The sequence below is a fragment of the Lutra lutra genome, chromosome 4, assembly GCF_902655055.1.
Source record: "Lutra lutra chromosome 4, mLutLut1.2, whole genome shotgun sequence".
NCBI lineage: Eukaryota > Metazoa > Chordata > Mammalia > Carnivora > Mustelidae > Lutra > Lutra lutra.
In genome coordinates, this window is record NC_062281.1 from 185,187,005 (window position 1) to 185,330,350 (window position 143,346).

Below are 143,346 nucleotides of genomic sequence, written 5' to 3' on the forward strand. Positions count from 1 at the left end.
CACTTAGATCCCAGCAGGCCTTTTTGTGGAAACTGACAAACTAATCCCAAAGTTTATATGGAAATGAAAAGCCAAAAAAATTCTGAAAAAGGAGGACAGAGATGATGGACTTACACCACCCAAGTTCAAAACTTACCATGAAGCCACGGTCAATGAGATAGTGTGGTCTCAGCACAAGGACTGATGTATAGAGCAACAGAACAGAATTAAACGTCCAGGACCGAATCCTTAATTATGGTCAACTGATTTCCAACAAAGGATGTAAGATGCCAATGGAGGAAAAAAAAATGATCTTTTCACCAGTTGGTACTAGAACATTTGGCTAGTTCCCATAGGGGGAAAAAAATCAGCTTGGGCTTTTGGCTTACACTATACACAAAAATTAACTCCAAATGGATCATAGATCTAAACATAAGAGTTGAAACTATAAAACTTTCAGGAGAAATTATAGGAGAAAATCTTCATGACTTTGGGTTGGACAGAGAGTTCTTATGTATGACAGTAACAGCATGATCAATAAAAGAAAAAACCTGATAAGTTGGACTTTATTAAAGTTGAAAACTCTCACACTTTAGAAGACACCACCAAGAGAATAAAAAGACAAACCACAGACTGGGAAGAAATATTTGCAAACCATGGATCTGATAATGGACTTGTAATCAGAATATATAAAGAACTTTTATAACTTAACAATAAGACAAAAAGCCCAATAGGCAAAAGATTGGAATAGACATTTCATCAAAGAAGATGTATGAATGGCTAACAAGCCCACAGAAGATGCTCGACACAATTAGTCATTAGGGAAATGCAAATGAAGACCACAATGTGAGAGCACTACGAGTCCAGGAGAATGGCTTTCATCAAAAAGACAGATAAAAGCAAGCTTTGACAAGATGCAAAGCAACTGGAACCCTGACGCATTACTGGTGGGAATTTAAAAGGGTAGAGCCACCTTGGAAAATAATTAGGCAGCTTCTTGTCATAGGTACACGCAAATTTATCATGACCCAGCCACACCACTCCTAGGAATCTACCCCAGAGAAAGGAAAACATACGTCCACATGAAGACATTAATGTCAGTGCTCCTGGCTGCCCAATGATTCACCCCAGGCTAAAACCAGAAACCATCCAGATATCCATCAGCTGATAAACAGAATGTGGTATATCCATACAGTGGAATGCTCTTTGGCAAATAAAAAGGAATGGACTCTTGATCCGAGCGACCACGTGGATGAACCTTCCCAACATCTCGCTAGGAGAGAGAAATCAGCTGGAAAACACCCCACGTTCTATGATTCCATGTGTACGAAATGACGGGGAAAGGCAAATGTATGGTAGACGGAAAGCAGAATGGCAGTTGCCTGGGACTGAGAGCAGGAGCCGGGATGAACTTTGAATGGACACAGGGTAACTTTGGGGGACAATGGAAATGTTCTAAACTGGGTGGTAGCGAGGATTGCAGAGGTCAGTAGATTTACCCACACCGCTGGTGTCAGGGAGATGGTGGGGTTTCCGTCTTGGTGGCTTTCTTGATCGTTGGCCGCCTGCTGCCATGTCATGAGCCCATGGAGGAGTCTGTGTCATCAGGAAAGGAGGTCTTTTGGAACTGCGTTGGAGTGTGGCATTGTAGAAGCAGGCCCTCCCGGCCCAGGCCCAGACGTCATCTTGACTGAAAGAAACCGCTTGAGCCACCTGGACACCCCAGCCCTCAGAAACTGTGAAATCATAAATGTTTGTTGCCTTAAGCTGCTAAAGTTGGATTCATCTGCTATGCAGTCATAGGTAACCCACACCCATTATCGCATGGGGACCCTCACAGCCGAGCGTTGGGTAGATACCTGCATCCCCACTATAGAGGTCCAGAGACTGAGGCTTGAGAGTCTGGCCCGAGAGTAGGCAGTGATCAGGAGGTAGGGAAGGCACTTAATCGGGCTGGCCCAACTCCAGAACTGTGTCTTACAACAGCTCACTTAGCATCCTTGAACCAGTTACCACAGAAGATGCCACGGAAGGACGAAGAGTCAGATCCCTGCCCGGCAGGACCTCCCAGTCTGAGGGGGGAGGCAGGGCAGCCCAGCAGAAGGCCCCCTTGACGGCGTTCAGTGGCAGCTCCCTGCCCTCGGCTCACACCCTGTTCAGCACCACACTGCCAAATCCATTCCGCGCAACTCTGAAAAGAGCTCGGAGCACCCCAACCGGGGGTTCCTGCCTCCCCTTCGAAGCAGAGAGCAGCGAAATTGGACAGTAATGTGTTGTCGTTCAGATACTTCAGCTGCAGCCGGGGTGAATTATGATGCCGTCCCGCTTTATTCAGTGCAACATCTTTCATAAGAGCTGTGTCTCAGAAACACTTTGGAGAAGGAAATAATAAATAATTGCCCAAGGGGACAAAACAGGAGATGAAAAGCTCCAGGCTGGTGGGGAGGGGGAGGGGGAACTCAGTCTTGAGGAGCTGGTGTATCCGGGGAGCTCAAGCTGGGCAGCTGGGCCTTGGCGAGCAGAACTTGGGGCTTGAGTGCCGGGTTCCAGATGCTTCTGGGAGAAGAAGCTACAGGACATTGTTCCTCTGCACCAGATGTCTCCATAGGAGACCACTGGGAAGGCGTCCCGGAGCTCCTTCCACCTGATGTGGGGCCCTGGATGAGAGGCTCTGCCTATCTCACATCCACACTCACTCAGAGCCCTCACTCCCTCTGGGTCACTCAGAGTCAGGCCCGGGTCTTTCTCTGACCCAGAGTCCTATACGGCCTTACCCCCAGAGTATCTCTGGCTAGTTCCACTTCAACCCCACTGATCTCCTTGCTGTGCTCTCCCTACTCCTCTCTGTGGACCCCTCTGTGGTCGTGCACACGCACATGCCTTCAGTGCAAAGCCACACTTCCCGCCATTTGGGAAGAATGGTCTCTGACCTGGAAGACTGTGACCCCAGCTTGGGCTTCGGACCCTGGATTTCGCCGGTTTTCATCCCAGCTCTACCACCTGCCATCACATCACCTTGGACAAGGCATGTCGCCTCATCTGCCTAGAGGATTGATCCTGAATATTGCCAGGTAGGAACAATTTATTACATCGGTTGTACATATGGGGAAACTGAGGCATAGAGAGGCCAAACGAAGATGAAATAAGAGACTCAGTAACAAAATAACTACCACTGCTCGGGCGTTTGCTGAACTGAGAGGAAGCAGGAGGCAGAAGAAGTCTGTAGCGGAAACTTTAACACACAGACGATGAAGCTGAACTGGAACCATTTTTGCCCCAGTCGTCCTACAGTGGAAAATGGATTCGCCTGAGCAAAGCAAAGCAGGAGCCAATGCCAGTCATCTGGGCTAAAAATAACCCTCAACCATCAGAGCAGGAAGGTACTTATACAATCAACCAACATTCCCACTTTCCCAGTGAGGAAGTGGGGTTCAGAGAGGGGAGAGTCATTTGCTGATGATCACACAGCAGATAAAAGTGTGCAATCTGGAATCTGAACCAGGTCTGTCTAACACCAAAGCCCTCGTTCTTCTCATTGTTCGACTTCTTGTCTATTCATTCAGTAGCAGTCATATCTGGCCCGACTCCCGGGTCAGCCAGGTTCCCGGCGCCCTGGTGGGGAGCCCTCCAGAGGCTGGAGAATCCCCGATCCTGGGTCTGCACTGAAGACAGCAGAGGCCATGGGGCCAGGAGAAGGGGTCCCTGGGGTCCGGGGCAGGGAGTCTCCATGCCCACCTGTGTCTGTCCAACTCACAGCTGCAGCAGCAGGAGAGGGAGGCAGAGGTCAGTGGGGTCCCAGGAGTGTCTGGTTTGAGGATTCTCAGCGATAACTTCCTTCTCATTACTCAAAACAGTGATTTCTAGTTGGGGGCAAGAGACATTTCTCAGCACAGTATGAGTTTAAAATAAAGATATCATGCTCCTCACGGCCTCCTAGGCAGTGTAGGACTAGGTCCTAGAGTGAGCTTTGCATGCCATGGAGAAGGGGGAGTGAAGGAGTCTCTGTTCTTTCATTCCAGCTCCATTCGACTGAACCACCACATATCCTGCACCAGGCAGGGTACGAGGACACCAGGCAGGTACTGGGGGCCCAGGGTCGAATAAGATGCGGCCTCAGCCTTCTCGGAGCCCACAGTCTGTTTAGAAATAGGATGGCCCTGTGTGCTGGTGTCTGAATCCAGGCAGCTGTAGGTCCCTCTGACTTGGTGCTTCTCAGCTAGGGTGATTTTATCCCCCAGGGGACATTTGGCAATGTCTGGAGACATTCTTTGTTGTCATAACCTGGCTGGGGTGGGGGGCATGCTTGCTGACATCCAGTGAGGCTAAGGATGGTGCTGGACGTCCTAGGATGCATTGGACAGGACAATAAAGAATGATCTAACCCAAAATGTCGATAGTGCCCACATTGAAAAACCCTGCTTTCAACAGAGTATTTAACGAGGAGTTCTGGAACCCTTAGAAGACCCGTGGATATCCTTGCAGAAATGCAGGCATCTCCCTGAGATCCTAAGCAAAATTGGGACCCTCTATGTACATGGGAATCATTCTAGCATGATCATTTGAAATCTCGTCCAGATTGAGGCCAGGCACAATGCTGAATTGTTTGACTGTTTTAAGTTCGGCTCACAGCATGGGGCAAGGCCCACGGTAAGTTCTTGGTATGTACTGTGGAGATGAATGGCAGGGGGTCCTTAATAGGCCAGAAATAGTTCTCCTCTTCTCCACCCAAGTTCTGAACACATTGGGAAATGAGACAAAGGAGTAGCTGAAGGAGGCCAACATGTCACCTTTGGTATGGATAAAGGCTAATTTGGAGAACAGAACACAGCTCTCTGTGAAAGCCAAATGGGTGTGCTCAGTGAACCCCAGAATTAGGCAGACCAACCCACCTTGTCATAGACAGCTAAGGGTGAGGGCAGGCCACCCACCTCCCAGCTCTCAACACAAGAGCAAAGCCTACGTCCAGACTAACATCGTCCCACAGAAGTATAACACAAATCGCAAAAGTAACTTTAAATTTATTGGCAGCCATATTTTAAAAAAAATTAAAAGAAACAGGTGAAAGTACTTGCAATAATATATTGTATTTAACCCTATCTCCCCAACATATGTGCATTTTAACATATTGTCAGTATAAAAAATTATTACCGAGGCATTGTACATCTTTTTTTTTCCCTACTATGTCATCAAGTTCCAAAGTATATTTTACAGCAATGGCACATCTCAATTCAGATGAGCCACATTTAAAATGCTAATAGCCACATGTGGGGAGTGGCTGGCATAATGGACCCGGAAGGTCTTAGAGGATTAGTGAATTATGCTTGCTCCCTGTGGAGGAGCTCCAAGTTGGGGAGAAGAGGGAAAGGACGAGGCTCCGTGAGGCAACTCACCAATCAGATAAATCACTCCATCTCTCCTGGGACTGAATGGGGAGAAGACAAGAATTACACTAACTGAGCTATCTTCACATGGAAAGAAATATTGGAAATGGAGAGGCATTCCTCCTGGATGGATGGATGGTTGGTTGGATGGACAGACGGTTGGATTCTTGGATGGTTGAATGGATGCCTGGATGGATGGATGAATGGACGGGTGGATGGATGGATGGATGGGTGGATGGATGAATGGATGTATGGACGGATGGACAGATGATTAAGGAAGAGATGATGTGAAATTCCGGTAAGACATACCACACCAGGGCAGGGAGTCAACTTCTATTTTTTAAAAGCTACAAATGTCAAACCCATGGAAGAAAATGCTTTGGTTTTGGAGGCAATATATCTTTGTTTTGAAAAATCAGAAGCCCACCCATTGTCACCTCACCCAAACTCTGTGAGTGGAGGAAGCAATAACATCTGAGCAGTAAACCTAAATAATATCAATAATGACAATAATATCTAAAGAACAGTCACCATAGATACTATATGGCAAATAATTGAATACTTTGGCAAGAATGTAAGCTATATGTAAAGGGGGGGTGTCTGTTTTCTGCTCCATTTCTAGTACCTGGCATATAGTAGATGCTCAATAAATATTTGTCAAATTAACAAGTTATCTGATTTACCCAAGAAGCTCAAAGAGGTTGAGTACCTTGCTGAAGTCACACTACCACCCAATGCTAAAATCTGAACTTGAACTCAGGTCTAGTGGAGACCAAAGCTCATTTTACCACTTGCCCTTCTGAATGACACAGAAAATCACATTTTTCCTTCTGTTCTTCATGAACATGACAACCCATCAGCCCTGCACGTTATTCACCCTGGAGAGCACCCCAGCAAAAGTTCAAAGCCAAGTTGGTTTTCTCTACTTCTCCAACTCAGACTTCTGCATGATGCTCTTCCCACGTCCCTGAAGCTGAGAGTGCTGGGGAATGCAAATTCACTTGAACTCAAGTAGGTGAAGGTGGCTCTGGCTCACAATGGCCCAAGAGTGTTAAATTTTCAGAAATATTGTGAGCCAATTGTTAAACACAGCCATTACTAAAAAAAAATTAAAGTATGTAAACTTACCATTAAATAAAGTACATGAAAAACAAAGATGATAAATACTCAAATTCATCACCTTATAATTATTTTACTTTATTTTATTGCTATCTATGCTCTTAAGATCATTTGTGTCTATTGTATCTGTATGATCGAAATGCCCCTACAATCGTGTCTGGCTGAGCATCTCTTCCCAACACCACATTCAATGTCGCCTAGCCCGAAATCAGCCATGGTGGGAGCATTTACACCAAGAAATGGGCAAATGCGCAAACCAGATCCTATTTCTAATAATGCCCAGAGAGATCATTATTCTCCATTTACTAGCATTGTATGGCTGGCTTACAACCCAGGATGTGGTCACAAATCAGAGAGCCTGGTTATAAGATTCTCCACTACACTAGATAGCCATGAGAAAACCATCTTCACTCAAAAAGGACATCTTCCTTCAGAAAAAAGCACCAGCTATAGCCTTTCTGAGCCTCCCTGTGGGAGGTGGAAAATCCAATACACATTCCCGTTGGGGTCCAGCTCATCTCAGCAGGGAGTGTCCAGGACCTCTGGGTTCAGTGGAGGGGCTTTCGCACACACATCCAGCTCCCTTTGGAAATAGCAAAGCTCAGCCCTCCCTCTGGAGTCATTGCTATGCAAGGCAAGCAGGTTCTCTTGTCTCTAACAAGCAGTTGGCATGATGCCCATGGTTTGATCCTGGGCCCCTTGCTGAGATGAAGTTGATTTAACCATATCCTGCTGTCCACACCACCCATCCTTTGTCTCTACTTTTAACACCTCTGGTGGGTATATCAATGGTTGGAGTGGGAACCATACAAAGCAGAGAACAAAAGCAGAAGTCTGCCTCCAGAAGCATGTCTGCCCAGCCAGCCATCTTAGCTCTACACCTTGAGAGTCTAGGAGGTTTTTAATTAGTTTTGCATTTCTTCCTCAGGGGAGTTAAACATTTGTTGAGTGTCCCCTGGGTACCTCATATGTTTCTGGGCACCTTCCAGATAATCTTATTTAATGTGCTAACTACTGTCCAGAGTACGTATCATTCACCCCTTTTATATATAAAGAAATTGGGACCCGGGAGGTTGAGGCCCCTTCCCAAGGTCAAGCGGCCAATGAATGGCTAAACCAAAATGACAAGAGTCATCTCTCTGGCTGTGGATTTACATGTTCTCTACTAGGCTACACTTGCCTGAAATAGATACCTTAGAATAAACTTCGATTAGTGGGTATGGTTTCAGCAATCAGGGCTGAGGAGGAGGACACTAGTGGCTGGTGGAGAGCATAAACAAACCAATGGAAGCAGGAGATGATGGGGTTCATCCAAGAACACTGGATGGGCTAAAGGTTTTCATGGAAGAGGAAGGAACTAATGTGGATGGAAGGATATGTGGACAAACTGAGAAGTGGTAAGAAGGAAGAAGGGCAGATGGGTAGAAGAATGGATGAGTGGATAGATGTGCGGGTGAACAGGAAGTATGGAGAGATGAGGGATACAAGGGTGATCAGTGGATGGTGGATTGGTGGACAGCAAACAGTGGATGGGTGGACAGTGAACAGGTGGTAGGAGGATATGACAAGGAAAGGATGCAGAGAGGGTAGAAGAAGGAAGAGAAGGGAAGGAGAAGGGGAGACAAGGGGACCAACAAGAAAGGAAGGGAAGGAGGAGACATGGGTGAAGGGAGAACTGGTAGCTAAGGGGATAGGTGGGAAGGTGGACAGTGAAGGGCAGGGGGTGGATGGGTAGACCAGGAGACAGCAAAGCAGACAGGGTGGGTGCTAATGTGAGCATGTGGAAGGGTATGGCTGGACAGATGGATATGGAAGATTAAATTGTGGGAAGGTAGGTGATAGAAAAGTGGCCATGGGGTCACCTGGGTGGCTTAGTGGGTTAAGCCTCTGTCTTTGGCTTAGGTCAGGTCTCAGGGTCCTGGGATCGATCCCCACATCTACCTCCCTGCTCAGTGAGGGAGTCTGCTTGTCTCCCTCCCTCTGTCCTGCCTCCCACCCCCGCTCATGTGCTCTGTGTGTGTGTGTGTGTCTCAAATAAATAAATAAAACCTCAGAAAAGAAAAGAAAAAAGAAATGTGGCCCTGGATGGGAGGGAGAATGGAAAAGCAGGCAGCTTGGTGGGTAGACGTGTGAGGGAGTAGACAGTTTTGGGTGGATGGACAGATGGTAGGACTGGATGGATGACAGGTGTGGGCATGTGGGGAACATGATGGAGACAATGACAGAAGAAGGAAGGGATAGAGGGAGAGAAAAAATGAGGGCAAGACAGAAGCGAATGGCTCATCCCAGCCCATGAGCACCACTGAGGTGACCCATGGGGAAAGAGAGTCATCCTCACACCGTCCCCAAGAACCGTCCAGAGCCAGGGCTGCCAGGGCAACACATGTAACAGACAGCTCTGCTTCCTCCGGAGCTCAGCCCTCAGGCAGTCCCACGGAGGCCCTGGTCAGGACCAAGGCTCCATACCTCTCCTTCCTCCACCCCACCTCCTCCCACTTCCCGCCGCCCCACCTCTCCTTCTGCTCTCCTTCCTCACCCTGCAGCCTTGTCTTGGCAAGAGGCTTGCTGGAGTCGAGCAGTGGGACCAGATGCTTTGACCTTCTCTGTTCTTGGACATAATTACTGTTATCCCACATAATCACTTTGAAATAACTCTGTGCCATTACGCACCTTCCTGCTATTTCACCCATTTATCTGGGAGCAGCCCTGTGCTGGGGAGCAGGGATTTGGATAGAACAGCCTGCTGGGTTGTTTCTCTCGTCCTCCTCCTCCCATGCACCGTGCTTGCCTTAACCCTTCCTGTCACTGCTCTCCTCAACGTGGAATTCAAAACACGGCACAGATGGTCCCTCCAGGCCAGTGTCCAGGCACTTCTGGAGGCAAAAGAAGCCACTGGGTCCAGGCATGGACTCTGGTACTAAGGTTTTGTGTTCTGAGAGGACCGGAGTGGGCAGAAGTTGGGGGGTGGGGTGGGGGGTCCTAAAGCCAAAAGCGAGAGCTGCGCAATCTAAAGGGAAAAGCCAAGGGCGGGCCCAGGAGAGACCTAGCAGGCATGTCCAAGATGAGGACCCCCGCATGGAGACTGACCCAGCAAGGGCTGGATGGTGGCTGACATTTTGCCCAGTGCCCCCAGATCCCCAGTATGAGTGGGCAGGGCCGGGTGTGTCTGGGACACTGCAAGGCACAAGGCCAAGGAGAGTGGACTTGAATGAATCTGACCAGGAAGGGACACTTCCTTGGGCCCCAAAGAGCTACCAGACAAGCTCCATCATACCTCTGGGTCTGGGAACAGGGTGAAGGTGTGGAGAAAGCCTGCCCAAGAAGAGGACTCCAGCTTCCTACATCTTAGATCTGGCTCCTGCACGGGTCAAGGTTCCCAGGAAGGTTTGACCCCAGCCTTCCCATGAACTTTCCTTCCAGGACTGGCGTGCTTGTTACACAGCCTTTGGATTTCTCCAGGCTTGTCTCTGAATCCTGGCTCCATTGCAGAGAAGCTGTGTGACCTGGGGAAAGGGACTTAACCTCTCTGGGCCTCAGTTTCTTCACCTGTCAAGTAGGGATAACAATTAGACCTGCTCATAGGGTGATTGGGAGGCTTTAGTGCAATCATGCACAGAAGCAGTGCTGTACCCAAGGTGTAGCCATTGCTCAAGAAATGAGAACCAGAGGAATGGTACCCTTGGGTGCTTACCTGTTACCAGCCCCCAACCCTGTCAAGCCTTCTCTCCTACCAAGCTGGACTCTGAGTCTCTGACCCTCCAACTTCCCATTGATTTCCATTCAGCCCCACCTGTCCCGGTAGCAACAACCCCTGTCACCTCCACCTTGGGAAGCCAAGCTACACATGGCAAGAGCTAGGGGGGTTTAAACAGACAAGAGCAGATGGTAGGTCTCTCAGGTCAAGGCAGGAGAAACCAGCTATGGAAGCCAATCAGGAAGTCACGAAGAAGCAGCTCCCAGGAAGGAGCCTTGCCCGCAGGAGCCTCCTAGCCTCCACGGCCTCCGCGGTCCCTGCTCATGGTCTCAGCACTCGTGCACAGTGTGTGCCAACACTCCCGCCTCTGCCGGCTGGGGCTGACTCCAGCTTCCTGTGGGTCTTCTTCGCCGAGGCAGGTGAACACAAGTTACTGATGTGGCCTTTGTGGGGCGTACTCACGGCCAAGGACCAAGGGGGCATTCGATTCCAGTGGTTTTTCCAGTATCAGCTGGACCCTCCAGTAGGCATATTCCAGTTCCTTTCATTACCTCCATTACATTTTTCCTTTATCACGTTTAAACACGTCTTCTTGCTTTGACCACGTCATCATGCCTGACGTACTCGGCTCAGCTGCCTGGAGGAGGAGCAAGGAGAGGCAGTGAGGCCCCGAAAGGCAAGATGGTCCAGCAGCTGAGATCCTCCAGAAGCACTTGGAAAGGAGCCTGAGTCCTCCAAGTCTAGCCTCAGGCCTCTCCTCCTACAGGAAGCCCTCCGTGATTTAAACTTGCCCGAATAGAGTGCCTATGTGGCTCAGTTGGTTAAGCATTAGACTGATTTTGGCTCAGGTCATGATCTCAGGGTCGTGAGGTCTAGCCCCCAGTCAGCTTTGTGTTCAGCAGGGAGTCTGCTTGTCCCCGTCCCTCTCCCTCCCCCTCTACCCCTCCTTCTGTTCACTCTTTCTCAAATAAATAAACAAACAAATAAGTAGATAAATAATAAATCTTTTTAAAACATTGAAAAATAAGAAATAAATAAAATAAAATAAACTCGCCCAAATACAATGAATCAGAGTCGTTATTATCATTTGTGCTCACAGCCAAGCACAGTCTTTGGGGCTATATAAGGGTTAACTCACTTAAATAGTATCCCTGTTTTTAGTGAGGAAATAGGCTCAGAGAGGAAAGGTAACACCACCGAGGTCACACAGCTTGCCGGTGGCTGGGCAGGGTGTCCAGCCAAGTCCCTGTAATTCCCACACAGCCACGCTGTCCTTCACGTCACCCCTCGAGGTAGGTGCTGCCTTCCCTATTTCCAGTGATTGAAAACGGCGTGAAGCCTTTCTCGTAGTTTTCTATTTTCTTCTCCATACGACTGGGAGCCGTCCAAGGGCAGGATTGTTACTCGCTGGACATTACTCAGACTGCGAGTTCCAGCTCTCCCTTCCCACCCTGCCCCTGCCCCATCCTGCCTTCCTCTGCCCTCCATCAGGCAGGCAGCTGGGGCCCCACTCACCTTTCCCAGCAGGGGACCCTGGCGCTGTCCCCTCCCTGGGCCCCCCTCCCATGGCTCCTTCTCTTCAAGGCCAAAAGCACATCCATCATCTCTCTAATGAGAGCTGTGCACGTGCGCCCCAGTGTCTCAGACAGCTGGAGCAGGAGGGATCTGGCCTCTCTCCCATGGCAGCACGGAGCCCATACCCAGACGGGGCCAGGAGCAGAGGGTAGGGTGTTTCCCCCTTTGGGAAGCACAGAGAGAATCCTTCCTGCCCCACAAGGACAGCCTCAAAAGACCTGCTTTGGAGTCCTACCGTCTAGTCTGGCTTAGCTCCGGTAATTCCCCACCCCGGCCTCAGCCCTGCGCCTCCTGCTCTGCTGGTTTCCCCATCTGTGAAATGGGGATGACAATCCGCATACCCTCCCTTCACAGGGTGCTTCTGAGAATGAAACAGGCCATGCGTTCTGAGGTTCCAGGACGGGGAGAGTGACGACCGCAGCCCATGGGCAGGGGCTCCTGCTGGGGCGCTGGGATGGGCTGGGGTGCCGGCCTCCCTGTGCCCCAGGCTGGACACTCCAGGATGGTACCTGGGGGTCAGACCACCACCTGTTTGCCTGGGTCCTCCTTGTGCTTTGGAGTCGGACGTATTTGGATTCAAATTCCGCCTCTGGTATCTGCACGGACATAAAATGTTTGTAACCCACAGTCCCACTTCTGGAATTGATCCTTAGACATAAAAATGCCATTCCCGACAGACGTCCATTCCAGGACGGCTCTCGCTATGTGGTAAGAGCAGAAACCTTGAGGCGGCTGGGATGTGCCTCAAGAGGGGGGCTGGTTGACTAAGCCATTAGCTGCTGGAAACTACAGACACAGTAACTTACACCTGTCACCTTGACCGAGACGGCCAGGATACACCGTCCAGTATGCAATATCCTGTTGAGGAAAAAATACGTTACAGAAAACAAAGTCATGGAGGGGCACATGCAACGGCACCCCTCATTCTCCCAGCGCCCCTGTGTGCCTGCCTATAGGTTTGTGCACACTCACACGCACAAGAGGGGATCGGTTACCTCACGGGGGAGGCAATGCGAGGGACAGAGCATGAAAGAAGCCTGGAAAAATCTAGTCCGATCTTATGTACTTTACTATTGTTTTCGGTGTTTTGATGGGCCCATATTAAAAAAAAATAAATAAAACAACAGCGATTTTTAAAACTGCCCTCTCGGTCGCTGATCTATAGTGGGACTCGGGCATCTCACGGCAAAGAGCCTTAGTTTCTTCATCTGTCAAATGGAAATAACAAGGTGTGTCTCATAGACACACCTTGTTATGGAAGAGGTCATGGCCCACAGTAAGTTCTCTTCCCTCATGTGGGAAGGGTGGGGGTGCGGGAGGTTGCGTCCCAGCAGCCAGTGGCCCAGCTCTCAGGGGGCAATCACTTGGACTGACATGGGGGAGTTTCTGTCTTCACACCCCCTCCCTCCCCGTCACAGATGCAGCCCAAGGTCCCTGCTTTCTCCAGCTGTTGTGAATGCTAGGCCGGCTTCCACCCCTTTGATGCCAAATGACCCAGACCAAGGTGCATCCTTCTCTGAGTGCCAGGGGCCCCACCTGGGAAAAGGCAGGTGTCTCCTGCCTGCTTCCTGGGTCTATCCAGGGCACCAGCTTCTGCCCACCCACCCCCACCCCCCGAGACCTGGTGTGACTTCAGGTATGGGCAGGCTCTTCCACAGCATCTGGATGGTGAGCAAGGAAGGGAGAGGGCAGAGCTCTTGGGTAAACATCGCTTCTCATGCAAAAGCTCAGAGCTCTGCCCTGCCAGGCTCACCTGCAATGTCTGGAGCAGTGAAGAATCCCCAAAGCTCTTTGCAAACAGACCTCGAGCCAGCAGCTGCCCCTGGGGAACTGGGGTTAAATTCGGGGCTTGTGCTCCAAGGAGTAGAGCGATTTGCGGATTCCTCCCTGTCTTCTCCCTTGAGAGACAGAGATGAGACACAGTTCCCGAATTCCTGGAGATCAGACAGGAACGTGGCAGGGGGCTGGGGGGTGGGGAGCAGTCCCAACACCGTCAACCCTGGTGGAGACCCTTGGGGGCAGATGCTGACGACCAGGTGCCGATGTGGCCTGCGGGTTCCACGAAGCCCCTGGAACTTGGCCCCCAGAGGAGCAGGAAGGAAGGCCGTCCCCAATCAAACGGAGCTTAAACCTGGAATGACTGAGTTTACCTGGAATTGTCTGAGATTACATTTTCTGCCCTCAGGCAGAAAGGGAGCTGGGGACAGAAATTCCCTTCCGCGAGAGAAAAATAAAGTTACAGTGCCTGGCACGCCACAGTACATAGCTTGAAAATTCATACTCACCATCCACGTAGCTCCTAGATTTGAAAATAATGAAAAGAGTCGCTGGAGTGAGAAACAGCTCCGGATACCCCCCCCCCAAACTCAGCCTCCCTCTCGCCCCCCAAGGAGACTCTGGAAGCCCAAATGGAAAACTTGCACATGGGCCAAGGGTGGTAGCTGCCTGCCATTTGTCCCTGCCCTCGGGAGTCCCCTTTCCCCAAGTTTGACTTGTCACCCCAGATCAGAGCGGATCAGGGTCCCCAGGACCTGCTGCAGGAGCAGACTGAGGAAGCACACATCTCTCCAGAACCTGGGGGTGTTCCCAGGACTGGCAGGACAGCACTGCTTACACTCCTCGTCCCCCAGAAGCTACCTGGATGTCCTTGGGACCTCAAACTCGCATACCCCCAAAACGACCGCCTCACATTGCCTCCACACCTGCCCCACCTCCAGTTCTGGAACCACCTTTGACCTTGGGCCCAAGAGGGGAATGGGGGCAGGAACCCATGGGTGTTTCCTTGTCCTTCTCTTTCTGTCCAAGAGGGTCCCAAGTCTGCAACAGCATTTCTCAAGCATGTTCCCAATCCAGGGCTCCCAACTCCTTGGCATACGTGCTTGCGTCCCTGACACTGGCAAGCCGCCTGGACTCCAGGGAGGCCAGAGAGAGCAGGAGGCATGAAATTGCCTGAGTTCAAAACCCAGCTTCACCAAGACTGTTAGTTGTACGATACTGAGCAACTTTTCCAACCTTCCCCAATCTCTTCCATCTTTAAAATTAGCATGAGGGGGCACCTGCGTGGCTCTGTCAGTTAAGCATCTATCTACCTTGGGCTCAGGTCGTGATCCCAGAGTCCTGGGATCGAGCCCCATGTGGGGCTCCCTGCTCAGCAGGGAGCCTGCTTCCCCCTCTCCTTCTGCTGCTCCCCCTGCTTGTGTTCTCTCTTTCTCTAATAAATAAGTAAATTCTTTAAAAAAGCAAAGTAAAATAAAATTAGCCTGAGCATAGCACCTACCTAACAGTATTGTTCAGAGGATTAAATGAGTTAATAGTGCAAAGTACTTGGAATGGTGCCTGGAACATAATAAAGGAGCCGTAACTCTCAGCTCAAAGCATCCCCCAACCCATCCTCTCTGCTGTAGCCGGAATGGCCTTTCTAACCTGCAAATCTGACTTTACCCCCATTTTAGGTCCCCAACCAGACCCTTCACAATCGGGGCTCTGCTCTCCACCCTTATTAATGATCATTTGTATTGTAATGTAACAAATGATCCCAAAATACAGTGGCTTCAAACAACCAAAGACATCGATCATCTCCCTGAGGGTCCGCGGGTTGCTGTCTAGGGCAGCTCCTCTGGGTGGCCCCAGCTTGGCTGTCCCGCACAAGGCAGCCAATGTGTCAGCAGGGCGGCAGCCCCCCACAGTCTTGACTGGGGCTGGTGCATCCAATACTAAGATGGCCCGTTTATGTGGCCATCGCTAGGAGGCCTCCATTCTCCCCACGTGGACCTCTCCCTAGGACGACTGGAAGCGGTAGCTGCCTATCCCCAAAGCAGCTGATCCAAGAGCAAGGAAGGAGCCATACTGCCTTTTAGGACCCAGCCCCAAGAGTGACATATCATCACCTCTGTCATGTTCCATCAGTCACATAGACCAAGCACAGTTCAGCGTGGGAGGGGCCAGACAAGGGCATGACTACTTCGGAGACAGGCTCCCACACGCCTCCAAAGCCATGTCTTTCCCCAGTCTACAACTTAGGCAACTGTCCTGGAACACGCTGGCACTGTCCAGGTAGCACCTCTGTGCCTTCGCATATGCTGTTCCCTCTGCCTGCAATACTCTTCCCTCACATCTCCACCTTGCCAAGGCCTACTTACGTTTAAAGACTCAGATAAGGATTTGATTTCCAAAAATGCTTTTCTGCCTTTAAATAGGCCAGGTAAATTCTCTTTCCTTTGCTTAAGAGCATCACAGCAATTGGACGGCCAATAGCGATGATGATATTAACGCGTATCGAGCACTCACTATGTTCCAAGCGCTGGACTACATGCTCTATATGTCAGAACTCATGTCCCTCCAGGAGGGAGGTGCTGTCTTACAGAGGAAGGAACTGAGGTTCAGAGAAAACAAGTAATTTGCCCAAGGTCACACCGCTGGTAAGAGGTGGCATCCAAAGTCAAGCCCAGCGGTCTGACTCTTTCTGTTTTGAATACAGGGCTACGTCTCTCTCCTCGGCGGTGAGCTCCAGGCAGGATGGAATTTTGACTGATTGATCCCTGTGCTTCCAATGCCTACCCCCACATCAAAGAGAGGAGGAAAGGTTTAAGAAGGAGGAAGAATGGAAAGAAAGGTCAGAGGGGCAGGGAGGGCTCCGTCAGTCCAGGCCTGGGAGGTAGAAGTTCAAGCAGGATCCTGGGGGGCGGGGGCAGGTCCACCCAGTTCAGTTTCTCCACCCCCTCCTCCCTTCCCCCTCCTCCTCCTCCTTCTCCTCCTCCTCCCCTGAATTGTGAGATTCCCAAGGCCCAGCCTGTTCGTCGAGCCCCTCCCCCTGGCGGGACAGGGAAGTGCACCCTGCCTCATCCCACCCGCTTCCTGCAGACTTTTGTAGTACCTGTTCCTAATTTTTATGTCTGCTTAGCCACTTGTCCTGTTAAAGGAGTAATTTAATTAACTCCAAGAAATGTAATTAATTTTAATTGTTCATGATAATTCATTGTTTAATACTCTATTAATAATTATAAAAAATCTTAATGCCCAGTTACTGTCCTATAATAAGATAATTAAACACTCGTATGGGAGACACTTCATTTTCAAGTGCTCCCACATCACTTCCATCTGTGGAGCCAAACTTCCTTGATGCGACCCGCAGTGTGGTCACGTGAGTCTCCCAAAGGTGGTGACTTTATACCTACTTTGGAGGACAGGGTGGCCCAGAAGTTGGCCAAAAGCTTTACAGCAGGCACAAGAGGAAGAACGCTGCTGCATCAGAGGAAGGAGAAGCCCGTGGAGGTGGTGCCCTGTGCCCTCCCCAATGCCAGGGCAGGCCCACCCCGACCCAGCCACACAGTGTCTTTGTGACCTTGGGCAGGCAGCTTAACAAGGCACCCGTTAATATGCGTTATGGACCATTTACCACATCCACGTCTGCCTGCCATCCTTCCTGGTGGTGGGGCCACGTCCATGATCAAGACACACAAAATAATTCCCGAGTGGAGTTCAAATTCTTTCTTTAGAAAAAAAAAAAAAGATTTTATTTATTTGTCAGAAAGAGAGAACACAAGCAGGGGGAGCAGCAGGTAGAGCGAGAAGCAGACTCCCCGCTGAGCAAAACCCCTGATGCAGGATTTGATCCCAGGACCCCCAAAATCATGACCTGAGTGAAAGGCAGATGCTTAACAGACTGAGCCACCCAGGTATCCCAACGGGAAGTCAGTCTTAGGAAGATCTGAGGAAGAGTATTCCAGGCCGAAGGAAGCATAAGGCAAAGGCCTGGGGCTGGGCTAAGCCTAGATTATCTGAAAGGCTTGAAGGACATCGTGGGCCAGAAGAAACTGTTAGGAGAATGGTGAGTGATGAGGTGGGAGGAGTGAGGACGGGACCATGCAAGACCCTGTAGGTCAGGGGTCAACAAACTGCAGCCCAGGGGCCAAGTTCAGTCCCCACCTGTTCTTCTAAATAAAGCTTTATTGGAACACAGCCATCCCCATTCATTTGCGAATCACGGCCACTTCTGTGCCATAAAGGCAGTGTTGTATAGTTGTGACAGAGACCATATGGCCCACAAAGCCGAAAATATTTACTATCTGGGCCTTTACAAAAAAGGTTGCCAACTCCTGTTGCAGAGCTTTGGATTTTATTTTAACTGTAATGGGAGCCCCTGGAGGGTTTTAAGCAGGCGAATGTCATGATCTAATTTATATTTTTAAACTATCATTCTGGCAGCTGGGTGGAGAGAAGGCTGGAGGGGCGGCAGGGAGGGAGCACAGGGAGAAAAGGCTTTGCAGCCTAGGCTCCAGCAGCTGCAGGATCACTGCCGGGCGGAAGTGGAGGAGTGGAGGAGGCGGGAGGCCATGAAGGAGGCCCTGCAGCCTCCCAGCATGAGGTTACGGGAGCTTGGACACGCATCAAGGTTGCCAAGAGGGAGAGAAGTCTGAACTGAGAGGTCTTCAGAAGGTACAATGGATGGGGCTTTTTGATGGACTGATCAGGAGTCCAGTCCCCGCTACTATCATGCCCATGACCCCCATGGGGTGCTTCCCATCATGGGGCCTTGATGACCCCTGTGCAAAATGAGGAGGTTGGACCTTCCAACCTGGTCCTCTTGGTTCACTCCATCTAGCCAGGAAGCCGAGTCCAGAGCAGTCACTTTGCCCCTCATGGTCCTTCTATGGCTATGTACCCACTACAGCCAGCAGAGGGGGGAGGAGCAGCCTGGGTGAGCGGGGCTGTCTGCGTGGGAACTAACTGGGACAGCTGGGCCAGAGCAGACCTCAGAGGATCCACCAGACTCGGCTAGGCAGAGGAGGGCGAGGGGATGGGGTGCCCCAGGCCGACCAGAAGGCTGTAACACTCAGGCTAGGGGTTCAGTCTAGCTTCTTGGAGCAAAAGGAGGAAGTAGCAGCAGAAATCCATCTGAACTTCTTAACTCCAAAAACAGCTCAGGAGCATTCCTTCCTTCATTCATTCCATAAATATCTGTTAAAAACCTAGAGAACTGGAAGTGGATATAGCAGTTAATAAAACAGACAACAATCCCTGCCCCTGTGGAAGCTTATATTGCACAAGATCCTAGCAAGCGCCGATTGCGTGCCCAGGAGCTAGGAGGTAGTGAACAAAATACACTCCACTGCGAGGAGCTTCCATGCTCGTGGGGAAACCATTGCGCTCAAACATAAGCACCCGCTTAATGCCCAAGATGCAGAATATGGTGAGTCCAAGGAGATGTAGGGGCCTGGAGCAGGTGCCACATCGCCTAGGGAACACATGCTCTGATGGTTAATTTTATATGTCAACTTGGTGAGGCTGTGGTGTCCATTTGTTTGGCCAAACACCAGTCTAGGTGTTGCTGTGGAGGTCTTTTTTCGATGAGAGGAAGGTTTACATCTGTAGACACCAAGTAAAGCAGATTGCCTTCCAAAAGGTGGGTGGGCCTCATCTCATCAGTTGAAGGCCTGAAGAGAAACAACAGAGGTTTCCGGAAAAAGAAGCAATTCTGCCTCTGGAATGCAACATGAAAACTCACCTGAGCTTCCAACCTCCTGGTCTGGTCTGTGGATTTCAGACTCAAGAACACGATATCAAATCTTATCTGTATGTCTCCCCAACCCTGCAAATCTCAGATTCACCAGCCCACATGTATGTGTGTGTGTGTTTATGTGCACCTACTGATTCTATTTCCCACAGAATCCTGATTAATACAGGGCCCTATGCTCCATCTTCACCTGAGCTGACAAGCCCCTAGAAGACATCTGGACCAACACTGCAAGATATAGCTTGAGAAACTGAGGCCCAGACCCAACAAGGGACTTTGTCAGGATTATCAAGACAGACAGAACTTGAACACGGGCCTCCCAGTGCCATAAACGTCCCCACGCCTTGTCAGTCTGGAACATCCAGCATTTCATTTGAGAGTCCAGGGTGCCCTGGTAGAGGGACATCCGAGCGCCTAGAACATTCCATAAGGAAATGGAATCGCACTGATCCCAAGCCTGCCCGCCCCACCCAGGATGACTGCCTCAGGTATGAAGGGTGGCTCATCCCTTATCCGTGGGTGTCTAGCACAGATGCCAGGGCCCTGGCTGGGTGGGCATCGCACCATACTTTCCAGGCCTTTGGTGAGACCGTTTGGCATGGGACACCACAGTGGGTTTGGAAGAGCTGCCATGTAAGCTGACATTTAGGCCCCATGATGCACGCCCCCTCACCTCCCTGACAGATCACTCCCCACTCCCAGCCCCACAGCCATGACCCAGCCTGCCCAGGTTGGTGGCTGAGGGGCAGGCCCTCAACTGGGGACCAGGAAAGGGCTGAGGGAGGGATTCAGTGAGGGGACAGTAGGGTGACCTGGGCCACTCCTCTAGGGGCTGGTCTGGAGGGTGCTGGGAGGAAGGAGAGTACAAGAGGGCTGGCCCGAGGCAACCAAGTGCCCTTCTGTGTGCACACACACACCCAGGTATGGGTGCAGGAGACACACATGCAGAAAGGGACAAATATCATGAGACACCCAGAGGGAGAGGCAAAACCCGACACAGCCCCAGAGAAGAACAGCTTAAACACACACACACACGCGCGTGCGCACCCCCAGCAGCAGCCAACTAGCTTCCCTGGAATTATCTTCCCACTCTCTATCCCAGGCTCTGGAAGAGAATGACGTATGTGTACCCTTGAAAGGGACAGGATGGGGAGATCTCCAGAGCTTCTAGCCCCATCCCTGCCCTCGAAACCAGCCAAGACCCTGACCTTTTCAAAGCAAGTGACAGGTTAGAAAGGGGGGAGGAGGCCCACGCCCTGCCATTAGACCCCTGCTTCCCTGTCTGCAGGTGGAGTCTGGACCTGGGGTGGGAACAGGGGGGCCAGGGTGCCCGGAAGGACCTGGCTGGAGGGAAAACCAATGGTCCCCATAGCCCCCTGGGTCCACAGTGGCCCACTCCTCACCCCGCCCCAGAGGCCACAGGGTGGATGCAGGGCTGAGAGAATCCAGGGGGTACGAGACCTACCACCTCCTGAACCCCTTCTATGTGCCAGGGGCTGGCCAGCCGTCCACAGGAACCACCTCTGTGAATCTCCTTAAAAATCCCCAGAGGGAAGCCTTATTCTTAGCCATTGGTCAAAGGAACTGAGCCGGGCATCTGAACATTTCAATAGCATGCCCCCAAGGGTGATGGAGCTTGAGTCCCAGTGAGCACCTGCTGTATACCTCATGAACAAGCCAGATGAACCCCCACTCTCTTGGAGTTCCCCAAAGCTTGGGGATGCCGCTGTCCCCTGCAGACCCTGGGGTGGTGGCAGGGAGGCCTGAGCCCTGAGGACCTGGGGAGACTGTCCCTTCTAGGGGGGCAGTGGAACACACGCCCTTGAAACCCCCCCTCTTGACCCAGATTTTGGGGTCAGGCACTGCCATCTCGGGGGAAGGCCAGGGGCGGACCCCATCCTGCCTCAGATGACAATATGGGGGAGGCCATCTGCCCCTGCCTGCCCCCAGCAGGCGCTCCAGATACAAGGGCCCAGCATCCTCCTCGTTTCCACATGGAAGCCAGTAAGCGGCTGTGTCCCCACCCTATGCACTTAACCATACAATTTACTTGAAGGAATTACACACTGCCGGCTGCTTTTAAAATGGAGAAAAGACCCCCCACAGAACTGTTTCCTTTCCTCAAGTGGCATCATCTTCGGCAGAGAATCTGTGCGGTTCTCTAATTGCTCCATCTGTGCTGGGGGGCGGGTGCGGCGGGGGCTCAGCTCAGAGTCTGTTCCCTCCAATTTGGTATTAAATTCCTCATCCCCACCTGCCAGGATGGCGCTGGGTGGCCCGCCCACTCTGACCCTGCAGCTGCCCAGCCCTCCCTCCCATGGGTTGGACACCTCACCCCCTGACTCTTCTCACTTTCATATGCACAGTATTAGCCCCTCGGCCCCTGCCTTAAGGGACCCTCCCTGCCAAGTTGTGGGGTCAGCGGCGTCTCTCCTAAATTCTGCCACTTGCAGAATCTTTTGGAAGCCCAGCTGGGCATGACCTAGGGACCTCCTGCTGCCCTGTAACAAGACCCCAGGAAGGCTTTGATCTAGAGACCTGGCTTCTCTTTCCTCTCCCCTGCATTACCTGTCTGGGCCTCGTGGACTAAAACAGACCTGGGTTCTGAGTCAAGCTCTTCCCTTCCTGGCGGGGTGTCATGGGGGAAGCCACTGGCCCTCCGTGAACTTGTGTTTCTCCATGAGAAAAACTACACACCCCGTCTTCTTCTATTCTCCTGACCATGTTTCTCAGTTTGGGTTCCCCCCAAAGCAGGCAAAGATTTGGCTACAAGTCAATTAGAAAGGATGTCACACACACAGCAAGGGAGTCCCAAAGTGACAGAAGGAGGAAGGAACGCCATAAAGAGTGGCACTGAGCGTTACCACTGTGGGCAAGCAAGGCCCAATCCCACTGGGAGGCTCTGAGAGAGTGGGGGGAGCACAGCTTAGAACCCTCCCCCCACCCTCACCCTGAAGCAGAGGTAGAAAGCTGGGCTGGCAGAGGGTCACTCCTGGAGCACTGACTCCCCAGGCCTGACCCAGGTAAGGACTGACCTCAGAACAGGGCTCAGTATTCCTGGAGAGGGTCTGCAGGCAACCCCCGCCCCAGGGAGGGGCACCTACGCCCATCACCCACCTCACCTTTCTGCAAGGTGGTGGCTAACACTATGCCCAGCACCCAGTGCTGCTCAGCTGCCCCATTCTCCACCAGCTAAATGGCCTCATTTAAAATCCCGATCCCATTAAGATTAGGACAAAGGAAAATGTCTGGTGTGAGAGTCCCAGGCCCTTAGGCCCCCATCTTAGCTCCGAGCTAAGCCAGCCGAGGGAAACTGAGACCAGGGCCAGAGCCCCTGAGAAACCGCGTCTCCATCCCATTCTCCAGCATCTAGGCTGGCTTCCTCTGCTGCACCTCCCACTTGTCCCAGGCACTCGGGCACCACCTCCTCCCTGCAATTCTATCTCAGGTCGGAGCAGGCCCCCTGTAGTCCAGCCTCTTGTGACAGCTGGCTCTCCCCTGGGTAAAGATCCACTTCTCCTCACCTCCACCAGCACCCACCATCCCCGCTCACATCGGGCTCTCCTCTCATTCCTGAGCCGTCTCAGGGATCTCCATGGCTTCTCCCAGGGCAGGGAAGTGGTCAACAGCTCCTTGTCAACCGCCCAGGTCACCTCCTTGCTTCTTTCTGTTACAATATTCACACTTAACCTGCAACCCCCCCCCCACCCCAGCCCTTACATTCTCTTATGGGGTCTGAGCATCTCCGTCCAGCTCTGGACCCATCAGTGCAGGAGAGAACCCAGGGAAAGCTGGGCAGGCTGGCTCATGCCATTCTGACCAGCAAATACCTTAGCCATTTGCATCAAACAGGTGGATAGAGCTCTGCAGTCCACACTACCTTAGTTCCTTTCAGATGTCCCATTGTCTGATGGTGTCTTGATTAAACCCTGCAGGCTAGACTATGGATACCATCAGCTGGGGAGGGGAAGTGCTGGACAAGGGGACATATCTGGGTCATCGTGAGGCCTCAGCCGTGCAGGGATCCGAGGACAGATATTCAGACAGAGGAAGAGGGAGCCGTATGTGCAAAGGTCCTGAGGTAGGAATGCTCAAGTTATGTTTGAAGGGAAGTAGATGTGAAGATGGAGCTATTTTGGTGTCCGTTCAGATGGCGCTCAGAGACAATAGTTCCCAATCATGCCTGCATTTCCAGCTGAGGTGCAGAGACCACCCGAGCAGGATTTACAAGAGACCTGGTGAGAACCGGCTTTGCCACCCTTGGCTGATTTCCCACCTCTAGTGTAAAAGAGGTTGGAAAAGGCCAAGAGGGGGCTGGGGATGAGGAGGGACTTTGAGGGTGGGAGCTCTTGAGAGTTCTGAGTGTCCCCCCTCTACCAAGGGAGATGGGTGGGGTACCTGCCCTTCACTGAAGCTCGGGGTTGGGGTTCTTCCACCAGATCCCTTGGCGAGGTGGCTCTGCCTGCCCTGGGTGCTTGGCTGGCTGGGGAGGCACAGCAAGGGTAGCGATGCACTCAGGAAATGTTCAGGTGATAATGTGGGGGAAGGTAGTGGGGTTTGTCAGGGCCAACTGTCTCCCAGGGACTGGAACGGGCCTAAACTCCAACAGCTGTGCCCAGTACCGTGCCACCGACTGAAGCTCAGAACCACGGACACTCCTCCCCCTTCGAGGTCAGGACACACCTCTCCGCTAGGCATTCAAGGCCCCAGGTCCGCTTTATCACGCACCAACCATCCTGGGTCCCTTTGGCTCTTGACAGAACTGTGGGCCAGCTTTTGAGTTCCTGGGCTCTCCTCTGCACCTCTGCACGGGCCATTCCCTCCACCTGGAATGGCCTCCCTCCTCCGACTCCTACGCATTCTCTCAGGCTGGGCTCAACAAGATCTCCTCCAGGAGGCCTTCCTGGGCCCTCCCCTCTGCTTCCGCAGGGGTCTGGGCCTCCTGAGGGTCGTGCTCAGTTTCCCAGAGGGTTTCCTCTACTAGACGGTGAGATTCTAAAGAGTAGAGGTGCCTGAGCCACGACCACCTGCTCCCCAGGGGCCCAACAGCACTTGGACTTTGGGTAGATGGAAGGATACACAGAAGGAGGCAAGACTGGGGGTCCCCGGAACCACCCTCCCTGAAATGCACACGCACTGGAGGTGAGCAGCTTTGACTGTAAGAGCCTGAGAAAGCTTTGGAGGCTGGCTGCTCCGACCTCCTCACCTGCCTGTGGGGAGGCCGAGGCCCGGATAGAGGAAGCCACCGGCCCAAGGTCACAGGGGTCAGACGCCCCAGCCAGGTCCCAGAACTCTGCCTCCCAGCCCAGCGCGCCCCTGCACGGCGGCGGGGTTGGCCAACCACCTCTTGACAAGTGGAGTTTAATTATTTACGACGGCGCTTTATAGCTGCGAGTGAACCCACCGGAACATATTTTGTAAAAGTAATGAAGGCTCAGTAATGCGAGACCTCGCTACAGCTCCCATCACTAAATCTTGGCCCAGGAGTCGGAGAGACTGCTTAGGGGCTTTTTCTCCCCCCTTCTCCCTTCAGAGTATTACAGGGTTTGCAGATTAGGACTGGCTGTGGCAAAGGCGTATCCAAGACATTTTTTCTTGTTTAGCAGGGAGAGGAGCAGGCTCGATGGGACCAGAGTCTGAGCTCCTTAAGTGGGGATCAGGATGGGGAGTCAGCTACACGTCCCCCACAGACACCCCCTGGGAGGTGTCCCTTGGGGAAGGTGGGACACTGCCACGGAGCCCCCACTGTCCTCCAGTCCTGGGGGTGGGTGGCGCAGGCAGAGGAGACAGAGGTGCTGAGCGGTGAGGGCAGGTCTGGGAGTGTCTGGACCTCAGTTTCCCCATCTATGAATTAGGAAGAGACTTTGCCTCATCTGTTTCCTTCTGCAACAGTCCAGTCTTTCTCCCTAGCCATAGCAGTGGTGAGACCACAGGTTTATTCCAGGAAACACTTGTGCCCATGGGCATCCTGTAGGCTCTGGCTTAGTGACCCCAAGCCCCCTCAGGTAGGCATTAACTCCGGTGGGGTCAGGTGACTTATCCAAGGTCACTGCACTGGAGGGCAACAGAGTCAGGATTTAAACCCAGGCCCTCTGGCTGCAGAGAGCACATCTGTATGAGCTTTGCCCTGAACACCTACGGGGCCAGGCGCTGTAATGGGTGCCTCATGTGCTAGGCCCCGTTATGTCTTGTTGTCTCCCCTCATTTCTAAGTGAGACCACCAAGGCTCCAAGTGAACCCTGACTTGAAACCTGGGTCTCCCACCTAAAAACACACCCCAGGTCTCCACTCAGCGTGGCTCTTGCCCCTGGATTTTGAGCTAAGTTCCCTGGACCCCAGGAGCCACAGTTTGGCCTCCCCAAAATATCAAAGAAGCAAAGAAATTGCCCCCAACTCATTGCATGGGAGGGCCGGGGACACAGAGAGTGTGGCAGGGGATGGCATTTTGAGCCAGACCGAAGAGAGAGGAAGAGAGGCAGGGGAAGTCAGGGGACATTTACATGGAGGGTGTGCCTGGAACATTTCAGCATTTGGGAGGAAGGTTGTGGAGTCTTAAATAATAGATTTTGGAACCAGAGAGGGAGACAAACCATAAGAGACTCTTAATCTCAGAAAGCAAACTGAGGGTTGCTGGGGGGTGAGGGGGGAGAGATGGGGTGGCCGGGTGACGGACATTGGGGAGGGTATGTGCTCTGGTGAGAAAAATAATGAAATAATAATTAATAATAATAATAGAATTGGGGATGAAAAACTCAGACAGTGAAATTGAGGGTCTGGACAGTGAGCCCCTCATGGAAACCGCTCATCTGCGACTCTCCAGCGGGTAAGACAGTGTACGTGCTCAGTAAGCAGAAGCCAGGGTTGTCAAACAAGATGACCCGATGGGGACCTCACTCTGAAACTAAGAGGGAACCCTGAGCCTGTCCTCACTTCTCTGGGCTTCCTCCCTAGCTCTACAATCAGGCCCATCTCCCCGCCACAGAAAACTCTCTCAGGCAGCTACCTAAATACAAAACCCTACAGGTGAGAAGCTTTCAGAGCTCCTTGAAAGCCAGTTCAATAAATGGACTCCCAAGCCCATGCCAGTATTTAAAGCCAGGCCAGAAAATTCGACAAACAACTTGTGTGAGTATCCCGCAGGGTATTGGAACCACACGCTTTTGCTTGGTCCTCAGGAGAGAACGAAGAGCTAGCTGACTATTCTCTGTGTTGATTGTAGACCTTCTTTAAATCGTTCAGTCATTCGACAAACATTTACTGGGCAGGTACTATGCGCGGGCACCGTTGAAGACACTGGGGGTAGCGCAGTGCACAGAACACAGACTCCTGCCTTCACGCAGCTTACATTCTCATGGAGAGACAAAGCTGTATTTTGAAAAATAAATCAGGGAGAGGAAAGAGAGAGGGTGTGGAGGTCAGGGAAGTTATGTTGTCTGTAGTAAGATGGTGTTTGAGCAGAATGGAAGCAGAAGGAGGCGGCAGATGTCTGGGGACGGTGCTCCGGGCAGAGGAAAGAGCAAGGCCAAAGTCTGGGCAGGAGCACACCTGGCCAGACGGGGGACCACTGGGGAGGCCAGTGGGCAGGGAGAGGAGGAGTCTGGGTCTCGCAGGCAGGGCCTTGTGGGACACAGTGGGGATCTTGGCTTTCACTCTGGGTGAGATGGGCACCAGCGGAGGGCTTTGCAGGAGAACGCCATGTGACACCACTTTGAGCAGGCTCCCTCTGGCCAGAAGTAGCATGGAAAAGAAACCAAATGGAGGCAGAGCGGGAGTCAAGCAGGTGGGAGCTGCTCCCAGGAACCCAGGTGAGAGATGAGAGCCTGGGCAGGGTGGGTCGATGCTGAGTAGGGGAGAAGTGGCTGCTCCGGGGTGATCTTGAGTCGGAGACCACAAGAAGGTGGTTATTTATTGCTACTCTGATTCATCGTCCAGGGTGAATCTGACTTCCAAAGTCTTGGCCACCGGGTCAACAGTTTCACTTACAGGTGTCCTTGGCTGACATTGACGCTCTCTCTTTTGACGCAAATCCCCAGAAGCTAGAAGGCAAGAGACTTCCACATTAAAGCTATTACCCACCTCTGGGGAGATGGGAGCAGGAGAAGAGCTAGCTTGGAGGAGAAGCCAGCCTGCTCAGTGCAGGGTCGAGGATGTGCTGTTCTGGGGGACCCAGGTCTTCCAGAGGGGTCTGTCTACCTCTGGTGAGACATTGATATGCGGCGGCAAACCCACAGCCTCCAGTATGGCCAGTGACCTCAGAGCAGCAGGGGCTGTTGGTGCCAATGACCATTAGACTAAGTGCCAGGCACTGTGCTAAGCACTTGGAGGACAGTAGCTCCCATAGCCTTCTCTACACCACGAGGTAGATACTGTTAGTACCCTCAATTTACAGATGCGAGTTTGAAGCTCAGAAGCACTGATCCTCAGCCTGAGGTCACACGTTAGAACGTGACAGAGCCCGGGCTAAGACTCTGGTCTCTGGAACCTCCGCTTCAGCCTTCATACGCAATGCCTTGCTCCTAGGGCTCACCTAGGACTCTATGATCATCTCAGGATCCTTGGCCCTTGACTATCCCACCCTTCTCTTCCCAGGCAGGGCCAGGCCCCAGTGGCCACCAGCTCCACCCAGTGCACCAAACCCACCCCCACCCCGGACTCCCTGTGGCAAAGGCTCTGTGGTCCACCGTTTCCCACCTGCAGTACGACCACCTCAACTCCAAGGCCAGGCAGTGGGAAACGGGCACTATTTTTAGAGAGGTGAAAGCAAAGCCGGTTGTTTATTGCAAACACAACAAACTAATACCTTAGCAAGGCCTGTGGGAGAAACTTCATAATGAATACGAAATGACTAAGGTGTTAGATAACATGACAGGACCAGAGGGGATCCTTGCAGCCCTGGCCAGCCTCCAGGTGGGCCAACCAATTCACTAAGTGCAAACTCACAAAACCCTGCAGAAGACAGGGCTGGTTGGAACCATCTTCCCCACGAGGGCACAGGCTCAGCAAGGCTAAGTAACCTGCCCAGAGGTGCACAGTTAGCAGGGGTGAAGTGGGGTCATGCAGAGGTCCACTGCCTACCTGGCTCTCTCCCAAGGACTGGTAGGCGGGGTGGGGGAAGGACACTGAGTCTTCCCTCCCTCGGTGGGTTAAACATCACACCTGCAATTCTGCTCTATTTACTTTCAATGAACCCATTCTTTCCTCCATAAATCACTCAGCAGTCCTGCCCTTGTCAGAATCATCAAAGGCCCAATTAACCCTGAATACCGTGGCCCCAGCTTTTCAGGCTGGGAATATTACAGAGCTAGTCGAAAAGCAGCCCAGCAAGCACTTACTCGATAACGACCCTGTGGGGGGGAGGGAGGAGCCCACGTGCACCAGGAAACCACCCACAGCAGCTAAATTCTGACTGCCAAGCCTTTATTAGTGGTGATAAAAGATAACAAAAGTAGCACAGGGCTTTCGGCTCCCAGGTGGGGGCTGCAGTCCCAGGAATTAGTCATGTTTTGACTGGTAGAGTTATGAAATTTATAATGGAGGCCCTGGAGAAATTAAACACGGATTACGGCCAACTCCCTCCCCCAGCTGAATGTCTCCTATGGGAGCCATGCCCTGGGCTCACACACCTCCTCCAGGAGCCTGGTCTGCTGGCCCAGAGGGCTGGGTGAAGACGGCAACCCCCCTGAGGCCAGGGTCACAGAAGAGGTGGCTGTCACCTGCTCCCCACCTCACTCGGGTGGTGTCCACTCCTCATGGAATCCAGGGGCCATGGGAATCAGGTCTATCTTGGGCAGCGGCAAGCCCCCAGCCGGGGTTCCGGAAGGCTCATTGAAATGAATCTGTGTTTCAACCTTCTCAGTGTTTGCCCTTGCTAGGTTAAGCATGATTCTCTCCCTGGAGGAAGACAATATTTGAGGGTCCACAGAAGTGGCCTGAATTTGGGTGAGTCCAGTGAACTCTGTCTTAATTACAGAAAAGAGTTGGAACCACCTTTCACACTCTGATTTTAGGGCCTCTTTAAGAAGCCAAAGATGCCTGGGAGGGGTTGTATATCAAGATCCTAACATCTTAGTGCAAAAGTTCATCAAAAGGACAGGATGAAAAGGCATCTTAGCTGGCAGCAGGCTGGGGCTTCAGGGCGTGCTTTGTGAAGACAAGGATTGGTTGATAGCTCCAAGAGGCAGAGCAGGGATGCAGGGAGAAACTTAACCCTTACTGAGCACCTACTATGTGCCAGGCACTGTGCTAAGCCACTTTATAAATATTCCTCTATTTTTTTAAATTTTTTAAAAGATTTTATTTATTTATTGGACAGAGATCACAAGTAGGCAGATAGGCAGGCACAGAGAGAGAGGAGGAAGCAGGCTCCCTGCTGAGCAGAGAGCCCGATGCGGGGCTCAATCTCAGGACCCTGAGATCACGACCTGAGCCTAAGGCAGAGGTTTAACCCACTGAGCCACCCAGGCGCCCCAAATATTCCTCTATTTAACAGATCCTAGAAAAGGGCTCTCAAAACAAGGGGTGCCTAATAAATATTCATTGGATGGATAAGTGACTTTAAGCCTCATATCAGCCTGGTGAGGTAGGGCACTATAATTATCTCTTTATAGATAAGGCCATGGAACCAGAGAGGGGCAGTTGTTTGCCCCAGGCGACACAGCATGTGGTGGGAAACAGAGTCAAGCCCAGTGTCTGACTCCCAGACCTGAGCTCCCCCCGGTCAACCAGCTTCCTCCATTAGAGGGAATTGTTGGCTCTGGAATTGTTGGCTCTGGGATGGAGAAAGAGAAAGTGAGAAGCCCCGGGAGCTGTCCAGCATTGGCATTGCTGAAGAACACAGCCCAGCAGAGACTCCTAGGTGAGGCAGGGCTCTCGCGCTCTCTCTTTTTTTTTTTTTTTAAAGATTTTATTTATTTATTTGACAGAGAGAGATCACAAGTAGGCAGAGAGCCAGGCAGAGAGAGGGGGAAGCAGGCTCCCTGCTGAGCAGAGAGCCCAATGCAGGGCTCGATCCCAGGACCGACCCTGAGATCATGACCTGAGCCAAAGCCAGAGGCTTAACCTACTGAGCCACCCAGGCACCCCGGCAGGGCACTCTCTACTTTTTTTTTTTTTTTTTTTCCGGCAAGGCACTCTCTTGCCCTGCGCAGGAATCCAGCTCAGACTCTCACCTTGGAGACCGCTCTCCCATGTCCTGCACCCCAGGCTGCCTCTCCCACTACCACGCAGGTTGCGGTGTTTTAAAACTGACAGTTACCAGACAGCTGCCAGATGATAGGATGGAAGATCTGCTGGTCCCTCAAACCCACAGCCACCCCCCAGGTACCACCCATACTCTGTCCCCAGTCTAAAGCATCAGAGTGGAGCAGGGTCTGGACGGCACAGAACCTTTAGCCTAGAGTCTAATGGAATGAGTGTTTTCCTGATTTACGTTATTGCTCTGGTCTCTTCCCTCTCTAGGCCATTCTCCAAGCTATACCCAGAGCTCCAATCCAAGTGATGTCATGACTCTGCTTACAGTTCTGAAGCCTTCACTCCTTGGTGTAACAATCAGTGTCCTTCAAGAACTGGCCCCACCTCCCTCCACCTGTCCCCACTACTTACTGCCCTCATTCTCCGGCCACTCTAAGTGCCCTATTTAATCCCAGATACCAGGTTGTCAAAGACAGCTATGGGGCTGGTTGCAGGGACAAGCATTCCAAACAAAAGGCACAGCATTTGCTAAGTCCTGCTCCTCGGCCAGAATCATCTCAGAAATCCCTTCCTATGGAAGACCCCTCTGGCGACCGCCTCTCCCTGTAGCCAGCCACTCGGTGACAGAATGTGATTCTGCTCCATCACTCAGATAAGAAATTACCCTGCAAACATGTCCCCCTGGAAAGTAAGCTAGCACTTTACGGTGTTTTATCCATTTGGTATCACTAGCAACTTCCTGCATGTGAGCAAGCAAAAATAAACAGAAGAGCCAGGTTCTTGCCTGAGGACTTGGTTGATAGAGTTGGTGTATATAGAAATAATAATGGTTATAATAATAATGTACAATAATACTAGACACCCCATGTTTCTGGCACCTGCAAGGCTGTACATGTTAACTCATATGATAAGCATCAAAAGCACCCTGAGGGAAGCCTCTTCACCGGGTCCGTCTTACAGATGGGAGAACTGAGGCACAGGGGGTTAAGTATCCTCCACAAAGGCAACAGAGCCAGAAAGCAGCCCAGCAGGAATGCCAACCCAGACAGTCTGGCTTAGGAGTCTGAGCCCTCATCCATGTCACCATCTGCTTCTCTAAAGGACAGGGACCCAGAGGTGGAAGAGGCAATGACAGTGTCTCTTAGGGCCAGGAGGATACAGGAATTCCTTTTGTCCTCCACATCAGCAGAACCTAAAGCTCTTACCAGGGTGACCTCAGGGAACTTGGGCGTCCAAACTCCACCCAAACCCAAACCCAAACCCAAGGGCGCCAAGCCCCAGCCTTAGCAGCAGAAACTGGCAGGACTGTACCTTCACAGCCAGGAACAGCCCACCTAGGGACCCTTCTCTTTGTCCCCTCCACCAGCCCCACCCCAGCTGCCAAGACCCTGCCTCCCACCCTCCTGCACCTGGCTGCCCCTGGCAGGCAGCCTCAGACCCCTTGTGGAGGAGAAGCTTCCCCCAGCTCTGAGCAGCTGCTAGGCCATGCCGGAGCCGGCAGGCATCTTCTGGGCACCACTCACTGCCCTGCCAGGCCTGGCATGCCAGCAGATCCACGTTAGGTTGATGGCCCTGCACAGCCCCACGGAGCTGCTATTTTTAATTTAATTGGAGAGTCGGAGGAGAAAGATGGTACCCAGCGAGGGAGTTTTAAAAGCTTTCAGGGTGGGGGAGGGGGGAGAGAAAGCGAAGAAAAGTTCGTAATTATACACCAGGCATCCAGATTTGATGCTTGAACAGAAAGGTTAAATGTTACATTCAGAATAAAATGAGAAAAGAGTCCTGATGACAGTTGCCCAGAGCTAAATAAGGAAAAAAAATATCCCTTGCCCATCTCTTCTCCAGATCCCTCTTCTCCTCATACTCGTTTCTGAGTTTCTCCCCTTCTGCCTTTTAAAGCTCAGGAGCACACAGATAAACCAGTTTTGAGCACAAAGATTACTACTCAGTATGTCAACACTTGATTGCCACCCAAAAGCAGCTTTCACTCATGCCTGAAAAAATCACACATTTTCATTTCTCAAGCCAACAGGTCTAACAGGGCCCAGAAAACTGGGATGGCAGTCTGGCACTGTGGAGAACCACATGGGTATGGATGGACTTATGTTCAAATCCCTTCCCTGCGAAGGGACAGATGCCCTAGGTCATAAGCAGAAGTCTGCTAGTTAAGACTTTCCTATTATAAAGAGATTGACTCAGATGGCACACTCCTTTCATCCTTCCTTTTCGAGCAGGGACTATAGATGTGATGTATGGAGCTGTTGCAGTCATTTTGTGCTCATGAGACAACACACTAAGACTGGAAAAACTGGAAGACAGAAAGGGTCCTTGATGATATAGACATACTTCTGTTCTTCAGGACTGCCTGCTTGTCACATCAAAGAAATCCCCATATGTTTCAGCCACTTCTAGTCTAGTTTTCTAGAAAAGCTGAATCTATTCCTAACTGTGTCAATCCTTTATTAGCCTAACCTTGAGTGTGAACTTGAGCAAGAGCTTCACATCACTCAGCTTTGGTTTTCTTATGTGTAAATGGGAACAAATATCACAGTGTGTATGTGAGGACTGAATGTGACTCCATTTGTAATGCACGATGACTGATGACTGCCATTGTTATTCATACTCCTGATTAAGAGGAATGCAATATCAAATTATAAAATTTAAAGTCACCTCTCCTATCTCAATAACGTCTTCTAGTTTTCAAAGGGACTTCTCGGGGCGCCTGGGTGGCTCGGTCGTTTAAGCATCTGCCTTCGGTTCAGGTCATGATCCCAGGGTCCTGGGATGGAGCCCCACACTGGGCTCCCTGCTCAGTGGTGAGTCTGCTTCTCCCTCTCCCTCTCCCTCTGCTGCTCCCCCTGCTTGTGCTTTCTCTCACTCTCTCCCCCATTCTCTAGCAAATAAATAAATAAAATATTTTTTAAGCCAAAAAATAAACAAACAAAAAAAGACTTCTCTTTCTTCATCTTAGCTCATCCTCAACCCCAAATCCCCGAGGGAACAAGTATTATTCCCTATTTTATGCCCAGAAGACTCAAGAGAGGTTAAGCAACTTGCCCAAGGTAGCTTAGCTAATGACAGGGCTACCTGTAACTCAAATCTGACAGAGTCCCTGGGGCCCAGACCAAGCAGGCTCTGAACTGTTCTACTACAGGTCCCACTTCCCTCCTGGGGACCACTGGTGTCTCAAGTTTAGGGATAACGCTGTAGCTGAGACAGTATGGCTCATGTGACAAAGAAAACATGAGCTGGACTGTGGCCTTCAAACTCCCCCTCCTGTGCCTGGAACCTCAGGGTTCCTTGGGCTCCAATCTCCTGCCCACTGCACTCTTTATTCCATTAACATTAGGGAACTGAGAGCCCTGTTCAGAAGCAGTCATACTGGTTGAGAACCCAGATGATTCGAACCCCACTTTCACCACTTACCAGAAGAAAAAAAAATTGTTAAATAGTTAGTTCTCTCTGTGTATTAGTCAGGATTTGCAAAACAGCTGCTGTAACAAATTACCCCCTAATCTCAGTAGCTGGACATGGCAGATGTTTCCTCATGTCCCAGTGCAGTGCAGTAGGGCTGGGTGGGGCTTGGGGAGGGGAAGGGGTCTATGCTCCAGTGGGTTATTCAGCCTCTTTCCATCTGCAGCTCTGCCCTCCCCCCCCCCATTAGATCCTCAACACCCTGCAGGCTGATAGGGCTATTTTAAGGGTCAGGCATTCACTAAACTGGCCAGCACCTACGGCATGGTCACGTGACCCTAACTACAGTGGGGTGCTGGTAAGTGTAACTCACGGTGTGTCCAGGAAGGAGGGGGCGGTGACCCACCACCCATGGTCCCTGGTGGTCTCATCTCAGGCAACCCCATCGAAAGTAGACAGCCCCCATCCCCCAGAGCATGTGACCTCGGTGCATTCCTTATTTCATTCTTCATGCCTCAAATAGATTTCCTTATCCACTACCCATGTCCCCACAGTGGAGTGCAATCTCCTTGAAACTGGAACCCCCTGGTCTCTCTCACCCCATAGTCCCTCCGATATCTACCAAATAAATATTACACTAGTAGAAACTCAAACTTTAACAGAATATTGAAATAGCTGGGATTAAGAGAGAGACTGCGGCAGAGGAAGAACAGGGCACTCTGGGCCCTTGTCCATCCCGCCCAGTGGGTCCCCAGACGCTGCCCCAGACCCACCCTGGTCCTCCTGTCCTCACACTCTGCGTCTCCCCTAGAGACAGCCCCCCCACCCCCACCACCATCCATGACAGAAGCCAGCACTGGTTCCAAAGAAGTTGTTTATTTGCAGATACAAAACAAGGCCCTGGCCACAGGAGGGCTGCCCCTTGGGCTCACCTATAGCAATTTCTCCCTGGCCAGAGAGAATGAGTAAGACTAGAAAAACTTCATCTCTCCCATCCCACCCCCCAACTCCTAGTCAAAAATAACTGGGACCCCAGCAGAAGGTCCCATCTCTCCCGCCCCGGTTAAAACCTACTGAACTGAGAACAGGACAGCCTACGGAAGACGCCAGCGAAAAGTAAGTGGCTATTTGAAGATGATCACTGACCACTCTGCTCCAAATGACAGACCAGCCCCTGGAGACACCGCGACCGGAGGGCTTCCCTGTCCCCATCTAGGCTGGATCCTACTCTTGAAACAAGATAAAACCCTAGAACCTAAAAAAACATCCTCATAACCTTGGAATTCCAAAGCCAGCTAACTGCTAACCCCAGACCCTGTCACTGGAAATTAATCGCCCGAGCCCTGGGGACCGGGGGCCAGGTCCCTGGAGCTGCCAACAGGTCACAGCCTCTGACTCTCTTCGTACTCCTCTTTGGTCATCCACTCGGACTTGTAGGAAGACAGATGGGCCACAACGGAAGCTCCAAGCCAGACGCTGAAGTTCCTGTTGGAACCCACCCACATGGTGGCCTTGGTGGAGGAGAAATGCTCTGCAATCAGCTCCTTGTACAGGCGCTTGGTGAAGCCAGGGTACAGGGTGTTGCCCCCGCAGGCCATCACGTGGGAGGTGAGCAGCGGGTGCACGGCCGCCTCGCAGGCCAGGATAGCCTCCACCACGGCCTGGGAGATACCGGGCCCTTGTAGGTCGAACACCTGGGGGCTGAAGAACATCTCGGGGGCCAGCCGCTGCATGGGGGTCAGCTCCACTGGGGTGCCGTCGGGAAGCTGGTAGGTGTTGTTTTCATCTGAGCCGCTCGGCAGGCTCTGGCGGAAGTCCAGGGCCTCCGCCAGATTCTGGGGCACATAGCACTTGCTCATTTGGGTGGTGGCCACCGTCTCCAACTGGAACAGGTTGTGGCGATTACAATCCTCCTTGAAGAGGCTCTTGAAGAGATAGGCCGACAGATCCTGGCCCGCGAACTCCAGCGTCTTACCGCCGGACCGCAAGGGGCGGCCCAGGTGGAACGGCTGCACGCGGGTCAGGCCATAGCCCGAATCCACGACCACGCCGGTCAGGAGGCCGGAGGCATACAGGGACATCTCCAGCTGGTCGGCCAGCAGGATGGACGGCACATCCTGTAACTCAAACATAATCTGCAAGAAGGGAGAAGCGCCACTAGGGTATCTCCCCCGCACAAAAGGCCCTGATCCATTTCTGGGTTCTGCTTTCCCCAAGACTGAGCTGCATGCTAAGCTGTCAGAACTGAAACGGGGGCACACCTGTGTCCCCCAGGGACTTGGGGGGCGGGTGCTGCCCTGAGGGGGTGGGGTCCAGGGCCCCTAGAGCTCATGCTGTGGGAACAAGGGAGGCACTAGAGGATGACAAGTTGGATTTGCCCTGGGTGGGGGGCAGTTGTTTGAGGACCCCCACTGTTCAGAAGACTGTTTTTTGGTGGTGAGGTGGGAGGAGCTGTCAGCTGCTGCGAAGGAATGGTGCTGAGATGCTTGGCTCTGTGAGCAGGGACCAGCGGGGCTATGGCCAAGTGGCCGATCTGCTGCCTGACCCATTTCTTTAGAAGACGGAAGAAGAAATTAGGCAAGAAATACATGCATCATATCCACCGCTGCCTCCAGAAAAGGAGGGGGAAGAAGGAAGGAAGGAAGGTAGGAAGGAAGGAAGGAAGGAAGGAAGGGTGGGTGGGTGGAAGGAGGGAGATAACATACTCTCACCTCCTAGTAAGTGAAGCCTTTTTTTCTCCACGCATCAAGACAAAACTGGAATGCTGACATTTAGGTTTTGGCAAAGTCCCTAGGCTGATCTTCTCCCCCACCTACCACCCCCGCCCAGATCTTTACAGAGCACCCCCGCTGCCTCCCTCATTCCCCGGCTCCAATTGCATCCCAGGTTTCTGACCCTATAGACACAGAAAGGCAGCACTAGTCTGCCCTTCCGTGGCCTTTGGCCATGAAGCCACCTCTTCAGGCCCCAGAAGACCCATCTGCCCTACTGAGGGGGAAGAAGCTCCCCCACGCCCACACTCAGAATACCGTCCTGCCTCCATCCACTTCCCAAATAGAAGCCCAGTCCCTCTTTTTCAAATAGGAAATGAAATACGAATCCCACTTAAAACTCTCCAGGATCTTCTGATTTATTTAGAGCAGGGGTTGGCGAGCATTTTCTATAAAAGCTAGACAGTTGGGGTTGCCAAATTTAGCAAATAAAAGTACAGGCTGCTCAATTAAATTCGACTTTCAGACAAACAACAAATAATGTTTTCATATACGTATGTCCTGTGCAATACCTGGGACATGCTTACACTAAAGTATGACTTGTTGCTTCCCTGAAATCCAGCTTTAACTAGGCACCACGTAGTTTATCCAGCAAACCTACAGTAAAGAGGTTTCTTAGCCTTTACATAGTATGGATACAGTCTGTGCTGTAACCATCACGGCTCTGCTGATATGGTGTGAAAGTAGCCAAAGACAGTATGTAAAAGGGTAGACATGGCTATGTTCCAATAAAACTTTATTTATAAAAACAGATGGGGGGGGCCAGTTGGGCCCACCAGCTGTAGTTTGCCAAACCTTGATTTAGAGGAAGATCTAAGCACTCCCCATAGCCCCTGGGGTCATATCTGAATGCAAAATGCCAGGCTAGTTCCCATTCATCTTACCTCCAGGGTCTTCCGTCGGTCCGCAGGCTCTCTCAGAGGGGACTCTGTGACCATCACAGGGAAGTCCTCATGCTCCCGTCTGTGTCTCTCCAGCACAAACGACCAGATGTGCTCCACGCCCTCCCAGTTGAGGATACGGCCACGCTGGATGGGGTAGCTAAAGGTATCAGGATGGCAAATGTCGATGCCTAGACTCACGCGCCTCTGGGCATAGCTGGGGCCAGGATTCTCCCTGCACGGGACGTAGTTCACGATGCTCGGGAAGACCATCTGGGGTTCATTCCACCCAGACAAGCCGGCCTTCAGAAAGCCAGACCCATGATCGATGATAATGGTTCTCGCGGCCATGGTGAAGGCAGAAGTGGGAGAGGTCTCCTGGACTTGACTGTGGAGAGAAAGGATGGGGGGTTATTCCAGGCCACCGTGGGCTGCTGCCCACTCTCTACCCCAGAATCAAACTTCAGACTTCCCTAAAGTGTGTCCATTTCCCCTTCCAAGCCTCTGTACAAGCTGTGCCTGCAATATTCTTCCCGTCCCCAAACTCCTAATCATCCTGCAAAGCCCTGCCTTCAAGGTCCTGCCAAGCCCTCCTTCCCGCCCACCTCTCCCATTGTACTTTGCACACTCATCTGTTACACCAGGGGCATGCCTCCACCCCACAGGAGCAGAGGTTGGGCCCTGCTGCTCCTAGCAGCCTTTGGAAGAAGTGTTCACCCGGGAAGCTCTCGATGGTGGCTGGCCACCTGATTTGAGAACTCAGGGTCATCAGCCTCAGGGCCCACCGCCCTCCATGATAATAGCACAGCAGCAAAAGCAGCAAGAACAGTCGTAACCACAGTGACAAGGACAACGACAATGAGGACAATGATGACCAGCAGAGCTACCATTCCTGGGGTGCACACCCTCTGTCTAGTGCCAAGAGAAACACCTCACTCACATGGGAGGTTGAACCGTGTAAATCTGCTGTTCCTGCTGGTCAGAAATGATCGGATGCCTTTTCACATGGCATGAGTGGGTGATCATTTCATCTTTACCACAACCTGTAAGGCAAGTAGCCCTGTTACCCCCATTTTACCAGTGGGGAAACTGAGGCACGGGGGGTTTGAAGTCACTTTCCCAGGGCCACACAGCTGACCAACGGGGCTGACAGTTATACCCAAAGCAGATTCCAAAGGCCACACTCTGAGCATCAGGCTAAGTCTGAGAAGCAGGCTTTGAGGAGGAGCTAGGCGGCTAAGTTACTGCCTAGGAGAGGTGGTACGTGGGGTATCTGACCATGATCATGGTCAGTTTTGACACCTGGAAAGTGGGGAGAATAAGAACCACCATGCTGGAGAGGTAGGTGTGGTCACTACCTGATTTCCAGACTTACTACAAAACTGCAGGGGCCAAGACAATATGGCACCGGTGAAAGGTTAGTCACAGAGACACGGGGGACAGAATGACAAGCCCAGACACAGACCTTCCCCAAGTTTGACACAGTGCAAAAACAAGGGAAGGGAGGTCGAACAGTCTTTACAGTAAATGGTGGGGAACAACTGGATATCCACACCCCAAAAAAACGAACCTCAATCTGTATGTCACATCTTATTAAAAAAACTCAACATGGATGATAGATCTAACCATACAATCTCAAACTAGAATCCAACTTTGAAAAGAAACAGAGGAGAAAAAATCACTGTGAGCTCAATACAGTAAGAGTTTCTTAGATAGAGTATCATTTGCTTGGTCCGTAAGAGAACAAAATGATAGGCTGGAATTTGCCAAAATTTAAGAAATGTGCACTTTTTTAAAAAAAAAGATTTTATTTATTTGAGGGAGAGTGCACAAGCAGTGAGGTGGTGCAGAGGGAGATGGAGAAGCAGACTCCTTGCTGAGCAGGAAGCCTGACTCAGGGCTTGATCCCAAGACCCGGAGATCATGACCTGAGACGAAGACAGATGCTTAAATGACTGAGCCACCCAGGCGCCCCAGAGACTTGCACTCTGAAAGGTACTATGAAGGGAACAAAAAGACAAGCTACAGACTGGGCGAGAGTATTTGCAAATCTCACATCAGATAAGTAACTTGCACTCAAAAAGTAAAACGAACAAACTCACAGAAACCAACATAAGAAGAACAATCCGATAGTTCAAGTGGGGGAAAGACTCAAACATCACAGAAGAAGTTATATGGATGGCAAGGAAACATATGAAAAGAGTTGCTAGAAAAATGAATGTTAAAACCACAAAGAGATGGCCCCACCTGGCTAGGAGAACTGCCCAAGGTTAGACGTTGACCAGACCCAGTGAAGGGCGAGGACGTGGAGGGCCTGGAGCCTTCATATGCTGCCGGTGGGAATGCAAAATAAAACACTCTGGGAAACAGTGTGGCAGCTTCACATATAAAGGTAAATGGACACCCACCATACCTAGGATTCCCACTCCGGGGTATTCCCCCAAGGGAAATGAAAACTTACATTCACCCAAACACCCTTGATTCATAATTGTCAAAGCCTAGGGACCACCTAATGATCCTTCAGCTGGAGAACAGATGAGCAAATCTCCGTTCAGTGGAGTCATACTCAGCAACAAACAGAAATGAGCAAGTGGTACGTGTGATAACGAGTAAGTCTCCAAAGCACTGCAGGAAGGAAGCCATACTCAAAAGGAAACAACTGGACAATTTGATTCCCATGACAATTCCAGAAAAGGTAAACATAGAAGGACAGAAAACAGGGGGCGCCTGGGTGGCTCAGTTGGCTAAGCATCTGCCTTCAGCTCAAGTCATGATCCCAGGGTCCTGGGATCGAGCCCCGCATAGAGCTCCCTGCTCAGTGGGGAGCCTGCTTCTCCCTCTCCCTCTGCTGCTCCCCCTGCTTATGCGCTTGCTCTCTCGCTCTCTCTCTCTGTCAAATAAATAAATAAAATCTTCAAAAAGAGAAAAGAAAACAGATCTGTGGGTGCCAGTGGCCAGGAGCAGAGAGAGGAGGTGACCACAAAGGGTCATGGTAGGATTTGGGGGGATGATGGACTGTGCTATGTCTGGGTCGCGAGGGCAAGCATGTGACCATATGTGTTTTTCAACTCTTGCAACTATACACCAAAAAAAAGAGGGATTTTTATTCTAAGTAAAAAATGTTAAGGGAAAAAACCCGTGGGTGTGGGGACCCAAGAAAGTTGACGCCATCACCTTACAGAACACGAACTGTCACACAGCAGACTCCATGCCTAGAACGCATGTGGGTGTTTCTTGTTAGAGAGACAGCCGGGAAGGCAGCGCAGCCCGGAGGTGATTTCTGGGGCTGTCATTCCCCCGGCTATGTGCTCTGCCCCCGTTCTGGGCAGGAGCTGTGCGCACACATCACTGTGGGGCATGACAGCCACCGCCTGGCCCTGGCCAGTGGCTCCCCACCACCACCAACCTTGGGGCTATGACAAAGCCTTACTACCTTGAAATAACTCTGACATCACACAGGGGAGAGCAGAAAGCAAGAGAGCTGGAGCCAAGGTGCTGACCTCTTTGGCCTGCTGGTGGGCTGAGCGTTGGATTCCTCACCCCGAATCACCCAGTGAGGGAGAACTGGGCACCAGGATGACATCCACCAACCTCCCTGCATCACAAGAGTAGACTCAGTGATGGATGCTTCCCTGACCCTGGCCTTCTGGATCGGAGGACAGGCTGCTGGAATGACCTCCACCGTGGTTGTATGTCAGGATGCTCACTGAGTTGGGGTGGTGGTGGAGGGACACCAAGATGGTGGCCCAAGAGACCTGGCCTGCGAGCAGAAGGCAGGAGGCAGTGCACCATTCCTCTCCTGGGCCATGACGTAGGAAGAAAGTCTGGGGGATGACACGGAGTCCAGCTCCAAGGACAGAGATAAAATCTGCATATTCAAAAACATTTTTATGGAGTCACCAATTCTACAAATTCCTACGGAGCACCTATAATGTACCAAGAACCATTCTAGAGCAAGTTGACCAAGTGGTTCCTGCCCTCCTGGACCTTATGCCCTACAGAGAAAGATTGTCAGTAAGCACTAGATCAAATACACCATGCTGCGGGGAGGGGAGTGGGACTCAGTACAATGAGGAAAAATAAAATCTGGTAAGAAGGCCGGGGAGAATCAGGAGCACAGAGGTGTGGTGTTGTTCTAGATGCGGCAGTCAGGAGAGGCCCTGCTATCAGGTGACCTGTGAATAGAGAACAGGAGTGAGAGAATAAGGTATGCAATTACCTGGAAAAGTGTCTAAGCCAAAGGGACAGCAGGTGTAAAGGCTCTGAGGAAGAAACTGTGTTCTAGAAGAGCCAGGAGGACCATATAGTGGGGATGTATGTAGTGGGCGAGGGGAAGGGTACCAAAGATCTTGGGGGGACCTCGCAGGCCTTCATACTATTTAGAGACTTGAGAAACCAGCAGGGCAGGGGAGCTTAAACAGAGGAATGACATGATCTGACTTGAGTCATATACACACACACCACTTGGGCTGATATGAAAAACAGAGCACAGGGGTCAAGGTAGAAGGAGGGGAGAAAAAGGACATGACAGATGATGGTGGCCTGCATTACAGTGGCAGCCATAAAAAGGGTGGAAAGCAATCAGACTCTGGAGGTACTTAGGAAAGACCATTACAGTGGAGCATGAGACAAGGAGAAGAATGAAGGAAAACACCAAGATCTGGGGCCTGAAAAGCTGGAAGAAGGAAGTACCCACTTACTGAGATGGAGAAGACTATAGAAGGAGCAGGTCTGAGACAGGGAATAAATCGGGGTTTTTTAATGTTGGACTTGATAACAGTTTACAATGCCTATTAGTACACATGATGATGTCTGGAGGCAGAGTCTGCAGATGTCTGAGCTGGAGATATAATTGGAACTTACTGAGCAGATGAAATTGCAAGTTTTGGGGATGGATGAACTCATGAAGAGACTCGGGGTAGATCAAGACCAGTGCCTGTGGGTAATTTGAGGTCTAGGGGCTGGGCATTGAGAAGGAACCAGTAAAGATGATGAGAAGGAGTGGCTAAGGAGTAAGAAGGCATCCCAGAGGCCAAGCAGAGAAAATATGTCAAGAAGAGGGAAATCAGATGAAGACTGAGAAATATCTGTGGACTTTAGCAACACAGAAGTCACCAGTAGCCTTGGCAAGAGTTACATCAGAGCGTCACCAATGGAGAAAAGTTTGAGGGGTGGGAACAGAGATTCTACAAAAATGGCCCCCTGCTCTGCCAAAAGTGCATGTCACAAAAGAAACGTTAAGTGTTCAAAATGGAAGGACAGGGTCACCAACACAAGGTACATTTTCCAGCTGTGGATCAGAGAAATAAAATTACCATGAAGAACATTATCGCAAGCTTCTGGTGCAGGCCAGGACAGAGCACCACAGCCCTGCCTCCCACTGGATAAAACTAACAACATCCAACACAAGGCAAAAAGCAAAAGAAAAAGCAAAACAGGCAGATTAAAGAGAAGAATCAAAACTTAGAGAAGCAACCCACCTAGGGGTGAAGTTCTCGTCTGTTCGATTTCCCCTTCTCTCTTGCAGTGTTGGCCTGAGATGGGTTCCCAGTAGAGCTTCAGGAGAGGATAACTGACCTCTAAGACCAAGGGAAGACCTGTCTTTCTGGCCACAACAACAGGAAAGGGGACGCTTGAAAGTCAAAGAGGGTGGAAGGAAGACAGCAGAGAAGGGACTCCCCTCGTTCAGGGTAAGAACCTGCTCAAGGCCCTAAGATGTGCAAGTGCATGCAAGGGAGGGACCCAAAGCAGCAGTGCAAAGCCCCTACGAGTGGAACTGACATGGGAACCACCACCCATGGAAGAAGACCAAGTACAGCCTGAGCCCAGCTGGGCTGCTGCACACTAAAACAGAACCAAGAACACAAGCGTTCTCCAGAGGAGTCTCCCAGCCAAAGATTCAGGATATCCAGCGTAGAAACCAAAATTACTGAACACATAGAGAATCAGAGCAACCTAACTAATCCTTCAGGGAAAAGAGACACATGCCAACCCTGAAATGACCTAGATGCTGGAATTACTGAAGACGTCCAAGCAGCGGTTACAACAGATGTACAGGTAGATGCTCTGGGAGTGGGGGGAAGGACAGGTGTTCTCAGTGAGAAGGAGATTCTATAAAAAGAACCAAGAGGTACACATAATATCTGAAATCTTTTGAGAAATCTTTTCCATAGTAGAATGGAGGTGGCAGAGTGATGAATAAGATAAATTAAGATATCAACAGAAATTGCCCAATCTGAAAAATAGGAAGGAAGTAATGTAACAAAAAGAGCCTTGGAGACCCATGAGACACTATAAAAACATCTATTATTCATGTCATTGAAGTCCCACAAGAAGAGAAGAAAGATCAGCATAGTACAAAATATTTGAAGCAATGAAGTTCAAAAATTTCCCAGATTCTGTGAAAGACATAAATCTACCAATTCAGGGAGCTCGGCACATCCCAAAGAGAATAAATTTAAAAAACAAAACACAGAGACCCATGTGTAGACACAGTGTAGTCCACTACCAAATACTGAAGTTTTCTCTTGCTTCATCTCAAAAGCCTCCAGAGAAAAATGAAAGCATTGTAAATATGGGGGGCAGAGGACAGCAATTAGGCAAACTGCGGACTTCTCATTGGACAGAAATGTCATCACAGAATTCTATACCTACCAAGAGTATCCCTCAGGAATGAAGATAAAATACGGCACTCTTAGTGGAAAACCAAGAAAATTCATCACCAGCAGCACTCCTTTCAGAAATGCTAATGATGAAAGTAAATAAATAAAAGAAAAAAGAAATGCTAAGGAAAGTTCCTCGGGTTGAAGGACAATGACACCAGAATCTGGAACTCCAGGAGTGAAGGAGGAACAGCAGATTTTGTAAATATCTGGGCAAAAATAAAAGGATCCTTTTTCCTCTTGAAAATGGATATGGGCATTAAAAGCAAATAATTAAAACAACATGCGGTGGTATTTCCAGGGTATGTGGATGGAAAACATGTAAGTCCCACGAGAAAGGAGGTGGGGGAAGGGACCTACGTGGTTGCAAGTGTTACACCTATGTGAAGTGTAAACACTAACTCTAATTACACTGTTCAAGGCTAGCTATAAAATTTTTTTAATTTAAAAGAAAGGCTAGGTATATCCATGGCAATCCCAAGAGCAAGCAATAAAAAAATATAATAATACAGAGAGATAAACCCAAAAGTCCAAGATATAAAATGAAACAGAACACTAAGAAACATTCAAATAATCTGAAACAGGGCAAGAAAAAAGGAACAGAGAAACAAAAGAACGGGCGCAGGGAAGGAGAGACACAAAGAGTAGTCCTATATCCAACCAAATCAACAATTACACCAAAATAAGCCCCAAGCCACATCAATTGAAAGGCAGAGATTGTCAGTTGGAATAACAACAAAACGACTTAAGACTTAACGGTAGACTGTCTACAAGAAATCTACTTTAGGTGTGCCTGGGTAGTTCAGTCGGTTAAGCAGTTGCCTTCGACTCAGGTCATGATCCCAGGGTCCTAGGATCGAGTCCTGCATTGGGATCCCTGCTCAGCGTTGAGTTTGCTTCTACCTCTCCCTCTACCTGCGTCTCTGCCTACTTGTGTTCTCTCTCTCTCTCTCTCTCTTTCTGTCCAATAAACAAATAAAAAATTTTTTAAAAAGAAATCCATTTTAAATACAATGTAAAAATTAGTTAAAAAGTCAAAGAACAGAAAAAACTAAACCATGTAAGAATGAATCAAATGAAAGCAGGAGTAGCCACCTTAGCCTCAGACAAGGTTGGCTTCCGAACAAAGAATATCACCAGGAACAAAGACAGGTGTTGCATAATGGTAAAAGATCTGTTCACTAAAATGACATAATAATCCTAAATGTATATGCATCGAACAGGTATTCAAAACTTTTTATGCAAAGACTAAAAGATGCAGAAAGAGAAACAGAAAAATCCACCATTCAACCTGTAGGTCTCAACTCCTTTTCCAGTAACTGAGAGAAAAAAGTAGACCAGCCAAGCTGGCTGGCTATTTGGAAATTCTGTATCTTTGCTGATTTTCCAACTGACATTTATATAACATTGCATTAAACAAGAGCAGAATGAACATTCTTTTTCCAAAGCACATGGTACCCTCACCAAGATAAACTATCTTAGGAGCCCCAACGCAAAACTTGACAAATGTAGAATTGAAATCATATAAAACATGTTCTCACATCATAAAGGAATTGGGCTAGAAGTCAAAACCAGAATGATAGCAGGAAAATCCCCAAACCTTTGGAAATTAAACACTCAAGTCTAGATAACTCATGGGTCAAAGAAAAAAAAATTAGAAAATATTTTGAAATGAATGGAAATAAAAATACAACCCATCAGAAGGGGTGGGGTGCAGCTATAGCAGTGCTCAGAGGGAATTTATAGCATTAAATATTCCTATGAGGAAAAGGAGGAAGGTTTCAAGCCAATAAGCTAACCACCCAGCTCAGAAAACCAGAAAGGGAAGCATGCATTAAACCCAAACCAAGCAGAGGGAGAAAATGATAAGGAGTAAAATCACTGAAAATGAAAACAGGAAACCAATAGAGAAAACTCAATAAAACCAAAAGTTACTCCTTTGAAAAGATCGATAAATTAATAAACCACCAGTCAGACCAAGAAGAAAAAAAAAAAAAAAAAAAAGAGGAAAGACACAAAGGGTTGGTATCAGAAATAAGGTGACATTACTTCTAACCCAGCAGACATGAAAAGAGAATATTATGAACAGCTTTCTGCCTATCAGTTTGACAACATAGGTGAAATGAATGGAGTCCTTCAAAGACAGAAGCTACCACGGTTCACTCAAAAAGAAATATATAAGCTGAATAGCCCTCAAACTAAGAAAGTGATGAATTTTTAGTTTAAAAAGCTTGCAACAAAGAAATGAAAGTCCTGGATGGTTCCACTGGTAAATTTAACCAAACAGTGAAGGAGGATGCAAAGCTTGTTGTACAGAATCTCTTCCAGAAAGCAGAAGAGGAGGAGAGAATGCATCCCAGTTCATTTTGTGGGGACAGCATTACCCTGATATACAAATCAAAAATATTACAAAAAAAACCTATAAACCAAAATCCCTCATGAACATAGATACAAAAAAAAATTCTCAATAAAATATTAGAAAACCCAGCAATATATAAAAAGGATAACACATATCAGCTGAATGGGGTGTATCTCAGAGATGTAAGGCTGGCTCATTATTTTAACGTCATTATACTTTGACCTGTCAACAGACCAAGAAGGAAAACTACATGATTATCTCGAAGGAAAAAAACCACTGCATAAAATTCAATGTGCATTTATAATAAAAAGTTTCAGGAGCTAGGACTAGAAGTGAATTTCCTTAATCTGATAAGGGGCATCTAGGAAAAAACCTACAGATAATGGTGAAAGACTGGAACTTTCCTCCCTAAGATCAGAAACAGTGAGAATGTCAGCTTTCACCACTCCTAGCTCAAAATGAACCAGAAGTCCTACCCAGGTCAATGCAGCAAGAACAAGAAAGGAACCTCATACAAATTGCAAAGGAAGAAATAAAACTGCCCCTATTTACACAAGGCATAATTACCTATGTAGAAAATCCCAAAGAACCTGCAAAAAAAAAAAAAAAATCCTACAACTAATAAATGAGCTTGGCCAAGTCACATCATTCAAGTTCCATATTTTAAAAATCAGTTTTATTTTACATACCAGCAACAAACAGCTAGAAGTCAAAAATTTAAAAACAGTGCCATTCATAATAGCATCAAAAACCGTAAAAGACTTTGGCATAAATCTAACAAAATGTGTCATAAGATATGCTGAAAACTACAAACATTGATGGAAGAAACCAAGGAAAACCTGAGTAAATAGAGATGCTCTGTTCATGGATGAGAATATGTGATATCATTATGATGCCAATTCTCCCCAAACTGATTTATTGATTCAATCCCAATCAAAATTCCTTCAGAATTTTGTTTGCAGGTATCCACAGCCTGACCCTCAAGTTTATATAGGACGACAAAGGAATGAACGTCCAAAACAATTTTGAAAAAAGAACAAAGTTGGAAGACTCACACTATTGACTTTCAGACCCTCTGTAAATCCATAGTCATCAAAATGGTATGATATCAGTGTATGGATGTCCACACAGATGAGTGGTAAGGAACAGACTCTGAGAGGTTTGGCCAAGGATTCTGACAAAGATGCCAGGTAGAACACTGCAGTGCTGAAACGTTGTCTTTTCAATGAACAGTGCTGAAAAAAAATTGAAGCTCTCTGTGGACAAGAAAATAACCCTTGTCCCATTCCTTACCTCTTACACAAAAAATTATCTCAAAATAGATCATGCAAACTATATTTATAAAACCCCAAACTGGGGGCGCCTGGGTGACTCAGTCAGTTAAGCATCTGACTCTTGATCTCAGGGACGTGAGATCAAGCTCTGTGTTGGACTCCATGCTGGGTGTAGAACCTACTTAAAAAAAAAAAAAAAAAACCCAAACTGTAAAGCTTATAAGAGAAACCATAAGAAAAAAATCTTATGACCTTATCTAAGAACATCCAGGTGTTCTTAGGTATGACACAATCCACAAAAGGAAAGATTTTTTAAAACATTTTATCAAGACTTTAAAAAAATACGTTCTTTTTTTTTTTTAAAGATTGTATTTATTTATTTGACAGACAGAGACATAGCGAGAGAGGGAACACAAGCAGGGGGAGTGGGAGAGGGAGAAGCAGGCTTCTGGCCAAGTAGAGAGCCCAATGCAGGGCTTGATCCCAGGACGCCAAGATCATGACCTGAGCAGAAGGCACTCTTTTTTTTTTTTTTTAAGATTTTATTTATTTATTTGACAGAGAGAGATCACAAGTAGGCAGAGAGGCAGAGGCAGGCAGAGGGGACGGGGAGCAGGCTTCCCACTGAGCAGAGAGCCCGATGTGGGGCTCAATCCCAGGACCCTGGGATCATGACCTGAGCCGAAGGCAGAGTCTTTAACCCACTGAGCCACCCAGGCGCTCCCAAAATTCTGTTCTCTAAAAGACACTACAATGGGAATGAAAAACATTAGCCACACGACTGGTAGAAAATATCTGCAAATCACATTTCTGATATAGAACTTATATCCAGAATACATAAAGGACTGTCAAAATTCAATAATTAAAAAATGAGCGTCTTAAAAATGGGCAAAAACTTGGACGCTTCATCACAGAAGCTCTATAGATGATAATGACACAAGAAAATGCTAAGCATCATTAGTCATTAGGGAAATGCCAAGTAAAACCACAATGACATACTACTACATACAAATTAGAAAAGCTATATTTATTTTTAAAAGAACAATGCCAGTCACCGGCAAGGATGTGAAAGATTGAAACTCTCATACACTGCTGATGGGAGCATAGAAAGGTTTAACCAGGAAAACAGCTTGGAAGTTTCTTACAAAGTTAAACATCCACCTACTAGTCAACCCAGCAATCCGATTCTTAAGAAAAATAAAAATTTATGTTCATACGAAAATGTTTACACCAATGAAAATCACCCGCAAGTGGAAAAAACCTAAGTGTTCTCCAGCTAGGGAAAGGATATACTAGGGTATGTCCATCCAACACTGTCCCGCTCAGCAGTAGAAAGGAACAAGACTACGGATCTGTACAATAGTATGTAGGACTTCCAAAACCAGCATGTGAAACGGAAGAAGCCAGACCTACAGGCTGTATATTTGCATTTCTAGCACATTCCGGAAAAAAAGCGAGAACTATCAACACAGAGAATGGACCGGTGGTCGCTAAGGGCTGGGGGTGGTAGGAAGGGTTGACTACGTAAGGGCGTGGAGGAATCTGGGGGAATGAAAGAACTGGATTATATCTTGGTTACATGTGGTATCACATCGAAAAGGGTGATGCTTATTTCCATGCAAATCTTTTAAGTGAATTTTTGGGGAAAAGAATATTTGGGGAACTGTTGGTGATGTTTGAACATGGGTTGTGTCTGCAATGTCTGATTTCTTGCATTCGATCACTATATGGTGGTTTTGAAGGATAATACAGCCTTGATTTTAAAGAGATGCATGAAGAAGTATTTAAGGTAAAACGTCATGCACTTTACTTTCAAGCAGATCTGGAAATAACCCAGCACATGTACACAGAAGAAACCACAAAGCAAATGTGGTAAAAGATATTGGCTATTGAGTAGAGGTGAAGGGCTTTTGAGAGTGCATTGAACTGTTCTCGCACCTTCGCTAAGTATGAACGGCTCTTAAAATTAAAAGCTTTCAGGAAAAGAAAGGATAGGAGGACGGAAATCAGAGACAGTGAGTATAGACGATTTTGATGAGTTCTGCTGTGAAAGGAAGCCGAGAAATACAATAGATGTGGAGAGATATGAGGCCCCGGGGAGTTTGAGGTTTTTTTTTTTTTTTTAATAGACGAGAAATAATATGTTGGTTTTGTGCTGATGAGAATAATCCAGTAGAGAAAAAAGTTGAATGGCATCAGAACAAACCACAGTTTTAAATACTTCTTTTTTTAAGATTTTATTTATTTACTTGACAGACAGAGATCACAAGTAGGCAGAGAGTCAGAGAGAGAGGAGGAAGCAGGCTCCCCGCTGCACAGGCTGCACAGAGAGCCCGACGCGGGGTCTGATCCCAGGACCCTGAGATCACGACATGAGCCAAAGGCAGAGGCTTAACCCACTGAGCCACCCAGGTGCCCCTAGAACAAACCACAGTTAATTCTAGACTCTGTACCGCAGGAAAATTGTGCCTGCTTTTCCAGCATCATATTGTACCCTCTCCCTCGGTGCATGGGCCTCCAGCCCCACTGACCTTTCTCTGCTCCTTCCTTCCCCAGGACACAGCCTACTCCATCCTCCCTGGGAGCCTTGCATTCCGTTTGCCCTCTGTCTGGAACACCTGTTCCAGCGGTTCTGGAAACAGCTGCTTCTCGCCATGACCATCTGGATTCAAGGGTTGCCCCCATCGAAGTTCTCCCTGTCCACCTGCTCTGCTCCCAACCAGAATCACAGCAGCACTTATCCCAATACTGAATGATGTTGTGTGTCTTCTGGGGTGTTGTCTGTCTTCCAAGGGCCACCAGACTCTAGGACCCAGGGTGGTCAAGTTTTTGTCTTTTGCTTCCATGGTCCCACCACATACCTGGCCTATTTTTGTTAAATCAAGTTGGGCTGAATGAATACAATTTTTAAAACACATCGGCTTAGGCACCTGAGTGGCTCCATTGGGTAAGCCGGTTAAGCATCTGCCTTCAGCTCAGGTCATGATCTTGGGGTCCTGGGATTGAACCCCACATCGGGTTCCTTATTCAACAGGGAGCCTGCTTCTCCCTCTGTCCGCCGCTCCCCCTGCTTGTGCTCCTGCGTGCAAGCACCCACTCTCTCTCAAATAAATAAAATCTTAAACACACACATACACACACGCACACACACACACACACACCCAGTCAGCTGGCAGCACGATGGTTCTATACGGACTCCACTCCCATGTTCCTAATGTCTCTTCTATCAGCCTCTGGTGACTTCCCTGCTCAAAACCCTTCACCCGCTCTGCTGCCAGTAAGCAAGAGGAAGTGTGAACTCTGCTTGACGTAGGAAGGCACCAGGCTCTGGCTGCCAGCTGACCTCACCTTTCGGTCCCCACCCCATGCATCTGAAGCGAGAGCTGTGTTGTATTTGCTTCGTGAGTACTGTGTCCTTTCCTCAGCTCTTCTCTGCTTGAAATTCCCTTCCTTAACCCTTCTCCAGCCTTTACTATCCGAATCAAGCCTTCACTCCAGAAAGCTTCTAGCACCAGCCGACTCCCACATGGGAGCTCATTCCTCCACAGACAACCACGACCCAGAACACCTGTTGGTGCTTACACTGTGCCAGGCTCGGGGCAAGGCCCTGCCCACATATTATCTCATTTAAATGTGAAATAATCCAATGACAAGGGAATAGGACCATCTCCGTTGTACAGATGCAGGGATTAGAGTTTACAGCAGTGAGGGCATTGGCTCCAAGACTCCAAGTCTCCAGGGCAATCAGGATTCCTATCCACACCCGTGGCTTCCAGAGCCCAGGGTAACCACTGCCGTGGCTAACCAAGGGGCTCATGTTAACTGGTTCTCTAGCCCTTCGTTTTCAGATGAGAACAACTACCTCTCATGGATGCTGAAAGGACAAGCAAGATCGCTTACAGGAAGGACTGCATTAGCTCCCGTTGGTCAGTAGGGCCTCTTACTGCTAACTGGGGAGTCTTCGCTCCCCCGGGGTCTGCACGGTATTTGTGCACACAGGCACTCCGGGGTGTGTTCTCCAAGGCTCCCTCGGGGGACCCTAAAAAATGCCTTGTGTTTGGTTGGAAACATTTTGTAAGGAACTCAGCACCTTTACCTACATTCTCGCTGGACCCTAAGGAGCCCTCGTGACATGGGAACCTTACTCCGTGTTTGGATGTCAGCACTCGATCACTGCTCACCCCGCACACACCTCCCACGACCCCCAAGCCACAGGAGCACTTTGCTCCCATCTCATGCGCACAGCCACCCTGTGGACTGGATACCATCACTGGCCTCAGGTGTTTATGTGAGGAAACAGAGGCACAGGCAGGAAACTTACCAAGTCCCCACAGCCATTGAGCACTGAACTAGGATATGAACCCAGAGTCTCTCTGGCTCCTCTAACCCAACAGCCTCTAACCCAACAGCCATCTTGTTCTCAGCCTCTCCCTATGGTTGGCACAGCACAAAGTCACCTGTGTCCCGATCCCCAAATGTGCAAACAGGTTAGGTTAGGTGGCCGAGGGGGATTAAGATTACAGGAGGAATTCAGGCTACTAATCATCTGATCTTGGGATGGGGAACACAGCCTGGATGATCTGGGTGAGCCCCAGGGAATCACAAGGGTCCCTGAAATGTGGAGGAGAGAGGAAGAAGGTCAGAGTCAGAGAACGATCTAGAGAAGCAGCAACACGGCCAGGTCTGGGGATGGAGGACAGGGCCACAAGCCCACGAGTGTAAGCGGCCTCTAAAAGCTGGGACAGGCAAGGAGTGGAGTCTTCCTTAGGGCCTCCAAGAGGAACGCAGCCCTGCCAACACCTTGATTTGAGCCCATGAGACTCCCTTTGTTCTCTGGACCTCCAGAACCATAATGTAATGAATCTGCCTTGTTTTTAAGCACTAAGTTTGTGGTTCTTTGCCATAGCAGCTATACAGAACCCGTACAGATACAAAAGCAGCTCACATTTCTTTCCTCTTCATGGCTGACCAGGCCACAGGGGATCCATGGTAGGCTCCAAAGGCAAAGCCCCCATCCCAAACACCTTCCCCTGGCCTCCTGTAGGGAGATCCCATCTGCTGGGCTATCAGGTGAAACCAGACATTTTATCACGAGGCCAGATATGACTCTCGGCTTCCCTGTACATCAGGAACCAAGCTGGGGGAACAGACACCAGAGGCCCTGCAACAGGCTTCATCAGCTCCAGAGTCCCTTCCTGGGGGCAGGGAGCTGAGCGGATCCCACCTCCGGAGGCAGATGGGCTAAGCTTCATCATAGTAAGTCCAAGGACAGGGTAGAGTTGATCCTTCCAAAGGGTAGCTGGGTTCAGGGAGTGCCTTCACTGAGGAAGGGGGAGGAGAAGTAGAAGGGAGAGAGACAGAGATAGAGAGAGACATCAAATTTGCATGAGTGGAAGACAGGGTTTTAATTACTCCTTTTCTTAACTCCATTGTACCTTGAGGTATTTTAACATTACTCTCCCTGGCAGGGAGGATTGATTGATTGTCTCTTGGCGTTCAGAAACCCTGATTAATGTAAAACTAACCAGTCGTTCTGAACTCTGGGGAATTAATCACTTAAATGTGGGAATTACTCAATAAACCATTCAAACATGCAATAAACCAAGCCATTAAAAATTAATCGCTCGACATCCTGGCCATGTAAACAGGGCTAATAAGATCCTGGCGGCTGAAAGAGGGAAAGGGAGGGGGGAGCAATGCCTTTAACCAGCTGCCCCCAAGGACCACAGAGGACACACCAATGTCCAGGCCACATGTCACAGATCATCGGAGCAGGTGACATCTCTTCCCTGGGCCCCCCTTTCCACCCAGCCCGAGGACAAGGCCAGCAAGAGAGAGAGTGCTCACTGGGATGGTAAGAGGTGGCAGGATTAGAGCTATACCTTTGACAAATACTTTGTTTTAAGATTTATCTCTATTTTTTTATTTATCTGAGCGGGAGAGAGCGAGAGAGCACAAGCAGGGGGAGCGGCAGAGGGAGAGGGAGAAGCAGGCTCCCCACTGAGCAAGGAGCCCGATGCAGGGCTCAATCCCAGGACCCTGAGGTCATGACCTGAGCCAAAGGTGGACACTTAACCCACTGAGCCACCCAGGCACCCCCTTTGACAATTATTTATTGAGCACCTACTGTGTGCCTGGCACTGTGCTGGGCTCTGCAGATAGGCCAGTGAACAGGAAGACCATGGAGCTGTCATGGGGTGTGCATATGTGTTATAGGGAGGCAGGAAACACTTGTTTTATACAATATTGGCTATAAAGAAAAATAAAACAAGGGACAAGTGTAGGTATATGGGAAGAAATTCCTATTATAAACAGACTGATGAGAAAAGGCCTCTCTGAAGAGGTGCCATTTGACTAAGATATGAAGAGGGGAGGGCACCAAGCACACAGATATCTGGGGAAGAGGGAGGTAAAGACCTCGCGGTGGCAGTGTACGCAGCGTGGCTGAACGGGAGTAATCTGGACACATGAGGTGTTTTTAGCAGGAAGCACAGGGAAATCCTAAAGGAAGATGTTACCGGTTGCCACTAAGGCTTCTGAGCAGGCTGGGAGGGGTCGTCCCTCCCGCACATTAGAAGAACCACATTAGCAGAGGGACTCAGGATGGGTGGTAGGCACAGGCAGAAGCAGGGGGGCCAGATGGGAGGTGGCCCCCCAAGTCGTACACGCATCAACCCCGTCTGGTCAACAGCACCTGTGTCTGGGTTGCGCTCACCTTTTACTCAGCTCAGGGCCATGTCCCAAAACCCTCACCACAGTGACTGATTCAGGGAGGGACATCAGCCCCAATATAAGCCAATGATGAGGACACATTAGCTCAGGGCTTCTGGGAAAGAACCTTTTTTTTCTCTTGTCACAGAAGGCCGTTCTCCTGTTCAGCATAGGCATGTCAGATCTGAAACTCCCATGTCCTTACTGTGATATAGCTACCCCCTGCAGATAAAGTGAGCCCAGAGAAAAGGGCAGAGACAAGAATGGCCCAGAACTGGGCCAGGGTTGGGAGGGAGCAACATCATGAACTTCTGGATCAAACTTCTCCTGAAGCCAGATTCCCTCTGGGGTTTTTAGTTCTTAGAGCCAATCAATTTCCTTGTTTTGTTTGAGCGGGTTAGATTCCTGACTGACACAGAATTCTTATGTTGTCTGTATTCACCTAGCCATGACACATACCCTATGAGATAAGTATTATGCCCAATTTTCCAATTTATAGATTAAAAAAAAAATGGAGGTCCAGAAAAACTGTCCAGTGGCATACTGCTGGAATCTGGCAAAGCTGGAATTTGAACACAAGTCTTGCTGGCTTTGAAATCCTTGCCTTGAGCTTATATTCTATCTCTAAAATTACAGAGACTTTGAACTGGACCCAGTGACTGAATTCGGGAACAATGATGTGGCATACACTGTCCTCTGCTCCCACCCTTAGCCGATAGCATCACTAACGGGCATCACTTACCATATGAAGAAGGCTTTCCTGCAGGGCCTTAATATGGTGTAGACTCTCTCCACCTGCTTCCAGCCACCTGAAGGTCCCACATGACACAGTAACTGAACACAGTCCTGACATGATCGACAACTAACCCTGGCGGCTGACCACAGTTCCCAAGCCCACACAAGCCACCCTCCCCCCAGGCCCCATCCTACAGAGGCCACAGAAGGAGACTGACTTCAATGCTGAAACCAGTAGAAGCGTCCAGGAGCTAGAGGTGTCTGGGCCCCTTGGGGAAACCCCAACCTGGAGGACAAGACCAGGGCACCACTCATGGGGGAGCCCAGGGAAGCACCCTTGTGACCCACGTTGCCCTGGGTGGGGTCAAAAATTTGAAAACCAACAGAAGCTTCCAGAAAAATAGAAAACGCCATGATCGGTAAATGAAGAAACAAAAAGAGCTGAGCAGGCCAAACCATTAAATAAATTGAAATGTAATCCAAGATACCCCCCAAAGGGTCGTAATCCCAGATGAGCACAGAGGTGAGCTCTGCCAAAAGGATCATCCCTCAATTACAGAATAGAGGGGAAAAAAGGAAAGCACTGATTCCATTTTATGAACTTAGTATAATCTGAATTCCACAACTGAGTAAAGATACTATAAGCAAGGGAAATCATAAGCGTATTCCGCTTATGAATATAAGTAATAAAACTTCAACATAAAGTATCCGCTAACCAAGGTAGGAGCCAAGTTAATGAACCCCCAAGGCAGCAGGGGTCAGACCGGGTCAGATAGCCTGGGTTCCAATGCCAAACCCTCCACTCCTTGCCAGCTGCCTAACTTCTCTGAACCCTGTCGGGCACCCTGGACTCCACCCCCCAAGGAGTATGTGTGCACACACACATATGTGCACATGTACACACACGCACACACACATATCCTCAATCACTTGGCCACACAACCCAGCATCCACTCTCATGACCAAGACCATTCAGGCCCCAGAGAAGAAGCTGGTGCAGAAGCTCCCGCCCAGTATCACAGAAACAAGAGACCACCTGAGTGCAAAGGTTGGGAGCTCAGAAGCACCCAAGCTTTGAGCTACAGGAGGTGGACTTTGGGCAGCAGAAGTGCTCTGCTAAGAGGAAAGGCAAATTAACCACCGTCTCAAACCTTCCTCTCAGCCCCCATGCAATAGATTCCTGCAGAAGGAAGGGACACGTCCTCATTTCCCGCAGGTTCCCGTTTGTGGGAATAGAGGCTCTCACAGAATAGCCAGACTTGGACGGCATTCCCAGCTGCCTCACGGGGCAACTCAGGGACACCAGAAACATTGAACAAGTTACATTCCCTTAACATTTGTATGTGCCTGGATATAGAGGCAATTATCTTGTCAGCTACGTGGACAGCAAATGCCAGAGTTCTGTTTTCAAAGGGGAGGCACATTCAGGCTTCAAACAACTTTGAATTTAAAAATTTTATTGATGTATACTTTGCCTCTTAACGTTTGCAGCTGATTTTGAATTTTAGATGAAAAACTTCTGAAGGCTTAGGAAAGTCTATTTATTTTTTTATATTTAATTTATAGTTCATAAAAGTTTAATTTTGTATACTTTGTACATAATTATGTTTTATTTTTTTTCTCTTTTATCTTATTGCTATCAATAGAACCCAAATTATGGGAGAGGCTTGATTACAACAAAATTTAGTTATTTTTCCAAATTGGAGGTAAGGAAAGTCAGTTTTGTGGAATAAATACGTAATTTATGAATTATGGATGACTTCATTACTCATCCAAATATTTCTGGCTTATTAACAGAACCCTAAAATGTGAGATAATAATTAAATTCAGTGATCTTGGTAACTTGTAGATTTGATCTTTATCAAGGTAGATTTCTGAGACAGGAAGATAGAATATATTTTATTTAACGGTTTGTTAACTTGTTTTATGACTTTATTTTTAAGTTGAAGTGAAATTTAAGGTCTATATGAGTAGGGGAGGTTTGTTTTTTTTTAACTTTTTTAATTGAAGTATAGTTAACATACAAAGTTATGTTAGTTTCAGGGCACAAAATTCGATGGTTCTACACAGTATTCAGGGCTCCTGATGCAGTAAGAATTACAACAACAGGTTGACAAACACCTTTAATCAAATTTAACTTTCTATTTTTAAAAACTCAGCAAAGAATTGAAGAGAATTTCTTTAACTGGATCAATGCTGCACCATGAAACCGACAGCAAATCTGTCTTTAGGTAAAATCTCAGCCCTGTTCCTTTTTATATTGGGAATAAGGCAAGAAGTCTGCCATCCCTTCTACAACACCATTCAATATGGCACTGGCGGTGCTGGCCCACGCAGTTGGACAAGAAGAAATAGAGCATAAAATAATTGGAAGAAGAGAGATAAAAGTATCACACTCACATTTAAGAGAAAATGTTAGCATTGACAGAAGAAAAATCTGCCAGAACTGAAACATGCTCAGGACAATGAACTTAAACATGAACAGCATTCCTCTACATTCGCAATAACCAATGAGAGACACCACTCATGTTATCAAATAAAAGATATATCCTATTTTAGAACTGACCCAAATCCCCGGGACTTATATGAGGAAAAGTTTTAAGTTATCCAGTGACCAAAAAAAAAAAAAAAAGGAAATCTAAATGTCATGTGAACATCGTTAAAATGCTAACTCCCCAAATTAATCCATAAATTTTAATGCAATTTCAATGTGAAAATTACAGGTTTGTTTTTTTTTTTTAAGATTTTATTTATTTGGGGCACCTGGGTGGCTCAGTGAGTTAAAGCCTCTGCCTTCGGCTCAGGTCATGGTCTCAGGGTCCTGGGATCGAGCCCCGTATCGGGCTCTGTACTCCGCAGGGAGCCTGCTTCCCCGTCTCTCCCTCTCTGCCTACTTGTGATCTCTGTCTGTCCAATAAATAAATAAAATCTTTAATTTTTAATTTTTTTTTTAAGATTTTATTTATTTATTGGACAGACAGAGACCACAAGTAGGCAGAGAGGCAGGCAGAGAGAGAGAGGGGGAAGCAGGCTCCCTGCTAAGCAGAGAGCCCGATGCGGGGTTCTAAAAGAATCTGGAAGAAGAGAATTGCTCAGTCTCAAAAGAGAAGAAAAAAAGCCTCCAAGGAGGCCAGAAGAATTGTCCCAGAGGAAAAGCGATAAAAACAGCTATAATGCTCATATACAAACAGATGAAGAGCAGAACGGCGGAGAGAGCTCAGATAGGAACCTCTTTGTATGCCAAGGTGAAGCCCGATAAAGGTGGTCCCAAACGGGAGGGGAAACGATAAAATTTGGGGCAGGGGGAGTGGCAGAGGGAGGGACTGATGTATTGTATAGACGGAAGTTGCCTGCTTGCCAGACAGAGAACACAGGACAGGATCCAGACAGATCAAAATCCTAAATTTAAAAAGTAAAACTATAAAGCTAAGGGGAGATATCATTGGAGAATCTTTTTGGCCTTGGCATCGGGAAGGGTTTTTAAAACGCACACACATACACACAATTTCTAAGGCCAACGGCAAAAAAATGGAAGAGAGATGTACCAACATAAAAGTGATCGATTTCCATTCCGTGAAAGCAGACTCGTTTAACAGACACACATCACAATGCGAGAAGAACCCGGCAATATCTAACAGCCACAAGCAAGGAACTCTTACAAACCAACAAGAGAAAGAAAAAAAAAAAAAAAAAAGACAACAAATGGAGGAATAAGGAAAGTGTCAAACTAGCCCACTGGGGAAGGGTAATCCAATTAGCCATCAAGATACAAAGGTGTTCTACCAAACCTCGGACAGCAACACACATAGGAGAGCAAGGAAGTGTTCTGTATGCCCCAGATTAGCAAAACTAAAAATCACCAACAGAGCAGGGGAGCGTGCCTTGGGTCAGGGATGGGGAGGAGGCTCTCAGACCCCTGGTGGGAGTGAGCCCAGCAGGACCACTGGGTCCTGGTATAACCTGCTGACTGGGCATTCCCACTCCTTGGTCTTCACCCCAGGAGAAGCAGCCCCCTCCAGCCTGTGATGAGGCTTTACAAGGACTTTCCCTGCAACCTCTTTCATGGAACAGAACTGGAGATGCCATGAATGTGGATGACACTCAAGGAAGAGACAGAGCCCTGGACCCATCCATGGAGAGCTGGCTTGTCCCTGGACATTCCAGCCATGGACAGAACTCAGAAACAGCACTGAGCGAACAAAGAAAACCAGCTCATTGGTAGCCCAATGCCGGGGACGTAAGTTAACACAGAAGCCCGCACAGTTTATATGAATACACACGTATCTTAGGACAGGCCACAAGCAGGTGCCTCCCCGTGGGGAGGGTCAAGCAGCAAGGCAGGGAATGAAAGATGTGCAAACCGTGAGACCAGAGGAAGGGCCTTGACCAGACAAATGGTAGAATGACATGAACTTGCTTTACCTGGGGGACAAAAATAGAAAAAAAAAATATTTTTTTTAAAGCTAACCTAGTTTTGGCACGTGAAAAGCGTGTGAGGAATGAATGCAAGGCAATCAGGCGAGATTCAATCATCCTGGTAGAAATTAGGGCACGACTCAGAGTAACAAATCTTGAAACCACAGCTCTAAGAAAACTCTATGGGCTTTTCAAATCTCAATCCCTCCCTCCATCCTCTCCCTCTCACTCTTTCTCTCTCCCCATACACCCCTCTTTTGTTGGCTTAATGTCCTTCCCTGTGTTCAGCCCCTACTAGGTAAGCTGTTAGGCTTCCTCGGGGAGCCGGCACCCCTCCAAGAGGCCCTCCAGTCCTGCCTCCTAGCATCAGAGAGTCCCCTGCCCTTGTAGACCCCACCCAGGCTGCCTATCCCAACTGCAGGTTCAGTGCACGGCTCCCCCACCTGACGGGTAGCTCTGTGGGCACCATGCCTTCCCCGAAGGTGCCACAAGGGTGGAGGGAAGTGAGGCCGTGGGCTCCATCCCTCAACATGAACACCGGGTCTGCGGGTCTGCATAGCTCAGGACGAGACGGCAGGCAGAGCCGGGCTGATTAGGGCCGCTCGGTTCCACTGCACATTCCGCAGAATTACAAACCGATACAGCCTCTGCCTTCTAGGCAGAACCGGCCTAATTAGCTAATTCTTTGAGATCCGGAGAGAACCCAAGCACCCCTAAAGCAAAGACATGGTGGGGGAGGAGCTGGACTGCGGATCCACTCCAGGGTTTGGCTACACGAAAAGCCTTTTGGAAAGAAGAGAACTCCCCTCACCCCCATTCAGATGTGATAGCATTCTGGTCTCCTGATTATTCCAGATCTCACCCCTCTCGTCTCCCGCAGAGCCAAGCCCTCAGCATCTTGCCCCTGCCACACCTCACACCCCCTTTCTGCTGGTAATAATGATTACTGTTGGCTGCAGGACACAGCTCAGGAAATCCCACTGTCCCTGCAGGGTTTGGGCACATTTTTGGCACCACCTAAAGTCCCTCAGTGGCCAAGGAGGTCTGCCCATAGCAGTACAGACACAGGCTCCGAGGTCCTGAGGGAGTGCCCTCGACCCCCCGCAAGGCAGGAGAAATATGGGACTTCAATGCCGTCTGATTGGAAGCTTGCTCTCTTTCTGCTAAACCCAGGGCGTGACAGGTGCTTCCAAAATGGGCTGTAAGCCTGGGTAGCAGGAGTGTGGGGGGTCCCCAGTGACAGCGATGGCTCTGGGGTACCAGGGAGGGCCCCCCACTGGCTGCAATCTGGGGGCCCATGCAAAGGGACACCTGGGCATGAGCCGAAGTGGACATTCCCACCCACCTCAGCCCTCGGGGCTGGCCTCTTCCTGATGGAGTGCCAGAGACGGGCCAGCTCACTCGTTCTGGAAATCCCCAGCTTGGAAGTTAACAAGCGCACTCCAGGAGCACAAGTTCATACTCCCAGAAAGCGGCCACCTAAACCTCCCGACTCGGTAGGCTAAATCTAGAGCATCTACCAGCTGCTGAAGAAGGGTCCACCTGGTAGAATTTAGAAGCCAAGGTCGAGAAGCATTCTATCAATATCTAAAGCCAAGTGCATCTGGGGCTTGAATCCTGGACCGATCACATGGTAGCTGTGTGAGTCTGGAGGTTGGAAAGTTCCAGCATCTCTTGTGCCAGGATCTGTGCACACAGGGCCATCCCCACCCCTCCATCAAGTTAAAGCCCACCGAAACCACTTCCTGTTCCTCTTCTTCTCCTTCTTCCCCCCCAGGGAACCACACCATCCCCAGCAGAGACGGTCTGGGCATGCTCAGTAGCCACGGCAGCTGGGGGACCGCAGGATGTGCTGCCCCACGGCTGACTCTGCCCTGGTGAGACACCCACGGGGAGAAGCAGGTCCAGCGGCCTCCGTGGAGCAGAGCCAGCTGCCTCTGGGCTCCTGTGCTCAGCAGCTTGGCTCTTAAAGGCCCCACAAGGGCTCCTGGGGGTTCCACCCTGGCAGAAAGTGGGCTTCGGGGGCAAGAGAGCCTGTACCATGCCACACCCCATGCTCGTTCGCTTAGTGGGCAAACAGTCTTGGAAATGCCCACGCTCATCTGAAGGAGGGAGAGACCCACACAGGCACACCCCAATCCACCTTGGGCAAGCAGGGAAGGCAATCACGGCCAAGTTCAGGAACCAAAGGGCAGGTACCACCCTTCCAAGCTCACTGGGTCCACACCCCGTGTCTACACCTATCTGACCTCTACTGCTCTAACACGGGACCTTGGCCCTGCTTTTGAGTTTCCACTTTCCAGCCTCACTGAGAGGAGCCAAAGGGAATCCGTTCCCCCACCGTGTGTGTTGCAACAGTCACTCCCAAAGAGTGCTCTTTTTTTTTTTTTAATTGCTCCTAAATCTTTCCTGGTGTAGCTAAAGCTTCCTTCTTCCTCCCAAGTAATGGAAGGAAGGGAAAACTAAAAATAGAAGGAAATTTACATTTGCAGAACACCTGTTATATTTTACTACATTCTTACTTAATCCTCCTAAGAACCCTGCGAGGTGGTTGGAGTGTTTATAGTGAAGGAAATGGGCTCAGCCAAAGCCAGGTTTGCAGGGATGAACCCGCTCTAGAAGCAAGGCGTGGCCTGAAAACTATTCAGCGGAGAGAAAGGTAGGGGGGTGGCTTCTATCCGCAGCTTCTAGGAAGTGTCCTTGGTGGGAGAAAGCATGCCCTTCTTCATCCTTCCTCCCTTCTGCTGACTGAAATGCAGGCCTGCTGGCAAGCTCCAGGAACCAACTGGAAGCATGAGGGGCTTGGGGAATGGAAGCTACACATATCAGAAATGGAGAGGAAGATGGGCCCCAGCACTGTGGGCCCCGTGCCAGGCCAGGGTGGACCCCAACTCTACACTATTTGAATGTGGGAGTGAATCAACTTCTCTTTTGCTTAGACCTCTTAGTTGGCATCAGCCTTAAGCTGATACAGGGACCCGGGATGTAATCTTCCTTTTGCAGACCTTATCAGCACACTGTCCTACTACCTCAGCATTTAAAAGGTTAAAGGGAATTTCTAATATTGCTCACCCACTCCCTCCCACAAGAGCAATTGGTTTTTAAGTATGCTCTTCTCTGAGGGGGAAGGACTAGGCACTATCAGGAAGAATAATTCTCTAGAATCTCTACATCGCCCTCAACTTGCCCTGTGATGGCAACATCAGTCTGTGACAACCAGGAAAATGTTCTATAACTTCATACAGTAGATAGTAAGACATAGTGACATTAAAAAAAAAATGACAGGAAAGAGGAGCGTAGAAAAAATAAGATGAGACCAGGAAGATGCTTGCAGCAATCTGACTGAGCTTCCTAGCAGCCAGAGCAAAGAGGGGAACACAACTCATGGTGACGGTTGGTTGCTTCATATCTATTTTCCAGGCTTTGAGGCCTGAAAGCCCTTTCTCCTGTGGGACCTAAAGGGGTCAGTGCAGTTGCTGGACAACGCCAGCAACACTCCTGGTGGTTAATGTAAAAATGGGTCCTGGGGGATAACGTATCCCACCCTCCCCGTAACCCTGGTATTGTTCATTGTCATCCCTGTTTTACAGATGAGGAAACTAAAGCAAAGGAAGCTAAGGAACTCTGCCCAAGGTCACATAGTTAAGAAACAGCAGCACTGAGATCCCAGTCTGGGGAGCTGGACTCCATCATCCAGGCCCTCATGCAAGGGCCATGAGGTTAGCCAGACCTGGGTTCCTTTTTTTTTTTTTTTAAGATTTATTTATTTGAGAAAGAGAGGGTACGTGGCAGGGAGGGGCAGAGAGAGAGAGAGAGAATCTCATGCAGCATCCATACTGAACTTGGAGCCCGGCGCCAGACTCCCTCTCATGACCCTGAGATCATGACCTGAGCCAAAACCAAGACTGAGCCACCCTGGTGCCCCAGCCAAACCTGGGTTCAAATCTTACCCATCTTCCACTGCTGACCAGCTTTGGATAAATGACTACATCTCTCTGAGCTTCTGTTTCCTTGCCTGTGATGGGAATAATCCCATAAACCAAACTGGGTATTTGCAGGAAGACAAGAGAAATTTGCACATAACTAATGTGGATGAGACTTTTCCAGGGGCCCTGGGATTACAGCTGAAGCCAAATGAGAGAATAGGAAGGCCAAGTACTCTCAGATTCCCTAACCCTCTCGTGTCCCCTGCCAGGACTGGCCACATGGCAGCAGAACCAGTCCTAAACACCAACTCTCCCCACGCATATTGAGCACAGGAGGTCAGCCTCACGGAGCACAGAGTGCTGGCCATGGATGGATGATGTCGGCAAGGAGATGAGAGTTTTACCAAGGAGCAGGAGCCTGGAGGTGCCATCAGAGCAGCAGGACCCCCAGAAAGCACAGAACCAACCCAAGCCAGAGCAGACGGCACCCCACCCCACCACCTGCCCAGCCCACTAAAGAGTGAGCCCCCCTTCCCTATGCCCCTTCTGAGGACCTAGAGAAGCTGGGGGAGGGGGGGGTTAATAGAGAGATTTGGCTAGGACATGAGATGATGTTTGAATAACAGAAAGGGGCCAGAAAATACTGGAAACTGCCCGAAGACATTAAGGTCCAAGAAAGGAGAACTCGAAGAAATCCCTGTTAAGGGCAAAAAGTGGAAAAATCAAAACCCTTTTTCCATTTTTACCCAGGTAGCATTAACACTCCGTGGACAGAGCCCTTTGCACAGGACCCATGCACACGGCCGGTGGTCACAAGCTTCAGCTCTGCCCACACCAGGATGAGAGCCCCAGTCGGCCACGGCAAACCACCCCCTCCCCACAACTGGGGACCCCACAGAGTCACCCCTGTCCAGGAAGCTGCTGGATTTGAACATTCCTACAACAGAAGACACGCCATCCTCCCATGACCCCTGTCTCCTGGGTCCATCTCCTGTTCCACCCTACTGACCTCTAACTCTTCTTGACCTGTAGTCTGCCACTGATCTAGGTGATGAGTGATGGGAGGACAGTGTCCTCTGTCCTCACCTTCTCTTCCTGGTATCTCCCGTCTTCACTGTTGCTGGGGAAGGACTTGGCAAAGCCCTATTCAAAGTCAAGCCAGGGGAGGCCACCACTAGGACCACAAGGGCTCAGGAGAGAGTCCCATGATCTCAGACAAGACAGGAGCCACTGTCCCCGCTGCCAACCTGAAGGTGGGGGCAGGATGAGCAGGGGAAGGAGGGGATGGGTAAGAAGGGGCTTCCTATCACCTACCCGAGGCCCAAAGAGGTCAGAGAATAAATGTGCACAGACCCAGGTCTCTGCACGGGTTTATATTTGATTATGAGAAAGACTGGGCTCTCTCCTGTGCCCGATGCCAAGGAAAACCCTTCCAGATAGCGGAAGGCAAAGCCACGTTGGTCATGCAACACTCAAGGAGTCCCTCGTACACCCAGCCTGTTCCCACATGTTTGATCACACCGGCACAGGCCTGTGAAACCTGCCTCCCAGCCTCAGTTTCCCCTTTGTCAAGGAGGGCTGAAAAGCCAACCGCTGGGAAGATGAGAGGCATCGTGTTGAGGATAATGTGGGTAAGGCACTGGGCGGGGACCTCGGGCTACAGTAGGCGCCTAATAAGTGCTTGGGCGGGCCTTTTTTGCACTCGCTTGGCTGAGCCGCCTGCTCGCCTGCTCTCCGATGCAAAGAGGAGGGGGTGCCGAGGCGCCCCACTGGGCTGCAGGCCCAGCGCTGGAGGTCTGGGATCCAAACCAAGGAAAAGCCGGAGTCACGCACTCCCCAGATGGCGGGGAGGAGGGTGCCGCGAACACGCATCTCGGCTCCAGTTCAGAGGCATCGGGGCGGGGCGGGGGAGAGCTCTTATTTTTCCCCTCTCTCTTCCTCGTGTGATGTGTTTCTGACACTAATCAGGGATCCATCCCCCCGGGAGCCAACAATAATGATTAATGGTGTTAAATATAGCCAGAGACCGCCGGGGCAAAATTAGGCGCCATGCATAAAACATCACTCGCCTCGTCAAGCAGGCAAATCAGCCGGGCACCGAGGCCGGGTGCCCGTGGACCAGCACCCACCGTCGGGCAGCCCGACCACAGCCGCCTCCCCACCGCTGCCCCCAGGGGTGTCTGCCCAGGGAGCCCACCACGTGGCGTGTGCCCAGATGCACCCCCTATGGACAGAGCCACCACCAGACACCGGAAAACCCAGAATAAAGGAACTGGCATTGAGATGCTGGAAAGAAAATGTGCTTAGGACCCAAATGGACCAGGGCTCAAATCCCAGCTCTTCCACCTCTTAGCTGAGTAGTCTTGGGTAAGTCTCTTCCCACCCCCAAGCCTCAGCTTACCTTTCATAGCCAGTAAGGGTGTACCAAGTTAGGGGAGACCAGACATTTATGTAGAAGGTGCTCAGAAGTTGTTAGCTCCCTTCCTCCTCTCCCCCTACCCAACTAGCTGTGTGACGTTAAGCAAATTACTCAGCCTCTGTGAATCCAAGCTTCTCACCTACAAAATGATGCCTCCAGTCGTGGGGCTTGGAAAACACCTGAAATGTGCTAACACACACATTGATTATGCTGTGGCGAGGTAGGAGTACCGACTCTGTGCCAAGCACTATCCTAGATGCTGGGGAGGGCCCCAAGACGGAGACATCTGATTCCCTGCCCTCAGGGAGCTTCCAGTCCAAGGGCAGAACAGAGGCATAACTACAAATCACAAAATATTTTCTAAAGGAAATAAAAGAGGCTAAAATGAAAGGTAAGTGGGACTGGAAAGGGCTGCTCCATGGAGGGAACATAGGAGAAGGACCCCATGCTTCTAGAAGCCTGGAAGAGGTTTACTCCTACCTGGGTAACTCCCCTACCCAGTCTGCCCCCCATTCAATAGGAGTGTCCCTCCCTCCCGTGACATGGGTCCCCCCACCCTTGGGGTGGCTGGGGCGCTGAAGTAGCTCATCCCCTAGGATCCACGGTCTCCAAACTTCTCATGGCGCACACATCCCAATGCGTGTTTGTTTATCATTATAAACGCGCACTGCCTTCCTCGTTTTATGTGCATCATTAAACAGACACCGAAACACACCTCTAGAGGAGGAGATGAGGATGGAAATAGGAATGAAGCTCTAATTCTGTCTCCCGTGTTCCATGGCTCTTTTCGCACCCTCCTGGGGATCCACGTAGCCCACTCTGATGACCACAGGTCAGGAGCAGCTCACAGCCCGGAGGTGGCCCGCAGCAAGCCAGGACATCGGCTGGCCAACAAGGGCCCTCCACTCCCACCACAGAGGTCCCAGGAAGGAGTGAAGTTTCCATACTCTCCTCCACTACATCTTCGACCAGGGGCACCCACTCTGGGTCTCTTCTGAAGCGTGGTGGCACGCCGCCCCTGCCCCCCGCATGCACACCACTTCCTGTGGCCTGGGTGGGGCCTCTCCATAGCACAACCCTGTGGCCACCGCTCTGCTCTTCCTTCCTCCAGGAATTCCCCCTCCCACCCCCTTCCTCACCCGGCTCATTCAGCCAGCAGCCCCCAACATACGCCCAGGCTGCCCCAGCCTCGCAGGCAGTGAATGGATAAAGATGGCCACGGCAGGCAGCCACCTTCCTGGGGGCTTGGACCAGCCTAGGTCCTACTTCTCTGTGCTGAGGTCATTCAGCCTTGACACCCCTGGTCTCCTGTCTCCTGACCAGGAGGCTTTGAGCTGAGGCAGCAGCCCCCTGACCGTGGCCTCTTTTGCTTTGTCAAGCTGGGTATAATTATCTAAGTGACACTGGGTTCCTTGAGGGTGGGACCATTCTTATATATTCCATGTCTTAAGTGTCTGGCCCAGGGCTGGGCGCAGGTCATACACGTGGCAAATATCAGACTGAACTATTGCAAAAGTAAAGCAAACAAGTGTGGATAAGAAAGCCTTCCAGACTGACTCTGGAGACCCAGAAACCACGGAAAGAAAGGTGGGTGTTCCTTTTTTTTTTTTTTTTTAAGGTTTTATTTATTTGATGGAGAGAGAAAGAGCACAAACTAGGGGAGAAGCAGGCAGAGGCAGAGGGAGAAGCAGGCTCCCCACTGAGCAGGGAGCCCAATGTGGGGCTCAATCCCAGGACCCCAGGATCATGACCTGAGCTGAAGGCAGACGCTTAACCAACTGAGCCACCCAGGCACCCAAAGATGGGTGTTTCTAACCACGTAACAATTCAGAAGCCTGCATGTGAAAGATACCGTGAACACAGGTAACAGACAACAGAGGATCTTGGACAAGAGGACCGCTCTGCAGAGGCCAGAAGAGGGTTAACATGTACGCAATACGGAATGCCAACAGGTCTACAAGAAGGGGACAAATGACCCTATGGACAAATGAGCAAAGGATTCGCAGAGGTAATTCACAGGCGAGAGCGTCCAAAGAGCCAGACAGCTCAAAAGCTGCTCAGACCCACTGCTAGTCAGGGAAATGCAAATTAAAGGTAATGACGAGATTTCACTTTATACCTCTCAACTTGGTCAAAGCTAACGAGACCAGGGGCACCTGGGTGGCTCAGTGGGGTAAAGCCGCTGCCTTCCGCTCAGGTCATGATCTGAGGATCCTGGGATCAAGCCCCGCATTGGGCTCTCTGTTCGGCGGGAAGCCTGCTTCCCCCCTCTTCCTGCCTCTGCCTACTTGTGATCCCTCTCTCTGTGTTAAATAAATAAATAAAATCTTTAAAAAAAAACAAAAACCAACGCAACCAGTAACAACTCTGCTGGCAAGATACAGGGAAGGGAAAAGTCTCAGATTTGGGGAGTAAATGTGAAACATTGAGCCTCTGGGAAAATCAAGTTGGCAAGAGCTATGAAAATTAAAAGCACACAAACCCACTGCATGACTAGACTCCTGAAATTATGTGCCAGAGAAGTAAAATCTACGGATGGACCTAAGGACGGATGTGTGCATGGAGGTGACTCATCATGCTGCTTCTTATGGTAACAAACGGACAAGGAATAACATTCAGCCAGGGAACGGGCCGCCAATGACTGTACCTCCCCACTCTAGAATACTATATAGTCATTAAAAAGAATGTGCTAGAACTACAGCTCTCCGTGTGGCAGGGTTTCTGCAGGACATCGGTGAGTGAGAGGTGACCCAGGAACATGAAAACATTGGTCTAAGTCTGTATGTGATTCTAAGAATGCGGGAAAATATGAAAAGATCTATACTACATGGTCTTGGGGTGGGAGTGAGAGGGTGAGATCACTGAAGGAGGGTTAAGGGATGAACAGACAGAAGGAAAAATATGCTAAAATGTATAACATAAGAGTTATTATACATTTATATAAAACTGTCTGTAAAAAGGCACTGACATGGGGGCGCCTGGAGGGGATGTGTAGTTGGTTGAGCGTCCAACTCTTGGTTTCGGCTCAGGTCATGATCTTAGGGTCGTGGGATCGAGCCCCGCATTAGGCTCCTGGCTCGGCAAGGAGTCTGCTTATGATTCTCTCTCTCTCTGCCCCTCCCCCCACCCCACTTACACGCTCTTTCTCTCTCTCTCTCTCTCAAAATAAAATAATAAGAAGAAAATAAAAAACTGGCATTTGGATACAGAGGAAGCACACACACATATTCCCCTCCCTCTTTTATCACCCTTGACCTCGGGCTCATTCCATCCCCGACTTGCTCCCGTCTTCCTCTCACTTCACGGTAATTTAGTCAAAACAGACAAACATATTTCAAGCAAGAATATAAACACCTTATTCTTCTGGTACCCTTAACTCTCCAGAACACAGCCCACCACTACAAAGCAAAACAGATCTGATAGCCAAAACGGATTATATATTCTTCACTCTGAGGGAAGTGCTTTGAGCTAATTACTCTTATTTTACACAATGTAAATAAGCTTATTAAGCTCATTGTGGCAGACGTGCCTGAAGGTGACCCTCATGGTCTCCATGGTTGTAAAGCACCCCCCCCCCAACCCTTGCCTGCAGGCACGCCTGGGGCCTGCTTCCTACCAACCGAACACTGCCAAGGGGACAGGATCCCTGACGGTTGTGTTTCCTTCTGTAAGACTCTGCCCTCGCAGGTTGAAGACCGAGGCTCTGCTGTCGGCCTTGAAGAAGTGATCTGCCATGTGGCCAGCTGCCTCTGGAGAGGGCCGCAAGGCGGAGGCCTGTGGGCAGGCCCCAGGAGCTGATGGTGGCCCACAGGGCCCGAGCGCCGTCCTGGCCACCAGCCAGAAGAGCACGAATGTCCTCGGTCAGACAACCACAAGGAAGCTGACTCTGCCAGCCACCTGAATGGGCGTGGGGGAGACGCTTCCCTGACCGGCCTTCCCATGGACACACGGCCCAGATGGTACATTGACGGCAGGCTGGTCGGACTCGGGGCAGAGGGCACAGCTGAGCCATGCCGGGGTCCCTGGCCCACAAAAATGGTGAGATGGTCCACGTGTGCTGTTTCAGCCCTGAAGTCTACTATGACGTGTTATGCCGCAAGAGAAAATGAACACACTCATCAAATTAAGAGAGAAAAGGTTGAATTGAGAAGAACATACCGAGAACTCTAAGGCGTGACCATTAGGATAAAGAATAGCAGGTACGAACCAGCTAAGAAGTGTCTGGGGCCACAGACCCTGCAGGCACCCCGTCCCAGCAGGGGACAGATATCTGAGACCCGGAGAGACCAGGAAGGAGGTGAGGACAGGGGCATTCAAACTCCCAGCCGCCTTTGCAACAACCTACCTACCCCCCTAGAATGGAAGGGGCCGGTCTAAATCCTCTCACCCACAATCAATGAAACCTCGAAGGGAGACTGCCCTCCCCAGTGCTTACTACACACACCGAGCCCAGGGTTAGTGCTGCTGTGGGCAGACTCTCTGAGCCCAAGGTTTACTTTCCCCTCACAGAGGACAGAATGGGTTCAGCGGTCACATGGCCAGCATGTCAAAAACATCCCGGCTATGTCTCCTGTAACTCCACCGTCCACACTCTTTCAATGTTCCATGCGGCTTTCCTGGGCCTCAGTCTTCCCTGTCCATAAAATGGGGAGAAGCATGGTGCCTTATCTCACGGGGAGTAAATGAGTTAATATGCACACAGCATTCAGAAGCGTGCTCGGCAGGAGGGGGGATGTGCTGTTCTATTGTTCTAGACCACTGTCAAAAAACTGCAGACAGAGAGGAACCTGGGTGGTGGGGTCAGCTGAGCGTGATTCTTGATTTCAGCTCAGGTCGTGACATCAGGGTTGTGAGACCGAGCCCCACATTAGGCTCCGCGCTCAACGGGGAGTCTGAGAGTCTCCCTCTCTCTCTCTCCCTCTGCTCCTCCTTCCTCTCTCTCTAATAAATAAATCAATCTTTTAAAAACTGCAGACACGCCAGTGCCCGGCTAGCTCAGTCGGTAGAGCATGAGACTCTTAAAAACTGCAGACAAAAAGAATAAAAGTTCAGTTTCTGAACAGTAACAACCCCTGGGGAAATGGGCATTTATAACTCATTCTTCCAAACATATGGTACTTTTTCTTCACCCACAGGGGTCAAGGTAACCAAACTTTCTAAGCTTCCTATGAGGCATGTAAGTAAGGGGCCCTCCTCCCATACCAGAGACAACAGGGCCTGACACAGTTGAGCATTTGGCCTATCTGCATGGTTAGAGGCAGGCAGGCTGGCTGGAGGACAGACCTGTTTGGACCTAGAGGGGACCCAGACCTGCCTCAGAAATCCCAAACTCGAGCCAACGGACCAGGAAATCTTGGACTGGCCCAGGCCAAAAGCTTTATCATTGCAGAATTCCAGGCCAATGGGGCCCGAGAGACACATCCCCCAGAAAACAGAGCTTCTCTTAGAACGGAGGAGAACATGTGGCCTGCCGGAAAGCCCAGGAGATGACTGACATCTCCAGCACACGGCCATGCATTCCTGGGTCCCCTCAATCTCAGGAGAGACTGACAGCTCATCTCTGGGCCACACCCAAGGGCCAAGGTGTGTCAACGCTGCAGAGAGCCAATGGGCAGAGAAACAGGACTCCTTTTCCTGACTTCCAAGCCACTTCAGTCCAGGACACAGCAGGAAGTCATGAAGGTCTTAAATAACACACACCACCTTCACAGAGAGCCCCCAGGCCTAACCCGACACCGGGACCCAGCCAGGACCCCAGAAAGCATGAAAACAGGTGGCCTCACCCTCTGCTCCCAGCACCACCAGGCCCCAGACACGGATCCGTGCCAAAGGCTGGTGTCAGGAAAGTGCTCACAACATACTTCCCCCTACAGAAGCAGATACATGGCAGGAGCGGCAGAGATGCTCCCAGCACAATTGTTTATAAAAAAGGAAAGGAAACAGGGCCATTTGTCCAAAGAACAGAAGACTGGTTACGTTACGGAGCTTCCGGACAACAGAACCCTGTGCGGCTAGTATCGATGTTTCGTGAGCATTTCTTCGCGCACAAAGGTGTTAAACATTTTAGGTTAAAACGTGAGCTTCCCTATTAACGTATATTATCACACTCTTCGTGCCAAATGAAATACGGAGGAGAAGGTTTGGAAGGTCACAGATCAGGGCGGTCACTGCGGCTTTCTGGGTAAGGAGATTAAAGGGATTTTTCTCCTTTTGCTTATCTGCATTTCCTCATTTTCCCTACCACGAAGAGATCCTGCTTTGTGCGGTTTAACACATACAGACAAAAAAAGATGAAATAAGTACTTTAGCTTCTAAAACCAAGATAAACTTTCTCCCGCATTATCTCTTGTAATCCTTAAACCAGAAGCAGATACCAGAGCTCCAGCCCCACTTCCTAAGTGCTGCATCCGACCTGAACTGACACTGCCCATGGCTCCGTCCATGACACTGTCCACAGCTCCATCCACGGCACTATCCATGGTGCCGTCCACAGCTCCGTCCACAGCATTTTGGGCTGTTTTCCCCACATTTGTTCTGAAACTCTCCTCTGGTGGTAGTGCGAACCAGGATCTTTGGGGTCCCAGAGGTGGGCTTTGGGGCACAGGAGGCACCTGCCCCCGGAGTTGTACATCAAAGGTGTGTGTGTTTGTAATGTACATTTTTCTGGGGAAGAATCTGGAAAATTTTATATTCTTAAAGGTGACTGTGACTTCTGAGGGGTGTAACCCACTGCCGTGGTCCCCTGAGAATAGCCCTCTGCTCACCTCCTCTTTGTTTCCACCAGCTCCTTCATCGATGCCCATTTTCCAGATCCTCCCCACCCCCACCTTCTATCTGGGATTCCCATGACCCATCCTCTGTCCTAACAGTCCCACCTGCCAGAGATGTGTCCTGCAAGTAGATTGTCCCTTATCTTGGAGTCTCTGACAAATCAAAGCAAGCTATGTGTCTTTGTGCGGGAGGGGGTACATGACAAGTTTTCTTAGGGATCTGGGTGGTTTGTACCCACCTAAAGCCCACCTATCAGGAGCCCCTGTAGTGGGTTGAAAACATCCCCTAAAAACTCATGTCCACCCAGGACCTCAGAATACGAACTGATTTGGAAATAGGGTCTTTGTAGATGTCATTTGCTAAGGATCTCATGATGAAATCATCCTGGATTTCGGTTAGGGCCTAAATCTAATGACTTGTAAGTTCCTAGTGTCATAAGAGAAGAAGATACAGAACCACCCAGGAAGGAGGACAGGGGCAGGGAGCAGAGGGATGTGGCTACAAGCCAAGGAGTATCAGAAGGCACCAGAACAATCCCCCCGGAAAGCCTTTGGCAGGAGCACGGTCCTGCCCACACCTTGATTTCAGAATGGTGATCCATGTTTCAGACTTCCGGCCTCTGGAACTATGAGAGGAAACACTTCCATCGTTGGAAGCCACCCCGCTTGTGGCCATTTGCTATAGCGCCCCCAGGAAATGGACACAGCCCTCAATCCCAGAGAGATCACGGCACCGGGTCAGAAGCTCTTTGGTACAAGCAACAGTCCCCAGGTCTGCCTGTGCTCCCCGGACATCCTCCACCCTTCATCCTCAGGGTGCCTCCACCCCTGCTCTCCTCCAACGCTCCTGATGCCAGACTGGTTCCTTCAAGCCAGGCTCGGCAGCCAGCCCCCTCTGCTCACCTCCCACGTCCTATTAATAAAACAAAGTAAAAATTAAATTACTTCTAACACACCCCCGGTCTGCTTTCAAGAGGGCTGGATGGTTTGAAATTCTAATTTGCTTTCCAAGGTCTTAAAATAATTTCACAAGAGCCCCAACGATGCCACCCCACCCCCGCCTGCATCACGCAGCGGGATCAGACAGCGGGAGTCTGGGCTACGGCATCAGGATGAGAAGGAAGGAAGGACAGTGCTTGGACAGTGGGAGAAGTGGGGTCCACTTCTGGCCCCCCTGCAGACTGCAGCTGCCGTCTCAGAGGAGACCCCAGCCCTCTCCGGACCCCCGTTCTGCCGTCAGCAATATTCCATGGGAGGCATTCCGAGGTGCATCCAGACTAATGCCGCTCCTTGGCCTCAGCCAGTCTCGAAACCAAAGGTTCTAATCCGTTTTGATTCATGGACTGTGGCAGAGTCCCTGGTGCTCACCCAGATCCTGGTCCCTGTCCCCGGCACATGGATGACTCACTGCCGTCCCCAGGTGGGCCATGAGACTAATTTTGGCCTGTGAAGGTGACCAGGTGAAGGTGAGAAGCGATCACTTTCCAGGGAAAGGAGTCTAAAAGGCACAGGGCCAGGAAGTCTGGGTGGCTCAGTCGGCTAAGTGTCCAACTCTTAGTCTCGACTCAGGTCATGATCTCAAGGTCATGAGATCAAGTCCCACATCGGTTCTGCACTTAGCGAGACGTCTGCTTAAGATTCTTTCTCCTCCTCTGCTTTCCCCCACCTCTCTCAGATAAATAAATAAAATCTTTAAAAGGATTTTAAGTAAAAAGTAATAAAATAAAAGGCACAGGATCATCTCCATGAGCTGCCCCTCTAGCGGTGACCATGGAGGCCCACGGAGAGATGGGAGAGCCACAGATCCACCCTGGAGCTTAGAGGTACAATGTGAAATGGGACCATCCTGGAGAGACCCCCAACTCTTCTCAGAGTCTGCATAGGCAAGAGCTAGACTTGCTTGTTTTAACCCACTGAGATTTCAAGACACATTCGTTAACGCAGCACAGAGTGGCCTAGCCTAATTAACACAGGTACAATTTCCTTTTAAGGACCAGGGCAGAAAGCAAAAGGGCCGTTCCCGAATTCGCAACCTGACAGCAGTCAAACCCAGACAGCGTGGCACAGAATTTAACGGACAAGGCAGGTGTGGGGCACTGCAGGAGGGGTGGTCTTGGATCTCCTCTACCTCCAGCCAGGTGCAGGGCGCAGGGTAGAGGTCACACCCACAGAGATCTACCCAGGCTGATGTTGAAGGGAGAGGGACAGAGGAAGGAAAGGGATCCACAAGAGGGGTCAGCAGGTGCAAATGCCCGGAGGAGAAATCCAACAGGAAGCTGTGGACCATTCAGCGTGGCTGGACTCTCAGGGCATGTTGGAGCTGGAGAGAAAGAGAAGGGAGCACTGCGGATGGAGAGGGACTGGAGGTTCTTCTGCGAGGCTGTCCCACCTCCTAGCAAAACCAGCCCTGGGGAGAGGCAGACCTACGGAAGGGGCCAGAAACAGGCTCAGCTTCTCCTGACCCTGAAGAGGCTGATGTCAATAGTCTGTCAATCATCGCTTCTATGTCGGCCCACGTGCCACCTCATGCAGGAGCAGGAGCACGCAGTCCCTGTCTGGGAGTGGGGGTCCCAGGATGTCCCACCACTGCCAGCCTTCAACCCTCAGACACTTCCTGCCTGAGGCTCGTCAGATACAGCATGGTGCTCAGGACAGCCCACTTCCACAGTTAAAGCAGAAAAGGCCCTTAGATCTCTGATCACTCCCTTTCCTTGTACCAAGAAGAAAGATGGGCACAGAGTGAGGAAGCAACTTGCCTAAAGCCACACAGCAAATCCACGGCACAGCTTTGTGCCCAGAAAGCACACCAGGCCCCAGACGTGCTGTACTTTCTTTTATCCTCTGCTTCGTAAGATCCCAGGGCCCTTGGGATTTCTGTTCCACCAGAAGCTGGCCCTTCCCTGAATCAGCAGGCTCGTCCAACAATAAACCTTCAGCGAACCCGGTGTCATTTCTACTTTTCACGCAGGAAGGAAGGGAAAGAACCCAGGGTCTCAGTGGGAACAGCTGTGCTTGGTGCCTTTCATGGGTTCTGGGGAGCTCCCAGCCCTGTGTCCCTTCCCCACACCCCACCCCCAGGAGCCTGAGAGCCATCCTAGGGTACAGACCAAAAATACTACAACCTTGCAGCCCCTCTGCCCAGTGAGACTCCAGTGAAAAAAAAGACCAAGCCCTTTGCAGTGCAGCTAGAAGAATCTCAACACTTGGTGCCAGGATAACCTCCCCCTGCTCATCCCCAACCTCCCAGAGCTGCCTCAGCCCACCTTGGCATAGGGGGCACGTCCTGACTTGCTACTGGCGAGGCACATGCCCCTGGAAAAGCACACATCTCAAGATAGAGCAATTCCTAACTATTCTCCAAACCAGCTGGGACCAACCTGTCTCCCACTCAGCCCTCCAGGCCACCAACGGGCACCATACCCACTCTGCCAGCTTCCAGGGCACGCGGCATGGCGAGCGAGGAAAGGGTAAGAGGCAAGTCTCCCTGGCCTCAGATGGAACATTCTAGCACACACACCACCCCTGTGCTCCCTCACCGTCATAGCAGACATCACTAATCCATCATCAGATTCTTTCCCACCAAGTCCAAGTGCAGCCTGGGATCTCGCCGCGTCCCGCTTAGCAGCGGTCATCTATCAGAGCAGGTGCGCGGAGTGAACACACCTTCCCACACCTGCTTTCGCCGGCCAAGGATCTCAGACACGGGGCTGCCTTCCACCTCTGGGCATGCATTTGTCTGGTGGTACGAGTGAAAGAAACAGGACACACTGAGGGGCGGGAATGACGCATGCCGAGGGCCCTGGGGTAAAGAATTTCAGGAGGCACTCGAGCGAGGGATGCTGGGCACGCAGAAGTCACTGGCAGGTATGGTGGGGTCATGCTGTATGTAAACAGACGGTCGGCACTCTGGAGAGGCTAAGAGGCTCCTCGAGAGCCACAGGACATGGTATCTAGGATTTCCTGAATGTTCTGACCTAGCGGGACATGCCCACGATTTGCACTTTTGAGGGGCTGGGCTTCTGCCATGCTGAAGTCCCGGCTTAGGAACAGAAAGCAAAGAAAAGGGACAAATAGGTCCCTCTGGAAGCAAAAGCATAAAAAGTGAGGCCACCCTAGGGATCGGTGCGAGAGCGGGGCTTATTTAAAACCCTGACAAGTGAGCTGAGCGGAAGAGTGTGCGTGAGACTGCCAAGCTCGCAGATGGCATGGCTGCCAGGAAGGGAAGATGAGGCCATCGGGGACACGTGGCAGGGAGAAGCGGGGAGAGGAGCATGGAAGGGAAGCGGAGTCCGCTCCAGAGAGACGGGCTCCGGGAGAATGCAGCTACCCAAACCCCCGGGGGGCTGCAGGGAGTCTCCCTCCCATCTCCAGGAGCTGCCCCTGCAACAAAGGGAGCAGAAGGCTCCAGAACAGGAAGCAGAAGGGCTCAGGACCAGCATACAAGTCCTGGCTGCCTGCTTCCAGGCACGAAGCAGTTGGACTTGTCAACCCCCAGAGGATCCCTGCTGTCTTCCAGGTCCAAGGCAGTGCCTCTCAGACAGCTCTCACCAGAGCCCCGTGGAAGGGGAAGGAGGGAGGTCCCCTCCTGCCCTGGATCCTGATGCTGTGCTCTCCACAAGCTTCTGTCCATAGCTCTAAAGCATGCTATGGCTCCCTGTGGCTCTCAGGGGCAGGTCTCAAGTCTTGGTTAGGGAGAAGAAGCTAAGGGGTGCCAGTCCTGTCCCATCACTTATTTATGGGCTGGGTGACCTGGGCTGATGACCCTAACCTCCATGCCTGGGCATCTCCATAGGCAGACAATACCCCGTGTTCCCAGGGCTGCAGACGAGAGATGGCATGTGACCAGCACTATTGGGTTATCAGTCTCCCTAAGACCTTCAGTGCATTTTCTACTCAGGCCCCTCTCTGTCATGCCCCCCTCAGCCCTCAGAGATAAACGGCAGCCATAGAGAACTTTCTGCAGGCTCTCAGGCATGCTGCACTCCTACCTACATGCTCTTCTGCCTGCAGTGCCCTGCCCTCTACCCCACCTTAGACTCCCATGTAACTTCTCCTCTTCCAGTCCTCTCATTGCCTTGGAGGAGTGACGCCTCCTCCAAGAAGCCCTCCTGACTCTCCCAGGAAGACCAGCACTTCCCTACACTGCCCAGAAATCCCTCCTAGCTCTAAGACCTCCCCTCCATACACCACGCTGGGCTCATGAGCCCTGGTCTGTCCTCCCCATCGGACTGAGAGTAGCTGGGGCAGGGGAGTGTTGGGAGAGAAGGAGAAAGAGAGAGGAAGGGAGAAGCCTCAAAGGAGCTCCAAAAGACAAGTTTTCAAACATAAAGAGTGACACGGACCTGAAGCAAGCCGGCATGGAGGCTGTACCTTTGGTGTTGAGTCAGGATGAGGACCGAATTGGCCCATCAGACTTAGCTCTCACTGGTGTGCGTGACCTTGACAGGGAACAGCACACACCCCAGGTCCAGGCCCACAAAGATTTCCTTTTTGGTGTCACCTCTGGGCCCACCTGAACTTTGAATGCTGACGGCACAGCCTGGGCTGGCTGAACCTCCTGGCCTCTGGCACCTGTCTGTTGACTTCCCTCTAGAACGCACCGCGTCCCCAGTGCAGGGCTTGTAATGAACTTCTCGGTCACTCCCATTGTCAGGCCAACCCTCTTTCCTCCACTGTCCTCCACTGCCGGGCAGAGCTAAACCAGGCTCCAGAAGCTAATACAGAGGGTGGGCAGTGCCAGCCTCTGCAGGCTTCTCCCAGGACCCCCATTCCTGCCCTGCTTACCTGGACCTGTTGGGCCCCAGACTTCCGGCCCAATGTTGGTTCTGGGTCTCTAATTTCCTGGGGTGACTTCACCAACTCCTGCCCTATCTGGCCTCAGGGTGCCCCCTGTATTTTGAGAGTCAGATTGGATTCCGCTCTCATCTGACAAGTCCTCTCTGAGGAGTCAGCAGGGCCGCCCCCCTGGACTTTTCTGGGGAGCATTTCTCAGGAACCTCTAGGCCTCTCGCCTCAGCCCCAGGCTCCAGGGTCAGGTCCCCTGCATCTGAACAAGTAAATGAAGGGGCTACAGGCCAAATCAGAGGGGATAGATGCATCCAAGTAGGTGAGAGGGGATACTGTTGTCAGATATGGGACATAGGTACTGGCACCAAGACTCCAAAGAAGGTGCTCCTCAGCCTCTTTCCAGCTGCCTCCATCCAGTCTAGAGTCTGGTGCCCTCAGTGGAGGTCAGAGCAGGGGGGCCCTGCCCTCACCCTCTACACCCCTTGCTCACTGTAATCCTGGATCTCTAGCTCCCTTCTCTTCCTCAAATGCTCCAGGCATGGGCCTACCTCAGGACCTTTGCACTTGCTGTTCCTGCTGCCAGAACACCCTTCCCCAGACAGCTGCACAGTTTGCTCCTTTACTGCTTTAGAGTCTCTACTCAGATGGTACTTTTCTGTGGGCTTTCCTTGGCCCCTGGGGAGTTAAAATTGCAAATCTCCCTAAATATTCTCCAGTATCCCTTTCCCTGCTTTATTTTCCACCATTACAATTAGCACCATCTACAGACCGTAAGCTCCATGCAGGCAGGGGTGTGGTCCTGATATTTATTGAGCACCTACTATGTGTTGGGCACTAAGGACACAGCAGAGGACAAGGCAGCCTACACCCCTACCCTGGCTCTGCGGCTGGAGCCTGTGATCAGCCACGATGCCCAGCATGACTGAGAGCACGCCCTTCCAACTGCCCTTGTCTGTGAGAGGGCGTGAAGTAATGCCTCTCGGGTCAGGGGAGAACCAGAAGTCCATGACAATGACGATCCCACCACTCCCTCTAAATGACCCTGCAGAAGTGGCAGCATATTCCCCACTTTATAAAGCAAAATACCGAAACTCGGACACCCTGTCCACCTCACAATAACCAGTATATCTTCGGCACGGGCTCCGCACCTTCCTACTACTTTGCAGGGATCACCTCCCTTAATCCTCTCACTAACCCTTGAGAGAGAGCCTCTGATTATCCCCATTTTACAGACAGGGAAGCTCGAGCACAGAGAGGTCAAGCATGATGCCAAAGTCACACAGCAGATAGGAGAGCAGAAATCTGAGCCCTTGTGATTCCATCTCTTCTCCACCAGGCGAGACTAACCCCCTCCCTCAAACTTATGTAAGGTAAGCCAATACTCCAGAAATGCTCACTCCAGAAAACTCCTGGACTTTATTTTTTTTTAAGATTTTTTATTTATTTATTTATTTGACAGAGAGAGACATAGTGAGAAAAGCAACAGAAGCAGAGGGAGTGGGGAGGGAGAAGCAGGCTTCCCACTGAGCAGGGAGCCTGATGCAGGGTTCAATCCCAGGACCCTGAGATCATGACCTAAGCCAAAGGCAGACGCTTAACGACTGAGCCACCCAGACGCCCCAACTCCTGGACTTTAAAGCACAGTTAATGAACATACAGAGGTGGACCCCGGCCACCACCACACCCCGATCTGGCCATTTCCAACACGGCCTGCCCTGAACACTTGCTCTGTGCAAAGAAAGCGCTTCCTGGGCATTCTCATTTTGCTGACATGACTCGGGTCCTCTCATCTCACACAGGAGGGCCCAGAGAGGTGAGGCAGCTTGCCAAAGCTCACACAGCAATGTGTGGTGAGCAGTGAGCACCCGAGTCCCAGCCCAGCATGCTCCTGACTTCCACGCTGTGCCCCGCGCTCAGCTGGTGGCCAGGATCTGCCTGAACAAAGAAATCCTCTGCTTCTCCTAAACACATAAAACAAGTCTCTAATCCTTGTTATTAATGTAAATAATATCCCAGCAAAGCAAGAAAGCTCCCTGCCTCCCCAAGGGGCTTTGGGGATTACGTCTACAGTGTCTGACGCAGCAAGGACAATAACCAATTGACTCTTATTAAAACTCCAATAATGTTGGTGTGATTGCGGCTTTGATAAGAGCCCTGCTGCGAGCGAGGGTCAACCACATTAGGAAAATGTAATTAGACTAATAAATTCCAAGCAATCCTTCTCTCTCTCTCTCTCTCTCTCTCTTTGCTCCAAGGAGGAGCCACTCACAAGACCTCATTACTCACAGGGAGGCCCCACCGGAGGCTCTACTGCAAAGGAAAGTGGATTCCTAGACCCACCTAGTGTGGCCACAGAAAGACCCCCCAGGCTCCCACAGCACCAGAGCACTGGGGACTTACTGCCCAAACAGCAGAAAGCTCAGGGAGCTGCTGATGCTGGGTGGCCTGGGGGTTTCCTACAGAAGCCAAGGTGGTACCTTGAGATTCCAAAAGACCAGCTTTGGGGGGCCAGCAAGGGGACATACTTGAGAGAACGAGCAGCTTCACCCCATCCCAGAGGCCGTCCTAGCCCCAAACTGCAGAGTACAAGCCCATCTTCCAGGGGGAGGTGGACCTTACAAGGAAGTCTGTGTTTCAGAAGAGACCCCGCCACTCGTCCTAACTCCTGACCTTCCAACATAGAGTCAATTCTGCTGTCACACTTGTCTTGAAAACGCAGACATGCTCTGCTGTGATTCATAGATTAGGGAACAACGTGAGCATTGCACGAATGTCTCATGGCTCACACGTCATTTCGTCCACAAGAAACACCGGGCGAACAGAAAACCACATGGCTGAGCCCAGCAGCCAAGGAATGAGTGAAACATACGCACCTCACCAGACAAGGGCCCCGCCCACCAGCACCTGCCCCGCCCACCCGCACCTGCCACTACAACATTACACTCTTCCACAGCGTTTCCCATGACTTTTCCTTCTGCCCCTCCACAAGCAACCGGATGCCCTCTCCCTATCCTCCCCCCGCCAGACTATTTTATATTTTTTCTCTCTGCCCACTGGGCTTTCACTCTCTTTACCTCTCTCTTCTTCCCCTGGTACACAGGGCAACAGGTGCCGGAACTGGGGAGGAGGGGCAGCGAGAGTAGGCGTAACTCCCACGTGCAAACTTCAGGTCTTTTTCCAGATGAAGCACCACACTGATTTGGTAGGTGTGTATTCCTTAGCCTTAAACGTGGCTGGAACTCAGCCACTTTTCATTAGATTCCTACCCTTTCCTGTGTGTCACTGATAAAGAGCCTGAGTGCTGTGCTGAACCCCATTTCCCCTCTAAACCCCGTGGGATCATGCTGTGCAATTTTGCACTGCACAGTGATTTGGAGGCACGCATCTATCTATCAGGTTATAGCAGAAGGGGCTTCTCTCCGCATGCACAAACCACACCATGAGCCAAGAGTAGCGGAGGGTCACGTGCCCACCACACAGAAGGGGACGCAAAGTCCAAGATGAGTCCAGATTCACCAATCTCCTACCTAGCTCATGCTGGGCCCCTGGTCTTGGATTTTTATGTTTATTGCACATTTTTCCTGTGTCTGATACTATGCTAAAGCACTTTATATTCAAGTTGGAGACAAGAGGATGGAGTGAGAATGGGCTTCAGAGTTCGAGTTCCTGAGTTCAAATCCCAGATCTACAGTTCAGCTTTGTGACCTCCAGCAAGTTACGCAACATTTCTGTGCCTCGTTTTCTTGTCTGTGAAGTGGGAATAGTTCCTAGAAAGATGGTAAGGATGATAAAATTAAAAATGCAAGAGGACATGTACTGTTTTACACTGTGACCTGAAACAGGGTCTGGGGCAGAGGAACCACCCTAAAAATCTTGGCCACTCTCCTTATCAGGGCTTAGCTGAAAGGTGATGGGGACGGGGATGGTGGATTGGGGGGTGAGGCACTTGCAATCAGATCCAGCTGCAAATGCTAACTCACCAACTTCCTCCTTTGCAGCTCTAGACAGGTGCCCTGAGCTCTCAGCCTCAGTCTGCTCATCTATAAAGTGGGGTAGCAGTTGCTTGCCCCTCACAGGGTGGCCATGAGGATTCATGGGCTCCCCAAGGCAAGTCACTCATGCAGAGAGCCCAGCCCACAAAACAGAGAGAAGGTGGGTAGTATGACCGTGGGCATCTACCTGCAGGCGTGGGCCTGCCTCAGCTGAACACATCCATTCTCCTTGTTAGTTTCCCCAGCAGTGTCCCTCCCTGAGGCCCCAGAGTACAGTAGCCCCATAGGTGCAGGAAAAGAATCCACTCTGCCTTTCTGGTCCTTCCAGAGGTCATCCTCAGGATCACCGACTCCTTGTCCAACATGAGAGTCTCTGGATCTTGGTGGAGAAGGTCCCTGGCCTGTGGGCAGCCCAGACTCTCCTGCCTAATGCCTATCCCTCCCCCAAGCTGCCAGCACAACAGGTTTGGGGAAGGCTCCCCTACGGCAAACTGCTGGCAGACAGACCACATCCCAGAGGACATCCTCCCTGACCCTCACAGGCCACACACTAGCTCTGGGATGAGAGGCCAGAACTACAGTGGACATGAATGAGCACTGCTGGAAAATCGACTATCCGCCACGTACCATGCTAGGCATTTTATATACAATAACAGCTACTTTGTCAGAGAGATTCTCTACCTCCACTTTACAGATGAGGAAACTGAGGCTCAGAGCAGTTAAATAACCTTTCTACCATGGAGCACAAAGGCAGGAAATAGCAGAGCTGGGATGGGAACCAGATCCAGGACCACCATCCATGTGTTTCCACCAAGCACACCTGCCCGCCTAGCCAGCAGGTCTAGTCAGGTGTCCTGCTCATCCTCTATCCCCCAGCTCACCCACTGGTTCGATGGGGTCAGTGTTGGCGCCGTACACCGGGTTATTCAAGAAGCAAGGAAAGGGACAAGGGGCTTTGAGTATTAGGAAAAGGGACCATGGGAAAATAGGAACCCCACACACACATACACACACCCTCCTCCCAGTGACCAGAGCCACAGGAACCCAACTCAGACCCCAGCAGCATCGGTCCACCCAGCAAGCCAGCCTCGCCCATCCTCAGCGTGTCAGGGGCGTCCAGTCTTTGCCTGAGCACTTCTAGTGACAGGAGCTCACGATGCCCAAGGCCGTCTGTTGCAAGGAGCTGCTAGAAGCCTTGGAGCCAAAAATCCATCTCCCTGTCAATTCTGCCCACAAATTCTGGAGGATACCTCCGCCGGGATAACATCTTCCCTTCCTGGGTGGTATGATTATTATGCACGCTCCCTCCCCCAGCCCAAATCCTCTCTTTCAGGGCCAGATATTTTAATGCTTCCAACCCACCCACCCCCCCAGGATGAAAAGAATAATGGCTGACCATAAAGGTAGCATCAGTGACTAACACTTAACGAACACATCATCGGCATTATCCTACAGCAGGAGTCAGCAAACCATGGCCCATGGGCCAAATCCAGCTCACTGCCGGCTTTTATGTGGCCTCTGAGCCAAGAGTGGCTTTTGCACTTTTAAAGCATTGGGGGAAAAAACTCAGAAAAAGAAGACTCTTGGGTGACACATGAAAAGTATATGAAATTCAAATCCCGGTGTCTATAAATAAAGTTTTATTGGAACACAGCCACGTCCATCATTTCCATATTGTCTATGGCTGCTTTCAAGTCGCTACAGCAGACTTGATGAGTTTGGCAAACAAGATGGCCCACAGAGCCTAAAATGCTTCCTAGCTGGTCCTTTACAGAAAAAGTATGCCCAAAAAGTTTGCTGATTTATATGCTATAGGTTTTACATGCACCATTTCAATCTTACAATAGCCTATGAGGACATTAGTACCATAGTCTTCGTTTTATAAATAAGGACGCAGAAACTCAGTGATGTTGATATAAATTGCCCACGTCTCAGAGCCCCACGTGGTAGAGTCAGGATTCGAACTCGGGCAGTCAGACTCCAGTGTCCGTGTCTTACCCACTCCCCCAGTCTTCCTGGATGCTGCCTGGGGCTGAGAGCACACACCCCAGCCCCAGGGCAGCCATCCTTCTCCGCCATCAATGGGCCCTCTTGGCTTCGTTGTGCATGGTGGGAATGACCAGAACACCTGCTCCGCCTACTGGCCACTATGACCCCCGGACCCTCTTCTAACACTGTTGGCTCTTTTAGGTCTTTCCCAAGCCGACCCTAAGAAGGACCAGTGAACTCACTGCTCTCTGGATATTCCAGAACTGATCCACAAGGACCCTCCAAACTGGGAACAGTAGCAGATGTTATATAAAGTCAATAGCTCTAGCCAGAGGTCTCTAAAAATTCATGAGAGCCAATAAATCTTATTCTTGGGCTGCCCACTGGCTTCCAGTAAAACTGTTCCACCCAGGATCTTGCAAAGATAGAAAGCAGAAATCCCTGGGTCTGCGATCCAGGTTAAAGAAACCTCAAGGCCACCCGCCCTGCTTTTCCCTCTCCAAATCTGGAGAGGTAGCATGCTCCGTTGCCATGGAAACCAGGCTAGGCTGTGTCTGCTCCAAGAAGGATTAAAGACAGACATAAGAGGCAGCAGTCCAGAGGGACAGAGACAGGCTCAGGGATTCCTATTCTGTGATTAAAGTTTCTCAAAGAGGTTTCTACCCCATCATCATTTCTGAGCTCAAATGTGCATTATAAACCTCGGGCTCATCGATAATTACAAGTCAATAGATCTAGAAGGCAAATATTTTATTTTTATTTATACGCATATGAAACGGAGCTGTACCTCGTCCAGCTGGAAAAAACCCAAATAATCCCACTCTGGCATTGCCAGCCGGTGACCCACAGGCTGATTTCAGCCCAGGAAGCTGCCTTCATGGGCCTGCATTTTTTTCCCCAAAATTTCTAAATGCTAACATTTAAATTTTGAAATATTAAAGAGTGCAACTCAGATTTCTGGCTTTTCTTAAAATAATTCAAAGATCTGGCAATGGCAGCCCTATATAGTGACCACCAGTTAGACCTAAATAGGAATTGCCCCTCCAGGCAGGACCCCTGCATCCCCAGCATCCTCTTCCCTCACCCATTTCACATCTTTGTCTTTCCTGGAGGGTGGAGGGCCCCCCCCTTCCACTAGCATTTGCTTTCATGATGCCCCAACCCACCCTGAGTACCGCTACTCCCATTTTACTGGTAGAAATACTGAGGCCCATGGAGAAGAAACATCTTGCCTAAAAACGCACAGTGAACTCATTACCCAATGTCCAGGGTAGGACTCAGCTCAGACCTGCCTGGAAGGAAAGTTTGGAGGTGGGGTTAATATCTGTCAGCTACAAACGTGTCCAAGGTGAAAATTAGATTTTTCTGCTGATTCCAGTTCTGCCAGCTTTGTTCTAGCACTTTGCTGGGGGGGGGGGGGAAGGGTGGAGATAAAAAGAGAAAGTCTCCTCGGACCCGCTGCAACCCCACTGCACTGGCCACGTCTGCCTGCCCACAGCCACGCTCCACATGCCTAAGAATACGGAGGAAGAAAAATACGTGGACAAAAGCCCAGAGCAGCTCTGCAGGGTGCCCAACTTCACAGCTGATGATTCTGTAACCCAGACGAGGAGAGAATGTTAGCCAGGCCTGGGATTAAACCCTCTCTCCGCTACTCCCTAGCTGTGTGACCTTGACCAAGTCGCCTCTTTGAGCCCTTACATCTTTCTCTGTATAGCAGGAGTAAGCAGCCGTACTGTCGAGTTGGGTCACTGTACAGGCTAAAAAAGACCACAACAAAGCACTTAGTGGAGTGTAGGTATACAGTAGGTGCTCTATCGAAGCACTCCTCCCAGCCCGCTTCCACCGCAACCAGACGCAGCTACCCTCTTAAGCCTGAACTCCTCAAAGGTTCAATTCCATGTTCGGCCTGTCACTTCCGCAGCACTCCCCACTCCTTCCCAGTGACCCACCAGTGGCTCTCCACTTCCATGAAAGCCTGCAGGCTCATCCCAGCCTCCGTGATCTTGCCCGAGCCTCACTTGGAGCACCCCTCACCCTCCCTCCCAAGACTACCCAGTGAGACCCAGTGGGGCTGTAACCTCCCCCAGACCCAGAAACTCCACCCTGAACTCTGGTCCCCCAATCACTTGGAGGAATCTGGCCCTATTCTGTAACACTCTATGTGGGACAGACACAGCCCCTGGCATCTCAAAGGCCAGGACAGCTCGCCCATCTTTGAGATCCTTGCTGGGGACAGAGGGCATTCGTAGCAGCCAAGCACCTGTCCCCTCTTCTTTGGACACCAGCATGCACAGATGCCTTTCCAGGACCGACCTCCCCCTCTAAAATGCACTCTTGGCAGGACGCCGCCAAACCAGGACGGGTCATGTGGCCCAAACCCCATCCATGAGATGCCTTCTCTCCCGGGACCTGGAATTTCCAGAACTGCAGAATCATTTCAAGCTGACTGGGGCCACCCATCCCCATGGGATCTCAGAAGGCTTTGGGTCCCTGGTCTTTCCCAACCAATCCTTTAGCCAAGCCTCTGATTCTGCGAGCTGCCTCCTGATCACCTCCTTTCCTGCTGATGTCGACCAGAGCCCACATCCGTGGTTTGCCCAAAAAAAGAGCCCTACCTAAAAGTCTAAACCTCACATCACCTAGATACATGCACACCCAGCTCTCAGAACCGACCCCACAGACACCCAGTCTCGTTAGAGGGACTTGGGCACAGCCAGACACACCATGACCCTCATGCTTTCAGGAAAAGGCCAAGTTGCCAACCGCTTAAGTAATTTGGCTTAACACCTTCTGGCGTCAGCCCATGGAATCGGAGGAAGCCGAGAAGCCACGCGGGGGTGGGGGGGTGGTGGTAGCTCTTGTTTGAAGAAATAAATAAACAAAGGCAACAACAAGAGGCACTGAGCAGATTACAAACAAACCAGGTATTTCTGCAGATGCCAAAAATAGATATTGAGCACCTAAGTAGGATAAACACCGCGTGCACAGATCTTCATTCAATATCCAAGAGCAAAGGGCTTCCGACGCCCCCAGAGGCTGATGCCCCTGAAGAGCAGCACACAGGGGCCGAGGCACAGAAGCAGCCAGACTCACCCCCAGCACAAGTGCAGGGAAGGTCCTAGCTGCCAAGGAAGGACACAGAGAAGTCAGCCCGACAAGGAAGGGTCAAGAGGAGAGATTTCAAAGAGATTAGAACCCCCCTGGTCTAGGCAGCCAGTATCATCTCTCCCCTATACCACCAGCTTCTGGGTTGTCCTTCTGCCTCCGCCTCACCCCCCAAGAGCCTATCTTCAACAATGGGAGCCAGATGATGTCATTCCCTCTGGGAGAAGTGGGACTCAGATGCACCATTCCCCCAACTCCCAACAGCATCTCTCCACTCACCCTTCTGACCTTACCTCCTACCATCCTCCCTACAGGTCCTCAAGCATGATTTGCACAAGCCTACCACAGGGCCTTTGCACATACCACTCCCCGTGCCAAGAATCTCTTCCCCATGTTCTCATGCTTCCTTCTGGTCTCTGCTTAGCGCCCATCCCTGACCACACTGGCTAGTCTCCCCCTCCCATCACTCCACATCCCCCTTCCATTCATTCTTCTCGATAGCTCTCCCAATCTGAAACTGCGCCCCTTTTCTGCTTGTGATTTGCCTCCCTCAACTGGAATGGAAACTCCATGGGGGTGGGAAATTTGTTCTATTCAGGACTGAATCTGTAACACCTAGAACCATGCTTGGCAATAACAGGGATCCATAAATAAGGCTGAATGAGTAAATGAATAAGGAGGTGGATGAAAAAAATGGACTAATGAGCTCCCCAAACAAGAAACACTACACGTCCAGGAATGCCAACTTTCTGCCATTCGCACAGCGGGAGGTTAGAAGCTCAGGGCTGGAGACTGCCTGGGTTCCAATCTGGGCGCTATCACCTTCTGGTTCCCTACCTTCAGGTCAGCACCTGCCCTCTGGGCTTCAGGTCCCTCATCAGTAAATCAGGGACCATCACCATGGCTGGTTGCTGGGAGGTATGATGTGTTCGACTTACAGGACAAGGAGGACAGTGCCTGGTGAGCCCTCAGAGCCCAAGGTCATGGTTTTTGCTTTTATTAATGCTCTTCTGTAACAATTTGAGCCAGGTGGTAGAATCATCAGGGGTTCCTCTTTCACAGGGCACCTTCGCAGAAGGGACAGTGACAAAACACGCACTGTGGGTGCAGGGACACCAGTTTTAGCCCGGCCCTGCCCTGCCATTCCCACGCTGCACGATGTCCCAGCTCACACAACTTCTCTCCCCGACCGGGTCAGGGCCACACACTGCCTCTGGCTCACGGGGCTACTGCAAGGCTCCAGACTGGACCAGGGGTGGGAACACAGGGCCGGGGGAGACAGGGAATCAACGCATCCCACCCATGAGTCATTACTGGATCTGCAGAGCGGCCACGGAGTCAAAAAGCCAGAGTTCAAAGGTGACGCCTCTGACACATGCCACGAAGCCCCAGCTCCCTTTGGAGAGGTCAGCAGTGACTCCAAACCCTCAATTACAAGGGCAGGGAGTGTTCCCGCTACTCACATATCGGTCACAATATCATCCGAGAGCTGAGGGCTGTGCAGGGGAAATTACAGTAATTACTTCGCGGGAGGGCCGGCTGCACAAACTCCGGCTGATCTGAGCCTGGGGTGAGCTCTAGCTCACTGGGAGCTGGGGGAACTTCTGCCTCACCTCGGGGCCCCGGGGAATGATGCCGATGTCACTTCATTGACTCAAGAGCTGCTGTCAAGCCGAGTGGGCAGGAGAGCCTCGCGGATAAGAACATGGGCATCAGTTCGGGGCAGCAGGATCTAGCCCCAGGCTCAGGGTAGACCCTCCAAAGAGGCGAACCCTGAGCTGGGGCGGGGGGCAGCCATGGAGAGGGACCAGTCCATAGCGTTCAAGCAGGGGGTTTGGTTTGAAGGCAAGGAGGGGCTGTCCTGCCTTAGGAGGTTCAGTCCCACAGAAGTGTGAGCCCTTCCTCGTGCCAGCCCCCATTCTAGTCACTGGGAGACAGTGGTGAACAAAGAGTATAAAAATCCCCAGCCCCGGGGACCAGGACCCACCAGGACAGGAGGAAGCCCCTGCCACTGCCCTTCGCCTGCTGCCTTTCACGCAGCGGGGGAAGCGTCCAGCACCTCCAGTTGGCCCCCTCTCCTCACCAACTCTGGATCCCAGTGGCACACCCCCCCACCTGCCCTCTGGCTGGAGCCCCCCAGCAGCTACACAGAGCCCACTCGGAGTTAGGAGTCCCCATTTCCTACATCTGGGTCTCAGCCACGATGCCCTGGGGGAGCTTGTGACAAAGCACAGATGGCCAGACCCAGCCCCGGATGATGGATCCTTCGATCTGAGCAAGGCCAGGGTTTCATCTGAAGCTTGGGAACCACAGGCAAAGCCCTCCTCCATTGGTTACACTCAACCATGAGCTCACCGAGGGCAGAAACCACCTCCCCGGAGCCCCATGTCCTCAGGGCCTGGCACACAGTAGGTGCTCAGGGGAGGGTACATGCTTAGCAGAGTGAGTGGAGAAATATTTAACTAGATCAAACCCCCTTTCCCCGACCCCAAGGTCACTGTGCTTCCACCAAGCAAGACACAGGGGTGACGTGCTCTGAACCTGGCCATCCAAAGTAAATAGAAGAAAGGGGAGGGACCAGAGACCCGGGCACAGAAATGCCTGCTTCTGAGCCTCAGTTCCTCATCCTGAGAATGGGAGCACTGACTCCCTCTCCTATCTGGAGCAGAGAATTCAAGGCTCAGGGGATTGTGATCCTGATAGGTGCAGACCCCTCACAGGCCTCCCAGCCCAGCCTCTCCCACCTGAGAACTGTCCTCTCTGTCCAGCTAAACAATAGCCATCGGCCCCTGCTTGAATACTCCCAACGATGGGATGCTCACCACCTCACTGGAAAACCCATAGCACCATGAAGCCCGCTGGCCCACTGCTAGAAAGTTCTCGTTTAGGAAGCCAGTCCTGACTTCTGACCCCACAGAATAAGGCTGATCCTTGTGTCATCTGCCCGAAGGGATGTCACAGGAATAACACCAGGTCAGATCATTATAAGGACTAAATAAAATAAGGCACCCACAGGTGCCGTGCCCAGGGCCGGCCAACATCAAGGGCACGAAGCATCTTGCTGCATCAGCCAGAGACTGCAGGACTGGACGGCAAGATATAGGCAAGTCCCAGGGCCTTGGAACCTGGAGGAAAGACAGAGAGGGTTTGTCCTCAGATCAGCCATGGAGGGCCTCCCTCCACTTCTCTCATGGGTGGGGGGTGGGGCAGACCAATCACAAATAAGTGACCACGACCTAGAACAGACCAGAACACAGCAGTCCTGGAGCATGAGGCAGCTCTTCCCAGGTACTTTCTGCCACTGCCCGGGGCACATGGAGTGTGAGCAAAGAGGCCGTAGCCTTCTACAGGAGGCTACGTGGAAAGTCAGGAAGGGAGAAGCAGCTGCTGGGCCTTGCAGCACACCAGCTTCTGCATGAAGGCCCCCGGGGACCCGGGTGGGCAAAGTCGGAAGGACTAAGGGCCTGGAGACAAGGAGAATCTTTTTACAGAAATATCCAGCTATTAGAAGGCAGGCGCTCGGCCATGCTCAGGCGGCCTATGGAGCGGGGCTGGTGGACAGTCAGTGGCATGCGGGTGAGACAAGGAGGGGAAGCTGGATGGGGAATCAGGCTGGGCGGGGGATCGTCCGCGGGGGGCCCTCAGGAACCTGAGCCACTGGAAGGACTGAGGCATCTTCAGGAAAGAGGACCACAGGGTCATACACCAGGCCTGCCCCACCGCTGCCCACCAAGGGGAAGGGCCAGCCAGAGGCTCACACACACATCAGGGGCCCCACTCTGCTGCACCCATGTGGTTTTTCCTGTCCTTTGCTGTCTGGGTGGGTCTGGGACACATCATCGAAAACCATGAAGACCAGGATGGGAAGCATAGAGGACTCACTGTCTCATTTAACCTCGGTGGCCGCTGTGAGGGTACCCTCCCCACTTAGCAGTGGGGAAACTGAGTCTCAGACTGAGGCCCAGAGCTCTGTCTCTAAGTTCCCCAAGGGCAGACACCCACCTCTCCACACACTACACCTTGTCAGGTCCGAGGCTCCCAGCCTCTTGCTCCTGGCAGGGCTGGGGGGCAGGGTAGACATTTAGGATCACGTTGCTCTAAGCCTTCTCGTGCTCAAGGCATGCTCATGAACTCAGAAACCCCAGGAATCATCCCGCAGAGAAGGCCTCTGGCCAATGAGGAAGTGAGAAGAGAAAAATGTAAGCGGCCCCTTAAGACACCTCTCTAGGCAGAGGAGGGATTCACGGCACCCTCCTCCCTCTGGGAAGAAAGTCACCAGACTCTCCTCCCAGGCTGGAAGCAAGAGGCCCGGGGAGCCGCGGAGGGCCCGGGGTCCTTCCTCTGGGGTTCAGCAATGGGGAAGAGAGGGCAGAGTGGGGCACTGGGGGGAGCTCTGAGCTCTCTGGGTCTCCTGATGCCTGGGCCAGGAGAAGGCCCGGCGCATGGGATCAAAGCCTCCCTGAGATTGAGGTGGGAGAACCATGGGACACAGGGGTACAGATGTGCCTATGAGGGAACCAGGAATGTTCCCCATAAAAGACCCCAGCACCCCCTTCTGTCCCTGGCACAGCATCTGGCATAAGAGAGCACAGTCCAATATGTAAGTGCTGACTTTGATATAATGACAGGAAGTGTGAGCTCTGCTGCCTGAAACCAGCTGGACCCTCTCTCCACCCAGCCCAAATCCCTAAAACTGGTTTGTCATGGGTGAAATCAGGACAGCTGATGGCTGGGGGGGGAGCATCCTGATATCCAAGCAGGTGGGAGCTGGGGGAAGGTTAACAGAAGAGCGGGGAACACAGTGACCAGGAGCCATGCCCAGGACCACCGCAGGAGTGGCCCTGATGGAGACCCCCTGCACCCACCACCCACCTGCAGACATCATGATACCCAGGCAGGAAGGAAACCACCAAAAATCCCGCTGTGGCCCCAGAGCCCACAGGTACCTTTCCTGGGTACCCTCTCCATCAGAGGGGCAGGAGAGAATTCTGGAAACTTGGCTCACTCCAGCCTCAAAAGCCTTCCCTCCACCGAGGCCTGGGTCCTCAGAGACAGGAGCCTGAAGCAAGGTGTACACTTACCGACCAGCCTTTCTCCCTGCCTGACCCAAAGAGGCGAGCAAGGAGCCAGCCTCTTTGGGTCAGGAGCAGCTCGTTCCATTTTCGCCCGGCCCTACGAGTTAGCCTTATCGTCCTCACTCACAGGGAGAGAAACTGAGTCCCCACGAGGTCAGGGTCCTGCCCAGCAGCCCAGCCAGAAGCCAGGTGGTCTCCTCCACAGCTGTCATCAGGGAGGACCCAGGGGCTGAGGACGCTCAGGGAGAAGGCCTCCCCCATGGGCACAACCAGGCCGGAGGGCTCAGTTCCTCATGCCAACCCAGCCCCCCAGCCCAGCCGGCCCCTGCCCTTCCCTGCTCAGCCCCAGGCCCGTGGCTCCAGAGTCAAACACCAAGGGCCTCCAGGCCCAGTGTAAACCGCTATTGAGCGGTCATGCTCGAACCACCTGGCAGAGAGAAAGGGACCCCGGGAGAGTGACCAGCCCCGAGCATAGCCACCCCCAGAAGGACTAAATTCTGATGGCCGCTGGCCACACGTGCGGGCTTTTCTACAGCTGACTCTGAGGCACGAAAGTGTGGTCAGCTGTGAGGGCCTAGGCATGGGCCTATGGTTTTAAAGGGCCCTAGGGGTGGGGAGGCAGGCAGGTGGGCAGGGGAGGTAAGGAGGGACAAGTGAGAAGACCCCTGGCCCAGCAGGCAGGAGACTATGGGCCTTCCGATGCTCAGGCCACAGAGCCCTGCATTTGAGGGTTTGGACCCTGTGAACCCCTCTCTCAGGGGAGGGGCAGTTCACCTCTACCCTGGGGTGGACTCAGTTATGTTTCAGTTCCTTCCAGCAAGACCACCCACCTCCCTGGCCCTCTGAAGCCACCAAACTCCCGGTTACCCGCAAAGTACAGTCTTGTTAAGCATCAGAAATATAATGAAGAGGGGCGCCTGGGTGGCTCCATCAGTTAAACCTCTGCCTTCGGCTCAGGTCATGATCCCAGGGTCCTGGGATCGAGCCCCACAGCAAGCTCTCTGCTCAGCAGGGAGCCTGCTTCTCCCTCTCCCTCTGCCTGCTCTGCCTGCCGCTCTGCCTACTCATGCTCGCTCTCTCTCTGTGTCAAATAAGTAAATAAATAAAATCTTTAAAAAAATAAAATTCTGTCCCCTCCCCAAAGAAAGCAGAAGCACCTGGGGTTCAGGTAACCTCAGATGAGGCCCCCTGCAAAACCCTCCTGCCCACAATGTCACTTCATCCCCAGATGCTGAGGGGGTTAAAACAAACCAAGCGCTAGAGGAAAGCCATATATTAGAAGCAGAACGATGCGAGGCCCACATTTCCAAAAATCTTCCCACCCAGTGCTCCTTTGGGATGGACCATTTTAGAGATGAAGTGACGGAGGCTCCGACCTTACAGGAACCGCCCCGAAGTGTCTGGGACAGCAAGAACCTGGCCCAGAGAGATGGCTGCTCTGTGCAGGAGGCTGGCTCAGTCCCCAGGGGAAGAAGGGAAGCCGGGAAAGCAGAAACCAGCATCCATTAAGCACCAACAGTGTGCCAGACGCTGCCTAAGGCCCTTCGCATCCAGGATCTTCCTAAATGCCACAATGACCCCCAAAGTTCCAATTCAGCACCCCTCTTCTTCCTCCGTCCGCAGAGAAGGACCCAACACCACAGCGGCCCAACCCCCTCCAGCCCAGACCACGATGGGGATCTGGCTCACTCCGATAAGGACATCTGCAACCTTATTTAAAAGTCGCTATTCCACATAATTAGCGCCACTTACCCCCTCAGATCCATCCTTCTCCTCCGATCGCTTTTATAGCCAGTAATAACTCTCGAAAATTCCTCAACAGATGGAAATTTTATGTGACTAATCATGGCTGTTTGACTAGCTGGGGTGCGGCCTCTCAGGACTCAGGCTGGCAGGGCGCCCACTGAAGTAACTGTCAGGGGGCTGGGCAGAGAGCCCAGAACCCAAGGCCACCTTGAGGGTCCACTCTTCAAAAGGAAGGATCAGCAAGGCCTGGGAAAGTGCCAGGCCCTGGGCAGCACTGGACAGCAGGGGCCCTAGCTTTTCCGGGTCCAGAAGCACCTGTGCACGGGGCACTGACACCCTTCCCCACCCCCTTAGGCTCTTGGTCTCTAGATCCATGATGCTTAGTGCCAGGGAGAAAGCAGGACACCCCAGCTCAAGCACCTAATAACAGCAGCATTCTGCATTCTGACTACCACCCCCTAGGCCCTCACTCCTGCCAGCCCCGTGCCCAAGGCCCACAGGCATTATCCCATCAGTCCTGCCCACCATCCTACGGATGCACGAGAACATTCCCATTTCACAGATTCGCAACAAGATCATGGAGCAAAGTCACAGGCCTGGAGTCACTAGGCTGAGCTGCCACCTCCATCCAGGAAGTTAAGAGTTGGTGCCCCTCCCCCCACTCACACAAGGCCAAGAGATCCTTCTAGAACCCACGCTGAATTTCACCACCATTTAAAAAAAAAAAACTCCCAGCAAGCCCGCAGCACCCTCTAGACAAGACGAAAAGCCCCTTAGCCTGGCCTTCGCAGAGGAACCCCACTCGAAACATCTCTCCAGGAGATAACATATTACACAGGAAGCCGGGTCCAGGGGAGAATATGCAGAGCAAATTATTCATAACAGCCCCGAATTGGAAATACCGCCGTGAACAGGGATGAACAAACAGTGATTTCCAACACGCAACGTGAATCCGTCTGCAGCCAGTGAGAAGGGAGAACCCACACCCGACGGGAAACGACCCCCATAAGGAGTGATTCGCTGTAATAGACGACAGGATTCCCGAGAGGCCGGCCGGGAAGAGCCGAAGAGAGCTCCAGAGAAGAGTGTCAGGGAGGAGCCCCTCTGGGGCTGACACAGAGCCCCCAGGGAAGCATCCCCCTGCCCCAGGCTGAGAGGTGTCCCCCCAGAGCTAAGCTGGAACCCCCAGGAAGTACACACACACACACACACACAGGGCCGCCAACCAGACTCTGTTGAACAAGACAGGCCTGTGGCCCACCACATGGCAAACACTTGGCCTGGTGCCACACTGGTGGAACTTGCTAGAAATCCACCCTGGGGAACTTACCAGAAATCTGCCCTGGGGGATGCCACACAGCCGCCTCTGGTGAGACACCTCACGTGAAAAGTGCCTCCAAAGGGGCGCTGGGGGAGCTGCGGCCGCTGTGCAGGGCAAGAGCTGGGCGCTGGAGGGGCTACAGGAGCTGCAGGGGCCTGGGAGCCCTGAACCAGGAAGCAGGGCCCCGTGTGGCCGCACGGGCTCCCCAGCGCCCTCTACTGACCGAGCTTAGCAGGCCCGGCTGGCAAGAAATTTAAAGGGCCCGGCTCCATTTCCAGCCTGCAGGCAGGAAGGACCGGTCTGCAGTGGTGAAGGAGATCCGGGGGGCTAAGCAGCGCCTTCCATCCCTTTGACTCCTCAGCCTCCACAGGAACCCTCCTGATGCAACCGAACTCCTGTAAACACGACTCTGTATTTCCACCCAAGAAGATACAGCCATCATTGTTATACTTCCGTGTCAGGTTCCTTGCTCAGGGGGGAGTCTGCTTCTCCCTCTCTCCCCTGCTCACGCTCTATCTCTCACTTGTTCTCGCTCAAATAAATAAAGAAAATATTTAAAATAAATAAATAAATGGAAAGGGGAGAGAATGGTTCATGGCTAAGTATGTTCAGGTCTCATGACCTAATTACCTCCTGAATTACTTATTCAGGAACTGGGGGGACGACCTGGCGGTGGGTCCGTGGGCCAAGGGGACCCTTGTGCATCACTCTCCACTTTTTATCGCCTGACCGCCATACAGTCCCCCGTGGACTTTAGGGTCAGAGGGGCACTGTGGGTTCCCAGGAATCAGTGTTGATCCCTGACCCACCTATTTCCCTTTTCTCAGTCCACATCACTCTGATAAATGGCCCAGGCCCCTCTGGGGAGGTTTGGAGGGATATTTACAGTAAGTACCTGCAGCAGTGACAAAGCTTCTTCTGCAGGGGGACTTGGCCGCCCTAGGGCTTTCTAGGCTTATGAGATGACAGATATGGAACCTGGAGGAGAGGCAGAGACCCTCTGTCATGGCAATGCACGGCAGGTTTTGGCTAGCAGACCCAGAGCTTTTTATATTATTTCTATCAAGGCTGCAATTTATTTCATTCCCAGGGACACTGTGATCCACCAGGCACCAGCAGAGATCCCTAGGGGGCAAGGCATTCTGATTGCCCGTATATCCCTGCTGCCTGGCCGTGGATATGCCATCCTGGAGTAGCAGAGACCTCCAGGATGCCCTTATGCCCACTGCAATCAGGGAGGTGATCTCAGCGGAGGCAGCCTCTCAAGTCACACCCAGCCTACAAAAGCCTCAGAGCATTTCACGGATGCTCCCCCACTACGTATCTCTCGATGCCTCTGTCCTCCACTCTTTCTCGTGGAACACAGCTGGCAGGGAGGCGGTACAGATCACACATTCAGTCCAGCATTCCTGCCTCCCCATGCCTTTGAACTCCTTCTTCCACATCATGACATCACAGCTTCATTAACCTTAGGCTACTATCGGGCCCAGATGTCAGTCAATCAACCAAGGAAACTCTCTGAGCCAAAGTCAGTAGCACATGCTAATAACCAAATCCAGACCCTCCAGGAAGTACAGCAATGACAATGAATTCTGCCCCACCTAGTGTTATATCCTGCCCTCTTTGGTCTAAAATCCTCAAAATCCGGGCACTGGGGTGGCTCAGTCGGTTAAGCATCTGCCTTCAGCTGAAGTCATGATCCCAGAGTCCTGGGATCAAGTCCTGCATCAGGCTCCCTGCTCAGCGGGGAGTCTGCTTCTCCCTCTCTGTCTTCCCTCCCCCCAGTCATGTGTGTGCACACAGGAGCTCTCACTTATGCTCTCTCTAATAAATAAATTCTTTAAAAAATAAAAAGATAAGGGGTGCCTGGGTGGCTCAGTGGGTTAAAGCCTCTGCCTTCGGCTCAGGTCATGATCCCAGGGTCCTGGGATCGAGCCCCACATCGGGCTCTCTGCTCAGCGGGGAGCCTGCTTCCTCCTCTCTCTCTGCCTGCCTCTCCGCCTCTTTGTGATTTCTATCTGTCAAATAAATAAATAAATCTTTAAAAAAATAAATAAAATTTTAAAAAAGATAAAATCCTTAAAATCCACTCCTATGCATGGTCCCCGGAATTCTGCTGATGTGTATTAGCAAAGCCTTGCCAGTCTTGGGGCGCTTCCTCTCATGTCCTTGTGCGACCACTGAGGTCTCGGCCTTTGGTAGAGGCTAGTGACAAACAGCGGTAGTCTTGCTAAGTCTCGAGAATGAGCACCCCTTCTCAAGAGATCTGTCCCCCCCCCCACTCCAAGGTAATCACAGGGTTTTTAAGCAGAGGGGAATGATCCTCCTCAGACACAGGCGGGAAGGCCACCACCAGCAATAAGGGGGGCCTGGAGCCACATGGGGTTTAAGAGCGTCAGTTTCATCGGGGACCAAGAGATGTCCCCATTCCATGTTTCAGGACCCCTTTCTATCCCAATCAACGCCCTAATTTTTACACAAAAAATCTGTCAAGACGTGAATTCCATTGCGGTTGCAATTCGGCAACCAACACAATTAAATTTTATGTTCGACTTCCAGCAAACACCAGCCTTGCTGCTGTTAAAAAAAAAAAACAATGAAAATAAAAATAAAAATAAGAGCTCCTGTAAAGGCTGTCAGGACGGCTCTCCAGACCTCGGATTGTGACTTGAGCTCAGCCAATGGACCTGCGCTTGTCCTCTCCTCACTGTAAGCTCTAAAGCCCTCGAAAGAATCCATCCCACCCCCTCCGGTCCTCAGAGTCATCACCACTGCCATGAACGGTGAGCGGGAGCATCGCTCTGGCTCCCAAGGGAACGTGCCTCGGGGGCACCTTGTCTCCATCAGCCTCGGAGTGGGTAGCTGGTTAACTGCAGGGCCGCCACATGCTTTGGGGGACTAGCACCCCGTCTCCTATCAGCAAGGAGCTCGGCACCGTGCTCCAGCCCATGCGAACCCAGTCCGCAGATCTCATCTCGGCAGACCCATCTCCTGGCACCACTGCTGACACCAGTTCTATGTTGGTTTGGGTCTAATCAAGAAAAAGAAACCACACAGGGATTCCAACAGGGAAAGTTCCACAGGAAGAATTATTAACTTCTAATAGGGGATTGAATGAATGTAGCACTGGCTAGTAAATAAAGAGAACTATAATTAATGTAAGAATAACCACTAAAACAGCAGCCACAACCCACACAGCTGAGATAGAGCCCCTGAGGAAGAGACCCCCACCCAGGGCTGAGATAGAGCCCCTAAGAATGCCACCTGCCTCCTCGAGGGGCTTTGGTAAGACCCTCAAAGATGAGTCCCCCCCCACAGAGATGAAACAAATTCCCCAAGAAAGAGTCCCCTCAGGCTGAGGTAGAGCCCCCAACAAAAAGCCCCCCCCCATTCAGGGGCCAAGATAGACCCCTCCCAAACTAGAGCCTCTCAGGAAGAGGCCCCCCCCCACATGAGGCTGAGGTAGAGCCCACCAGGAAGAGCCCCACCCCCACCCAGGACTGCAAAAAAGAGAACCCTAGGGCTGACAGAGAGCCCTTCCCCCCACAAGTCACCCCCACCATGAGGCTGAGATAGCCTCCTCCCAAGGAGAAAATCCCACCCAGGGCTAAGCTAAGGTCCCCCAAAAAGTGTCCCCTCCTAAGGCAGAAAACAACTTTCTAAGAAAAACCCCTGAGCTGAGGAAGAGTCCCCCAAACACACACACACACACACACACACAGGGCCGCCAACCAGACTCTGTTGAACAAGACAGGCCTGTGGCCCACCACATGGCAAACACTTGGCCTGGTGCCACACTGGTGGAACTTGCTAGAAATCCACCCTGGGGAACTTACCAGAAATCTGCCCTGGGGGATGCCGCACAGCCGCCTCTGGCGAGACACCTCACGTGAAAAGTGCCTCCAAAGGGGCGCTGGGGGAGCTGCGGCCGCTGTGCAGGGCAAGAGCTGGGCGCTGGAGGGGCTACAGGAGCTGCAGGGGCCTGGGAGCCCTGAACCAGGAAGCAGGGCCCCGTGTGGCCGCACGGGCTCCCCAGCGCCCTCTACTGACCGAGCTTAGCAGGCCCGGCTGGCAAGAAATTTAAAGGGCCCGGCTCCATTTCCAGCCTGCAGGCAGGAAGGACCGGTCTGCAGTGGTGAAGGAGATGGGGGGGGGTGGCTAAGCAGCGCCCAATGGGATATTACTCGGCCACGAAAAAGAAGAAACCACTGATACATGGATTAATCTTTTAGATAATTAGGTTGAGTGAAAGAAGCCAGACTCAAAACCAGCACATTCTGTTCATTCCCATTCATGAAGTTCAAACACAGACAAACGGGTTTACAAGGACAGAAATTTACAAACAGAGTGGCAAGGGCAGGTGTTTGACTGGAAAAAGGCACAACGGGACCTTCTGGGGCGTAAAGGTCTCATTCTCCTTTGATAGTGGGATGGTGGTAAGAGAGGTGTAGGCATTTGGGAAAACCCTTCACACTTAACATTTTTTTTAAAGATTTTATGTATTCATTTGACAGAGATCACAAGTAGGCAGAGAGGCAGGCAGAGAGAGAGAAGAGGAAGCAGGCTCCCCGCTGAGCAGAGAGCCCGACGCGGGGCTCGATCCCAGGACCCTGAGATCATGACCTGAGCCGAAGGCAGAGGCTCTAACCACCGAGCCACCCAGGTGCCCCCACACTTAACATTTAATACGAATTAGAACTCAGTTCTTAAAAATTACCCCCCAAGGTTGCAAATCCAGTCACTGTGTGCTACCTTCACAGGTAGACAAATACGTTTAGTAAATAAATACAGGCCTGGATCACACACTCTTTGCTTTCCTCACATCAAACCGCTCGACAGTACCCCCAAATCACTAAGCTGCGGGGGTCCCCCCATCTGCCATCTCACTTTTGGTGGCTTCTGTCACCCACAGTCAAGACCAGTCCAGAAGCACGTGACCTTCCCTCTGATAGACTGCCAGAAGGTCAGTAGCAGCCTAACACTCCATCACGACGCCCCTATCGTGCCCCTCGCCTCCTCTCGTCACACAGGCATTTCCTCCCCTCATGTCACTGAAGAGAAAGGCTGAGTACAGCACAATTGGGCATTCTGGGAGAAAGAGAAAGACCACATCCGTGTAACTCTTTTTTTTTTTTTAAGATTTTATTTATTTATTTGACAGGAAGCAGAGAGGCAGGCAGAGAGAGAGGGAGAAGCAATCTCCCCGCTAAGCAGAGAGCCCAATACTGGGCTCGATCCCAGGACCCTGAGATCATGACCTGAGCCGAAGGCAGAGGCTTTAACCCACTGAGCCACCCAGGTGCCCCATCCGTGTAACTTTTTTACAGCATATTGCTATCATTGTTCTAGTTATTATTATTGTCGTTAGTATCTTACTGTGCCTAATTTATAAACTTTATTGCATGTAAGTATGAGATAGTTTGGTACTACCCAGAGTTTCAGGCATCCACGGGGCATCTGGGAATGGATCCCTCGTGGATCAGGGGAGACCACCGTGCTGGCCTGCTTTTCCGGATTCCCGTAACTCCCTCCTCTGACTTCAGGACCAGTTTTATGATACAGATGTGAGCTTCCAAGGGGCAAAAAGTACTCCCCGTGTGACCAGCATGTCTCGAGTGTTCTGCGCCTGACCATGTTTCTGGTACCCTAATGCAAAACAAGCTATGCAGTAGTCCCTTCTCTCATCCCCATTTTACAGATGACGAAGCCGAAATCCAGCTCATCTCAGTGTCTGCGCTCTTAACCACTTTGTCTCTGGACTTAGGCTGCCTGGGTTCAAATGCCAACTCTCCCACTTGCTGAGCGTGGGTCTCAGACATCACCCTGAGCCTTGCTCTACCCATCTCTGAAACAGGAAGAATCACATTTTCCCCTCTTAGTCAGGAGGTGCAAGTGAGTTGACCCACAGAAAATGTTTAGCCCAGCATCCCTCCCAGAGCAGGCGCTCACCATGGGTAAACAACGATGTCCTCAATTCTAAAACTCGAAACACGTTTTCACATGTTAAACGTCTCTGAAACCAGAATATGTCAATGACATCTCACCATCTCCCCAGACGGCGCCAGTCATGACACAGATGCCAGCGCCCATGCGGGCACGAACCTGATCAACACCGTTCGTCCTGTTGGCACTTCCACGTCTTGGGAAGTATCGGATAGCTTTCAGTGAGAATAAAATAAAAATTCGATGAGCTGGGAAAGCGTCGCGGCGTACTTTAGCTGGCAGCTGCTTTTCTTTCTTAGCGGCGTGCGAAATTAACGGTGTGTCTTACAGTTGATGGTTTCTTGGATCTGATGAAATGCACCACAGTATTATCATCGCTGTCTGTCTTCCCTGCTGCGGACAATTGGATTATTGTACCCTATTCTTCCTCCCTCCCCGTCAGACAGTTAGACAGCCTTGCCTTCGTCACGTGACCGCAGCGCCTCCCACCAGCGTGGGGCTTGGCCGAGCGAGCCGCGGGACGTGCGCTTGGTGGGACAGTGCTCTGTTTCCAAAATGCAGCCTTAGGGGACATCACGTGTTTCTGCCCAGCCACGGAAGCAGGCCCGGCGTAGCCACTGGATTCAAGAAGAGCAAGAGACCAGGGTAGCAGGCTGCTACCTGCAGCCGAGCCCCTCAGCTGCCCCAGCTGCGGCGAGCAAGAGGAGTAATCGCTCATGAGCCACGGAGGTTTGGGGGTGCTATTTGCTATGCGGCACTGACATAGTAGCAAGAGCTAATTCATCCACGAAACGGTATGTGCTTTGAAGACAAGGCCCATAGCTCGTTTATCTCTGTATCTCTGTATCTCCGTATCCGGACCAATCCCTGGACACAGTGGGTGTAGAGGACACTCAGACAGATGCTTAGAGATGGAAAGAGCAGGCCTGGGAATCAGACAGACCTGGATTCAAATCTCAGCTCTGCCACTTCCTAAGCCTCAGTCTTACCTGTGAAATGGGGCTCTGAAGTCACAGGAGTGAGGGGAGGGGCAGCGATGGGGGTCAGGGGCTCTATTCAGTGCCTTGAGCTACCAGCCACTCAGGACACACTGCTTCGCCTCCCTGACCAGGTCCTTGTGAGTGAATACATGACTGAGATCCCCCCCATGACCCATTTTTGCAAGCCAGAACCTGCCAAAAGCTCTCTCCCAGATGTTCCTGGCACATGGTAGGCAGGATCTGGCGGGATGGAAGGTCTGGCAGGAGCCAGGAGAGACAGTCGCCAAGCTGCTCCAGTGGTTCACACCCCCCCACCAGAAACCCCCTTTTACCCATTCTATTTCCAACCTGCTTGGCAACCAGGAGCCTGGATGGTGCCAGGCTCAAACTTGGCGGACTTCATGCTCCCCCAGGATTTTCTGCCCCAGTTATTCCCTGTGATACAGGCAAGGGTGGGGAACACCAGGGATGAAGGGCTGCCCATCTGGTCCTTGCAGGGGGACAGGATGGGCTGGCTCTCCTGGCAGACGATCTGCTAGCCAAAGGGGCCCGCAAATGTAGGACCCCTCTGGACCAGCATGTCCCAGGACACCATAGGTCCTGCCCTGGAACAGAGTAATCAGAAAGGAGTGCCAGATTCCTTCCCTGACTCTGTCACAGCCTGCTGGTAACCCAAGGCAGGTCCCTCAAGCTCTCTGTATCTCCATTTCTCTTGTCTCTACAATGACTATATCTGGAGAGACTCCACAGTTCACATCAGAGACTCCCTGGAGCCTGTGGGAACCATGGAGAGGAACTGTGTTGCGGCGCCTACAGCCCAGGCCCTCGGAGCAGACAACCCCAAAGGAGCTGTCTTCGGGGACAACAAGAGCCCCATGCTTCCTGGCCCATGCGGGCTGGGGACTCAGGGGGCTTTTCTCCTAGCCAGACCCTCTCTGATATTTCTCCACCGAAGAAGCCCCACAAGGCCATGGCCAGGGAAACAGACGGCAATGGACCTTCCCCCTGAACTTTTCTTTCTGTGGCCTCCTCCAGCCCCGCTCATTAACAAGCCCTTTGTTGCCATGGTTTTTCTGAGCCCTCCTCAGAAACGAGCAGCAAATCAGAGAATCAGCCAGTCTTGGGCTGAAGGGGCTACAGAGGTAACCTACACACACACACACACACACCCTATACACACATACACGTGTGCATACATACACATGCACAGAAACGCATTTGCACATGTGTGTGCATGCACACATCCTTGTGTGCACCCATACGTGCGTGCACACATGTGATGCACCCACGTGCGTGTTCTGCGTGTCCATATTTGCAGTTATATGCACGCACCCATGTGTACATGTGCATGAATACACACGCACACACAGACAGACACGCACGCGCGGGCACACACACACACACACACACACACACACACACTGATCCTGGGTTTCAGCCCCACACCACCCCATGCAGGCCATGGCTGCTCCCTCTCCCAAAAGCCCAGCGACTGTCCCCACCACCATGCCATTTTCTGCCCCTCCCCCCTCTACCCCAGCTGTTTCCTTTCTGGCAAAGCCTTCAGTGGCCACCAAGGTCAGTAAGGCTCAGGGGGCACAAATGGTTACAACTGAGCGACTGGGAACCCTGATCATGAGCCCTGTCACACCCTTGCCATGAGACCCTGGGGGTTGTCAATGATACTGTCATTTATGATGTCACTGTTTTGTCACCTTTCATGCGGCCTTCAGCAGGCGTCATGTACTATGCAAAGTGCTTACCTGAATTCATCCTCACAACAAACCTATAAGAGAGATATTGTCCTCCCTGTGTGTTATTTTTCTACTCGTGGGTACCAAATTACTCCAAAACTTAGCAGCTTCAAACCACAAATGCTTGTCATCTCATGCTGTATCAGAGGCTCAGGAACCTGGGAGCGGCAGAGCCTAATGGCTCTGGGTCTCCCATGAGGTCGCAGTACGCTGGTGGGCAGGGCAGCTCTGCCATCGTAAGGCCCGACTGGGGCTGGGGCGTCCACATCCAAGCTTGGCCACTGGAGAGTGGCTGCTGGGAGACCTCCATTCCTCACCACCTGGGCCTCTCTGTGGGCTGCCTGAGTAGTCTCAGGACATGGCAGCCAGCGTCCCCCAGAGCTGTTCATCAAAGAGAGCAAGAGAGGAAGAGAGAAAGAGAAAGGACCCAAGACAGGAATTACAGCATGTTTTATAACCCGGTCTCCTAGCCTCGCGAGTGGACACCAGGCCTTCTGCCATATTCTGTTGGTCACACAGTCTGAGCCTGGTACAGGGTCGGGGGAGACTGACGAAGAGCGTAAACACCAGGAGATGGGGCTCATTAGAGGTCCTCATGGAAACTGGCTCTCACACACCATTTTACAGATGAGAAACCGAGATTCAGATGAAGTGACTTGCCCAAGGTCACACAACCAGCATGTGATGGAGCGGGTATCTGGAGGCAGGATTGTCTAACTGTAACATGCACACCCTCACTCCACAGCCTTTCCTCCCTCTGGCATCAGCGTTTCCCCAAAGGTTGGAGGTGTTAGAAGTCAGACCAGGTGATCTTTAAGTGCTCGTCTATGTGGAAAGTTCCAGGCTTCATTAGCAAGGTACAGAGCAGGACCTGAATCTGCCCCCTGACTTCCAACCACAAGGCTTTTGTCTATGTCAACATGGCAGCCTTCAGCCTTGGTCTCAAGCCACCTCTGGGTCTCGTTGCCTCTTCTGGAGAACTGGAGGAAGCAGGGCACAGACAAGACCTAACAGTGGTTCTAAGTGTGATACAAGTGAGGACAGAAAGAAGAAGGTGGTGATACCACTGATAAAGACAAAGGGGACAAAATGATGACAATGGTCATAGGAATGATGACAGCAGGCGGCGTGTACCTGGAGCACGTCCTACAGAGCTAACAGCTTACTTTCCCCTGGTCCAGCAGCGTGGACACCCATGCACACTAGCTAGAATTTCCAAGTCTCTCCCCCACCCCACCCCCGGGGATGGGCATGCACCGTTGAGTCTGAGAAGCGTGCAAACTCCCTAGAACCAAGAACTAGCACAATCATCTGGAAGGGGAAGTACCATTCTTGGCCCCATTTTGCAGGTGAGAAAATGGAGAGTAGGACATTTTCCAGGCAACAGGAACAGAGACAGAATAAAGGTCTAGATCCTCACCCAACACCCTTCCTGCTCCTGCCCCTTCAGCAGGAGACTCCGTCTGCCCCTGGGTGAGGCGAGGTTACAGCCCAAAAGCCTGGTCCCGTCACCTCCGCCATCAAGCCTCGTCCATTCCTCCTCCATCAGTCTGCCTCCTGCTGCTCACAGCCCCCCAGCATCGCAGGGCTGTCAGCGGGTATAGCAGAGGCGAGGAAGCCTGCCTGGTAAACACTGACCTTGTTCCAAATTACTCCAGGGGAAGGACACTCAGAATCAAGAGACAGCATTCAACACAACAGCACACACACAGTTCAGAAAGAGGGGGGGAAATTAAGTCTTTGAAATAACATTAATCATGATAATGCTTTTGCTGGTTCCCTCCCTTTGTGTTTGCGGATGTTCTTTCTTGAGGTAGGTTTAACCCTGGAGGGTCCAGAATTCTCCCAGAGTCCCCAGTGCCACATGCTCTCCATCCCTTGGCCAAGAAGCTGTCCTGCTGCCATCTTTGCCCACCTCCTATGAGCCTTCCTAGGCCCAGGTGTCCCTCTAAGTCAAGGTCAGAACTCAGGGGCTAGGTAGGCAGAGAAAATCACTGGAGGAAGCAGCTGTCATTGGGACTTGGGTGCCCAGCTCATCGTGGTTTGCTTCATTTTCCAACTGAAAATCTGGTGTCCCAGGCACTGCCTCTGTCCCACACAGACCACACAGGGTAGCCACTCCAGCCTGATCACTAGCACATGGTATCATGGACGAGATGGTGTCCCACACCTCCATTTACATGCTGAAGCCCTACCCCCGATGTGACTGTACTGGGAGATAGGGCTTTAAGGAGGTAATTATGGTTAAATGAGGTCATAAGTCCAGGACCCTAATCTTATGGGATGTGTGTACTTGTGGGAAGGGAAAGAGACAGCAGGAATGTGTATGCACACAGGAAAGGCTACGTGACACCACCAGGAGATGGTGGCCCTCCCCAAGCCTGGGAGACAGAGCTTAAGAGAAATCAACCCTGAAGGCACCTTGACCTTGGACTTCCAGCCTCCAGAACCGGGAAGAAAACAAGTGGTGTTTTGTTATGGCAGCCTGAGGACGCTAATATACACAGAAAAAAATACAATTGTAGCAAAGGCCGACACTTACACAGCTCTCGCAGGGCTCTGGGCCTGATTCTAGATCTCTGCACATGTTAGCTTATCTCGTCTTCATAAAGACCCCAGGGGATGGGTACTATTATCATCCCCATTTTCTAGGTAAGGAAACTGAAGTACAGAGTTTCGGGAACTTTCCCTCCAAAGACTCACAGCTCGCAGAACTCAGCACTGGGATTTGAACCCCTTTGGGCTCAGTGTAAAGCTCGACTCTTTCCCTGCTAGGCTGGGGAAATTGAAAAATTGCCCAATTTTCAAAGGCTGGCTGCTAATTAAGGGAAAAATAATATTTATGGGCATGAACAAAAGTGTCTAACTCTCAGCTGCCAGCTTGTAATTGCTGCTTGCGGAGGATTTCAGCAAGTTGGAATTAAAATTTCATCCGCCACCGCCACCACACAGCTACCTCTCCAGCATGAGTGCGGATTCACAACAGTGGGGTCGAGAGACATGGCAAAGCAGAGAACCCTGGAGCCCTGTGGGAGTTTGGAGGTTGTGTCATCCAAGCCCTCATTTCGCAATTGGTACAGCTGAGCTCAGAGAGGTTAAATGGATCACTGAGGTCACACAGCAAACTAATGACAGGGCCAGAGTCCTGCTCACTGGTCACCTATCAAATCGAGGACAAAGGGGGCTCCTAGGCAGCCTCTCTTTGTTGCTTTCCTCTAGGTCTCTGAATATGACTTTCTATTTGTCTGTCTGTCCATCTGTCCGTCCATCCATCCCTTCCCTCAGCCAGCCAGGGGGCCTCCTTGAAATCAGGGATCTTGTCTTCCCTGTTTTTCTACTCCCAACTGTCACAGTCGCAGCCAAGTTAACCCCTTCCTGGCTGTCATCCTTGGACAAGGCTCCTCGCAACTCCCAAGCCTTAGTTTCTCCACCTGTAACGCTGAGGGCACAACAGCACCCACTTCCCAGCATCATGAGGAAGAGGCAAAGTGGGCACGAGGCAGGTGCGCAGGAGCAGGTCACTGTGACCACCTGCCATCACGATGGGCTGGCGCCCACTCCTGTTCCCCACTACCAGCCCTGTGCTCTCGAGGGGATGGGACCTGGGACCAGCGGTGGGAAGCCTTGCTGCAGGGGAGGGGCTGGGGGTGAGCAGCTGCACCGGGTCATAGAGAAAGGAGTGTGGGGCAAGGCTGCAGAGAGTCAACCAGAGACTCAGCACCGCAGGACACAGAGGAACAAGGGTTGGCCCGTCTGCGAGGGCAGCCAACCCATCCCAGAGGTGGGGAGGCAAATGGGTGGGGGAAGGCATCCGGCCTCAGTATCTTTTCACTGCACGTGCCCTGAGACCGCTGCTGGCGCAGCTTCCGGAACCAGGTGGGGCTGCTCTGGTTTCCCCGTCACCAGCTTCTGTGGAAAATCAGGCCTGAGAGCTGAACTTGTGTTCCATTGTCACTGGTTTTCAATTATACCTCCTTTTTTTTTCCTTTTTTTTAACTTGGGGACCAAATGGGATCCAGCCGACCAGAAATTAATCTGTGGCTTAACTCGGTGGTATAGTAAACCCGAGTTTACTCTACTGTTTACTAAGTTCTCAGTCTTCCAGGGAAAGAGAGGCAAGAGGAGGCCAGGGCGGGGTGAGGGGGGCTTGAGGTCTCCGCTCAGTGTTTCTGCCTCTCAAACTCCGGCTGCAGAGAACCCGCTTCCTTGGGCACCTTCGATGCCTTCTTTCTTCCTGCAACAGCTTATGAGCACCTCCTGGGCGCCGGGCTCTGGCAGGCAGTGGAGAGGCAGCCAAGAGCAAGCCAGTCAGGGGTTTTGTCCAGGGAGTTTGCCATCTGACTTACTCACTGAGACTCTTAAAATTCTAGACAGAAAAAAATTTAAAAATAAAATAAAATAAAAGATGAACTGTTCATGGTCAGGATTTTCCCCAGACCTATCAGCCCAAGACTTAGTGCAAGATTATGCCAGTGTCCCTAACGACATTTTATCAAAGGACTAAAAGACAAGACCCACACCAGGCACTTTACAAGGATCATCCCATCCCATCTTTAGGGTGTTAATATTATACCCATTTTACAGATGAGAAAACTGAGGTTCAAATGGACAAAAGTTGCCTATGGTGAGAAAGAGACAAAGCTGGGACTTGAACGCAGACCTGAGTGATCCCCAAAACTGTTCTCATCACCACCAGGCTGCCCTGCCTCTCACAGAGAACTGTGGCGCCCTGGACCCTTCCCCATACCCGGATCAGACCTGAGCGTGATCCCAGAATGCCTGGGACTGGGAATGGGAGTGAGGGCCAGGATGTGTGTTGGTAGCCACAGAGATTGGTGGGCACGAGTCTGGCCTTGGCCCTGACTGCAAAGTGGGGGTGCACAGCTCTCCCAGTGGCACTTTGTTCTCGCCTTTCTTCTCCATCTTGTCACTGTAGCGAAAGGTGTTTTCTCTTCCGTGGAACGGACGCTGAAGAAAGCCAGCGTTTGGGGATCTGGGTTCCTGTTTCAGAGATCAGGTGGTGTTAGGATCCACAAGGGGAGTCAGGTTCCTTGTCTCCCCAAACCCAGGAAGCACGGGAGCCTTGGGGGACCACGACAGCCCTTATTCAAAACCAGACTTCTCTCTTCCTCCTTGTAGTCTCATTTCTTCCCATTTTTAAATGTATTTTTACTCAAGGGGAACGACAGGGGAGGGTAAGAAGTGGAGCTTTTCCCCAGAAGTCGAGGGATTTTCTGGAAAGGACACTCTTGCTTCTCTGGAAGTGGGCAGATCAACCCATGTCCTAGTGTCCCCATCTGGGAGAACCCCTTGGAGCAGCCGAAGAAGCTGAACCTTTAATGACTCAGGATTCCTTCTGGTTCAGCAAGTTCTTCTGAGGGACGTCAGACCTCCCACTGGCCAGACGGAGCCGGCCTGGCTCCCTCCCCCATCCCCTCCACCCCCCACCCTGGCTCTTCCCCTCCTCCGCCTGGCACACAGCAGGCATCACCAACACCACACAGTTCCCAGGAGGGAACATTCCCAGAAAGAAAAGTCCACATGGTCCATTTCCTATCTCTCTGGGCTCACCTGCCAGTGCCGGTCTCCAGCTTTCTTGTCAACACAAGTCAACCCTAAATAGGTCTGCGTAAGGGGCGCCTGAGTGGCTCAATCATTAAGCATCTGCCTTCCGCTCAGGTCATGATCCCTGAGTCCTGAGATTAAGCCCCACATTGAGGGGGGGGTCTCTGTTCAGCCGGAAGCCTGCTTCTCCCTCTCCCACTCCCCCTGCTTGTGTTCCCTCTCTCCCTGTGTCTCTCTCTGTCAAATAAATAAATAAAACCTTTTTTTAAAAAAATACGGTCTGCACAAGATGACCTTTAAAAGAATACAACGTTAAGCATAAAAATATACACAGACACCAAACTGTGAACAGTGGCTGTTTTTGAGAAGGAAGAGGGTTACCAATGACTTTCACCCTTTAATATATTATATATACGTCTCCACTGTAAGTAAACATTACTTTCCGGATCAGGAAATGAGACAGAGCTATTTTAAAAACAGACGAGAACCAGAAACCCATCTGTTTGACAACTGAGTGGTCTAGAGAAGAGACAGTAAACTACGGCAGGGGGTCCAAATCCGGCCCACCACCGGTTTTTATAAATAAAGCTTTATTAGAACACAGCGGCTCCCATTCCTTTTGTATAGTCTGTAGCCGTTTTAGCCCTACAACCTCAGAGATGAGTAGTTGTGACAGAAATTGCATGGCCTACAGGAACAAAAAATACTTACCATTTGGCCCCTTCCAAAAAGTTTGCCCTGGTCTAGAAAAACATAACTTTGTGAAGGAAAAGTTAGTGTCCAATGCCAAGGCAGGAGTCTCTAAGACGTTTACAGGTTGGTGATCTGGACGACACAGAAAACTGGGTCTTTCAGGATTCAAAGGCCATTCAGTCCGTCCTCTGCCTCTTTTCCCTATAGATGATGGTCTCTTCTGCTCCGACCAATCACCCAGGGTGACCAATACCACAATCACTCTCTGTCAACCTAAGTTCTTCCTTAAGTCTAACCTAAATCTCACACCCCCAAGCCTCCTGCCTCATAGCTCAGACCCTGGGCTCCACCCCGGGCACTTGGTTGGGTCTCGAATTGTTATTGGCTGAGACCTGGATCTTGCTCAACGTCCCCTCACGCCTAAAAGACCCCAACCATCGGGAGGGAAGATGGTACCGTGGACAGCCAGCCTCGTTCCTTCCCTTCCTGGGCTCAGGGATGTGCACAGGGAGGGGCTGACCAGTGGGGTCCACCACGCCAGTGTTAAGAGGGAGCTGATAGCTCTGGAAGCAGTCGTTAGCACTTCTGGAAGAACGATCACTTTCACGCTGTATAAACACCCATCCAGACCCATTCCATGGGGGTAAATGAAAGCACAAGAGCATCTGGGCTGATTTATCTCAGGCAGAGGAAGCTAGAGAAATTCATTTCCCCCTCTAAACGATCTGCTCTGGGTCCTAAATATTCAATAATTTCCTAGCTGGGAAATGGATTTCCTCCCCTTCCCCATGGCAGGCGTTTTGCATTCTTATGCACATCATCAAGGCATTAAGGGGCACATTTTAGAGCAGGATCTGGGCCATAGCTCCTAACCCTTTCCCAGCTCAGGGAGACTTGATAGCACGTCAGGGCCACAGACACCATTTCCCAACCCCCCACAACCCCCCCCCACACCCCTGGGTCAGGGCAGCCCCACCCAGTCCCTGAGCCAGACCTGTGGTGCTTGTCCCTCCCCAGCCCACCTGGTCTACCTCCTGATCAGCTCAAGAAGAGGTCTGGCCACCTAGGTCTGGAATCCAGGGAACGCCCAGAGCTCAGAGACCCTTAACTGTCCATTTGCTTATCTGTCTTTCCCACTGGGGGATGGGAGGGGATGACTTGGAGGGCAAAGCCAGTCTCAGGTTCATTCCTATACCCCCTCGCATTTGTGCTACCCTGGGTGGTCAGTAGTCAGTGAATGAATGAACGGATAGGCGAATGAATGACCAAAAAAACCCCAGAAAGGTAGATGGATGGCACTTTAAACATTATTCACTTGAGTCCTTACAGGAAGGACTGTGTTTATTTATCTGCCCATCTCAGCACCTGGAACATCATAAGCAGCCAATAAATGTTCACTGAATTAATGTGTCAGAGAACGAGCCAGGAACACTAGCCTAACCAGACCAGAGGGCTGGGCTTCCTGACACAACCAAGATCAGAGCCTGCTCAACGGGGACTCTGACCCTTGAGTAGGTCCTCCCCACCCCACCTTCGGGCCCGAGCAGGGGGGTAAAGTCAGAACTCACCGTCTGCCCTGCACGCCCTGGCCAGGGAGGGCATTCAGCATCCACGGCTAGAAAGAAGGAAACAAGTCAAGGTGTCAACTTTGCTGGATGCAAATGGGAGCCCTGGAGGGCCCTGAGATGCCTACATCTGGACGCTGAACCACAGTCTGCCAAGAGAGTTGGAACCCCGGAAAGAAATTGACACCCCCACCCCCTGCTTGACCAGGTTTTGGAGAAACTACAACTGACAGAGTGCTGGGAGCCTCCCCCACTGCCCCTGTGCACAGCCCTGACCCCACGGCCCGGCCAATCTTTAGGTCCCCTCACTTTGCCAGTCATGAGTGTGAACAGAGACGCTTAGGTGCCAAGGCAATTTGGACCACACTTTGCTGCATCGGTGCTATGAACTGGGACATGAGGTTCCTAAAGGCAGGGATCTCGGTCTGTTTCATCCACAGCTGTATGCCCCGGGGTCTAAACAGTGCCCCTAGTAGGCGCCCAATACATGTCGATGGAATATGGGTGGATGAAATGAACAGATCCCCTAGCTGGGCCACATCCAGGAGCAGTGATCCCAGGAGCTCCAAGAGGAAGGTCGGGGGGCTGCCTGGGCCCTGAGTCTGGGCTGGACCCTGAGTGGGAGCAAAGCCAAGGATCTCCCCCAAAGCTCCAGGGAATGTCTTTGTCCCTCCCATCTCACAACATTTAGCAGAAGGTGGCTGCTGTTCACTCACTCTGCCCCAAGTCTGGCTGAGACCAGTGGTTCTCATCCCTTGACCACACCCTAGAATCATCTAGAGAACTTTTCAAATTACCTGCCTCATCCCAGCTCAACTGAATCAATTTCTCAGAGTGGGGGCCCTGGACCTTGGTAGCAGGTTAAAATCACCACAGGTGATTCTAAGATGCAGCCCAAGTCAAGGACCCAGCATCTAAATTCTGGAACAGCGGTGTTCACAGTGCGATCCCTGAACCCGTAACATGAGTGTCACCTGCTTCATGATGATCCAGTCAGAACATTGGTTCTTGGTGGGGAGGCCGGGGATGTGCATTACTTGTGAGGAAGGTAAATTCTGGGGCCTTGAGACTTGCTGCATCTGAAATTCTGGGGGTGCACCCTAGCTGTGTGCTTTAGGAAGCACTGCGGGGGGTGGGGGGGTTGTGATCAGCCCACGGAGAGGGTCATGCTCTAGAAGGGTTTCTCCAAAACCTCTCCAGGGAGGAGATCACTCACAGGGAGGCCAGCAGACCTGGAATGAGCTTCCAAGAAAGCCAGGTGGCTGAGAGCCTGGGCATGAGAAAAGACCATTCCTGGGCCATCAACAACACAGTGAATTAATACGCTGGGAGGGTAGGCTTTCTGAAATGGGAGACCCAGCAATTCCTGAAGAGTGGTATTCTTGGATGACTAATATGGTCACAGTCAGAGTCCCCAGAGATCAGGGTTCCAGTGATCCTTAAATATCAGTATTACCAGGACACGAACCTTCTGGGGTATCAATAACCCATCCACAGGAGACCGGCAGGATTGGAACCGCCATCTGCAGGGGTGGAATTCCAGTCTTCTCTTCGGGATCAGGTCGGAAAGGTCATCATTTATCTCCAGATGTTTCTCTCTACTTCCTGTGGGATTCCTTTCCTTATTTCCCATCCCATTTGCCAAATGAAGCCTGTTCCACAGGCCTTTTCTCAGGTCCCTGAGACTTGGGGAGAGGGTGGGTGGGGGTCCTACAGGCTCCAAAACCCTTCCTCCTCTGCCCCCCATGTTGCTGACGGGCTCCGAGGACTGGGTGTTCGCCTGGCAAAGCACAAGTCTCCCTCCTGGTCAGCCCCCCTGTTTCATGATGATCCAGTCAGAACATTGGTTCTTGGTGGGGAGGGCGGGGATGTGCATCCCAGCTCTGGGTGGGGACCGGGTGGGCAAGGGTGAACGCACTAGAACCCCAGCCCTCCACAGAAAGGCACAGCCTCTAACAGGTGAGACCCACAGGAAGTGGCCAAAGTTGGTGGGGAGAACAAGCAGCAGGGAGCCTGCAGCTGGGCGGGGGCAGGGTTGGGGGGCGGTTTACACCCCTGCCAGCTGGGGCAGACCTGGAACTCACCCACCCAGAGGGAGGGCCACCGGGTATCATCTCCTGGGCTCTTGCCCTGGAAGGTGGAATCTTCTAGTTCTGGCTCTATTCTCAGTGCTGTGCGATTCCGGAAACGCTGCTCTCCGGGCTTCAGCGACCACAAAGAACAGAAGGAGACTGGATTGTCTCTTCCAGGCTCATCCATTCCGTCAAATCGAGCCAACTGCCTTTATTCAACAGAAGGAATATGAGCATCTTAAAGATGGAACAGCGGAGACCCTGCGAGATGAAGGGACTTGTTCAAGGTCATGGGATGAGTCAGAGACAAAGGGGAGAGCCACAGCCCTGGGCCCCCACCCTCAAGAGAGGCAGCACCATGCAAGGCTCTGGGGTTCGGAGCTCTCTCCAGACCCCTGTGTGACCTGGACCAGTTACTCCCCGTCTCTGATCCCCAGTTTCCCAGTGACCCCTTGAAGCCGTCTCATGTATGATGAAATAATGAAATAATATGAATGAAATAATGAATATGAATGAATGAATGAATAATATGATGAAATAATGAAATAATGACCACCAACACTTACACTGACCACCATATTACATGAATAATATGATGAAATAATGAAATAATGACCACCAACACTTACACTGACCACAACACTTACCACCAACACTTCGGCCTGGGGCCTGTTGGATGCCCTGCCGCAGACCAACTCATGTCCTCTCCATCAACTCATGACGTCTGTACTCCTGCTGGAGGCCGCGGTTCACAGAGGAGGACAGGCGATCAACAAAGGCAAATCCCTTGTCCGCTGGCTTCAAGTGGTGGAGCCGGGCTTCCACACAGTCCTGCCAACTCTGGATTCCACGCCCCGTACCTCCTCAAGCCACAGAAAAGAACATCTTGGGCTAGAGCCCAGGTTGCAGGGTTCAGCTGCTTTTCTCCCTTCAGCATCAGGGCCAGTCTGGCTCCTTTCACGAGGGAAAGGGTCCCCCCCACCACCACCACCAAAGCAGACCCTCCTCGCCACCACAGTTAGGAGGAACCAGGCGCCAAAGAGGATCCTGAGCCACTCCGCGTTTCCCTTCGCCAGGTCCCACACAAGCCCCTGCCTCTGCGGGCGGGAGCTCACAGACTGGCAGGGGTCTCGCCAGACCTCACAGCCACCCTCCTGAACACGACCAGACAGAGTGCCATCCCCTCCAAGCAACACGGTTTTGCCCAAGCGGGGTCCGGTCCACACCATGCTTATGGACCCACTGTCAGAGAAATGGGGTCCCAGTTCCAACACCACCCCTTAGACAAGCTTCCCGCATCAGCCTAAGCTTCCATGCCTCCATCCAGAAGGGGGTCATCATGACCCATCTCGAATGGTCATCGAGAGATTAAATGAGATCTCCACTGGCAGACCAAGCCCCGTGCAGCCCTGCACCCCGGGACAGTGCATGAGAGCCTGCGGGGTTTCCGAATCAAGAACAAAGTGAAAGGTGCTGTATTTTTAAATAACCACCTCCACAAAATGCCCAGTTGAGGGCTCTGAAGGGAGGCTGGTGCCTTTAAGACAGAATCGATCCGGGCCTTGGCCAGGCCAAGAAAAGAATATCAATCCTTGGGCACATTAGAAGCCAGATGGATGGGTTGCTCAGGGGTGTGACGAACGGAGGCCAGAGGGACCAGGTCTCAACCCCGGCTCGGTTCCCATGGACTCGTCCCTGCACGGGGTTCGGGAGAGGAACCTATAGGACCGTCAGACCTGAACCATGACTCCTGGGCCTTTTGCCAAAGAAGCAGCTGGGATGATAGGGCCTTACACACACACACACACACACACACACACACACACCTGCACCCTCACACACTCACGCAGCCATGCCCATGTCCCATGGACAGCTGCCGGTGGAGGGGTGACGGCCCCAACGCAGTGGAGATACCCTGATGTTTATGAGACACCTGTTCATTTGCCAGGCCCTGAGCCGCCGAGGTGAACGGACCCCCCAGGGGCTCACAGTCCAGTCTGAGAGGAGAGGCGCAGAGTAGGGCATCATTGCTCGGGGATGAGGGCTCTCAGAGAAGCCAGCCCGGGCGCTGCAGGAGCCCAGAGCAGGGGCCCAGGCCCTGGGCGAAGGGCCGAGGAGGGGACAGCCCCTATGCTGGGCACTGAGGTAGGCCTCAGGCAGGGAGTGAGGGAGACTACCCTGTCCGAGGAGCGGCGTGAGCAGGGTCAGGACGGGAAGGAGCCGGCTGCGTGTGCAGTGACCAGCGGCTGCCCTTCAGTGGCAAAGGGGGACCTGCCGCCACATCCCCTGCCATGTCCTCCTGCGAGCGATGAGAAAGCACTAAAAACACTTTAAGTCATTTCTAGACTTTCTGCCCGGAACGGGTCAGAGAGGGCAGAGAGGGCGAGTTGGGCTCCGGGTGGCATCGATCACCCACCCATGCTCCGGGGACCTGGGGCCTAACCCTCGGGAAGCCACATGTCCTCTGCCGGGAACCCACAGAACACCGCTCTGGACCACCACCACCCCACTCCGCACTGTCCCCAACGACTGACTCTTGTCCGCAGGACTTGTGTGTATGAAAGGGAGACTCAGCGAAACCCAACTCCACCCCAGGGCAACTGGGTGACCCAGAGGCTCTCTCCACCTCGTGAATTTTCTCTCTCGTCAGGTGATTCCTCCTCCCTCCCTTGGCCCTGGCTACAGAAAGGAGGAAGAAGGGGAGGGAGAGAACGAAGGAAAAGAGACTTCCACAAATGGAACTGCACAAAGTGACTACCATGGCCCAGCAGCTCCCCTTCCTTTCTCTGCGGACTTCTAGAAAAATCCTCTCTACCAAATTGGCCATGGGACCTTGGACAAGTCACATTCCCCCATCTGGGCCTCTGTTTCCCCGCCATGGGGTGCTGTGGTTGGTACAGCTTTGCTTCCGAGAGTCCGCCCGGGGCTGGTGTTCTGAGCAGTACAAGGACCCAGGTCCCTGGCTCCTGGCTTCCTGGGCTGTGTGACCTCAGGCAAGTCCCCAAACCCTCTGGGCTCCTCATGCTTCTGTAGAAGGAGGATGGTCACTCCCACCAGGCCGAAAGTGGTGGGAGTGCACGGAGACGGGGTGTGCAAAGCACTCCACTCATCCTGGGCACACAGAGGGCCCCCCCAGGACCTGCCATGGTGTCTGCCCCAGCTGAGCAGGGGCGGGGGAGAAGAGGGGAGCGGGGCTGCATCGAAGGAGCGGGAGGCGGAAGGGGCACACAGCCACCCGCTGTTTGTTCAGCCATTCCGTTTGGAATGAATCTCCTTTTATCCCTGCGAGTGAAGTCTCCGCTCCTCCAAAGTGAGTGTCTACGGTGGCTCGGGCCCCCATTTATCACGCGGCGTTTGATGGAAGATTCCTCCTCAAGGAATTGCACTCCCAGATACTACTCACGCTCGGCCAGGGTCTTTGAAACTGAACAGCAGGTTCTTTAAGGGGACAGGAGAGGCGCACTGCATCCCAATATGTGGCTTTTGAACACGTCAACACTAATAGAGGTCACCGTTCCAGGGGACGCGGGGCCCTTCCCCAGAATAAATCAGCATCTGGCCAACCAACCGTGCTGTTTCGCTCACGGTTCCTTTCTGATCTGTGGGCCCGGGGGAGGGTGGGGGGGCTTCCAGGGGTGGGGGAGGCAGGCATGTCTGCACTCACTTTGCTGGGCCTGGTGGGGAGACTCCTGTCTGAAGGAGGCCTGGAGCGGTCATCCGTCATCCCGTCCCTTCTGCCCCTGCCAGGTAGGATCTCGGAGTTTCCATGCAGGATACCAGCAAGCTCTACAGGGGGTTTGACGGGAGTCAGGCGCCGGGCTCGGGGCTCACTGCGCACCGTCTCATTTCATCCTTACGGCTGTCTCGGGAAACCGAGGCCCAGGGACCTTAGCCTTAGGGTCCTTGCCCAAAGTCCCACAGCTAGTAAGGGACTTACCCAGTCCAGTGTCTGACCTTAACCACCCACCGGACTACTGGCTAGAAGGGTGTCAGGGTCAAAAATGCAATTAACTGGGATTTCCTGACCCGTAGACGCACTGGATGGGGTTCCTCGTGGCCTCTTTTCAGAGAGGAGAGGTAGAAGGCTGAGGCCCACACAAACACCAACCTTCGGTCCTGATGCAGCTTCCTGGAGAAAGGCTGCTACGGTACGAAGCCCAGAGGCAACTTGGCTCCACAAGTACACCCTGGGCTTTGCAACCAGACAGTCCCGGTTTGAATCCCTGCTCTGCCATGTCCTAGCTATGCAGCCTTGGGCAAGTGACTTGACCTCTCTGGGCCTCCGTTTAAAAACACAGCCCCTCCCGCGCGGCATCTACACAGTCAGGGGAAGGGGGCTACTGTCTGTGTGACAGTTGTCCCCCCTGCATTGTCCCAGGCTCTCCTGACTCATTCCCCAGCGCACCCCCCGGCTGCAAGAACGCGGGTTACAGAGGGGCTTGGCCTGGTCCTCTTGGTCCTCTTGGTGCTGGTCCTGCCCCATTGAAAACCCTTAGCAAATGCTCCCGTGGATGATGGTTTATGTTTCTGTCGTTTCTGATTGCTTTATCAATAGTGCTGCTTACGTGAGTTCCATGATTTATCGGCTTCTGCCCCCCACCTCCCTATGTGGCCCTGGGCGAGTCATTCATCCTCCGGGGTCACAGAACACGGCAGCCGGTGGGAGGTGGTGGGAGGGACCTCAGCGATCATTAATCCAGGCCTCTCACTATATCTGTAAGAATCACAGCGACGACCCAAACCACCGCCAAGCCCGTGGTAGACCAGTACACCGGTGGCCCCCAGCGATCACGGCTCCTGGTGTTCCTGCCTTATATTCCCATCCCTCCTGCACTGACTCTGGGTTAGGCCATGTGCCTTGCTTTGGCCAGCAGGACATGAGCAAGGATGAGGGAGAAGAAGCTCTACAGGTCCTTGCTCTTTGGGGCTTTTTGTCTTGGGACACCCCCCTCTCAGAAAGCTACCTTGATGTGCCCAGGCTGAAAGGAAGCCCAGACTACCAAGAAGAAACTAGAAGCCCCAGCAAGGAACCCCAGCTGAGCTCCCAGCCCCCAGCCAGCAGCCCGTCCAGCCGTGTGAGTGAAACCATCCTGGATGTCCCAGCCAGCCAAGCCCACCACCGTGTGAGTGACCTAGACAGCAACAGTGACCAGCTCAGCTCAGTTTGCCTGGGACCCTCCTAGTTTCAGCCCAGAGAAGTCCCACTACCAGAAACATGTCCCCTGCTGTGGTCACCCTGCCAGAAACAGATGGAGCAGAAAAACCCATCTGTCAGCTCATGGGGTCAAGCGAGATAGTCAACAATTGGTTTTAATCTCTAAATCGGGCATGTTCTGTGAAGAAGCAACAGATAATGAAAGCAGGTCCCTCCTAGGTGCCAAATGCCTGATATAAGTTCAGCCTCCGGTACAAGCTTCTAATCTTCATGACAGTCCTTTTGAGATGGGTTTTGTTTTGTTTTGTTTAAGTTTATTTATTTATCCACGCAATCTCTCTGCCCAGTGTAGGGCTCGAACTCAAGACCCCGAGGTCAGGAGTCACACACTCTTCAGACTGAGCCAGGCTTGGGATGGGTTTGTACTCAATGCAGAAAGAGCCTGAGGCTCAGGTCAAGTGTTTCAAGGTCAGGGGTTAAGAAAGTCAGGGGAGTAAAGAATCCTGTGACAAATAACACTGCAAAGAATTTTTTTAAAAGAAAAGAGAAGGGCAGGCGCCTGGGTGGCTCAGTTGGTTGAGCGACTGCCTTCGGCTCTGGTCGTGGTCCCGGGATCGAGACCCACACTGGGCTCCGTGCTCCGCGGGGAGTCTGCTTCTCCCTCTGACCCTCCCCCCACCATGCTCGCTCTCTCTCTCATTCTTTCTCTCTCAAATAAGTAAATAAAATCTTCAGAAAAAGAAAAGAAAAGTAGGGAAAAGAGAAGAGAGAAGAGGGGAGGGGAGGAGAGGAGAACCAAGAGGAGAGAAGACAAGAGAAGAAGAAAGAAAGGAGAGCGGAAGAGCTAGGGTTCAAACCTCAGCCAAAGTCTAGCACGTAAGCCACAGCTGTCACCACAAAAGCCCTGGGGATTTTGCCACCATTTAGCCAACAGGAAGGCAGAGTTCAGGAAGATATAACTTCCCCAAAGCCCCACAGCAAGTGAGTCCACGGCTACCTGGGACGCTCTAAGTTTAATAACACGAACACCTGCACTGGGGATACCTAGTGTCACGTTAATGCTGTGTAACAAACCATCCCCAAACTCAGTGGCCTGAGACAAGGGTGTGTTTAGCGCCTGCGCCTGTGGGTCAGTCGAGTGGCTCCAGGCTGGGCTGGGCTCCTGTGTCTGAGGTCGGCTGGCGATTGGCTGAGAAAGCAGGCCAGCGCAGATCCCTCCCAGCATGTCTCCCATCCTCCAGAGGGCTAGCCCGGGGGATGGGCAGGGTGGGGGGGCGGGATTTGCTTTTGTGACGAAGGCAGAAGCAAGGGAGCCACGTGCAAGACGTAGACTTGGAACCGGAGTGGTGCTGCCCCCCTTTGGCCAAGGCAGATCACAAAGCCTGAGCAGGGACAAGGGAGGGCATCGCGGACTCTGCCTTTGGGGACAGCTGCAAGGTCTCAAATTGCAAAGGGCAGAGGTACAAGGAAGTCTGAAAACATCAGAGTTGTTAATGATTTATCACAACAGAGTCTTTACCAAGTTTCAGGCAATGTGCTGAATATTTTATACTTGTTATTTATTTCTCAAACCGTTCCTATCATTTCATTCGGCATTATTTTCAGCCCCCAGGATCCAGTTAGGGAAGCTGTTATATGAAAATGAGGCGACCAGCCCAAGGTCACACAGCAAATAAGTGGCAGAGCCAGAATTCAAGGCCAGGTCTGTTTCGCTTGCAGGTCCATGCCCTTACCCACTGAGCCACGCCGGCGTGCCTGCTTCCAGCCACCGGGTCCAGCCCTGATATTCCAGAGGACAAGAGGATGGGATCCCAGGAGCCTCTCTTCGGAGCCAGAGCCAGTTTCTTCCCCAGCCAGAAGTTTCTGCTGATGCAGCAGGAAGTCCTGCTCAGAGAGATGAAAGCCCCTTTGCCAGGCGAGGAATCTCTGTTGACAAAGGACCGGCTTCCTTTAGAGTCGGTCCTCCAGGAAGGGAACAGGTGTGAGACTCGGGAGGTGGGCCAGGCTGGGGAGCCCACGGGATTCACCTGCATGCAGGACGGTGGGCAGCCCAAGCCAGCCTGGGGTTTAGAAGGATGATCTACACCAGCTGCTTCTGGTACAGGTAGGGAAACTGAGGGCCACAGGAGTGCAGAGACTTAAGAACACATAGCTGGCTGAGGGCTGACTGGACACGGGGTACTCTCCCCACGTGCTGGTCACCCAGCTCACCCTGGAGTTGTTGAGGCTTCCTTACAGGCTCCTGCTGAAAAGGGGGCCCAGCAATGGCAGGGGTCTGCCACGGCCCCACGTCTCCAGGGCAAGTCAGGTTTTGGGGCGTTCGGGTCCCGTTGAGCAATTTCTGTGTCTTTTCTTCAAGGAGATTCAGCCAAACACGGTGCTGATCAGCAAACACCATTTATTACCTCTGCCGCTCCTGGAGCTCCGTTCTCCGAGACAGATAATGCCCCTTATCTCAGCCTGGAGAGCGGGGTGGGGGGAGGCCCAGAATGACGATCCCTGCTTTAGCGATAAGGATTTGCCAACGCCAGCCCCCGCAGCCTTGAGCAAACACCGCGCCAGGGTGCGCGTGGCATTTGCATAGGAAATCTTACAAAGTGCGGCTGGGGGTGGCGTAGAGGACACAGAGGACACACGCCATGGATGCCACGCAGTCCAGGCCTCGCCTCTGCCTCTGACTCCGCGAGTGACCTTGAACGAGGCAGGTAACTTCCCTGGGGTTCCTTTACCCCATCTGCTCCAGAAGGGTACGGTTGAGATTAGGGGTTTTCAAAGTGCATTCCTTGGGACCCCTAAAGCTCCCTGGAGGGGCTTCAGGGGCATTCCTAAAGGAGAGGAAGAGAAAGTGGGGTCCTAGCCTGGACCCTCAGCTGCCCCCAGACCACTCATTTTTATCTGCTTGATGTGCTGGAGTTCAAGTCTGATGTCATTTCTACGAAGACTCTCATGACTTCCAAGGAGTCTGTTGAAAGCCTGGACTAGAGGAGCTGTGAAGCTCCCTCTAGGAGACTAAGGGGGTGAAGGTGGGGGATGGGGAGACGGGATTGAACGCTGCACCATAGGGAGGGGTTCCGGACAAAGAGAAGACGTGGCCCCACATGGCGGAGCCTCTCACATCCACCCACTTCACCTCCTTCCAACCCAGTGCCTACCCCCCCCTCCCCGCTTCCTCCCTCAAAAAATCCATTACCTGATTCCCACCGGGAAGTCTGGCCCAGCCACAGGGAGGATGGGGATGAGGGGGAGGGGAGGGGACCCAGAAGGCTGAGCCGCAGGGACAGGGAGTCAGCACCAGCCAATGGACAGGGGCAGCAGGAAAGAGCTCCAGCTGCCAACTTGGTCCCCACTCTTCCCAGCTGTGTGATCTGGGGCACACGCCTTCACCTATCTGAGCCTGTTGTGGGGGGCGGGGGAAGTATCATGTCTCCCTGTAGAATTATGAGGACCAGATAAGATGTTAAAATACTGAGCTCAGAGCCTGGAACGGAACAGGCGCACAGGAAGAGAGACACAAAATGACAGAAGCCCAGCCATGATCTCTGCCTCCAGACCATTGGCAGAGCAGGGTCCCCCCTCGGTGCCCCAGGGAATGTCAAGGTGAGACAGAGATGGAAGTAGCAGACACTTCTTTGGTGTCTCCGCAAATCCTCCAGATCCCCCATCTTCCCCCAGCCCTCTCCAGCCACTGCTGCTTCCAGCAGGTTCATGCAGGGGCCACGTCCCAGCGAGGAGGACACTGACCCCTCACTTCTGTGAGGCTGCAGCTGGGCTCACAGGCATGGTCAGAAGTGGGAGGGAGCTCACCCCCCTCGGAGTAGAGTCCAGCACAGTAAGTGCTCAATACATATTAGCTGGTTTTTTGTTGTTGCGTTTTTGGAGGGTTGTTTTGTTTTGTTTTGTTTTGTTTTGTTTTTGTAAGAGATGGGGAGGGACAGAGGGAGACAGAGAGAGAATCTTGAGCAGGCTCCATGCCCAGCACAGAGCCCCACTGGGGGCCTCGATCTCACAACCCTGAGATCATGACCTGAGCTGAAATCAAGAGTCGGACGCTTCACTGGCTGAGCCACCCAGGAGCCACCGCCCCCCCATGTTCGCTGTCCTTATTTGGGGTTCTAACCAAGGCTCCCCTCTACAGTCCTCCTTCATGCACCAGCACCTGCCCAAACCCCACATCGAGTCCAGGCAATGGTGCTAATTGTCCAGGCTTCTGACAGAAGGCGAAGACGTGGAAGAAAGCAGAGGGTATCAAAGCAAGGATTCCTACCTGAGACCAGCTAAGGCATCTCTGAGCTAAGCTTGGGAGTATCAGAGAGGACAGGAAGACACTTAGATTCTGCTGGATCCCCCACAAAAGTATGGGGGTCTAAGAACAGAGAAGGCCCGTGCTGCCCCTTTCGGGGAGGCAAGGAGACTCCGAGTTCCCTACATCGACACAGAATGAGAGAAGAAGAAATGTCTGCCAGCAGGGTCCAGGCAGAAAACCTGAGCTTACTGTCTTAGACAAACTCTTCTCAGAGGGAGAGCATTCCCCACCCATAAAGGCCAGGAGAGCCTGTAGGATCAGGAGTGGGGGGTAGGGGGGCACCTGGCTGGCTCAGTCAGTAGAGCATGTGACTCTTGATCTCAGGGTTGTGGGTTTGAGCCCCAGGCTGGGTGTAGAGATGACTTAAAAATAAAATCTTAAAATAAAATAAATCTTAAAATCTTAAAATAAAAATAAAATCTTTTAAAAAATAAAAAAGGAAAGCAGAACGGGGAGGGAAAAGGCAGTGACTAGACAGATCATGAACTAACAACCATACAAGAGGAAAAACAACCCAAGGAAGGAAAGGGGTGGGGGTCCACGGGGAGACATGGGGAGCCTGAGCCAACAGAGATTAGGTTTCTGCCCCTGGTTGGAATGGAAACTTGAAATCGAAATGTAAGCTCACTTTGAGAACAATAAAGAAGGTTGAATTTCTTCACGCTGCCGTTGGTGGACAAGATGCCTCCAAACAAAATGAACAGGTGTAAAAATCTGAGATTCTGGTGTCGCGGGGTCTCCCCTGCCCCAGGAAACAGCATTATCGGAGAGGCCCGTCTCCCATCGTGCAAGAATGTGTCCCTGGAAGTACAACGGCTGAAGTCAAAAAGTACTAACCGCTCCAGGGTCTTAGCTATAGACGCTCTGTTCCAGAAAGCTCGGACCAGCTGCTACCCCCGCCCCAGCCAGGGACAAACAACCTGCCTCACTCCTCACTCCGCATCTTCAAGGGACATCATTTTGTCCACCTTTGCCAATCTGATGGGCCAAAGACTAACTGGGCCATTGTCTCCATCTGCATTCTCTGGTTACCAGAGTGAGGGTCTCCCCAACCCCGAGAGCTTCGGGAAAGCCAGAGAGATGGGGTTACACGAACCTTGTTAAACACAAGTGTGTGCACAGGATTTCTGACATAAGACACCCTGGGAACACTCCCTTCCCTGGCAGAGAGCAGCATCCTGTCACTGGGCCACTCTGATCCTCAGTTTCCAAATCCACGAAGTGGGGAGAATGACATTTGTCCTGTAGGAAGGAAGTAGTGGGTATGTATGTGTAGTCTATGTCCTTGGTTTTCTCTTTCCTCATCCCTCTCCCGCCCATTGGCCTAATATCCTGGCAACGTGGTTTGGTCGAGGGAGAGTTTGACTGGCTTAGACGGATCAATGTCTTCCATCTCCCTGGGAGAGTGATTGGTGCAGGAGTGAGCACATGACCCAAGTGCCCACAAGCCCAATTCTGGGACTTGGATTGAGCTGGTAGGTGACATAGCCTCTTGTTTACTCACAGATGTAAAGGAAGAAGTTGCTGGCAGCCGTCCCAGAGGCTGAGGGACAGGTTTGAGGTAAATGATGAGACACTAAGGACTTGGAGCCAAGAAAGGGATAAAGGAAAAATGCGTTGGTCCTATGCCTACCAATCAGTGTGTAGAGGCTGGATCAAACCTTGCCTGAAGTAAACCCTGTCTCATTTTGAGTTCTGTAAGCCAATAAATTCCCTTTATTATTTAAGCTCACTTGCAATGCAAATTACAGTATTGAAGATGTGCATTCCTGCAGGGAAAGTGCCTGGTTTGGCTCACAGAGGGCACTCAGGAGACCCCTGCCTCGTGAAGAGAAAGAAGCTTGTACACAGAGGCACAGAACAGACCCATGGGTTTCAATCACAGCTCCACCTCCTCTGAGCTCTGCTGTGTGACCCAAGCAGCTCCACCTCCCTGAGGGCGGTAACACCTGCCTTCTCAGGCTGTTGTGAGAATTAAAATAAAATCCACACAAACACTTGACAGTCCCCAGTCCATCGTAAATACTTAACAAACTGTTATTATTTATTAACGGTGTTATTTTAACAGCAATGTTCATTACTACCTGTCTCCCAGGCTTGGCAGTGAGCTCCTCGGGCATCGGGCCAAGTCTGTGTTGCCCTGTGTGTCTATTACAGCAACCGGAATCATGGCGTGCGTGTTGGTTGTACGTTGCATGTTGCCTCCTTGGACCTGGAGGCAAGTTCCCCAAAAGCAGGGCTGGGACCCACCTCTGCACCCTGCAGGGGGTGGGTAGGTAAGCTGTGTGTCCCAAATCCCTTGTTGATGCGTCAATGAATCATCAGGCCTGAGTCTAAGAATTATAACACCTACGAGTAAGTCATGACTATTCTCTTTGGACGGACCAGGACCCACATGGTGATGGGGAGGTCGAAGGCTCCAGAGCCACGGGGGCCATGGGAGAACCAGCATTTGAACTTGGGTCTGTAGGACCCCAGAGCCCATAAGCTGGCATTCCTGTTGGTGAAAAACACCGATGAGCCAGTGCCACACCCAGTGGGTAAAGTGGCAAAGGCAGACCCAGAGCTGACGGGACGGTGGTTTAGAGGCAAATAATATTAACACGGCATTCGTCAATACTTTTGGTGGTGGTTTTTACATAATATTAGATGGTTTCTACGGCTTGAGAAAAAGTGGTAAAGCTGGGGGAAAGCAAATGGCCAGGGGTACGAGCGGGGAGGGGGCTCAGGCAGACAAGAGTCGGGGAGTGAGGGATCAAGGGCTCTGAGTCTCTCTGGCTCCTGGGAATCCGGGCAGGACAGTGAGGTGCTTGGGACCGGGACCCCACTGCTTCCATTCCAGGCAGTTCATTCACCCGAACTCTTGCACACACTGTGAACCTGTGGGGCCGGGCGGGGTCGGGTCCTGTCCCTCACAGGCCTCGCTCACGAGCACCTGCACCAAGACTGCCAGTGTTTGGTTGCCACATTTGTCTCCAAGGCCCAAGATGGGAGATCTGGCTCCCTCGGCAAGGCTGCAGTAGGCCTGAGAGGCCCTGGATATCGGATGTACAGAGGAGGACACTGAGGTTCAGAGAGGATCACAGCCTATTCTGGCCACCCCGCAGGCAGGAGGCAACGTAGATGTTAGAAGGCACTCTGTCCCCACTGCTGGTCCTTCCTGGGTGACCCCAGACTCTGACCTCCCACTACAAAGAGGAGACCTCAGGCACCACCCCACATGGGCCTGAGTGTCTGCCAAGGTCAGGAGGGCCCAGAGCTTCCCTGGATGTGGAAACACGAGGCAGGGACACTCTCCTTCTTGGAGACTGACAGAGGTCATTTACAAGCACTGGGGACGCAGGGGACCATCTGCAGACACCCAGCACCTCTAAAAGCAGTTTGACCTTATGTTCCTTCCTGTCTCAGGCTTCCTGCACCCTGCCCCAGAGAGGCCCCCAATGCCCTCTGCCCTCCCAGCACCCCACCCAGCAGCCAGCTCAGCTCCCAGCCAGCCGCACCGCGTGGGGCACCATCTCACCATCTCCACCCCTCGTAGCCCCATTTCCTCACCTGGAACTGTAGAGACAAAGCAACATGGTCTGTTTTGAGAATAGTTCCTAGTACAAAAAAAAAAAAATTTTTAAAAGGGCAGCCAAAGTCTCCGGGCCCCCTCCCCACACCAAGCCCAAGCCTGTGCATCCCCCCCCATCCACAAGGTGAGGCTCCCGGGACACCCTCGCTGCCCCTTTGCCTCTCATCCTCCTCACACCTCCACCTTCCCAGAACCCAGAATCAGGAATGTCTGTGTCCTGGAGGGTCATTTTCTAGGCATTTTTCCCCGCTGTCCCCCCAGGGGCCTAGAGCAGGACCTGGCATGTTCTCAGATCTCCGTGAATAATTGTTGAATGACTGACTGACTGACTGACAGGGAAAACCAGGGTCCAGGGAGTTGCCACCTGACACCCCCTCCCCCAGGAAGAGTTCCCTGACCCTCCACCCAGGCTGAGTTAAAGGCCCCCCACAGAAGCTTCCTTAAAACCCAGAAATGTCCAGGAAAAGGCATAGTCTCTGGGGTTCAAGCCTCGGCTCTACACAGACTAGCTGTTTGTCTTTGGGCCAGTGACATGACCTCTCTGCATGGCCGTGTCCTCACCTGTAAAATGAAGGTGGCCGTGTCTGCTGTGGAGGTCTGTGAAGTGTGACAACCATGTTCTGCACGTAGCCTGGCCCCAAGATCTTTATCCTGAGTGGTTTTTTTTTTAATCTTTTTTTTTAAGATTTTATTTATTTATTTGACAGACAGAGATCACAAGTAGGCAGAGAGACAGGCAGAGAGAGAGAGGAGGAAGCAGGCTCCCCGCTGAGCATAGAGCCCGATGTGGGACTCGATCTCAGGACCCTGGGATCATGACCTGAGCTGAAGGCAGAGGCTTTAAACCACTGAGCAACCCAGGCGCCCCTCCTGAGTGGTTTTTATCAGCAGCCCCGAGTGTCTCACGATATTGTCTGGATGACCTTTCGCCACCTGCCCCTGAACTCACCAACACCTGTAGGGACGCCTGTCAGGTGTTTTCCCAGAAGCCCTGCAGGGGCTTTTTACTGCTTCTGCGAGCGGGCCGGCCAGTGTCCGCACCTGCGGGTCTTCCGCGGACGCTTGGTGGGCTTAGCCTGCATCGACGGGGAGCTCAGCTGTGCGCAAGTCCATGGCCCCAAGGCTAGTCCTCGGCCAGCGACGCACAGGTCGCCAGTCAGGACCAACTCTGAGGTGTAACTCACACTCCAGAGCTCCTACAGGATCTGGCTGAGGCCACTTTCGGTGGGGCTTTGCCTGAAATCACACACCGGCCTGGATGCCCAGCCCCCACCCCTGCCCTCCCTGCCCCTGCCCTGCACCGAAATCCTCATCTCCAGCAGCCACCCGAGACAGTGGCGGGGGCCACGCTTCCCTCTACCCCCACGCTCAGCACGGTGTCCAGACACAGGCCGCCTGGGGATGTGAGTAACTGCCATTGAGAAAAAGATTTAGTGAGTCAGCCAAGGGATGACTTCCGAGAGGGAACAGCCACGACTGAGAGCCGGCAGGTCTCCCCAGACCCCCCAGTCCCCTCCCTTGCCCATGCCGAGAGCCATTTGCAGCCATAAATGTGCAGTGGACCATGTGGTCTTTAGTGCACGGGGCCCTGAGCTGTGTAAACAAGGTTGTAAAATTTAAAGGCCAATCAAGCTGGGATCCCAGGGAAGCCACCCTCACATCGTAGCTGGGGGAGGGGCTCGCATGGGACAGGTAGGAGGAGACTCGTGACAGCACTGAGTCTGGGATGGAAAGAAGGTGATCGGGCCCCAGCGGATGGTTGCTTCTGTTTTGTTTGTAACCATTTGCCCTGAAACGATCGGTTGGAAGCAGGCCCACATCTAGACCGTACCACAGTCAAGGGGCTTGGATATTTTGTCTCTTTCGAAGAAAATACATCCTGGGCCGCCCACGTGGCTCAGTCGGTGAAGCGCGCACCTCTCGATTTCGGCTCAGGTCGTGATCTCAGAGTCCTGGGATCGAGTCCCGCATTGGGGGCTGCATCAGTGCCGAGTCCGCTGGAGAGTCTCCCTCCCTCGGCCTCCCCCGCCCCCCTAAAATAAATAAATAAACCCTTTTAGAAAAATAGAAAATACATCCTCCTCTGTGCAGGTAAACACGCGACCAACACGGGATCAGAGGTGCCGGGGATTCAGCCAACGTGATGACAGCCTTGCCCTCCTGGAGCTTACATTCCAGAGGGAGAAAAAAAGCAAACAGGTCCTGACAGTTTTAGATACTGATCAGCGCTATAAAAATCCATGGTGGGGGGGGGGGCGCTTGGGGGGGGCAGAGTCAGTTAAGTGTCCGACTCTTGGTTTCAGCTCAGGACCTGGTCTCAGGGTCGTGGGATCGAGCCCCGTGTCAGGCTCTGCACTCAGCATGGAACCTGCTTGAGATTCTCTCTCCCTTTCTCTCTCTTTCTAAAATAAAAAATAAACCTTTAAAAAAAAGATTTTTTTTTTAAAGGGGAGGAAACCTCCATTGGCTCGGGGGAGCCCAGGGGATGACATCATAACAGTATCCATATGAGGAGGTAGCTTTGGCCACCGTCCGCGCTGACACAAGGCGGGCGGCTCCATCAGAGGCCGCCCTAGGCTTCTCCCCTCTTGTCCCCCTCCCCGCCTCCTCCCTTCACTGCAGACCCGGCAGGTGTTCGCCGATCAGTGTCCTCTCGCCCGGCCTCACCCTTGGGAATTTCTCTCCCAGCTTCCTGACTCTGTACAACATAGGTTAAGGGGGTGAGCTCTGCAGCCACAGCCGTGAGCTTAAATCCCAGCTCTGCCACTCACGAGCTGGGTGGCCCTGGACCTTGACTCCAGAGCCGTAGAACGGGGAGTCCGGGCAGCACCTAGCCGGTGGAGTCACTGGTAGGAGTAAGTGAGGCAGGCGGGGCGTGCACGGAGTCAGCCCACAGTCAGGGCTGGCCATATGGTTGTGCTTGTCCCGAGGGGGATGCCCACTACAAGAATCTGGCTGAGACGGGAAGAGAAGGAGCGCCAGTGGCTGGCTGGAGGCAGAGAAGGTGGGGAGGCGAGGAAGGGGGTGAGCCGGGGAGGAGGGGCCCTGAGGGCTCAAGGATCAGGCCAAGGACGTACAGGGAACCAAGTGGGGTCACACGACGTATTGAAGACATGCCACAGAGGGCCTCTGGAGGGCACGCAGGATATGCTCTGGGAGGCCGGAGCACATCTGTTGCAAGTTCCCACAATTTGTCAGGGAGGGTGGAGAGGGTTCAGATAGTCCTGGGCCGATCCTGCCCTCAGCCACTTAGGGACAGCGTCACAAAACGGGGTGCCCCCCGGGGCCTCACCGGCACCTTCTGCTAACCCAGAGATAACCCGGGCATCCACCCCCAGGGGCTCTGCAAGGACCGAATGAGATCTCGCCTGAAGTCAGCACTCACTCAGCAGAAGCTGCTTACTGTGAAGAGTCTGGTTTTCAGATTCAGTGAACCCAAGGCTCCAGATTTTAAGACCCTAAATGTTCACGAGGTGAAGACCAACGGGTCCTAGGATGTCAGCTCTGGGAAGACAGGGATTTGGTCTGTTTTGTTCATGGTTTTATCCACAGGACTGGCAGCCAGGGTTTGGCATAGAGGTGAGGTGTCCTGGCATAGAGGTGAGGTATGTGTGTGTGTGTGTGTGTGTGTATGTGTGTGTGTGTGAGATTGTGCATGTGGGTGTTGGATGAATGAGTAAATGAAGGAAAGACTGGACGGGCAGGCTGACTGCTCTGTCCCCTTATGCAAACCAGAAAGGAGGATGCCGTCCCTGATCCTCTCCCCCGTCCAGCCCACCTCCTGTGGAGCAGCTCTCCGGGGGTCAGCAACCCCTCCCAGGCAGCTCTCCCTCACTCACCTGGAACCCCACGGCCTCCTTACCTACTCACCCTGCCCTTCCATCTCAAAAATCTCACTTAGAGAAAGAAAAGAAGTTCATTAACCAAATCCAAGGCATTCCACCGCAGGGCTGATCCATTATCACGCACAAAAGAAAGCCTTATCTTAGTCACTTACACAATTAACCACGAGGAGCTCGGCCCGGCAGACCACAGCCCACCCTCCTTCCCGAGGACAGCTGGCGAGCCAAGTGGGCACAGGGGCAGGGGAATGGCCAGAATGACCGGAGGGAGTCACCCACAGCCCTGGACTGTGGCGGAGCGGGAATCCCCACAGCGGTCAGGTCACACTCGGACACCTCCTCCCCTCCTCACCCAGGACCTGAGTCCAGCCGCTCCCGCCTCATTAAGCAGCCGGCACAGGGCCCCGGGAAACGTCTTCATTAGGTGGCCACACTGGCTTGTGTAAATTAATTTGATAAAGATAATGAAGTTCAGCAGAGCAGAGCTGACCACGTTTCCGAGAGCAGCTGCCCTGAGGCCTGAGCTCTAGGAAACAGGATATGGGGAGGGGTGAAGGGGTTTGCAGGCAATGCTGTGGGGGCTCGTAGTCCCTCCCCTGCCCACCACCCCCACTTGCATTTCAGCCTCATGGAGCTTGAAGGACCTTGTCCTAAAGGCTCTCTTGTCCTAAAGGTCTCTGGAAACTAGCTGGGTCTGCATCCTGGCTTTGCCACGTGCTGTAGGAATCAAACCACCTGACCTCTGAAAGCCTCCACTTTCTCAGCTGTAAAATGGGCGTGACGATCCCGCCTCCGAGCACTGATATTGAATGAGGTCATACACATAAAGCATTTCTCACAAGCCTGGAGTTCATAGCGGGTCCTCCGTAAATAAGAGCCGTTATTTATATTGCCAAAATAAAATAATGGAAGCCTCCCCCGCACTGACCTTGAGTGAGCACTTGGAAAATGATTCTTTCAGATAAATCATCAGCTCCCGATTTTCATGAGGTGCCTCTCACGCTGGGCTTTCTGTTCCCTTTGGGGTTCAAAGGGTTGAAGAATTTGGTCAAGGTTACGCAGCTGGGAAGTGGTGAATGTAAGATTTGAACTCAAAGCAAAGGGAGGGCCCCTCCGCAGAGGGCTGGCCCCGTGCCTGAACACACCCGATGCTTCTGCGTTCCCTCTGAGCTGGCTTTGCTTACCAACCCAGGCAGCTACACAGGAGACAACACTGAGCACACCCTCGCCCTAGGTAGTGTTAGATGGGGGATCAGGAGACCCGAGGCTCGGCTCCGACACAGCTTTGCAGCAACTGTCTGGGGCCCCTTAGCCAAGCCACACCCCTCTCAGAGCCTCCTTCCCCACCTGTAAAAGGCAAGGCAGGCTTCCACCTCTTGACACCTTTTCAGCCCCATTCCTTCCCCGGGTCCTCCTCTGAGCCACCTGCTCTTTGGTCTGAGGATGCCCCCGCAGAGAGCAGCAAGAAGGACTGAGGGCAGACAGCAGGGGGTTCCCAACACTCTGCAAGAGGCGGTATCGTGGGGAAGCAGGATCCCGAACACCGAAGTTCTCCTTGGGATGCAAAATCCCCAAGCTGGGGTACGCGACAACTGCTGATCAGCAAAGAAGAATAACAATGATAGTGTGGAGGGTTTTTTTTTTTTCCTTGCTGTAAATGAGAGAGATGTTTTGGGTGTCTAATTAGCAAAATATTAGGTAATTGGTGTAATCTGGGACTATTCCCTTTTTGACAGCCTCTACTGTGCTAGCCCATTTCAAGCCTGAGCTGCCGGGAATATCAGCTGATAATTGTAATACTGAAAATGAAAAATCAAATCAGAGCCATCGGAGGCTCCCATTAAATTGATTTAGGGATGGAAAAATTAATGGGATTCCCTTGCCTCTCCCCGCCTCCCCCCTTGGTCTCTGCCTCACTCGGCCACGTGGAGAGAGGATCGATGTGGCTCTGCCACTCGGCTTCTGATCAGCCCCCACCTTGTAAGGCGGTCAGGAGCCACCCACACCCTCAAAACCATCGAGGGGGGTAGTTTAGGGAGAGAAGAGAGGAACGCACCCAGTGCTGCAGCCTCGGACAGAGCTGGTGCATTTTTCCTTTCCTCTCCCAGGAGAACTGAACCTCTGGGATGAGGCACAGATCTGAACAGCCCGTGCTCTTTAAGTTTGATGAGGCAAGGAAATAGAGTCCGTGTGATGTGTGTCCCATCCGTTCAAGTGACAGAAATCAACTCAAATCAGCTTAAAGCAAAGAGAACACTTAATGGCTCATGAAACCGGCAAGTCCAGAGGGAGAGCTTGCCCAGAGACACCAAGAACCCAAAGGCGTCACCACACCACCTCCTCTGTCCCTGCCTCACCTCCTTCTGCCCCGCTGTGTCTGGGCAAGCTTCAAACTGAGCCCACGTAGGGATGTGGGCGGGGAACGGGACCACAGACAGCTCCCAGGTGACGTCCCCCCAGCCTAGCCAGCCCAGAAGAAACAGAACTTCTCTCCCCAGCAGCAGTCTATAAAGCCCAGGGAAGGAGCACGATGTGTCTGTCTAGAGACAGGCTTTTCTCCGGTGCAGTCACTATTGTCAGGGGGTGAGACATTGTACCGACCAGGGCTGGGTCCCAACCCGCTCCTGTGAGTGGAGGAACTAGGTATTGTTATGACTGGCATCCGTTCCCCTCAAGGTAAGCAGGTGGGACAGCATCCCCAAAGCTTGTTTTTCCTACTGGAAGAGGCAGGGGCCTTCGGTTATAGGAAATAAGCCACCCCCAAACTCAACATCTTGAGGCTACACACTTTGCTACAATCTCTCATGATTCTTCCAGTTGCTGGAAGCAGGTGGGTCTTCTGCTGGACAAGACATGGTCCGGATCTGTAGTTACCTGGGGACACGACCAGGTGGCGCGTCCGAGATGGCTCGGTGGCATGCGTGGCGCCCGTGGCCGGGACTGTCTCTCAGACCCTGTCTGTCTCCACGGGTGTGTCCCCGTGGTGTCTCCATCAGGGTAGCTGGACTTCTCACGTGGCAACTCGGGGCCCCCAAATGGAGACAAATCCGGACTCAAGAGGAAGCTGAGAAAATTCCACTTCTCAGTGGAGGAAGTGACGAAGAATCTTCACCACCTTTGACCACCACCTCCCGGCCACGCCCCCACCATTGGAGGGTGGGACAAACAGTGGCAGTAGGGGCACCCCTAATGTCTATTCATCTGTGAATGAACAAACAGCACTCACGAAGACCCTGCTCAGTGCCAGGTCTGTACCAGGGGCTCGAGTTCCTTCCCTCCAAGGGAGATGCCCCGCCACCCCCTCCCTGGGTTCGGCCTGTGACTTGGCTGGTGCACCTCTGTTGCTATGGAAACCAAGCCATTCTGGAGGCACAGGGGCCCTTGGGCTCCCTCCTCAGGAGAAAGTCCCTTGAAACACTGGAAAGAGGAGAGAGCTTTGTCTGGGAGAGACAGACACTCTTGGAGCTGCCGAAGTCTGGGTTTCTCATTCTCCTTAACCAGGGCAGGAAGGTTCTAGAAATAAACTGGCCTGTATTTGAGTCCAGGACCTCCAAAGACCAGTCACAGGGTCCTGAATGGGTCACCTCAACTCTCCACACCGTCCTTTCCTCATCTAGAAGGGGTCAACAACAACCCACCTTGTAAGGCTCTAAGGAGAAAATGGGCCAACCTGTGAGAGAAGTCTAGCACGGTGCCTGGCACATAGAAGCTGCTGGATCACGCGGATGAGGCTGAAGGGTTTCCGTCACTCCCCCTTGCGTGCACCTGTTCGAGGGGCTGCTCCAGGCCCATGAGGACACTGCCCTACAGTGTCATCTCCTTTAGCTTCTTTGGTCTCCTTCCACCTCCTTCCCAAGCATCCCTGGAGAGAGCAAGCCTTCCCTGGCCTGACGAGCACCCAGAGACCGGCGGCTGTCTGAGCTCCTTCGTCCCGGCCTGTGCAGTTCAGGCCAGCTTGTAGGAGTTGAACAGCCGGTCTCAACATACTTATTTCATTTTACACACATTGAGTTTGGGGCCCTTGAATCTCACATCCTGAGAAACATGCAAATGGATGCAAATGATTCCCTGATTATTCAAAACAGCATGCAAATGTACATCCCCGGATTTGCCAAAGAAAAGGGCCTGGTCACCTCATTTAACAGAAACAACAGGGAAAGAAGATGGCGTCATGTCCATCGTGTCTGAGTTAGGTTCAGGCTAGAAAGAACTCAGGAGACTTTCTGGAATGGCGCTCAGGGGTCTCTGGCCACCTTGGCCACGGGCACCCCAACCCTTGCAACCAGGATCCCCCAGGCTGGGTTTGCCAGCACAGTCTAGCTTCACGGTGGTGCCAGTGTGCGGTTGTGGTTTGTTTTCCGTTTTAAAGCTGGGCCTTTCAATCACCCTTACCTTCCGAGGGAGGTCAACGGTTTTCATAGAACTTGGGCCGTGTGTGTGAAGATATTAGTTCTTCGTCCTTCCACGTCTACCTCTGAGCCGAGTAGAGAGACCAACAGCACTAGGCTGTGGGGAGTCATCACCACGGTGGGACGGCCGGTATCACGCGGGCCCAGCCGTACCTGCAGCAAGGTGACCTTCTCTAGCTGCTCCCGAGGGCAGTGCTCCATGGAGGCCTCCACGGAGACCAGCCAGTTCCCCTGTAGCTGAGCCCCCCAATCTCCCTTCCCCCAAGATGGGGCCCTGGGAGGGGACACTCCCCTGCCGGCCCCATCCACCTAAAGCCACCTGCTCCCTGCTGGTCAGGCCTCATGTCAATGTCATCACTATTCGAAAGAGCTCACGCTGGGGGTGCCTGGGGGGCTCCGTCGGTTAAGCGTCTGACTCTTGATTTCAGCTCAGGTCATGATCTCAGGTCATGGGATCGAGCCCCACATCAGGTTCTGCACTGAGCGTGGAGCCTGCTTCAGAGTCTTTCTCTCTCCCTCTCCCTCTGCCCCTCCCCTCCACTCACTCTCTCTGTCTCTTAAAAAAAAGTGCTCACACTGTGTGAGCAGACCCTGGGCTGCTCTTTACACACATCCTGGGATCAAGGAGTGTTAGTATTACAGCTAGAGAAACGGAGGCCACTGAGTGAGAGACTCCACATCTGTGAGACCCCCCAAAACCAGTTTTCTCTTCCCTACATATTGAACCTGCAGGAACCTCATCTTTTTTTTTTTTAAGATTTATTTATTAATTTTCAGAGAGAGCAAAAGAGTGAGCATGCAAGGAAGGGGAGGAGCAGAGGGAGAGAGAGAAGCTCTTTTTTAAGATTTTATTTATGTGAGAGAGAGAGCATGAGAGGGAAGAAGGTCAGAGGGAGAAGCAGACTCCCTGCTGAGCAGGGACCCCCGCCCCCCAATGTGAGACTCGATCCTTGGACTCCGGGATCATAACTTGAGCTGAAGGCAGTCGCTTAACCAACTGAGCTACCCGGGCTCCCGAGAGAGAGAATCTTAAGCAGACTCCCCGCTAAGCATGGAGTCTGATACGGGAATCGATCCCCGGACCCTGAGATCATGACCTGAGCCAAAAGCAAGAGTCAGACACTTAACTCACTGGGCAGCCCAGACGCCCCTTGCAACCTCATCTTTTAAGAACTCTGTTCCCGTGAGGCTGGGTGCTCAGCTCCAGGAAGGCAGGGACCGTGTCCACGCATTCGCTGCACAGGCCCCAGGGCTCCGGCCCCCGCCCCGGGAAGCCGGTACCCAGCAGCCAGCAGCAGACACTTGCTGAAGGACCAGTGGCTCAAACTAAAGCACATTTCTGCGAACGTCCATGGTCTGTTTTCTGGACCCACTAAACGGCCCACGATGAGATGCCTATTTCTCAGTAAAGTGTGTATGGCCCTTTGCTATTATTTTCTAAAAGAGCTTGATGAGCTGTATTGGCATTTGTGTGCCCTAAGCCAATAGAACAGATAGAAGTTTCTGCACAAATTGCTTGGTTCTCCAAGCCGGCGGAAACAGCTATGTGTCTCTAAAGAAGGTACGAAAGGCTTCTCTGCATGCCTGGGCATTTACGACTCTGAAGAGGAGCATCTCGGACCCAGAAACCATGGGCCAGGAGCTGCTCTGATTTTTTATATGAATTAACTACTTTTATCCTCAAAACAGCCCATTCACACAATGCTTTTAATACCCCACGTTCCAAAGAGCACACCAAGGCCAAGGGTTTGCAAACAGTAGCTTGGATTGGCATACGTGCACCTGTCTTCACACAGCATCCTCAGGGGACAGAGTGGAGAGGCAGGGCCAGGAAACGGGCCCTGATCTACCACTGAGGATGGGGGGCAGATAGTGCAGGGTCAAGGGTATGGGTACTGAGGCTGTTATCCTGGGGTCCTCTTCTGTGTTGTGTGACCCTTGGCATGTGACTTCCCCTCCCCGAGCCTCGGTTTCCTTGTCTGTAAAGCAAAGGTAATAAAGAAGCCCTCTGGGCAAGGTTGTGATGATTCACTGGGATCAAGGGTACAAAGCCGTTGACACGGGGCCCAGACCCAATAGAGGGATTAGTACGCTTGGACTAGTATCAGCCAGGACTTCAGCTCCCAGAGGTGCAGGGACGCGTCGATCCCATGCAAACCAGTGGCAGAGCCAAAACTCGAACCACGTCTCCTGATTCCAGGCCCAGAGCCCTCTCCACCATGCTCCCCGGCGCACTTGGCGGGGCTGGCTTGCAGGTGTACCGGGCACCGGTAAGCACCTGTTCCCTGCGGAGGGGGAACCAGCTGTCTGCCTCCAGGAGAGAGTCTGCAATGGCCACACTTCTTACTAGGAAAGGTCTGTGGTTTCTGTTGATATGAAAAGATGACAAGAAATAGCTCGGGTAATTATATTAATTTTTCTCAATTTACACATTCTTGCTATTTTCCATTTCCCCAGGAATGTGTAAATGAGGAGTTTGAGTGGTTCAGCAGTGCTGTAATTAGGTCGGCATTGTTTTAAAAAGTTTCTGTTGTGTGCCTCATTATTAGGTCTCTTCACGGTGGAGGGTCCTGTCTCCCCTCTTGGACTGGAGCTCGCTAAGGGCAAAGGACTTATCTCCTACTTCAGCCTGGGAGTCTCCACCATCTGACTGGGGAGCCCTCTGAAGATAGGAATGTATCTCCCCAATCAGACCAGGGTCTCTAAGCAGACACTATGTCTTCTCCATCAGACTGTGAGAGGAGGGCTGGATCTCCCCCATCAGACTAGCAGCGTCCTTATCAGTCTAGGTGATGGGAACTTTGAGTCCTCAGTCAGACTGGGAGTTCCCTGAGAACTGGGACCTCTCCCCCATCAGACTTGGAACATCACAGGTTAGTGGCTCTGTCTCACCCATCAGACTAGCATGTCCAGTGCTATTAATACCCCATGGTGTGTCGCAGAAGCTCAGGTTCTATCCCGTGTGACCACCACCCATGTGAACACATATGCACAAGCTTTGCAATCCAAAGAAAGCAGGTATCAGGCCCACAGAAGACAGGCTGCAGAGGCTGTGACCACCACAGAACAGGGACATAGGTCCTTATCCTATAAATGTGTGTATCAGCTTTCACAGGGCTGGGGGTCGGACGGCAGTCACACAAATCCTGTGGGTGGCAGAAGGACTAGTTCCTCTTGGATAGGGCAAAAAGCCTGTCCCCAGAAGCCTGACAATTGACCTGGCCCCAGGGAGGGACAGCTGGGCTCTCCTATTGGGTCCAGGGTTTGGAAACAAGCCAGGCCAGCCTGTCCCTTCCAGAACTGGAGCTCCCTGCGAGTTGCAGACCCCACCCCCACCGTCTGCATCCCCCTCCCACCCAAAGTTCATGTGTGGAAGTCCTAACACCCCCGCCCCCGCAGTGAAGGTATTTGGACGTCGGGCCTTTGGGGGGTGATGAGGTCATGAGGGGGATCCCTGTGATGGGATCCGCGTCCTTGGAAGAAAGGGAAGAGAGACCAGAGCTTCCTCTCTCTCCCTTAGGGGAGGACACAGCAAGAAGGTAGGCATCTGCAAGCCAGGAGGAGGGCTCTCACCAGATGCGAAATCAGCCACCACCTTGATTTTGGACTCCCCCGCTTGCAGACCTGGGAGAAACAAATTGTCCCAGCCCCTGGTAATTTGTTACAGCAGCCTAAGCGGGCTGAGACAGGGAGTACAGCCTAGAACAGACAACCAGCGTTGAGTTCTAAATGTCATGTTTTTCTGTCCGTAAGATGACTCTATCCCCTCGAAGCCTGGCTTTGCTGGAGAAGAAAACATTTTTTTTAAAAGATTTTATTTATTTATTTGACAGACAGATCACAAGTAGGCAGAGAGGCAGGCAGAGAGAGGAGAGGGGGAAGCAGGCTCCCTGCTGAGCAGAGAGCCCAAGCGGGGCTCGATTCCAGGACCCTGAGATCATGATCTGAGCTGAAGGCAGCGGCTTAACCCACTGAGCCACCCAGGCGCCCCAGAAGAAAACATTTTAAAGTCCTAAAAGCCAGCTCCCCCGTGTACCCCTCTGGCAGTGCACGATGGCCCGGGAGCCACAGGGACTCTCTCTTTGGCTGAGCCAGGAGGCAGACTGGAGAGACAGGAGCTAGTGCTTCTTGCTGAAGCCTCCACTGGGGACATCCTGACGGCAGCTGCGGGACACGGAGCCATGTCCTCACCCTGCAGCTGGGGTGACTCAGAGGCATGCCCTGTGCTGTCTTTCCCTCCACAGGTGGCCCACACACAGCATGCCCTGTTCTGGCTCCCTTCACTTCCCTGTCCCACACACATCCCCTCCTGCCAGGCCCTGGCCTCACCTCCCTAATAAATGATTTGAATCAAAATCCTTGTCTCCAGATCGGCTTCTGGGGGAACACAGGCCAAGCCGCTTCCTTTTACGAAGCAAGAGTGTCTGAGCACAGAGATGCCCGTGGGCTACTGAGCCACTCTCCCAGGCAAGAAATCCCAGTTTCCGCAGCGAGTCGGAAACAGGACAGACTTGAAGGGACAGGCCTGAGGACTACCGGGGCTCCTGGGCCGGAAAATGGCGCCCCCACCCCACATCTGAAGCGCTCACCAGTCCAGGAGAAAGTCGGGAATCCTGACGGGGGCAGAGCACTATGGGCAGGGTGTGGTGTTCCCTGCATGGCCCCCAGGGAGGGAGAGCAGGGCAGAGGAAGGCTGGGCCTGCGGGTCTGAGATGCCCTAGCTGGTGAGAGTTCTGGGGCTTGGGGGTGTGGGAGGGCGGCAGGAGGGCGCGGCGACTGGGTTCCCCACAGGTGGAGGGCGAGCCACCTGCCCTCAGCCCGAGTCCCCATGGGCAGCTGTGCAGAATCCCAGCTGGAAGGTGGGTCGGGAGCACCTGCCTCCTCTTCACAGGTCCCCACTGTGCCTGTTCATTGGGGTGAAGAAAAGGCGCTTTTCCCTCTCTGGCAAGGGGCAGGGGACAAAGGCACAGAGCCCACCTTGGCCTCGGACCACACCCAGGCCCCTGCTGCTCCCAAGGTCAGTTCTGTCCATAGCACCAGACCCAGAAGATGGCTCCCTCCTCCTTCCAACACCCTCCACTCGGCTTCCAGGACATTAAGCCCTGGCCTCCTCTGCTCCCTGGAGATCTGGCCTGGCTCACACCTCTCTCTCACCTGGACTCTCCCCCTAGAGCTCCAAACTCATAGTCACTGTCCTATCTGCACGAAATGATCAGCGGCAACTCGGTATAACACGCCCCAAACCCAATTCCCAATCTCCCCCACCTCCTGCCCCAGGAAACAGCAACTCTGTCCTTCTAGTCCCTCAGCGCCAGACACCTGGGTCAACCTTGACTCTGCTTCTCTACTTCCCCGCCCACCCATCCGCAAAACCTATGGAGCCTACCGTCAGAATCCAGCACACCCGCCGTGGCTGCCTTGGCCCCGCCAGCCGCAGTGTGCCCCAGGACATTGCAACGGCTTCCTCGGTGGTCTTCTGGCTCCCACAATTCTACCCTTACCCCTTGCAGATTAGCCTCCACTTAGCAGCCACAAGAGTTGTTGGGTGGTATCACTCTTCTGCTCAAAAGCTTCCGAGGACCTCCCACGTCAACAAGGAAAAGGCAAAGTCCCTCTGTGACCCAACCCAGAACTCATGACCGTCCCCGACTCCCGCAACCCCAGTTCCTGCCTCAGCACCTCACACATGCTGTTCCCTCTGTCCAGAACATTCTATGGCCTGATGTCTGCTCCTCCTTCAGGTCTTGGCTCAGAAGTCACCTCCTCAGTGTGGCCTTCCCAGACACCACGCTCCACATCTTCAGCCCCCTCCCCGACATTTCTCCCTCCCCTCCTCGGTGTTGCCTCTCCAGAGCACAGTCTACCCGGGCCACAAAGCAGGCTTTCCATAAATGCCAAAAGACTGGCACTCAGTTCCCATGGCCTAGACTGTTGTTCTGTCCTTAGACACAAAGAAGTTAAGGTGTTTTTGCCTGACATCACACGGCCAGTAAGTGGGGACAGCATACTGGGAACTCTGGTCCATCTTTCTCCGAAGTTTTGCTCTTAGAGGCGGAGTGGCCTGGGTGGGAAGAGTCTGGCCCTGATGCTTCCTCAGGGAGTTACTTGAGTGAATGAGCCCTGGGTCCCCCACCTGCAGAACGAGGGGAGCACGGCAGGGGAGCAGCCGTGGGGATGAATGATCCCGCCCAAAGTGCCACGGCTACTGATTCTCTAATCAATACTTAAAGCAAAGGCTTCCCTCCCGTGCCAGGCAGGTCCTCCACGCGTTTTCACTCTCCGGAGCCCTTTCCGACACCCCCTCGCTCTGCTGGCAGAGAATCGGGAGAGGGGCCGTTGACGGATATGATAATTTCATGATCGTCGCTAAGTCTGCCAGTTTCTCGGTGACGGGTTTCCCGGGTCCCCTTCAGCTGAGCGATCTGTAGGTCTAGGATCTAAGAGACCCGCAGAGTTCCCAGACACCGGTTCTGCACACAAGGGGGAACCTCTTGCCAGGACAGTCTGCCTAAGTCATTTGAAACAGGCTATGAGGAGCAATTCACTGAGGTGTCATCAGACTGAGGCCTGGTGGTGAAGGGACACGCTGGAAGATACACGGCAGGCCTTCTATGGATGCAGACCTGCCAGATCCCAGCCCCCAGGCTCGCTCGGTGCCCCAGGTGGCTGCAACTTCCCGGTGACTGTTCTAGGAAAAGTCCCAACCAGCATTTGACTTAGGGGGTCAAGGCACGTTCGTTCTTCTCCCACAAGCAGCAGGCAGGACACTGGTGAGTCTCCCTTGGATACTAAAAAGGGAACTGATGTTCAGAGAAGATGGGCACACCCGGAACAGAATGTCCAGGTCCTGAAGGTCCAGAGCTGTGGTCCCCCCCACCACCCGGACACAGCTCCCTGCTCCTCTCCCAGGGGACCCATGCCGGACTGCTTGCTTATGGGAATAAATCAGCCCCTGCACAGCCCACCTTGGCAGAGGCTGTTCCCTCCTGGAGGCCCTTTCCCTTCCTCTGCAGCACCCTTGACCTCCTCCAAGCCCTTAGCCGCTGGCCCTGACGCCTGCCCTCGGCTCGGCTAATAGGGTGCCTGAGGAGAACGGGAGCCCAGGGGGTTTGTGAAAGACAGGAATGAGGGCGTGGCTTCTCTAGTGGACAAGACCCCACCAGAGGGTTAGGACCTGGCTGAAGTGGCCTCCCCCTCCATGGTGGCTCTCCCCCGAGTTTCCAGAGCGTCCATGGAAGCCCATGGAGCTGCCCAGCTGGGTCCCATTGAGAGGGCTGCCTCCCACCCGAGCTGATCTCTGCTTCCCCCCATCCCGCCACCTGGCGCCACCGCCAGTGAGCGTGAAAGGGAGGCCCCACAGGTGGGCGGGTGGTGGGTGGACAGACGCGGGGACAGATGCCAGCGAGGTGGTAGGTGGGAGGTTGGAGAAAATACTTCCCTTTTGGGTGGTGGGTATTGGCTTTGTCCCCCCACCCCACCCCGGAAGGAAGCTCTAGAAATCTAAGGATGGAGACTGAGCCAGCAGAAGGAAGCCAGGGCCCCAAGCGCCCCTCCCACAGCCTGGGCTCTGCCACCACCGTCTGGAACTCACCCCCTCCCCTCCCAGCCCCCTCCCTACCTCGTCCCGTCGCCCAAAGCAATAGCCCCCACCCCCATCCTCCCTGTGAGGAAGCCCTTCCGATGT

At 52.0% G+C, this 143,346-nt stretch overlaps 1 protein-coding gene across 2 annotated transcripts; it reads right to left on the bottom strand.

The window, feature by feature from the left end:
- Positions 1 to 34,752: 34,752 nt before the first annotated feature.
- On the bottom strand, positions 34,753 to 99,799 carry ACTL8 (actin like 8). Of its 2 annotated transcripts, none has more exons than XM_047727735.1 (3): positions 99,644 to 99,799; positions 37,521 to 37,905; positions 34,753 to 36,000 (listed from the first exon to the last, which is right to left on the bottom strand). In XM_047727735.1, exons 2-3 carry the CDS (start codon positions 37,866 to 37,868, stop codon positions 35,248 to 35,250), a joined length of 1,101 nt encoding a protein of 366 aa, XP_047583691.1. In that variant the 5' UTR covers positions 37,869 to 37,905; positions 99,644 to 99,799; the 3' UTR covers positions 34,753 to 35,247. The 2 variants fall into 2 exon arrangements, with proteins under 2 accessions (XP_047583691.1, XP_047583690.1); XM_047727734.1 differs by lacking the exon at positions 99,644 to 99,799 and adding an exon at positions 95,817 to 95,972.
- Between the last annotated feature and the right edge of the window lie 43,547 nt (positions 99,800 to 143,346).

Excerpts from the sequence above, each read along its gene's own strand:
- ACTL8 (XM_047727735.1), bottom strand. The coding sequence starts at position 37,868 with ATGGCCGCGAGAACCATTATCATCGATCATGGGTCTGGCTTTCTGAAG. Across the intron at positions 36,001-37,520 it reads ACCGACGGAAGACCCTGGAG|ATTATGTTTGAGTTACAGGA; the intron begins GTAAGATGAATG and ends CCCTTCTTGCAG.